Source organism: Folsomia candida, unplaced genomic scaffold (genome assembly GCF_002217175.1).
Source record: "Folsomia candida strain VU population unplaced genomic scaffold, ASM221717v1 Fcan01_Sc018, whole genome shotgun sequence".
Taxonomy (NCBI): domain Eukaryota; kingdom Metazoa; phylum Arthropoda; class Collembola; order Entomobryomorpha; family Isotomidae; genus Folsomia; species Folsomia candida.
Genome location: NW_019091210.1, coordinates 1,793,523 through 1,935,315, shown reverse-complemented (window position 1 = coordinate 1,935,315; position 141,793 = coordinate 1,793,523). Strand labels below are relative to the sequence as shown.

General features: G+C 37.3%; 14 protein-coding genes, 4 long non-coding RNA genes and 1 pseudogene across 37 annotated transcripts; 9 read left to right on the top strand and 10 right to left on the bottom strand.

The window, feature by feature from the left end:
• Window positions 1-1,210: 1,210 nt before the first annotated feature.
• On the top strand, window positions 1,211-7,188 carry LOC110857451 (ABC transporter G family member 23-like). Of its 16 annotated transcripts, none has more exons than XM_035857790.1 (17): window positions 1,211-1,442; window positions 1,635-1,684; window positions 1,770-1,878; window positions 2,315-2,344; window positions 2,436-2,559; window positions 2,793-2,947; window positions 3,013-3,083; window positions 3,152-3,188; window positions 3,258-3,351; window positions 3,436-3,722; window positions 3,795-4,017; window positions 4,108-4,285; window positions 4,352-4,467; window positions 4,534-4,601; window positions 5,529-5,812; window positions 5,894-5,980; window positions 6,501-7,188. In XM_035857790.1, the coding sequence occupies exons 3-17, from the start codon at window positions 1,784-1,786 to the stop codon at window positions 6,716-6,718; spliced, it is 2,067 nt and encodes a 688-aa protein (XP_035713683.1). In that variant the 5' UTR covers window positions 1,211-1,442; window positions 1,635-1,684; window positions 1,770-1,783; the 3' UTR covers window positions 6,719-7,188. The 16 variants fall into 16 exon arrangements, with proteins under 16 accessions (XP_035713683.1, XP_035713684.1, XP_035713686.1 ...); XM_035857791.1 differs by having other exon boundaries at window positions 1,760-1,878; XM_035857793.1 differs by having other exon boundaries at window positions 1,615-1,684; window positions 1,760-1,878.
• A 4,324-nt stretch (window positions 7,189-11,512) lies between these two features.
• Window positions 11,513-13,395, bottom strand: LOC118437987 (secreted RxLR effector protein 161-like). The gene has a single exon (XM_035857608.1). It carries the CDS (start codon window positions 13,362-13,364, stop codon window positions 12,762-12,764), a length of 603 nt encoding a protein of 200 aa, XP_035713501.1. The 5' UTR covers window positions 13,365-13,395; the 3' UTR covers window positions 11,513-12,761.
• Window positions 13,396-22,889: 9,494 nt separating this feature from the next.
• Window positions 22,890-28,160, bottom strand: LOC110857450 (copper methylamine oxidase). Its single transcript, XM_022106046.2, has 8 exons — window positions 27,861-28,160; window positions 27,083-27,533; window positions 26,893-26,990; window positions 26,542-26,815; window positions 26,311-26,452; window positions 25,667-26,183; window positions 24,103-24,547; window positions 22,890-23,595 (listed from the first exon to the last, which is right to left on the bottom strand). Exons 1-8 carry the CDS (start codon window positions 27,982-27,984, stop codon window positions 23,508-23,510), a joined length of 2,139 nt encoding a protein of 712 aa, XP_021961738.2. The 5' UTR covers window positions 27,985-28,160; the 3' UTR covers window positions 22,890-23,507.
• Window positions 28,161-28,605: 445 nt separating this feature from the next.
• Window positions 28,606-34,088, bottom strand: LOC110857449 (endothelial lipase). Its single transcript, XM_022106045.2, has 7 exons — window positions 33,952-34,088; window positions 33,077-33,370; window positions 32,213-32,356; window positions 31,626-31,839; window positions 29,730-29,809; window positions 29,542-29,659; window positions 28,606-29,466 (listed from the first exon to the last, which is right to left on the bottom strand). Exons 1-6 carry the CDS (start codon window positions 33,968-33,970, stop codon window positions 29,655-29,657), a joined length of 756 nt encoding a protein of 251 aa, XP_021961737.2. The 5' UTR covers window positions 33,971-34,088; the 3' UTR covers window positions 28,606-29,466; window positions 29,542-29,654.
• Window positions 34,089-40,135: 6,047 nt separating this feature from the next.
• LOC110857448 (cyclopropane-fatty-acyl-phospholipid synthase) lies at window positions 40,136-42,491 on the top strand. The gene is made up of 3 exons (XM_022106043.2): window positions 40,136-40,514; window positions 40,726-41,157; window positions 41,886-42,491. The coding sequence occupies exons 1-3, from the start codon at window positions 40,136-40,138 to the stop codon at window positions 42,266-42,268; spliced, it is 1,194 nt and encodes a 397-aa protein (XP_021961735.1). The 3' UTR covers window positions 42,269-42,491.
• A 1,590-nt stretch (window positions 42,492-44,081) lies between these two features.
• Window positions 44,082-60,232, top strand: LOC118438031. The gene is made up of 3 exons (XR_004836576.1): window positions 44,082-44,091; window positions 53,728-53,730; window positions 59,864-60,232. It is a non-coding gene; the product is annotated as an uncharacterized LOC118438031 (long non-coding RNA).
• On the top strand, window positions 44,510-45,736 carry LOC110857339. The gene is made up of 5 exons (XM_022105948.2): window positions 44,510-44,714; window positions 44,818-45,009; window positions 45,075-45,158; window positions 45,222-45,343; window positions 45,458-45,736. The coding sequence occupies exons 1-5, from the start codon at window positions 44,659-44,661 to the stop codon at window positions 45,553-45,555; spliced, it is 552 nt and encodes a 183-aa protein (XP_021961640.1). The 5' UTR covers window positions 44,510-44,658; the 3' UTR covers window positions 45,556-45,736.
• On the top strand, window positions 48,559-49,444 carry LOC118438030. The gene is made up of 3 exons (XR_004836575.1): window positions 48,559-48,906; window positions 48,982-49,265; window positions 49,333-49,444. It is a non-coding gene; the product is annotated as an uncharacterized LOC118438030 (long non-coding RNA).
• A 22,328-nt stretch (window positions 60,233-82,560) lies between the features above and the next one.
• Window positions 82,561-83,498, top strand: LOC118438054 (beta-centractin-like). The gene is made up of 3 exons (XM_035857749.1): window positions 82,561-82,627; window positions 82,692-83,084; window positions 83,142-83,498. The coding sequence occupies exons 2-3, from the start codon at window positions 82,911-82,913 to the stop codon at window positions 83,268-83,270; spliced, it is 303 nt and encodes a 100-aa protein (XP_035713642.1). The 5' UTR covers window positions 82,561-82,627; window positions 82,692-82,910; the 3' UTR covers window positions 83,271-83,498.
• Window positions 83,499-93,058: 9,560 nt separating this feature from the next.
• LOC118438009 lies at window positions 93,059-94,308 on the bottom strand. 2 transcript variants are annotated; one of them, XM_035857669.1, is made up of 5 exons: window positions 93,995-94,308; window positions 93,778-93,907; window positions 93,584-93,705; window positions 93,400-93,512; window positions 93,059-93,334 (listed from the first exon to the last, which is right to left on the bottom strand). In XM_035857669.1, exons 1-5 carry the CDS (start codon window positions 94,040-94,042, stop codon window positions 93,163-93,165), a joined length of 585 nt encoding a protein of 194 aa, XP_035713562.1. In that variant the 5' UTR covers window positions 94,043-94,308; the 3' UTR covers window positions 93,059-93,162. The 2 variants fall into 2 exon arrangements, with proteins under 2 accessions (XP_035713562.1, XP_035713563.1); XM_035857670.1 differs by lacking the exon at window positions 93,778-93,907 and having other exon boundaries at window positions 93,584-93,727.
• A 532-nt stretch (window positions 94,309-94,840) lies between these two features.
• LOC118437990 lies at window positions 94,841-96,228 on the top strand. 3 transcript variants are annotated; one of them, XR_004836543.1, is made up of 4 exons: window positions 94,841-94,970; window positions 95,057-95,109; window positions 95,519-95,690; window positions 95,751-96,228. It is a non-coding gene; the product is annotated as an uncharacterized LOC118437990 (long non-coding RNA). The 3 variants fall into 3 exon arrangements; XR_004836545.1 differs by having other exon boundaries at window positions 95,057-95,299; window positions 95,393-95,690; XR_004836544.1 differs by having other exon boundaries at window positions 94,841-95,299; window positions 95,393-95,690.
• A 370-nt stretch (window positions 96,229-96,598) lies between these two features.
• LOC118438122 (oxygen-dependent choline dehydrogenase-like) lies at window positions 96,599-97,662 on the bottom strand. The gene is made up of 5 exons (XM_035857905.1): window positions 97,596-97,662; window positions 97,373-97,497; window positions 97,144-97,314; window positions 96,749-97,060; window positions 96,599-96,682 (listed from the first exon to the last, which is right to left on the bottom strand). The coding sequence occupies exons 1-5, from the start codon at window positions 97,660-97,662 to the stop codon at window positions 96,599-96,601; spliced, it is 759 nt and encodes a 252-aa protein (XP_035713798.1).
• Window positions 97,663-97,922: 260 nt separating this feature from the next.
• Window positions 97,923-99,443, bottom strand: LOC118437989 (annotated as a pseudogene). The gene has a single exon (XR_004836542.1). The product of XR_004836542.1 is annotated as a cytochrome b-like (transcript).
• Window positions 99,444-102,882: 3,439 nt separating this feature from the next.
• LOC110857446 (baeyer-Villiger monooxygenase) lies at window positions 102,883-106,666 on the top strand. Its single transcript, XM_022106041.2, has 3 exons — window positions 102,883-103,036; window positions 103,358-103,516; window positions 103,972-106,666. Exons 2-3 carry the CDS (start codon window positions 103,383-103,385, stop codon window positions 105,443-105,445), a joined length of 1,608 nt encoding a protein of 535 aa, XP_021961733.1. The 5' UTR covers window positions 102,883-103,036; window positions 103,358-103,382; the 3' UTR covers window positions 105,446-106,666.
• LOC110857237 (protein PFC0760c) lies at window positions 106,523-108,379 on the bottom strand. The gene is made up of 5 exons (XM_022105853.2): window positions 108,140-108,379; window positions 107,794-108,016; window positions 107,226-107,456; window positions 106,917-107,152; window positions 106,523-106,850 (listed from the first exon to the last, which is right to left on the bottom strand). The coding sequence occupies exons 2-5, from the start codon at window positions 107,982-107,984 to the stop codon at window positions 106,678-106,680; spliced, it is 831 nt and encodes a 276-aa protein (XP_021961545.1). The 5' UTR covers window positions 107,985-108,016; window positions 108,140-108,379; the 3' UTR covers window positions 106,523-106,677.
• A 701-nt stretch (window positions 108,380-109,080) lies between these two features.
• On the bottom strand, window positions 109,081-109,900 carry LOC118438094. Its single transcript, XM_035857853.1, has one exon. The coding sequence runs from the start codon at window positions 109,882-109,884 to the stop codon at window positions 109,108-109,110; it is 777 nt and encodes a 258-aa protein (XP_035713746.1). The 5' UTR covers window positions 109,885-109,900; the 3' UTR covers window positions 109,081-109,107.
• Window positions 109,901-116,122: 6,222 nt separating this feature from the next.
• LOC110857445 (baeyer-Villiger monooxygenase) lies at window positions 116,123-118,056 on the bottom strand. The gene is made up of 2 exons (XM_022106040.1): window positions 117,899-118,056; window positions 116,123-117,593 (listed from the first exon to the last, which is right to left on the bottom strand). Exons 1-2 carry the CDS (start codon window positions 118,054-118,056, stop codon window positions 116,123-116,125), a joined length of 1,629 nt encoding a protein of 542 aa, XP_021961732.1.
• Window positions 118,057-124,855: 6,799 nt separating this feature from the next.
• Window positions 124,856-125,359, top strand: LOC118438028. The gene is made up of 2 exons (XR_004836572.1): window positions 124,856-125,039; window positions 125,120-125,359. It is a non-coding gene; the product is annotated as an uncharacterized LOC118438028 (long non-coding RNA).
• A 4,857-nt stretch (window positions 125,360-130,216) lies between these two features.
• Window positions 130,217-139,055, bottom strand: LOC118438121 (phenolphthiocerol synthesis polyketide synthase type I Pks15/1-like). The gene is made up of 10 exons (XM_035857904.1): window positions 138,579-139,055; window positions 138,318-138,393; window positions 136,752-138,241; window positions 136,185-136,682; window positions 135,830-136,103; window positions 135,667-135,776; window positions 135,088-135,525; window positions 133,776-135,041; window positions 130,675-133,684; window positions 130,217-130,596 (listed from the first exon to the last, which is right to left on the bottom strand). Exons 1-10 carry the CDS (start codon window positions 139,053-139,055, stop codon window positions 130,217-130,219), a joined length of 8,019 nt encoding a protein of 2,672 aa, XP_035713797.1.
• Window positions 139,056-141,793: the final 2,738 nt, after the last annotated feature.

The window sequence follows — 141,793 nt, the reverse complement described above, 5'->3', positions numbered from 1 at the left end:
AGCAAATCACATAGGTGCTAGTATAACAAAAGCTTTATGTCCACACATAGTCGACCACCTAATTGGTCATAAAACTGATAGTGAAGTATGCATGTATCTATGTGTAATGCTAGAAGGTTAATTTTCTACTATTTTTCTATTTAGGTATCTAGTTGGAAATCCCGGATTTGCATGTCTTCTGATTTCCTGGATTTTCTGGATTTCTAGTACTTAAAAGTATAGAACATATAAGTATTTAATCAAATTTAAAATACAATTTTATTAAATACGTATTTATATCTTCTATCTATATTCACATGACAGGTAGTTTAGTATTTCTTCATTTGCATTATCATAATAAACACTATTTATTGTTGAAACATCCATCTGGATTCACCTGTATCCTGTATTTGCTGAGAATGATTTGCGAAATAATACACGACGTATGTATCTCAACGAGTCTTGTGAAAATAAAATTGCATTATGCAAATTTACAAGATACAATGTTTTCTAGTGATCGGGTACCTGAGCGAAAAATCTTGAATATACAAGTAAATACATTCAGGAGGGGAGCTTGCGAGGTTGATAATAACAGATCTTGATGCCCTTTGGATATGTGATAGGGTCCTATGAGTCTACTAAAACCCTGAAGTGGTTTGACTCCATGGCCACATTTGCGCCCGCCACACCCACTCCAAAATACCAAAAAAACGCTTTCACTCCAGTTTTCACTCACTTAAATCCACGCCAAAAATCCAATTTTACTCGGATTTTGAAATTTCTTTCACCATTACACTCCCAGATAGTTGCTTTCTTCTATCCAATATCAAACTCAATTTTGCTGATGATTATTTCGCAGGCATAATTTGCGTTGTTGATTACTACAACAATCCTCATTCAAAATTTCAAATTTTAAAAATACTAAAAATTTCGAAAAAATTGAGTTTGATGTTGGATTGCAGGAAGCAACTATCTGGGAGTGTAATTGTGAAAGAAATTTCAAAATCCGAGTAAAATTGGATTTTTGGCGTGGATTTGAGTGAGTGAAAACTGGAGTGAAAGCGTTTTTTTGGTATTTTGGAGTGGGTGTGGCGGGCGCAAATGTGGCCATGGAGTCAAACCACTTCAGGGTTTTAGTACACTCATGGGACCCTACCACATATGCAAAGGACATCAAGATCTGTTATTATCAACCTCGCAAGCTCCCCTCCTCAGTTGTCCGCACATAGTTATGCACACATATGCATGTACACAATAAACTTCAGCGATTGAATTGATAATCCATGAGAGCATTTCCGAACACCCCGGTTTATGATAGCCGTCTTTTCAATACAAAAAGCATCATTTCGATCTTATTCGAGCTTGGGATGAGTATTACTATTTGAGTGTCGTGAGTACTTGAATCTACATAAAGACCTCAACACTCTTACAAATTCGGTCACGATTATAACCGGAAAGTAAACGTATGTATATGACTCAACCGCCGTGGTGATAAATTTGTCACCGATTGGTTATAACTATTTGCCACTGGTGATAAGTTGCTCACCAACTGGTGGTAAATTTATAACCAATCGGTAACAACGGCGGTAGAGTCATATACGTTTACTTTCTGATTATAATTTCTGATACTTTCTGATTATAATTGGATTTCTAAGTGTGTAGAAAATATCGAGTTAAACAGTACTTCATAAACTACGCTTTACAGGTAAATTGGAAAAAATGCGCAAGACGGAAGTATTCATAAGTTTCCAAAAAAATCACTTAAATTGAATACTGGCAGTTGTGATAAGTCTCTAGGAAAACAATGGCCTTAACAGTACGCAATATTGTGAAGAGGTACGAATCTTGTGGCGAACTCGTGCTGAATAATCTCAATTTGAATGTTGCCGTAGGAGAAATGTAAGTTACTAAAATATGTCACTTCCGGGTCTGTCGGACGTATGCATAGATATGTGCTAATTAGAAGTCACGTCTCGATTCTGGATTTATGTAGCTTTAAGTTTAAACATATTCTCAAAGATTATATTTCCCTTTTCAAAAGTAAAGATACCCTTAATTTGCATACATGCAAATTAAGTAAACTATCTAAGTATGTATATCAAATCAATCATGAGCAAAATTTACTATCTGTCAATTTCAAATTACTCTGGATTTGATATACATATTTTACTTAATTTAAAATTAAGGGTTAATTTACTTTTAAGCGGGGAATATTATTATTATTTGCGCAAGCAAACATAAAAATAGCATAGGCTAATTGTAATTGTATTCTAAATTACTAGAGTACATATTAATTTATATGTAGTGAATTTATAGTATATTCACCTTTATTTAGTTATGGTCTCCTTGGGGCGAGTGGATGCGGGTACGGATGTATATATTACAAGCCTCCCAGTTCATATTGTGAAAATATTTTGTTCCGTGATTTTTACTAATTTACATATGTAATTGTTTAGAAAGACGACCCTGCTCTCTTGCATAGTTGGTTTGAGAGAAGTGGACGCTGGAGAAATAATCGTATTTGGAAAACTGAAAAAGAAGCAAGGAAGTCTGGCCAATTTGTGTGGGTGGATGCCTCAGGTAGCGTAGGATATGTTTCTAGAGTTTTACGTAATTTTTTGCACTAACAGTGTAGAATATTTATTAGGGAAAAATTAGATACACAATTTTGCAAAAATTATTGCTACAAAAATCCTAGAAATTTGGATGCCACTATTCTGCATTATTCCATGGTGACACAAGCTGTGCCCTCATGACTATCTCTGTACAGTATAATTTAACCAATTTTAATTTGTATTTTTGCAATATTTCAGGAAATTGCACTCTTAGGGATTTTGACGATTCGAGAAGTCTTTGAATATTTTGGCTCTATTTATGCCATGAAACCTACCCACGTACAAGAACGAATTGAATTTTTATCGTCCTTTCTTAATTTACCTAGCATAAATTCCGGGGTGCGGAACTTAAGGTGAGTCTGATTTAAATATGGGTTTTGAATTACAAAGCTAAACCTAAGCGAACTAATTTTTTAAGCGGTGGCCAAATGCGGAGGGTGTCACTCGCCGTGGCAATGATACATGATCCACCAGTCCTTATCCTGGACGGTAATAATTTGAGCTTATATTATTTCGATTAAGACGATGTAACTAACTGATGACCCCATTTTACTTAGAGCCTACCGTAGGCCTGGATCCACTCTTGAGGCAAAAGTAGGTTATCTCACACATTCTTACGTATGTAAAATTTTGGTAAAAAGTAATACCATCATTTCGTCTTAGAATTTGGGAGTATCTAACTCAAATATCCCGTCAACATGCCAAAACCATAATAATATCTACCCATTACATTGAAGAGACGTCACGATGTGACAAGGTATGCATATCACGAAAATAGCATAAAACCCGCCACAAATTTATGATTACCTACTTTTAAATTTATCAATCGATCATGTATCAGCTTGGGTTAATGCGTCGAGGGAAACTTTTGGTGGAGGACATCCCACAAAATATTTTGTCCCAATGTAACTCCACCAGTTTGGAGGAAGCGTGCAGTAAATTGTGCCACATGGATGAATGTGCACTGAACGCGACGAAGTGGGAAGAATTTCGATCAAGCAGAACATTTCAACACGCCACGCTACGAAACAACGATTCCATACCGCCCTTAGAGGTCAAAATTGATAATTATCGTGCAATTTTGGGAGTCATAGTAAAAACTTGGCATAGACGTCGCCGCGATTTCAGGTACATATGTTCTACTCAAATTCGGAAATTTTGAAAAATAGCTACTAAATGATGTCTTCATTGTCTTAATAGATTTTTGTTCGCGCAAGTAATAATACCAATAATTTTGATTGTATCATTTGAAACTATCGTCGGTCCCACGCCGAAAGGAACAAGGATTGGACTCATCTCAAACGGAAATGGCAATACTAGCACTGCATTGTGCACCGTGAACACATCCCTTTCCAACAATTGTCTGGAAAATACTGGAATTTGCGACTTCCTTAAACTGTTCGATGATAACGAGTTTGACTGGGTACACAATGGTTCCATTGTCAACTTATTGTCATGCTCACTTATTTTTATATCAGAGATTAAGCAATTATTCATGAATCATGATACGTAGGTGGCTACGGATTCCCATGAAGATGCGATGCGAAATGTGCAATTAGGAAATACGCTAGGATTTTTGGAATTTTCACATAATTTTGCAGATCACATGAGACTCCGAATATTACACAGGATTTTCTCAGATAACGAAACAATACTTGGTTCAAATATATCTGTCAAGATGGATGCGTCAAGTAGATAAGCAAACATGTACAAACATATTTAAACAAATTCATAGGAGAATATTTCTTAAAATCTAGATTCCATCAGAACTACACAGATATATGAAATGCTCATACAGAAGTACTACGAGTTCATAGAGAATGCAGTAGTTGCATGTGACATTGATAAGAGTAGGGTTCGTCTACCTCTTAAGGTGACAAACTTGATCACGAAATCAGTACTGTTTAAATTTTGTCTTATTTTATATTTGATCTTTTAGTTTGGCGCGATATATGGGAGAATTGACAGCGAGTTCATTTCATTCATTGAGCCGGGTGTAATGATTATGTGAGTTTATATTTAATATAAAATTAATACACTCTAAATAAAATGTAGGCAAATTGCTAGTGGGCGGTGTCTATATATGACCTCACCGGTTCGGTAGCGATTTGCTACAAAATTGTAGTAAATTTGCTACCATCTTGTAGCATTTCCTTATCCCGCTGTTACGGTTAGTCAAAATGTGGGAGCAAATTTACTACAATTCCGTAGCAAATCGCTACCAAACCGGTGAGGTCATATATAGACACCACCCAGTAGCAATTTGCTTACATTTTATTCTCAGTGTAGGGATTCGTTAATAACAATCTGTTGTTTGGATCGCAAAATATTTGGCAATGAAATAAGTATTCGAGCTAGTACCTGATTTTATGTATGTATGCTTAGTTTTAATAAGTTCCGAAGTGTATTAATCTTTTTCATTCATAGTAACTTAATTTTTGATTTTTTAAAAATATTTTATATACAGGGTGGTTTAAATGTCAGGTTACAAAATTTTTTAATGGGAAAAATTCGAAAATCTCCATTAGTTACCGAAATTTTGCCTCTGAAATTCAATATTTTAAGAACCTTGTCATCAATGTTCCATAAGTTTTGATAAAAATTAATACAAATCCCAATCCCAAATCCGTAACTAATAGAAATTTACGAATTTTTCTCATTAAAAAATTTTCTATTGTAACCAGACATTTAAACCACCCTGAACGTATTTTTTAAATTTATTTCATATACTCCTATAAAATATATGCCTTTTTGAAAAGTAAATCAACTCTCAATTCTATCAAACTACCAAATCCAGAATAACGTTAGGTTGATAAAGAGTAAAGTCTACTTTGGATTAGTGTAATTTGCTTAATTTAGAATCGTAAGTGCATTTATTTTTCAAATGGATAATATTATTTTTAAGAGTATACCGGGTAAATCTTTAAATTGCAGCTTCATATTTATCCTGCAAGCACTCACGCACTCACGCACTCACGCAAGCGGCGTTCTATGGACGTTAGATCGAAGTGAAGGTTTAGAAGATAGAGATTACGCGGCTGGGGTCACCCTAATGCACAAAATTGTGGGAAATGCGTTCACTAACTCGATCCAGGGATTGATGCAAATTGGAATTTTTCTTTCACTATTTTGTGGTGTGTATGGCATGGAGATTTCCGGCTCTATGGCTACCGTGATTCTCTTTGCTTATGTGTCTTCAATGTCAGGAACTGCGTATGGTACGAAAAGTTTAATTGCGCTGGTAAGGTAAATACTTAAGCAAAATTTAATTAAAGAAATTTTGTACTTTCGGGATAAAGGTTGGATGATTGCGACGTATTGGGACGGTATTATAGAGACGATTATGATAATCAAGTGTTCAGCGATTATCCAATCATTTTCTTCTGGTAAGATACATATTGCAAAACTTTAGTTAGAGAATATTTGTAAATTATTAGTAACAAGGGTGCACGAACCTTGTTCATCCCAGATTATTTTTTCGGAGCGTTATGCGCGCCGCAAATCCGCGAAAACGCTTGGTTTTCAAGTAGAATCGTTGCCTATGGCGGTAATCGAACGTTTTTGCGTAATGAACTTTGCCCATCTCCGGAAGTGTTGAACTAAAAGTTGTTTTTAACGGGCGAATCTTTCAAACTGCTGTGGTAAAAAAATTAATCTTGGTTGAACATGGTTTGTGTTCCCATTGTGAGTAATTTTGCAGATTTATAATTTTTCAAAGCTTTGTTAATTTGTTAATGTATAAGTATACATTGCACACGTGTTCCTTCAAGTGCGCATAAATTTTTTTAACGCTAAATTTTTTTAGAGTTTTGTATGTTTTTAAGCCTAAACGTGCCTATGGTGCTTTTGTACAATTTATTGAATAGCAAGTCTTACATTTTTTAAAATGAATTTTTACACATTAAGGAATGGCTTGGCCTACGGAAACAATACCTTGGACATATCGTCAACTTTGTAATTATCTGCTCCCAACGACCTTTCAAGTCGATGCGTTCAGATCAATTTGTTTGAAAGGGTGGAGCGTTACGCACCCCAACGTCGTGCGGGGATTTATTACAGCCATGTGCTGGATAGTGTTATCTATAATTATTTGTTTTCGTGCGGATAGGCGGAAACATAAATAAGTAATTTCACAATACTTCAACATTCCCGAGGAAATTTAATTTGGAATATATAATTTTACAAGGTATACATACATATGTAAATGGGGATAATCGATGTACATAAATAATAAATTTTGTCCCTGTTGTGTTGCTTAACAGTTCGTACTTGAATTAGCCTAAAGCTATCAATATGTGTACTTACATAGTAAATTACTATATGCAATTAATTAATCCTAAGTTAAGAAAGTACTATATAAATACATACATACATACATATGTATGTCGACTAAGAATCAAAAATCGTTCGCATGAGTGATGTAACATTATGTTTCCCTTAGTATTAATTGTCTCAATTGAGAATATTTTTAATATTTTGTTGTTGTATGATGATTACAAATATTAATTAACAACACGCAACATAACAGTGGTTAAAGACAGTAACCAGTTACTGCACACATATGTAAATAAATATATCTATATACACATTTAAATGTTGCTAATCAGGTAAAAATATTTTTATGATCTTGCCCTTGTAACAAATGATGTCTGAAAACGTCCAAAAGGTAGATAATTCATATGAATTAATACACACTACGTCATCAGTAGGAGCGATACCGTCAAACTCAGGCAATGATCCAGGACGGTCAATGAGGTCAAATGATCCACGTAATTATTACCGAATCGTATCTTTAACGGGGGAAACGATTTCGCAATCTTCCTTGCTTCACTCCTCCTACCCAGGTATTCCATCTTCTTCCACTTCTCGGACACATGGGCTGAAATTGAGTACACGTGACCAACTGCGGCGAGGTCAACCGCCACGGTGAGGGCAAAATCCATGAGAATCATGATAAAGAATGACAAGCCGGCCAGCGAGATTACTCCATGGAGTCGGATGATGACGTAAAGTGCGAAAACTATACCGTTCGAGGCAACCGAGTAAAGACCGGGAATAAATAAGTTTTTGAACATGAGGTTCATCTGTGTGACCAGAAGGCGACATTCAGTGTATTTTCGGAATGACGTGATTGCTTGAGTTTCTCTTTGTCGCTGTGTGGAAAAGACGTCACTACGATCATCAATAATCACTATAAAAATATTGACGACAACTTTCGAATGTTGAACATCGATTTCGAACTTATGTATGGAAAATACACAAATTATGTGTAACACAATAACGAAGTTTTTAAAAAATTGTCGTAAAACCTTATCCTGGAAATCAGTAAGGTTTTAGTTAGATAATTTTTCCAGGAAGTTTGAGTGTTCTTAAGATTATATAGCGCTCATTTGTCTATTCGAAATAAGATTTTGGCCTAAAAACTTCCGTTGTCTAATTTGTGCCTGATACCTTGCTCAAAATTCGTAAATTTTCTAGTTTTCCGCAAAAAACTAAACATTTTCAGCTTGCTAATATGTGGTTGCCAAATTAGAAAATCAAACATATTTACATACTTATTTGCGTGTATTTTACCCCGATATGACGGACAGATATTCTTGTAACGATGCTCCCATGCCCAGAAGGTAACTGGCAATGATCAGCGCGGCAGGTGGCGCTCCGTGGAAGTACATCCCGGCATCAATTAGTATGAAGATCATGCCGAGAAAGTCGAGCGATCCTTGGCTCCCCGGCATTAAACAGGTGGACCTCATGGATACAAGGTACGGCGGGGTACAAGGTGCAAAATATAACTGGATTCCCACAACGATACCCATCGACGCACAGGATGCGTTTGCCAAGACAAATGTCGCCTTTGCGTACGTAGCACCACTTCGAATTTTGTCACTTAGGTTGTCAAATTCTGCGAGGAAAATTTAATTTTTAAGCATTTTAAGTATTTTCATGATTGGTCCCCACAAAACAAAAGATTTTACTAGAATAATGGTATATAATAGATATATTTGTGAGAGGGAATTCATATCAAGTTGCCACGCTCACCTAACATAATTCTACAAATACTTGATTCAAACCAATTATTTTTTAAAATGGAGAATTATGGGCCATCCATATATTACGTCATCAAAAATTTTCGATTTTAGCAACCACTCACCCAGCGTAAACATTAAGGGAAGGGATACTGAATTTTAACATGGAAAAGACAGGATAGCCTAAACCACTCACCCACTAAAATGATGGCGTAATATATGGACGTTCCCCTAGCTTTAAAACCTTTTTTTCTAACGTCTCAATCCATTCGAACTCGCTGTGAATGAATACCTTCATTGCCTCCATATTCCCCCATTTCGCCGTCGTGAATAAAATACTCCAAGATTGTCAAATGACGGAAATATATTTATAAAAGCTCACTTACTTTTCAGCAAATTCCTTTCAAACTGTAAAAATCCATTGAGCAGGGAGAGCCCCTCGTCCTCCCAGATGAAAAATGTTAATCGACCAACTCCTGACGTCATGTAGGCGAATATAATAACGGCGCCTTTTAGAAAGTTGTGAAGTGCGATTTTGTCTCGATTTAGCAATAAATGTGCGCACATGAGGAACAGATAAACTACTTGAGATAGCACGGTCGTCTTATAAATTGGTCTCGACCTGGAACCAAGTAGTTGAAGGGATTCCGATTTTTCATCGTATTTGTAGGGAATACAAAAACTGAGGTTGCACAATTTCATGGGGTACACCCAGTACCAAAAGTAGGATTGGCCCCTAGACAACATGGCTACATTCTGGCAAGGAATTGCCCAGTGCTCTGATGAAACACGTATCGTTAGCTACACTTCAACTCTCGTACAAATTGCTGTGTGGATATTACATACATACACACATTAACTTGCGTGCACTATACCAATTTAAATAAGCAATAAACTTGGGCACTTTCTTTAATTCATGTAGGATGAGTTTGTATAAAAAATGCAGAGTTTCAGATTAAAATGATAGTCGTTCGTTACAGGTAATGATGATGACCACGATAAGTAAATAAGTGCATACATATGTACATACATAGGAAGGTCAACTAAAGCTTTAATATGTGCAAACAGTCAGAATTTCTTAGGTAATATTGATAAGACATGTAAACTATGGCGTTTAATAAGTGAGACACTCAGTTAATTGCTACTAATTTTGCATTGAGTTCATCGATACGAATCATTTTGAATGTTTTAAACATGACACATATGCACTACTGTCATTATTGCTCGCTTAATAACACAAATTTGTGTCCATGCCGTTGTCACAACCACGATACACTAGGTTGGAAAATTAATGTCTTATTACTTACACGTGACAATTTTATGAAATCTGCTTTACGATTTTACGACACACTTGCTCAATTTGGCTACAGGGTAAAATAGGTCTCATGAAATTGTCTCGTTTCACTTTTTAGACATTGATTACCAAAACTTTTTATAAATGCTGCCGCCACAACCACGATTAGCTATTTTTATATGACCGATACAAATAGGGAATACCGAACTTATTGCTTTGACAAATGTAGCTTTTACTTATACATACACATTACAGATAAACTCTCATTTTTATGCATCCTTGTCATAATATGGTGTGCGAGTTATTCCACCTTATTGTAAAATTAGTCTCATTTTTCCCACGATTCCGACTTAAATACGTATATGATGACATGCGTCATACAAATAATATTTAGGGACACTCTGATTAAGGACAGAAGCATGGACTACACAATGTGCAGTGTCCACCTACAGAATTAAATATACAAATTCAAATGCAGTGTTAATTTAGTAAACATATTTTTAATGATTTTGTCCATTGCACAACTGAAAATTAAATAAGAACAATCAATAAGATATTAAGCTACTTCTTCACTATTTACGTTATAAGTAGAAGCGACACCGTCAAACTCAGACAATGATCCAGCACGGTCAATGAGGTCATATGATCCACGTAATTATTACCGAATCGTATCTTTAACGGGGGAAACGATTTCGCAATTTTCCTCGCTTCACTCTTCATCCTCAGATTTTCCAACTGAAAGTAAAAATGATCTCGCTGGAAGATATTTTTAGACTGATGGTGATTTTTATTAAACAACTTGGTTTTAAGGTTTTGACAGTACATAGGAGACATTCATACATACGTAATAATATGTGGTCAGAAGTGACCATACAAACTACGCAGAGTTATGCTCAAACGAAGTGTCCCTTCTAATGAGGCATAAAAACAAAAGGACCCTTTTAATCCCTTGTCCTGGGAAAAAGGTTGGAAAATGCTCAGCCCTCATAAAAGTTGACAAACTTAAAAATTGATAAATATGGAAAACTTTGTTAACATGCATATTTTAACATCCTCCCTCAATTTTTAAAGTTCAATATCGGCAGTTTCCACTGGATTTGCCCTAACCGAAATTACATTTGGCCGGCTTTTCAGAAAAAGGAAAACACAAAGAGTGGCTTGAGCAACTATTATTAGTATGCAAAGGGTTAAGATCCATTCCATTGTTGACCAGGCTGGTTCATTGCGTGTGTGGTAGTGGATTGACCCTCCTTCGTCAGTGGAACCATTGATCATCAGACTGGTCCAGTTGAAACTAGGCTGCAAGTGCCAGTTGGCTTTCATCGTGAATAGTGGGTCGACTACCTCTTGGTGAACAAGGCTGGATTCAGTTCCTGAAAATTCAATATCATTTATTTTAAAATTAGCATTCATTGGAAGGATGAACACGCTAGCAGGGCATTGTTGCAGCTTCCTCTCAATGGTAATATTGGACCCAGGGCAGTAGATATGATATTGTCCATGGTGTAGTTTGATTTGTACAAAATCCCATGGTTCAGCAAGGTTCTTGTCATAACAATGGTCTATGTCAAAGTGATTGGAGTTCTTTGTTTTCGCTGTTGGCGTGCATCCTCGAGTGGGCGAAACAATTAGGTCGGGGGTTGTAGGCTCCTTAACATTGATGGAGTATACGCAGTCATCTTTCGTAGAAAGGATGGCATTATGGGGTCCCTTGTACTTTAGAACGCAGGTTTCATTCTTCCTTTCAACTTTGAGATCGAAGGAGTCTGCCTCGATGAGTTGCAAATCTTTGTTAATTTCAGTTGCTGTGAAGTCCACATACAGCTTGGTTCTGTCATCTGATATTTCGCACTTTTGAGATTGTGCGAAGCTGACTGGGCAAGCATCACCACAGGGTAACGTGAAATTAAAGAAATCCATTAGTGGTGCGTAAACTTTTCCTCGCCGCCACTGTCTTGTTGCTTCTCTAATTATTTCTCTACCTATCATGAGGCGACTGGTAAGGTAGGCAATTGCGAAATTGGTGTCAATGGATTTTCCCTTGAGTTCGTCGTGATCAAGCTGATGTAGCTGAAGCTGTTCTAGTGTAGCATTTAGGCTAACCTTAAGCTTCTCAATCTCTCTTTCCGATATTTCCACGCGACGTTCCAATTCATCCAGCATCTCTCTTTGTTCCGCTACTGTTCCTTGCAAAGCAGAGATTCTTCCAGTTTGAACAAACGAATTGATTGCTCCACCAACTGATAAGCCGGCTACAAGGACAGTCACACCAATTATTACTCCAACTGCAAGTAATGGGAGGACTCTCTTCACTCTTCGTCCAATCTCTCTGGTATGTCGCGAATTAATATGATCGGAGAATTTTCTTTTAGGGCACATTTTTTCTAGCTCATCCAGGAACATTTCGTCGTATATTTTGTTACATTTCTCGGTTGCATAGGCACTTAGATCCTTATGGAGTAGATCCTGTGTTAAAATTTCGCACGGGTTCATGAATTTGACGAGCAAGTGGACTTGGTTATATCCCGTTGTAACTGGGATTGGACTCTTTTTCCATAGTAAAGGGATCGCATTCTGATGTGTCACCCCACAAGCTTGCGTAATAAACATAAGAAGGATGGTGAGAAGGCTCATCAGTGAGAAGTTGGCTTGGAGGGGACCTCTCTTTACTTTAGTTGGGTTGTCCTTGCTCTCCTTTGTCTCATTTCTTTCCATACTGAGATCGTGTCTCATCTTGAAATGCTGGGTCTTCAGTAGTGGCTTAGTTAATCCATCTGCAATTTGTTCACTGGTATGTACATATTCAATTGCCAACTGTCCTGTACTAACTAGCTCTCTTGTGTAGTGTTACCGGGCATCGATGTGCTTGGATCTTGAGTGCATCTCTGGATTTTTGACCAATTTTATTGCACTCTGGTTGTCAACATGAATTATTGTTGGGGACTCTTGTGGGAATCCTAATTCTTCTAGAAATCGTCGTAACCAAACGGCTTCACGCGCTCCAGAAGCGAGAGATATATATTCACTTTCCATTGATGACATTGAGACAATGGGTTGCTTTTGGGTTGACCATGAAATAACGCTGTCATTTAGCATGAAGACAAAACCTGTTGTAGATTTTCTATCCATCTTGTCGGAAGCATAATCTGCATCTGTATATCCCCTGAGAATCATATCCTCACACGGTTTGTATTTGATTCCGAGTTCCTCGGTGCCTTTTAAATAGCGGAGGACTTGCTTTGCAGCTTTCCAGTGAGTTTCGTCGTATGCGTGCATAAACTGAGACAGGCGGGACACTGCATATGAGATGTCAGGACGTGTGCACTTGGCTAGGTAAATTAATGATCCAACGAGCTGTCGATACGGAAGGGTCTCGTTTATTGTTGCGGCTGGGACGAGTTCTCCTGCATGAGGTTGCATCGGCACATTCGTCGGGTTGCACTCCAGCATATTGTACTTTTCAAGCAGGTTACGGATGTAAAAAGGTTGTGACAAAAGTAAACCATCATTTCCATCTCTGATTTTTTGCATCCCAACATAGGCTGTGGGCTCCATTATCGTTATTTCAAAGTAGGATTTGATTGCATTGATGATCTTCTGCACGGCATTTTTATCTTTTCCAATGACCAGTGAATCATCCACCCATAAGCTGAGATAAGTGATTATTGCATCAACATCTCCAACAAATATACAGGGATCGCAGTAACATGGGTGCAAGTCGAATTTCTCGAGAAATTCGGTGAATGTTTCATTCCAGGTTCTTCCAGCCTGTTTCAATCCATATAAAGCCTTGATCAGGAGGCACACGATGGAGTCATCTCCATTGTGGAAACCCTCAGGTTGTGACATGTATATGGTCTCCTTTAGAATCCCGTAGAGATAGGCTGTCTGGACATCCAGCTGTGCGATATGCATTTTCTTTGCTGCAGCTATACTTAGTAGAAGTCTTATGGACTCGTACCGAGATACGGTGGAGAATGTCTCAAAATAGTCGACGCCTTCTTTCTGTCTATGCCCTCGTATGACAAGCCGGGCTTTAAATCGATCAATTGTTCCATCCATTTTACGTTTAAGCTTGTATACCCATTTACTGTCAAGCAATCTTGCATTGGCTGGCCTCTTCACGTATTTCCAAGTCCCATTTTTCTTATGACTTTCAATCTCATCTTGCATTGCCTTTATCCATTCTTCCTTCTCTTTAGACTCAACGGCTTCTTTATAAGTTGAAGGTTCTTTGTCTGCATAAATGGCATGAGCTTGATATCTATCTGGTTTCTTAATTTTAGCTCTGTCTCTTAAATTGCGAGTGGTTCCTGATTTTTTACTTGTTTCAGGCAAGACAACACGTGTCGTCCCTTGCGATGGAATGCGAGCCGTGTAGTCTCCTTTTTCAGTTTTAACTTGGACTTCTAATTCGTCACCCATTTTCTCGTTGTCAGGTTGTACTGGCTGTGGGTCAACTTGATCAGGCTGTGGGTCCTCGGGATCGTATTTCTCCTCGTCCGTCCATTCTGCATCATCTTGTGCATCATCTTGTGCATCATCTTTTGCATCATCTTTTTCAGATTTGGATTCATCAGGTTCATCTCTTTCTTCTTCGCCATGTATCATTACTGTCGGTTCAAAAGCTTCTTCGTGGAAAGATACATTTCTTGCCTCAACCACTTGTCCGGACTCAGGGTCGTAAAGACGATATTTCTTGCTCTCTGATGCGTACCCACACAGGATAAGTCGCTCTCCCTTTGCTCCCCAGACCGTCCTTTTCTGGGCTGGTATATGTGCAAATGCTACGCTACCAAAGACTCTCAAATGACGGAGTGAAGGTTTCTTGCCAAATATTGCTTCAAATGCGGTTATATTTGGACTTTGCTTGTCCAGTATTCGGTTGTGGACGTAGACGGTGGTGGCAACGGCTTCAGCCCATAAAGATTCGGGTAATTTAGCTGCCAGCAGAATAGTTCGAGCACAGTCTTTTAAAGTTCTTATTTCACGTTCGGACCTCCCATTCATTTCTGGATTGTAGCTGACGGTTGTTTCATGAATTATTCCCCGGTCTCTGAAGTATGATGCCAAAGTAGAATTACAGAATTCTCCACCATTGTCTGAACGGCATATCTTGACCTTTCTTCCTGTTTGATTTTCCATAAATTCAATGTAGCATTTGATACGATCCTTGGCTTCGTCTTTGCTCTTGAGAAAATATACAGTGCGGAAGCCAGTAGCATCGTCTTTCAAGAGTAAGAAATATTGAGCTCCTCCCAGGGATGCAACAGGCATTTTTCCGGCTAAGTCCATATGGACCATTTCTCCTGGTTTTATCGTTGCATTTCTTGTTGCGGCTGGAAATGGCTTTCGAGATTGCTTCCCAATCTCACAGTCTTCACACATAATTTTATGTGACACGGCCTCCAGGTCAATTCCACGAACTGCGTCTTTCTTGATGGAGTCCACCACATAGTTCATATTAATGTGTGTCAAGCGTTGATGCCATAGTTTAGCATTAGTCACGGGATGCATGTATGCAGCAATAATTTGTGAAGTGGGACGAAACTTCATGACATATATATCATTCTGGAACTCGGCAATTGGCCCCTTAAACCGTCCATCCTGATAAAATGTTGCTCCATTCTTGTCACGGACGATGGAGTACCCTTTCTTAGCCATTGATCCCTCAGAAAAAAGGTTGACAGCCCCTTGTATGTACAACACGTTATCTATGGTACATTCCTCCCATATGCCGTTGATGTAAGCGTCAAGTGTCACTGTCCCTTTTCCTAGTGCTTGTGTAGCCCTTTTGTCCGTTAGGAAGACTGACTTGGGAGTGTCAAACTCTTCATATCTTGTAAACCATGCCTTATCTCCACAGACATGCTGGTTAGCTCCAGAATCGCTTAGCCACACTTGTTCAGTCACGGGTGCTTGCATGGGGGTTTGTATTGCATTTAGCATGAACGCTTTCCCAGGGCTTCTATTGGCTTGTGCGGGATTATCTGAAGGTTTATTGCTCTGATTTTGTGGATTACTCCTGCATTCCCTTTTCCAGTGGCCCTTTTTCCCACACCCATGGTAGGTTGTTGCCTTTTTCAACTCTTCAATGCTCTGTTTCTTCTTGCCTTTCTTCTGGTCATGGGTCAAGAATGCCTTTGCTGCATCTTGATTGGTTGCTGCTGGTTTGGATTCCTTCCTCTCCAACTCCTCCTTCTTCAGACGGGCAAGTAGCATTATCATGCTCTGGTCCTTATCCGGAACGCTGTCCCATGCCTTTTTGAAGGCATTATACTCCTCGTCGGGGAGACTTGAGACAATCTTTGTGACAATGGATGCTTCAGGCATGACGACTCCCATTTCATTTAGTCTTCTGCCCAGCTCTTCCACCTCTGCAAATGCTTCAATCAATGACTGACTCTTGCCAATTTTGTAATTGAAGAATCTAGCCATGGTATGTTGCTTGTTAAGCGAGCTTGAATCTGAATTGATGCTTTTCAGCTTGTCAAACATTGCTTTTGATGTAGCACAGCCATAAATATGATTTGTTTGAGTGGCACTGAGAGTGGGGACAATGATGGATTGTGCTTGTATATCCTTCTTATCCCATGCTGGCTGTTGTGCTTCATCTGCAGGTCGTTGGGTAGTGTCGTTGACCACTTCCCACAGGTCATGTGACTTGAGAAGTAAAGTTATCTGAAGTCTCCACCTCGCGTAATTGGTGTCGTCTAGCTTGACAATGTGCGTAACATCTATTCTTTTGATTGTTGATGTCATCTTGTCGTTGTGGAGTAGGGAAAGCAGAAGCGAAAACAGAAATAGACTTGTTACCTTCTCTTTGCCTAATAAAGAGCAGTAGAATCGAAAAAGGTCGAGATTTGGTAGACGGGAACTCAGGATTTGGGTAGAGTGGTCGTCCTCAATAAAACTCGTCCTCGGGCGGAAGGTTCAGCTTCGGGTAGAGTCAAAGGGTTGATGTCTCTTGTCCAAACAATGGTCCAATTCACGGCACACTTTTACAGGCTTACTCCGTCCAGACTGGCACTGGGCAGTGGAGACTTACTGCTATTATTAACTGATGAATTGACCTTTTCACTTCACAACAATAACACTGATCTACTTCAGTTTATCAAGTGTTGAACAGGAAACAGTTCTTCTCGTTGTGAGACTTTAACAGACTCTGAGACTGGGGCACTTTTGAGACACTCAATGAGGCAGGTTGAGACCAACAATATGAATCATACAAACTAACGGCTTTGCTACCATGAAAGTAAAAATGATCTCGCTGGAAGATATTTTTAGACTGATGGTGATTTTTATTAAACAACTTGGTTTTAAGGTTTTGACAGTACATAGGAGACATTCATACATATGTAATAATATGTGGTCAGAAGTGACCATACAAACTACGCAGAGTTATGCTCAAACGAAGTGTCCCTTCTAATGAGGCATAAAAACAAAAGGACCCTTTTAATCCCTTGTCCTGGGAAAAAGGTTGGAAAATGCTCAGCCCTCATAAAAGTCGACAAACTTAAAAATTGATAAATATGGAAAACTTTGTTAACATGCATATTTTAACACCAACTTCTTCCACTTTTCCGTCACCTTAACCGAAATTGAGTACACAAACCCAACAGCGGCAAGATCAATTGCTATCGTTAGGGCAAAATCCATTAGAAGAATGACAAAGAACGACAACCCTGCCAGCGAAATTACTCCGTGGAGTCGGATGATGACGTAAAGGGCGAAAACTATCCCGATCGAGGGCACCGCGTAAAGCCCGGGAATGAGTAAATCCTTAAACATGAGGTTCATCTGGGTGACCAAAATACGACATTGAGTGTACGCACGGAAGGATTTGATTACTTGAGTTTCTCTTTGTCGCTGCTTGTCACAACGAAACATCAATTTTCTAGATGGATGTACATAAGAAACAAATTTTACCATGACAATAATCAAAACTGCAAATAGATCGAAAATATAACAAATTAATAATTTAATCATTAACAAAAGTTTTTCCACATTTGCGGCATGTCGCAGAACTTGAAGTTTAAACCTTGAGGTTTTAATTGAGAAAGTTTCCAGGAAGAGTGACTGTTTCTATAAGTTTTTTTTACAACCAATCGTGCCACATGAAATAAGATTTTGATATCAGTACGGCCATTCGCTACTAGTTTTTTTTTTATTTTATGGTTGAAACCTTGACTCGAAAATTTGGTTACTTTTTCGTGATAGAAACCAGAAGTTTTCAGCGAATTACAGAGCGATAGCCATGTTTAAAACCTATACATATAAGTATTCTTACCCGGACATTACAGAAAGATATTCCTGTAAAGATATTCCAATGCATAAAAGATAACTGGCAATGATTAGCCCAGAGGGTGGCGCTGCGTGAAAATACATCCCTGCATCAATTAGCAGGTAAATCACTCCGAGAAAGTCGATTGGTCCCGGTGATTCCTGATTTAAGCAGGCAGATCGCATCGATCCAATGTAAGGTGGAGTACAAGGTGCGAAATATAATTGGATTCCCACCACGAATCCCATCGAGACGCAGGATGCGTTTGCAAAGACAAATACCACTTTTGCATACGTGACACCATTTCGAATCTTGTCACTCAAGTTGTCGAAACCTAAATATGAGATGGCAAAATTAATTTTTGAACACGATTATAATGCTTTCACCCTGACAAAGATTATAGTTTTTCCAGTTAGAAATACGATTTAGTTCTATACTTAAGTCCAAGGAAACCTACATAACTTTTACGAATAATTTTACAGGTACCCACAAGATTATATTTATGCTGAGGGTTATATTTATTGCTCGCCTTGCATAATTTTTAAAAATACTAGGCATGAGATCCGCTAATTTTAAAAGTATTAAAATTGTTGCAAACTTGATAACTTTTTTTGATATGGGCCTAGAATGAATACGAACATATGTAAATTCCCCATTTTGCTACACTACTGCGGATAAAATATGTTTAGATGTCAGAAAAAAATATGTTTTATCGTATTGCATTATTAAACAACATTAATGTTTTTTAGAAGCTCACTACCTTTTCAGCAAGTTCCTTTCAAACTGTAGAAATCCATTGAGCAGGCAGAGCCCCTCGTCTTCCCAGATGAAAAATGTTAATCGACAAACTCCGGCCGTGAAGTATGCAAATATAATATCAGCGCCTATCAGCACGTTCTGAAGTGTGATTTTACTTCTATTAAGAAGCAAATGTACGCACATAATGAACAGATAACCCAAGTTGGATAGCAAGGTCGTAGTATAAACTCGATTCTGCTTGGGTCCAATTAGTTGAAAGGATTCCGATTTTTCATCGTATTTGTAGGGAATACAAAAACTAAGGTTGCACAATTTTATGGGGTACACCCAATACCAGAAGTAGGATTGTCCCTTCGACAACATTTCGAACAAATGGAAACTTGCCAGTGGACAATGTGCTCAAATTTAGACACCGTTTCTCACAGACTTAAAATTTCTAGAAAAAATGGAAATGAGCCGTGAAATTAGTGCTTTACGTTATATGGTACATATTCATACAGGTTTGAACTTTTACAGAAATTGAGAATTCTGGTCAACTACGCCACTGTCAGTCTAAGGAGAATTTGTATTTATATGTATGTACATACATATGAATATCTACATATACCTAGAGACCTAGACATTTGTACCATGCGAAGATACAATCTTCACCATTTGCATAAGATTCAACACCTGTAATTTAATATTCACTAACAAATTAGTGAGGCAATTCATACTTGCTAACCTTGTAAAACCCGTAAATTCGGTAAACTTATAAACTTTTACAAAATTCTACAAATACTTTGAAGTTATGTAGCTAACAAATTTCTGCAATTTTACTCTTATCAAGGGCGTGAATTTTTAGTAATTCCCTCATGTTGCTAAACTGTTGCGACCATAATATTCTTAGGCGCCAAAAACAAAACCATGTTTTATTTTACTGCATTATTAAACAAAATTAATGCCTTTTTTAAAAGCTCACTAACTTCTCAGCAAGTTCCTTTCGAATTGTAGAAATCCATTGAGCAGAGATAACCCCTCGTCCTCCAAGATGAAAAAGGTTAATCGACAAACTCCCGCCGTGAAATAGGCAAATATAATGTCGGCGCCTATTAGCACGTTCTGAAGTGTGATTTTGCTTCTATTAAGAAGTAAATGTGCGCACATAAGAAACAGATAAACCACATTGGATAGCAGGGTCGCTTTATAAATTCGATTCGCCTTGGGCCCAATTAGTTGAAAGGATTCCGTTTTTTCATCATATTTGTAGGGAATACAGAAACTTAGGTTGCACAATTTCATGGGGTACACCCAATACCAGAAGTAGGATTGTCCTTTCGAAAGCATTGTTAAATTCTGGCATGAAAATCCGAGTGTTCTGATTACCTATATTTATAACAGTCCAACTGTAGCACAAATTATTGTGTAGGAGTTACCTCACTTTTTATCCACCAGTCACCGCGGAGGCGTGGGGCAATGGCCCCCACGGTTATTCGATGTCGAATGTGGATCTTATTCTACAGTGTCGGACAGATGTCTACGTCCACATAGTCGCGTCAATTTCATTTTCAAATTGTCACTGAACTACTGAACCAATTTTCATCATTGATATATCAAATTCTCACAAATTTAACGTAATTTCATAAAACATATGAGTTATTTCTGAAAATTCTGGGAAAACTGAGAATCATAGTGCAGAGCGAGAGAGGATGAAATTTGAGCGGACAAAAGTCTACGTCCACTTCACTTTAATTGTCAACAACAAAAATCTCTCCAATTTATAAAATCAGGTAACTTAATAAATCTATCAATAACATATGCCGCATTAATTTTTAAATAATTTTCTTCCAGAAAAATATGATGGCGTCGACACGCAAGGAAATTCCTATCGCTATTCGAGATCTTGTCATTCAGGACTGGAAGGGTGGACAAAAAGGGGGCTGTCGCAGAGACAAATATGGACCAAGTATAAATTAGCAAGGACAACCATCCAGACAATCATTAAGAACTTTAAAGCTAATGGTTCAGTCCAAAACAAGGTCAGAAGTGGTCGAAAACCGATTTTGGCTCACCGAGAAGTACGCCACGTGCTCAACAAAGTCAACGTTACACCCTCACTTAGTGCTCCAAAGCTATCTACCGAGATCAAGGAGATGTTCGACAAACAAGTTAGTCCTAGGACCATCCAAAGAACACTGAACAAGGGAAATTTGAAATCCCACAGAGCAGTCCGGAAGCCTCTTATTGTACCGAGGAATGCAACCAAACGAGTGAAGTTTGCCAGAGACCACATTTCCAAGCCACAAACATTCTGGGACATATTTTATGGACTGACGAGTCAAAGTTCAATGTCTGTGGGTCAGATGGGCGTCGTAGAGTGTGGAGGTATCCAAAAGAAGCTTTGAATCCAAAAAATCTCAACCCCACAGTTAAGCACGGCGGCGGGTCGGTAATGGTGTGGGGATGCATGGCTTCAAGTGGGGCAGGAAAAATGGAATTTATTGACGGAATTATGGACCAATACAAGTACCAGGGAATACTTGACCGTAATATCCAGGAATCTGTTCGAAAACTTGGACTTGGACGACGATTTGTCTTCCAACAAGACAACGATCCGAAACACTCTGCCAAGTCCACCATGGAATACTTCAAGAAAAAAAAATTCCGAAGCTAGAATGGCCTCCCCAATCTCCAGACTTGAATCCCATTGAGCATCTGTGGGACCACATTGAAAGAGAAATAAGAAAACAATCTTTTTCAGGAATTCCGGGCCTTAAATCCAGAATTCGTGAAGTTTGGGAAACCATTTCTGAAGATGTGACCAAGAATTTGGTAAACTCTATGACTCGACGCCTTGAAGCCGTCCTTAAAGCGAACGGAGGCCCAACCAAATATTAAAAATTAATTGTTATAACATTCCTTATAAATTACAGTTTTTTTTGTATGTTTTCTCTTACTGGACGTTGACTTTTGTCCATCCAATTGTTTTCATTTTGAATTAAAATACATCTCTGGCCTAAAATAAATTTTTTAGCGGAAAACTAATAATGTGCTATGAAATTACGTTAAATTTGTGAGAATTTGATATATCAATGATGAAAATTGGTTCAGTAGTTCAGTGACAATTTGAAAATGAAATTGACGCGACTATGTGGACGTAGACATCTGTCCGACACTGTATGTGACATACATTAACCCCGTCTCTTCCCTATCCCATAATGTTAATGTCCCCACTGTTTCCCCGGCCACTGCACTGTATCCAATTAGACCCAACATAAATGTTGCCCTTGTCTTTAATTTACTTGGGATGATTTTGTACACAAAGTTGAAAATGTCGGATCAAAATAGCGACTAATAGTCGTTCCTTTGACGTAATCTTGAACCCCGGGTGGGTAAATATTTACTTGCATACATACGTGGGTCAATAACAGCTTATAGTTATGTAACTATATTTAATCGGTGGCATTTACTAACTGTCAATAGGAGTTAATTACTGTTTACTGAAGTTCATTCAAGTTTCGCGAATCGTCAGAATACTCATCAATGGCCTCCTAGCCTAGGATAAATATGCTTTCAAATTTCGACCAGACTAGTGTCAACCGATCACCAATTTAATTACTGTAAAATTTGCACAAGACACGACCCGCAAAGGTACGTCATGGTCATTTACGTAAAACGTGTACTTATCCTTAGAAAGTGCGCAGTAAATAAGTACCCAAAATGGTAGCTTATCAATATTTTGCGGTTTTTCGTAAACAATAGGCACATTTAGTTCTGCGATTTTCGTAAATGTATATGTATCCGCCCCCTGATTCTTACAAACTATTTCAGCTCGTATATTGGAGAAATCAGTTGGCATTGTGGGGATACAGGAACACGTCATGGAGACGGAAGAAAGTGTGGCTGGCATTTCCGATGACGATACTTGTTCTGATATTGATGTGTGCGGAATCGAGGATGATGACCGTAATATTTGGTCAATATTTTATTCTAAAAATTTTATCGTCAATTTCACATGAATAATTTATGAAAATCTCAAAATATTTTGTTAACCGGTTATGGTAGATCTATTTTTGTAATAGTTCTCGCGCAATACAATTTGTTTCCGTATGCAAACAGGATTTTTAAATATTGCTCATATTAATTGGTTAATTACTTAAAATAAATTAAAAGTGTTCAAATAAAACTGTGGATTGTGTAAGGTGTAAAAAAATCTCTGGTACATATTACATAAACATTTCTAATGTAGTTTCCAAAATACCTCTTCCAACATTAGTGTTTCGACAATGCTGCATACAAGTCTCTCGTAGATTTTTTACAGGATATCCATTAACGTTTTTTTTTACTTAATTGTAACAATTTCTTAGAACGCTTGCTAAACGAGGTATTGATTACACAGTGCACACTAAAATCGTTGCTAAATGTGTCTCGAAAACATATAGGTAAAGAAATATGTATGTACCAACTGGATTAGGACTTTGCCGAAATAATTAGCAATGTTCGCTTTATTACAAATATAGCAAAATTTGTGATTTGCTGTAATGTAATATATAATTGTATTTAGTACTTTGCTAAGATTGAATATGGAGGAAAGAAGGGACATCCAGGGCTGGGTTTTCTAAGAAAAAGTTGACCGGCTTCAACCAAAATCCTGCAGACCTGTAATAAAATGAGGATCGGTTTTAAACAAGCTTTTCATCCACTGCATGCCATGTAAAATGTTGCGCATTTTGCAGGTTCATGCAATAAAATCTGTCCTTCTTAAAACCGATCTGTATTTAGGGTACTGGTTCCCGTGATAACTTTTGCATATCTTGGAAATTGAGAATGTAATAACCAACAACCAGACAAGTCTTGAGATTTCGCAAAACGTTACGTGGAAAACTATTTATGTGATTTTAGACGGTGAGAATCTTTTTAGCAACAGCGATTTCAAAATAGAAATTACGGAAATAGGTGGAAATTTTTGAAATCCTGTATTGCGAATCCACTTTTCCAAAACCCATTTTTTTGCACTGGCGCTGGGAAAATTTGCTAATTAAATAAATTTTTAAGCTTTATAAATGAAATGTTCTCGTGAGTACGCCCAATTTCATATTAAACTCGCAAGACCAACGTATCAAAAATTACAACCAGGTTCACAAACAATTTAAAAAATTAACTCACTCTGTCGACATGACAGAAAAGTCCTCCACCCGCGGGATGTGGGTAAGTCCGAACACGTGCCATAAAACTAGATCAGTCTCGACGAGGCTTGCATTTGGCGCGGCCGCGACCCAGGCAGGAAGACCGGAATTGTTTAGATACACCCCACCCGCGAACAACTGATCTTCCGCGTACGGCGTAACCCACACCGTGTGGTCGACGAAGCCGCATTTCGGATGGATCGGACTGTCCCTTTGCATCATGAGGTAGATCGGATTTTCTGCGACGAGACGGTATCCCATTGGGGTATGGGAAAAGGGGTGGAGTCGCGACAAGTTCCCGTAAATGTGCCAGGATCGCGCGCGCTCTTGATTTGCGCAGGCGTGAGCTTGAGAAGATGTCTTTAACAAGGTGTTGACGGCACGAAATCCGTTTCCGTACGGATTTTGCGGTGATCCAGTCGGACCTGAGGGAATTATAATGTGTACATTTTACTGTGTTTCGTTCCTTTGCATAACAATAAATATTTGCATGACGTCGAAAATATAACTATTCACATACAATTATAGAAAGATTTCAAATATTTATATGCATTAGAAAATTTAAAACGGGTACAGATAAGATTATGCATATCTTTCAGGGTTTTACCGTGGGGAAAATAGGGTGGGGAAAATGGGTGGGTAAAATGGGTTTTAGCCACCCACCCCAAAGCCCCGCAAGTGGGGAAAATGGACAAAATGGGGAAAACACGTTTTTGGGGCAAAATGATTCACCTTTTCACTCCCAACTTAAAAGATAAAGTAATTCATCGTATCAAATAACACGAGAGCACTGAAAAATTATAAAAAACATAGATAATTACTGGCTGTCTCTGTATTCCTTTCTTCGAAATTGTTTGCATTTACTTCTTCATGGGTAAGGTTATATTAGGTGGTTGATTCATATTGGCTATCAACATCATGATCTAATGACAAAAGATAAATTGTTATCCGTTATGAGAGATTAAAATAAATGTAAATTGTTAGGATATTTCGTTTTTATCCAGAATTTACCCAGAGTGTAATTTTATTTTTACTAAACTGGCAATTTTCAACCTAATTATTGAACGGTAAAATAAAAAATCGAGTGGTTTATTTAATAAACAATAAGAACAGAACAAAACAAGGAAAATAAACTACCCCCAATGGTGGTGGTGGTGGCCAACCACCTCAGTATAACCCTTCATACCCATTTTCCCCATTTTTTCCATTTTACCCACTGGGCTGGGGATTAAGCTCAAAAGGTGGGTAAAGTAAAACCCTGATATCTTTAAACGCAAAAACTGCTTTTCTACATAGTTTCATAAAGCTGCATGCAATTTACAAATTTGTAAACTTTTTAAACAGTCAAAAAAAACATGGTCTCGATTTTAGAATCTAACATTAAAAACAAAATTTCTTTGCCGTGAATTTTAAAGGCCCAAACTTTACCACTTATTTTTTAGTAGGGTTCATTCCATTAAAAAAACTGGTATATCAAGAAGACCAAAAATATGCAAGGATTAAAAAAAACATGAAATCAGATGCAAAAGACGTCATTTCCTCACCATCCGGAACCACGTCCACCATCGCGACACTGTTCTCATTCCCATCGATCTCCGTATCAATCCTAACTGCGAAAAAGTGTTGATGATTCTGCGCCAAAATTCCGGGCGTGTGGGTGAGCAAGGTGCCATGGATGGGCGTTTCTGGCCGATCAGTCCCCAAGTTCGAAACGAAGGTCGGATTATCAATTCCGTGAAGGTTAACTTCCATCCGGATGGACGCGTCGAGATGAAAAATCCACTTCCACTCGTAGTCATAGTTTCCGAGGCCGGACGTGAAGCTGATGACGAGGCGCTGATTACGCACGACGTAAGCGCGCCGATCGCGTGGGTTATATTTCTTCATAAGTGGACCTATGTCGTCCTCGTACATGCAAACGGCGGCGGGAATGGTGACCGGGAGGCCGGCTTTGTTGGACACGGTCATGTCGAAAAAGTGGATCGAGCCTGCCTTACAATCAGCCGTGGGGCGGATTTGATGCGTAGATTGACCAACGCCGTACTGACCGGCGTCGAAAGCCTGGGGATAGTGAGATGCATGAATTTTAGCGATTTTTTTAAATTGGGCGGTTTTGATTTCAATGTGACTTCAATCATGTTATTTAAGCGGGAAAATTGTAATATTCAAATCAGTATGTTATTTCTACCATTTTTCGATGGAATGGTGGTCGCGGGTCGCCATAAGCGACGAAGAGCTCAGATAAGGCGGCGCGATATATCAGCGGTCGCACGTGACCTTTGTCATTATAGTTTATGTTGTGGAGGACGAGACCTTCGCGGGAGTTGAATCTGAGTTCAAATTTATAGAAACTTTATGACTAAGAAGTCTATGAAAAATTGTAATTTATGCAAAATGGAAATTTATGCGAAGGTCATACCCGACTCTGAACTTCCACTTTTGCCATTCGACTTGATACCCGTTGACTTTGTAGGATGGCCCGCCACTCTGGCTGACCGTCGTGGGGCGGAGGTTTTTGCGGAAAGAGTCGGCGGGAAGGAGGGTGGGGTCATAATTGGCCATCATGAAGGGCGCCGACGTGTCGCCGAAAGGTGCCGAGCTAGGTTGGAAGCCAAGAGTTGTAGGAAGGTCTTCAATCGCAAGCATGGTCTTAGCTAGTATATCAACGATGGCGACGAATCCGAGGGGGTGTGCTAAACAAATATAGGTAGCCCGCGAAATTAGAAATCTCCCGCCAGAAATGTTAAAACATATGTGAGTAATCAGTTACCATAGTGGTTATCGTTTCGGACGTTTTGAAAACTGAAGAAGACCTGGACAACCCGTTTCTCAAGATATTCGGGACGATCGCCGAGGTACCCGAAATCCCTAAGAATCGAGTTAAGCGGATATTTCAATTGCTTTAATACATACATTATCACTATGCGGTAACAAAATTCATTATTAAAACATATTGTTACCAGTAGAGCGGAGCGACCATGGACAAGTTGGTCAATCCTATAGCCGCCAATCTCAACTGGACCTGCGGGTCCGCCAAAAGGACCGCGTTAATGTCCGGATCTTCATCGATCGCGTACATTGGCTGCGTTCCAGGGTCAAGTTTGACCACGGAAGTGACCTTTTTTCGCGTTAAGTCGACCACGACCTCGTATCCTGTCTCAGTCACGGGGTCCATCACGTTGGCGAAGGCGTGTCGCGTGATGAAATGGGGAGGAGTAGCATCGTCCAGAAAGGCGTTTAACAGGAGAGATTTCGCGGGTTCTTTTAGCGTCACGGTGGAAAAATAGAGCACGGGGTGGGACGAGACAAAATATGATCGGATTAGTTTGGACGCTAACGCGATTTCCGTAGGGGACAATGGGTCGAGGGGATGATTTTTAGCTGCGGTGGAATATTGGGATGACGAAGTTGCTATAAATTAAAATTCCCATAGGTTTAAGTACATATATGCTCAAATTAACAATTTTCTTTAATAATGAAGGTATTCATAATTATGCTGATATCGTAAATTAGTAGGGAAAAAAGAAAGGGTCAGGCAAGCCTCGTTAAAATCGTAAGATTATTTCGTTACGTGATTTTTGATAACAATTTTTTTAACGACGCATACGAAATCTCGTAACCGTCGTAACTTAGGTACATACATACACAATTTACGATACCAAAAATATTAAGGATATGAAGGAGCAATGAATTAATAATTTAGTTTGTTAATAATAAACGACACTGAGAATTTATTACCTTGATTTGTATCTGTTGTATACGATGGGTTAACCGCGTTGGCTGTCGGTGTTTGTAATATTATCAAGAGAAATAACAAACTTAAAACTGTGCCGAAAAGTAGTAATATTTTAGAGTTTCCCATATTTGCTGAAAATCTGACCTTCCAGCCACAAATTGCTAATATCCGTCCGAACAAATCGAGACAATTTGGCGAAATGAAGCCCAACTTGAGAGATGAGACAACACGAAATGAAATTTTGTCGCGATAAATGGGTTACCTTTTCCTGGAAGTAATATTGAAGGATTAAAACACGATGCTTTAAGAACCCAGCTTCCTGGAAAATGATAGTTTTAGCATGTATATATATATATATATACATATGTATGCATGCAGTGGTCAGCATTTTGCTGCATTAACTTCGTAAATGAAATGCCAAACACCCGAAAAAATGCTTACCTAGCAAGAAAAGGGTTGACTGAGATATCTGTGTTTTAACTTGATCAACGAACACTCATTCCGTGTTTGTTGAATCCTTACACGTACATACATACATATTTATTTACACAAATAACACATTGTGCAAGGTTCGTTGATCTTGGTATGCAAATACATATATATGTAAGTAAGAATATGATGATGTCTCTTTTCTTCATTGGGCGTACTCAGGTCAATGCAGTGTAATAATTAAATAATCTTGTATTATCTTTGGTATAAATATTTCAATAAATTATATATTTTTAAAATCTATGTACATGTGCTAAAAACACGCACTACAAATTTAAGTCAAGATAACTTCAGAATACGTTTTTCTAAATTCATTATACATAGATAAATAAATATATTACAGGTACAAAATGAGCCAAAAGTACAAGCTCTTTTCGCGTCGATTTCACCGAATTTCCCAGAAAAATCCAAAATTTATTTTTGGGTAGAAACATAATATACCCTAGGTATTTTCGAATTATATGCAACCACCCCCCCTTCAAACATTGTTAAAGGAAATTGTGAAAAATGATAAAGTCAATGTACGCTCGGCACTAAAAGAATAAGACCCCAACTTGCATTTGCAATTTGACTTCCCCCTGGAATACGAACATTTTGATGCATCAAGAGTTTCAAAATTCGAAAATTGGCGGTTTTTTTGCATACACATAAATCCTTAAAAAAGTCATGGTCCCAGCCATTTCTCGGCTGACAACCTGATGCCAGAATTTTCTCCTTATGAAGGGCTACATTTTCAGCTTTTGTTGCCCGACGAGAAATGGGTGGGACCGTGAGATTTTTGGGGTCCAAGTTTCTAAGGGAGGGGCTTATACGGCAAGTGCCGTAACAAACGAGGGCTAATGATATACCAACATTTAAGTTTTTTTGTATTTTAATAAGACAACATTTAAGTAGCCCAGTATGGTTAATTAAATAAGACGCATGATTGAGTGAGTGCGACAAAGTTAGACGGATACGGCACTGACGCGCGATGGTTGTGGATACCCACCAGAACCCGAATCTCACTCTGCCTCACGCTAAATATGGAAAAGAGTTTTGTAGTACACTTGGTGTGGTTTTCATCTACATTCATTTTACATATATTGAGGGTACTTGTTATTTCTTCGTGTCCTTAGAATCCTAAAAGCAAACAAGGCATCAGGTTTCGTAAAAATTGGAAGCGTAGTAACGTGATTTTCGATGACAAAATCTTACGACGTTTAAAGTTCGTTAGTTATCTTCAGACGATGTCAATATACATACGTCACAAAGTTATTCGTTCTCGAAGAACAACAAACCGTTCGAAACATTGGACTCCTCTTAACCACTCAACCTACAATTTGAACAACATTAGATGAGTACCCTTATATCTCCACCGTTTTCTCGTATTTACATTTCCTTACCAATTAGCTTATCAAAACCAAAACTACATTCACAAGTCACATTGAATTTTGGCGTTGTAACGTAAAATTTCCCTCTTGCCCTAGAAAGGAAGATTTAAAAATGTTGAGTTACTTATCTACTCTACTATTTACAAGACTTATCCCAGCGAATCCTTTAAGCAGCTAAATATTTTGCCTGCAATTGGTAACCGTTTCTGTAACACAGCTCAACGTCGATATCTATCGGCGGCGAAAAATGTACATACTTTTGACATTTCTAATAACGTCAAAATTCGAAAAAAATTCTCAAAAGTATTTGTCTTCCCAACCAAAAATAAACCCTCCAAAACAAAAATTTTGATATTTTTGACCATTTTAGCTTTTTAATTCCATGAAATCATTTTTTTTACCCGGCGACGCGCCGGATATTTTTCCGCGGGCGGCGCGCCGCCCATTTTTCTCGGTTCCGGCGGCGCCTCAAATAGAGATCCCGTACTATATAGATGGAGAACTTTGACCTAAAAATGGTCAAAAAATGATTCTAGTAATCTCAAATTTTGGTTTAATATCCTAAATATATCCAGCCACAGATATTCGCGAACAAAGAAGACTGATATCCATTGTCCATCTAGTACTTAACCTTTTTCTTCACGCCCGCTATTACTGCTTTTTCGGAAGACTTTGCAACTTAAAGGGTAATTATCTCCTACCTGAATTGAAATTTTCTTAAAGGTTCGGCTGTTTTACAAAGCTGGGAGTATGTCTTCTTATATATAGCCCAAATTTTTTTATTGCGTGAAGATAAGGGTTGAATGTGAGGTTTTCATTTTTCAACGTCAAACTGAATTTTTTTTCAATTTCTTCCTTGATAGTCATTGCATTATGGATTGGTCCAAGGTCGGTCCAAAAGATTACATGTTATATTTTCTGATACTCCTTGATGAAAGGAATCAGACGGTCTATCTCACATTTCCGAAAACAAACCTGTGCCTGCATACAACCCTTTTGAACTGAGGGGTCCGAAACATGCCCAAATTTATCCAACACCTGCCAAACATGAAATTTCTTGAGAAATTTCGAAGAACATTTTAATTTCTTTTCGGTTTTCAGTTGAGAGATATATTTCCCACAAAAAAATGCCTTCCCGGAGTTTCTGTCACGTTTTTGAAGCCGTAAGACTCGTCCCCAATGACCAACTATTTTGGTGAAATTTTGTTGTAAAGCTTGGGAGGGCTTGCGTTCACCATTTGTTCTTGACCTTCCGTATGCTTTGCCGCAGATTTCTTTGAATACGCTTTGACCCATAACTTATGAGCCTCCATATGATGCGCCTAGTCTGGATTAATCTTCAACTTCATGGTCGAATTAGGCACAAACGTGGATCCGTACTTTCCAAAAATAAATTTAATCGTTTTTCATTTTCAAGGGGTCAATATGATGGTTTTTTCTTGTTGCGCGTATTTGAAGTTGATATTTTCGGATTCGCCATACTTTTTTATATATGTCCTAATTTTTGCACGGCCACACCTCTCTTTGTTGAAATTTAGTCAAGCCTTCTTCGAGTCTTTGTCGCTCAGATTTTGGTACTTACAAAAAACTCGTTTCCCGACTTCCTCGCTTTGAAGTTGCGTACGAAATTTGTTTCTCAAGGAAAGCTTATGAACTTTTGAGGACACGTGGTCAGATATATTTGACATATTATACCAAAATTTGAGATTTCAAGAATCATTTTTTAACCATTTTTAGGTCAAAGTTTTCCATCGCCACTATATAGTACGGGATCTCTAAAATCAGTAGCGTTTGGCTCTGTTCTGTAATAGCGAACATTCTCGAACGATTTCGTTCAGGTTTTCTTACGATTTTCTAGGCGCGTCTACTATTTACCGTAATTTTGTGTAATATCAGTTCTGAACTCACTCAGAGGAACAGTAGGGCCCAACGTAGGTCGGATTTTGGCACGGGCTTAAGCAGTTCGATGTAGTGACTGGATTCCAATTGAAGAGTGGTAGTAGGCACGAACACGCGATGAATGGTGTCGTAATAGAAGCAGCGTATAAATCGACGGAATACCCATGACTGCACGTACCCACTGGACCATCTGGACATCCAGGTTGAGTTATACCGCCATTCGCTACATAGATGCAAACAGGCAATGCTATTTAGTTTTCTTTGTGCCAATTATTTCATTATTTAAAATTACAAATTATTTAAATGAGTGTGGAATTATAAACTCCGGTTTGAGTTTTTCTCCTCATCACTCCTTGCATTTACAAAGCATGAGCATGATTTTTTTCAGTAAACCTCAAATTTTACAGCTAATTATAAATGGATTAATCCATTTTGGTTTAAATTTATTCCTAATTTCGTGCTTTACAATTGAAAGGCTCGAAATTTCCATGAACACAAAGAATTATCTTAGATATGAACATAAAGATCCAGTTCGGACTTCCAACAGCACTGCCTTATTTAACCTCATGAATTATTAGTTAAGCTTATTTACGTACCATAAAAATTTGCTAAACCATCCACCAATGTTGTCCCGTAGCCGAAAAGATTGGTGTGAATGACATCAACAAATGCAGCATCCCATTTCTCGAGCGCCCGAAAACTTATTGGCCCCTCAAACAAAGGCCCAGCTGGGTCAAGTCCTGCCAACGTGAAGGTGTGTTTTCAAATATGGAGTAGCGATTAATAGTTGTTATGCATACATTTGATAATGGGCACGATTTATGGCATGTAATGTTACTCAATTAATTATTAAATCCCTTCATGAAATAGGTCTTCCTCAGACGCAGCAAAAAATATGACTTCGAGTTTCATTCAATTTTTGCCTTATTTCTACGGGCCTTGGCAAACTACAAGCTAAGCGAACCTAATTCTAATCCAGAGGTTACATCAACTTGCAACGGGTGTGCCAGGCTTGTTCCGTCCTGATTTTTTTTGTTAATTTTTAAGTTAACACATCCACGAAATACAAGTAGCTTTTAGTTCAAAACTCAGACCAAAACCATCGATTTTTTAACTTTTGAAATAAAAAATCGCCCCATTTTCTACACCGGAATTGCTGGAAGCACAAATCTATGTATTGAATCGGCTATGGCGAGGAAGCTTTTTTATTTAATTTTTCTTAATCCCCTGTTTTTTTGAGTACTGGAGCGAGTTTTGAACAAAAAATATTTATGTTTAGTTGCTTTATTAAATTATAAATTTTCAGAAAATTCTGAATGGAACAAGCCCCAGTACTAATTTAATCCACATTTTAAGCCAATTATGTGTCAGCAAGTGACAAATTGAGCGGAATTCGAAGCCCGATTTCCCTTCCATGCTTGAGGATGACCAGTAAATAAGTATATTTTTCCCCAACTTACCCGTAATTCTGGCAATTGGCTGGCCACCATATAATTTTTTGATATGATTCCCCACTTCCCCAGATACATGACATCCCATCGAAACAGCCACCACGTGGACCAAATTTAACGACAAAACGTTATTTTGTATGAGGAAACTTATAAATTCGGCAATTCTAGCCCCCACCCGAGGTACATTCTTGACTGATTGTACGTACGCCGAAGCAACGGTGATTAATGATGACCCATTAAATTTAGTCAAGTCTCCATAGTCCACCATGATTACGTTGAGAGGAAGATTCGCGTGGAGATATGCTGCATAAAAAAAATTATGCATAAAATTAGACATATGTACATAAATCAGGGTTCGGGAAAACCCGGGGTATTACCGTGAAAACAACTTCCCCGGGGTTTTACTAGGTATTGACGGGTTTTGGGGTTGTGGGTTTTGCTCAATGTTTGGGGTGAGCTACATAATATAACTTACAATGTTACACTAATTTGTTAAATTAATGTATTTTGTGAAGAGTTACCATAAAACTAATGCAGAATATCAGGAACACCCCAAAACCACTAATATGATCAAACTCCAAGTTAAGCTGTAAATTGTGATTTTTAGGTCATAAGGAAAAATCAGAAATAAATATAGAAATTTTCGGAATACTAATCAGAGGGCTTAATTCTAGTTAGATATGTACCTGAAAATAATTGATTCTATTAATTTATCTATATGAATTTTAGATAAAATCTAGTAAAACCCCAGGAAAACCCCTGTAACATAGTAAAACCCGTTAGTTTTATTAATTTACGACCCAATAAAACCCAGCAAAACCCCAACCCATTATATCCCGGGGTCGGAATACCCTGACATGAATATTTCATATTTACATATTTACCATCTTTAACTTTGTACATGTAATAAGACGGGTCTTGAGCGAATCCATGTACAATAAAAACAGTCAAAATGTTGGGACGGAACGAACTGGAGGCAAGACTCGTGCTGTCGTTGAATTTTATCTCCTCACAGTAGGTGACATCCCTAGGGAAATTTTGAGTATTTAATATTTGCCTAAATACATACGGCCTCCGCCTTTTTCCCGATATCAAATAACAACATCAACTTGCACGCCAATATTTTCCAGGCTTGGGCAAGGTATTCATCTTACAAGGGAACATACCGAGGTGTCCAACGTGTTCGGGGCAAACAGCAATACCAAAATGATCACAGGACATGACTTATTCAACAAACTGAAGGAATTTATGTGTAAAATTAACTTTTCGTCAAGTTGTGACGAGCGTATGACCAGTGTTTCGCTTTTGCCGGCTAAAATCGTTTTTTGTTGGCCAGTGGTCAAAAGTGGTCAAAAGTGGTCGAAAATGGCCAAAATGGTAGAAAGTGGTCAAAAGTGGTCAAAAGTATTCTATTGGCTAATTGTTTGCGCGGCGGGGTTAAACAGACTCTCGGCCAGTATTATTTATTCTTTGCACAAAGAATAATCATAGTTCTTACAAAGTAATTGAAATATTCTGTAATAATTACCAATCTAATAAATTCAACGTGGACAAATGTAGTAAGTAATTTATACATTTGCTCGATACTTGAATATTTTAATTGCTCATTTAATTGGTCAATTCATAACTATTCCTGTGTCAATTATTAATGATGCAATGTGTAATTTATTGCTTATTTGTATAGTTAATAACCAATTTTAAAATTTTAGATCCAATCAAACATAGATAAGTAGCCTTCAACTTGCTCTGCTAGATCCTGATGAAATCCTGAATGTCAAATCATTAATTTATCATTATTCGTTGTCGCACAATGCTCCATTTTTGCATTTTGGCCACTTTTGGCCACTTTTGACCACTTTTGACCATTTGCCACCTATTCTGGTAAGTGGTCAAAAGCCACTTTTGGCCGCTTTTGACCGGCGGTCTGGCCAATCTGGTTTTTGCCAAGCGAAACACTGCGTATGACCATCGGGTGGCCAGCCGGAGAGTTCGGTCTCTGAACGATCACGTCGAACACATGTTGTCTTCAGAAATTTCAAATTTTTTCAAATTCCAAATATGGGTGTGGAAATAAATAGTTCGACGTGGATGTAATTGTTATGGGCATAATATATATGTATGGGTGGGGGAAATATTGGCGTGCCAGTGGGTGTGGGCAGGGTTTGAAAGAGCCAGTATTGGTACCGATATGTTTAGTCAGCTAAACTGTGAGTACCGGTACTGATACCGAGGGCTTTGTCTAGTATCGAGTACCAGGTACCGGTGCAATCGTACTGGTACCAGTACCAGTTCCTTACGAGAACCGGATTAAGTAATGGTACCAGTTCCAAAAATAAATACTGTGGGTGGTCGCAACATGTATCGCGCAACGCTGACAATTTTGCTATGGAAGAATCAATAAAGTATGGATACAAAAGGCGTTAGGACATGGTTTTGACGAATTCATACCTTAATTGCGGGATGGTTTTTAGTCGTAGAGATTTCTAACTTTTTTTATGTGAAAGCCCATGTCTCAAACTATAGGTAAGCATATCTGGCTTCCGATTTTGTGTACTCTGCGAAATGAGGCAAGGTCAAATTTGGAGAGGTGTCCTTTTTTAGTTTTCCAAACCAGTGTTCTTAAAAAATGGCGTTGAACGAAAGATTTGTTTATTAGGTCCTGATGCAAAATTCGTCTTTGCGACTATTATCAAGGGACTTAGCATGTTTTTCACTATATAAAACCACTTTTATCTCATGCTTATCTTTTTAGTCCCTTTTGTAGTCTAGCTTCATACTTGTCCTAATGGAATACTCTCGTGAACGCAACTCCTCGACTTTTAAGGCCCCCACATTTTACGACTTTGATGCTAAAAATCCCTAACGTGGTTTTTATCCAAGGTACATATAGTATATTGCACTGTAAGTACTTTTGACACAATTTTGATAAGTGGTTAAACCCCACGGACTGAGTTTTCATCAGACCTTATAAATTTTTTGGAAAAGTTCCCGTCGTTTTCGATGTCGAACTTCAGAAATAATCTAACTAACCAAAACGCAATAATTTTATTATTTTGTCACTTGTACCTTGTAGATAAAATAGTTCTGCAGTAGGGGACACAAAAAGATTAGTAAAATTTATTTTCGAAAAAAATTGATCATTAATTTTCCAAATAAGTTCACGAGTTTTTAGGATTCCGCGACAGCTGATTAGCTAGGGTCGTTCTCCAGAACTGTTTACACAAAATCTTCACTGTTTAATTTAATATTATTTGGGACACTTAGAGCTTTGCCCTCAATCTTCATTTGACCGAGTGGGTCCGCTTTCAAGGTCAGCAGGTCAATTTTCCTGTGCACGGTCCGATTTATCAATTTTCATGAAAAAGTATCAGCGACGATGGAGGCCCAACGTTATGTAATTGATGTAGATTATTTTATTATTACATGCAATGATTATCTAGGGTTGTAATATTAACAATCATTCACCTCTGACCTCATAGGTTATCATGCTATATGAGAAATTCAGTTTGGAAAGTGTTTTTTTGGCTCCTTCCAACTCTGGGGGCACTGGAGGGGGCATTTATAAAGCTATCGGCCTAAAATTTTAAATATATCTTTTTGAGAGTATTATCTTGCAACTGACCAAAAATCAGTTCAAAATTCAACTCCCCGCCAGAGATATTCACCCGCAAATTCGTCAAAACCATGTCCTAACGCCTTTTGTAATTATTTAAATTTGCTTTCATAACTACTGTTCATCCAATATTAATAGTCGCAATTTCTTGGAAAATTTTCTGAGAGGTTATTTGGTTGCTAATTGAAAAATAAATAATCTGCCAGGTAACCTTTCAGAATTTTTTGCGACTAATAATACTGGATGAACAGTAACAATGCGATGGCGTGAAGTGTAACCCTCCGATTTGGTTGGAAATTTCAATCAATATGGTCCATGTCAATACAACCAACGTTTCTTGAGGCAGCTTGTGCGATTAAAATATTTGAGGTCAAAATAGAAAAATGTGCAATTTTTAGCACAGGGAGAGAATTGAAGTTGAGCTTTCTTCCACCGCTTGACACATATAGCCTTCTTTTTCAACTGTGACCACAAATATTTTGGCAAATTCTGACCATCGCACAAACTGCCTCAAGAAACATTGGTTGTATTGATATGGACCATACTGATTTAAATTTCCAACCAAATCGGAGGGTTACACTTCACACATCGCATTGTTAGTTACGAAAGAAATTTAAGTAATTATTCAAACTTTATTAATTCTTCCATTGTAAAATTTTCCGCGTTACGCGACACTTATTTCGACCCACAGTATTTATTTTTGCATCCACAAAGCAAATGAAATGTTGTTACTCCTTACGAGGCAAGTGGGTAGAGTAGAAATTTTATTTTATTCACATCACGACTTATTTCCTGACCGTGGACAATTTCCTTGGTCAAAATGGCACAAATAGTATAAAGTATTATTGTAAAACACATATTAAATATTTAATGTGTAAGAGATCTGAATCAAATAATTGATAATTGTATGTAAACACTTTCTGCGTGTAAAACGGTTTCTAATTGTTGTTTCAAAATATACAATACGTAGGTATAAAATTATTTTGAATCAAATTAAAAAATTTAAGTGTCACATTTCAGTTCCAGAGGTATTTAGGTAATAGAATTGCACATGATTTTAAAAACGAATTGGCTTTAAATTTAGAGTAAAAAGTCGTCAGCTTGTGCAATTTTCAAGCATTTTTTTTACTCTCAGATAAATTTGGGATGAAATCGTATAAATCTCAACGAGATGAAAAACTATCAACTTGCAATTTTTTATTTCGTTCGAATCTATACGATTTCACCCCAAAATTATCTTAGAGTCCAATAATGCTTAAAACTTTAATTTTGCACAAGTTGACGATTTTTGTACTGCATTTAAGACCAACGTAGTTTCAACTCATTTAAAACTCATGTGTAACATGTGTATTTAACAATGAAAGCTAAACATGATCATAATAATGCGTGCATTTGTTGTTGTTTTTGTTTTGCTAAAACAAGTTTTTACTTGTCTTCTCTACATAGATAAATCCTTTCAAGACAAACCCGTTTATTCAATTTGATTGTAAATTTTCAATCAACAACTTTCATTTTTTTGAGACAAAGTTTCAATATAAAGACTTTGGATACACAGTTTAAACAAATTTTTATTTTGACATACAAAATTGGCATGCTGTACGTATGTAAAGTAGTGAACGACATTAATGCTGAACAAGTACGAAATAGGATAGAGTTGTACCGCCTTGGGTATTAAATTGTCTTGATTACCATGATTGGTAATAATTTTTTGTAGTGATTTTATTGCCAACAGGCCTTATTAACGCATACCTGTTTGTCTTGTAGGAAAGAAAACTGTTCATAAGTTTTTACGTGGATCAGGGATCAATTTACAAACTAATGCTAAGAATGGAGGTCTCCCAACGTATGCTCACAGATTTGGACCAAATTAATGTCATCACAAACTAAATTAGTATGAAATTTCCAGATGAAAATATCTGCAACATTTACGGAGACAATTTACATAAAAAGAGGATAAAACGCATTCCCAAGGCTGGGAAAATTTTCAGTTTCCAAATTTACTGCGCATTTTTCCCGCTTTGAATGCAAATATCTCTGTCAAACGTGCGCATTGGCAGATAGTTCCATTTGCAAATTTCATACTAATTATAATTATAATCGATTGACGCTAGTTTGGTCGAAATATGTGTGCTCACGTTGGGAGACCTCCATTGTTAGTTCTTTATTATTATTATTTTGCAACAAGATGTCCTGTTTTTTCTTGGTGTACGTATGTACATACATACGCAATTGGATGAATTATCGAAACTATTTATGGCGTGTTCCACATTTAAATTATGTATGGTCGATTAAATAGCACCCTTATTCTAGTACATACGTAATTGGAAATAATTTTGATTTTTTGAAAAGAATGTGCATTTTTTTACTCCATATGATTAGCCATATAGTATTGTAGTAGTAAATTGTGGAAGATTTATAAATTTTTAAGATAGATATAAATACATATACAATGAAATACCGTTTTTTTCGCACTCTAACGATTTTCGAGTTGAAATTTCCGTATTTCAGTATGATCGGTGCAAAATATTAAACCGGTTTCCAAGCCAGGAAGCTATTCATATGAATTTGTAGACATTCAAGTGAAGTGATCTTTTATGCAAGTGGAAAAATGGGTATGCCAGTTTAAGACAAACTCGTTTACAAACCAGACCTCAGCACTGTGTAAATTCTTAAATTGAGTACTTGTCATAAGTATATTGGGCATGTAAAGATTTGGCGTTGGTATGTGTAAAAAATATGTCTTAAAAATAATTTTTCTAATCGACGACAGGGCATAATAAGTCTTGCTAAAACATGTCACGTTAAAAGTACTCCAAGATTTTTACGAGCTTTTTTACGATTAGGGATTTTTTTGTACGACTCCTTTGTAGTCAGCTTTTCCTACGTGTAATATGCATGATATGATAACGTGTGTGCAATTATAATGTGAAAATAAAAAAAATTATGAAGTACTCCAGCTACAATGTACATAAATACACATGTAATACTAATACTAATACAAACTACACAATAATCACTTCTTCACGCAGCATTAGCATAAAGTAAATAAACCATTAAAAAACTAAAATAATAAATTCCTTTATCAAGTAGATAAGGGAACGTCCATATATTGCGTGATCATTTTAGTGGGTGGGTTGTCCAGGTCTTCTTGTCTTTCCCATGTTAAAATTCCATATCCCTTCTGTATGGGTAGTGTTTAATTTTGTTTCCTTCATCCAAAATTCATTCACTTCGAAAATCAATTTGAATTATTCATTCATTCATTCTTCATTTTGAAGTAATTAAATGAACGTGAACAGGTATGGTGTGTGGGTACTAAAATCGAGGATTTTTGACGCCGTAATATTTGCACGCTCTTTTATGCGTGCGTACCGGTTTGTCTCGTAGGAAACCTGTTTCTACATACATTCAACTGGGTCAGAAGAAATTTACATGCAAACCTCAGTTCATTTATTATGCTTCTTGCAACTGTTTTTTATGGCGCGAGACGATTCCTACACGGAAAAGGCGTCTTATTAAACCCTTCGAGTAAAAGTAGTGAGCCGGATGAAGCTTCATCGATCGCAGTGATTGTGACAAATAATAAATTCTACGCGAGAGTTTGCGCCTATGGAGAGGTGGCCTTGGGCGAAGGTTTCGTCCAAGGTTGGTGGGACTGCAGGGATCTGCCTGGTCTCTTCGGTCGACTTATGGACACGGCGGTAATCACGGAGGGGTCAAAATCCTACCGCAGAAGCTTGCCTTATCTGGAAGCTTATTTGAAATGGGTCCTCCTCAATCCACAACTTAATATGGAACATCTTCCCAAAAACTTTAAACTGCAGTATAATCTTCGTAAGTCAAGTTATTTAAAGTTATTTTAATGGATGGACAACATAACGAGCCGATACGGAAAGTTCATAGTCGACGGTAGGATGATCACGAAATCGCCGATCTCGGCTTTTGTATGCATAATTCACTATGCATAGATTTTTTATACGAAAAAGTCAGTCAATTTTATGCATAAAAATCCTTAAAATTTGAATTTATTCTACTAAAATTCCAGCCACGGGCTATCACCGATTAACCATGACGGACGGAGATGAACACGAAGCCATCCAAATGTCAGCCGCCTACTTTCCTACCGGAGTTGAGTCCATGGGTACCGCTCAAAAGCTTAAACTCTCCCTCATCACGGCCAAACTTCAACCGCTCGTGCCAGGCATGCGTGTTCTGGATATTGGCTGTGGTTTTGGAACCATGGCGAAACATCTGGCCGATAATTACCAAGTTGAGGTCGTCGGGGTAACAAACTCGCCAGGAATGGGACAGACTGCAACGGAATATTGTCGTGGAACCGGGGCCAAAATTGTGGTCGGGGATTGGAGTGAAATTCAGGGAACTTTCGATCGCATAATCATGATCGAGCTGGTTGAACATGTGGGGAAGAGGAATCTTACAAAGTTTTTTGACAAGGTGGCCGCCATGTTAAAAGATGGTGGGTAAACTTTGTACATATGTATACACAAAATTTAAGCTCTTTTTAGCTTTCTGAATTAAGCTCATAGTCTTTTCGGACTTTCATTATTTTTAGTGTTAGAAATTAGTTTTAAATGAGTTGGCCTTAAATGCAGTCCAAAATCATCAACTTGTGCAAAATTAAAGTTTTGAGCATTTATAAGATAATTTTAGATTAAATCGTATTTCTACCGAAATGCAATAATTGCGTAAAAAATAATGTTCCCCAGCTTTTCTACGACTCATTTAAATAAGCTTTCAATGAGGGTATTCATTATTTCTTCGTATCCGTAGTATCGTAAAATAGTTTACGAAGAAAAAACACGGGGTCAGGTTTCGTAAAAATCGTAAGCGTAGTAACGTGATTTTCGATGAGAAAATCTTACGGCGCTTACAAAATCTCGTAAGCGTCGTAAGTTATTTTACGATACGAAGAATACTAAGGATACGAAGAAATAATTAATACCCTCAATGAGTTTTATGTAGACCAGCTGCCGAAAAATTAGAAACTTGCAATTTTTTATTTCGTTGGAGTTTAAAAATTTATCTGAGAGTTAAAAAATGCTTGAAAATTAAATTTACCAAAAGTTGACGGATTTTTGTCCTTAATTTAACCCCAACCGATTTAAAAGTCTTGTGCAACTAAAATTTTACGGTTTCCAGCACAAATTCAAATGAGCTAAAAAACCTTTCACATTATTTTTCCAGATGGCAAATGTTTCATCCAGTGTTACGAAACTTCCGAGGATTTTCCCAGATTTGGAGAATTCGCCTGTAAATACATGTACGGCCCTAGTTACGCCCCCACCTTGAGAGAGCTGCTCAAATACACGGATGCATCTGGATTTGAGTTGGCTGAGTTGCATTCCTTCAAGTCGCACGTGGCCAAGTCGGTTTCGGTCGGTTTCCTGGAAAAAATTCAGGACAATTATTCTCAAATTGAGACCTTAGTGGGGAACGAAGTAGCGCGAATGATGCTGTTCGGATTTGCCTTGCAGGATCGAACCATGACCTGCGGAGTGGGAGGAATGAATCATTTGGTTCTTACAAAAAGGAAAATTCATAAACTGTCCAGGGTTACGGTAGCATAAAGTAAAACTTGCAGCTAATTATGTTAGAAATTATTTTTTATTAGCGTCATTCTAAAATTTACAAAAGTTGAGTGGCTTTATTTCTATTTACTCAAACATTTTAGAGATTTAAGTATACGCGCACAGAAGTTGTGTGACAATTATCACCAAATGCAAGTGAAGATACCATTAAACCTGTACCACATTTTAACTCTGAAATAAAACTCAAACTGGTAGGAGATCATTGTTTATGTGCCATTACTGCCTATATGCGTATTGCATATAAGTAATAATTATCTTGATTTATTTATTTTATTTATCTAGAAAACACAAGTATCGAACTTCCCCAAAAAGCAGTCATTAGATATTTATTTATTTGCATCCTCGATAAATAAATACTTACTTATGGAAGTAAATAAATGACTCGTTTAGGGGAAATTGACCCCTGATTGCAAATTTAGTATAGGATATGAATGAAATATGATTTTTTCTCGTTTATTGACCTACCGTCGTCAAACTTTCAGAGAGCAGTCTCTACATAGTGGGTCACGTAGGTCAAAGCATATTTGCTAATATTTGTCATATTTTTGGGTTTTGGGTAATATTCATATTCTGGATCAGATTTCGGGCCTTTCCCGTTCATTTTATCATTTTTGGACAAATTCTACATAAGATTTGCGTACCAAATCGCAAGAAAATTACAAAAAATTCCGTTTTCCCACAATGATTCATTTTGAGAAACTTGCAGAAATTTACATTGACTTTTGCCTAAGGTGATTTAATTCGACGAGAGTGAATTAAGTCACCCCAGAGCTTGTTGCATTGATAAAAATAGAGTATAACAAAAAAATTAATATAAAAAATTAAGCCAAAAATTGAAAAAATAAAGCCATATTTATGGTCATATTTTGGGGATTTTTATCGATCATCCATATCCGACGTCTATGTAAATAACATACAACATGACATGCAACAGGTCACCAGAGTAAATTGAATCCCACATAATGCATTGTTACATTTGACATCATTATCTGATAAGGTACATAACCGACCAGCACTGGACATATGTAAATTGACCATAGATGCAGATCATATCAGAAGAGTCACCTGAATACGAATCCTGTTAGTTGCATGAATTGAAGAATAATCTAGATCCAATTCACCAAGATCCTATTAATTAAAATCCAGTTGGATTGGATTGGGCTATGGATTATCCAAAAAATGGATATCCAGCTACATATTTATATTTAGCAGCCGACCGCTTGAAATCTTGTTTCTTATGGTTATACGCCCGTCAAACAGGGTATTCCGACCTGGGTTTTAATGGGTTGTAAATGAATAAAACCCACTGGGTTTTACCATGTTAAGTGGGTTTTATTTGTGTTTTAATGGGTTTTATTGGGTTTTAATCGAGTTTTACCTTAAAATTATATTCTAAAAGTTAAATACATCTCCTATACGTTAGAAGACGTTATGTCAATTCATTCTAAAGAAGTTTATTTCATTACTATCATAATATATGAAAATATTCGGAACAAAGCAACAATTGACTCCATTCTTTAGCATCACAGATTTCAAGTGTTGTAAAACAAAAATAATTTCCGAATAGATACAAATTCCGAATAATTTTTGTTAAATTATTACTTAAAACTATTAAAACCCAATAAAACCCATTTAAACCCAATAAAACCCAATAAAACCCAATTAACATGGTAAAACCAATTAAAACCCATGGGTTTTATAATTTTTGATTAAAACCCTGGGTTTTTCCGAACCCTGCCGTCAAAAGTATCGTTATAACTCGACGAAAATTGAATTTTGAATTGAACACGGAAATTCCTTCAGTTTGTTGCATAACTCACATTTTGTGTACATTCTGGTATATTTAGGGGTCGACCCATAACTCGTTGCACACATTTGTAGTAAGAAGGTGTGATTAAAATAATGAAAAATTGGCTCCAATCGTAACTATCAATTTCATTGAAAATTATTGGTGATTACTAATTTGGCATAATATTTATTGGGGTGAAGGCTAGTTAGAATTTTAAAAACTAAAATACAGTATTATTTATAAAATGCATGCAACAAAACCGTCTTTACGTGAAATTTTCATAATTCTTAAATTACTTGAATCGAATAGGCCCGACTCAATTCGAGTCACATCCAGCACCAAGTCTTATCTATATGAAAGTGATGACTCAATATTGTCGCCTCTTCTATGCAATGCGTAGTTACAAATAAAAGTTAACACGGAAAGTTAACTTTATTTCATTACAACTTTATCATTTGATAAAGATACACAACTACATACGTTTCCCTCATGATCATCACAACTGTCATAATTTAATAATAATAATAATTAGTGGGTGGATAATTGGGCGAATTTGTGGTGGAATAATTCATTTGTAAAAATGTCAGAAAGATCCGCTATGTTGCAGCAAAGAAGGATTGACACAGCAGAAATAAGGTAGTGCAAATAATCATCGATTATTTTCCATAATTTTGTGAACTAAATATTTGATTGCTTTTAAAATATGTCTTTATAAGTATTTAATTATCTATTTAAATAGATTCAACTCCTGTACATTTACCTTCACAGACTTGGCGACCAGTTCCGCCCCAAGCGGCAGTGATAGAAACGTCTCAAAAGTAGATAAGAAACCCTCCACCTTTACAAAAATTGTGAACAAAGGCCGTGACCGCCTTGAGGTTTTGACCCGACATATGGATCATATCGCGGAAGGGCGAGTTCCAGAAAAACGGTAATTCTAAATAAGTAAAAATAGATATACATATGTATATATTAATCTATCTCAAACATTTTAAGCCTTCAGTCCTGCATTTTTCCTCCCGAACGAAAACTGGACATCAAAAATTACATTGCTCAACTTCCTTCAAAGCCAAAACTCGTGTGAGTAGTAATATTTTTATTGGGTTCTTTAATTAACGGGTAGATAAATTACATATTTTGTAGTTTCGTATCCTGCAATTTTGTGCATCGCCAGCCCACCCTTTGTGAGATAATTTATGGTTGGATAGTCAAGAACATTTGTGGCGGTGGGAGTTTCGAACTCAACCATTATTGTGATGACACATGTAAGTACCTGCCAATTTGGCCTAGCATAGGCCAAATATTAATACTAACAAATCGGAATGAAAATATGCATTTTAACTTTCAATTAACCAAGTAATTGTTTTATGTATTTTAAGACGTAATTGAAGTCGAGGATAAAACCTACTTACTTCACGACCTCTCCAGCATTGTGGCAAATATCATGGCCAAAATACAAGGATCACTGGACGTCTGAATTAGAATCAATTTGCTCATTTTATATACATAAATATGTTTCCTTTATACATTATAGTTAAATCAAAAGTAGTGTTTTTAAGCCTGTCTTCTGTCACTTTATACAACGAATGTTTGTTTTTTGCTAGCGTTATGTGACATATCAATATACAGATTAGATACATTAGTCATGTGGAAGTCAATATCAGTCGCATAAATGAACATTTTGCATGCATAATTGATTCTCGCATCATATGTAAAATAATATTTACATAATAGACGAAAGTTGGCATGTGCATTATTGTGCAGTGCATGTCAGGGTTTTCATCAGCTATAATAATTATGTAGTTCATTTACAATTAAATACATTTATCGCATTAATTTTCTTGGTATACATATATGCAAAATTAGTTCTTCATTACATGAATTTTCCAACGATTAAGAAAGGGAACCATCCATATCTTCAATTTCGCGATAAAAACTTTTGTGCCTCCCATAAAAACATCGCCCATTTTTTCAGCTGACCGCAAATGTTTGGATACATTTTTTCACCATCGCACAAACTGCCCCAAGAAGCAGGCCGTATTAACTTGAACTGCATAATTTACAAATTTTGCAAAGATTTTGCAAAACTCAAGAAATTGGAAAACTGGGATCGGAATTCGAGGCAGTGGCCAAATTTTTGCCTAAAATTGTTTTTAAAATTATTTCCGGGAATATTTGACCCAGATTAGACGATTTTGAGAGAAAACTATAAATTTGCGAATAAGTCGCACATTTTGGCGTAGATCTCGAAAACCACCAATGCACTCCCCAATATTATTACGGATTCTTCATGTACTGTACATGATGTACATACACTAAATTACGCAAATTTTAAGCTATTAAACTTGAAAATCGTTCGAGTGCGAACAAACGCGATCTCATTGTATATTTATATCTATTTTAATAAATTTCTGCAGATTTGTTTCATATGGTACAGCTTTAGCTACCAACAAATGCATGATGCGTCGCATATTCTCCGCATATCAAGCTGGAACTATATTTGCAACATTTACAACATTAGTAGCTCTTTCCGCACCTGGCAGCATATAAAATTTACACAACAATACAAATCTTAACTTGAAATAAATAAAATTTAAAAAACGAACAAGTAAAACGCAACCAACTAAAAACGCATATTTGTTTAGCTTACCTATTCAGTCATATTTACTGGCTACAAATTGCTACCAAAATAGCTGCACACGCTATTAGTTCGTACAAAATTTCTATTAATAGTTATAATCACTATCTCTCAACAATTTATGCGCAATTCTGCGAAAAGTTCAACCCCTCAATTTGGATTAATTATGAAAGCATGGCATGAACACAAATACAATCTTGCATGCATGCAACTTCCGGCCTTTCAGGGTTACACGTGTATTGTTATTTGTTTTTTTCCAAATTTTTACTCTATTTTTACTCCATATAAAACCGTGAGATCTAAAGCAAAGCTGTACATAATTTTATTAAACCTTCATCAATAATACGAATTCCTTCCCAACCATATTACAAACATGATGGAATTTCCTCTCCGTAAATTTTCCATAATAATCTGCCTCATCCTACCCCTGTGTCTTGCTGCTCCCCAAAAACCCAAGAAAATCGAGCTCAACCGACGCCTTGGTCACAACCAAGACAAGATCCGCACCATTCTTACCTCCATTCTACCAAATGACTTCCTCTACTACACCAACCGTTACAGTAGCAGTAACGATTACAACCCTAATTTCCGCCCCCGCGGGGTAAATGAGACGTCCGAAGATGACGCCCAACCCAACCCAACGATCGCCTGGATAAGCCTAAAATCCATAAGTGTCTCAGATCTAAATGACACCGACCGGGACTGCGTCAATTTAAAAGTTTCCGCCAAACTGGGCGTCGAATTCATGGATTTTCGCCTCGCCTTCGAAGCTCCTGACGGGATTAAATTCGTACAATTTTCGCAAGAAAACAACCACCTCTGGTTCCCCCGACTGATCATTGGCGGAGAACTGGTCGACCTCGGGGATCGATATCATTATCGGTCAAGTTACGATTTCCAACAGAACGCGAGAGCTTGGATAAGTCCGGAGGGCATGGTTTATCACGACCTGGCGATCGAGAGGCGTCTCACCTCGTGCAACAAGACAGCGGCGGACAATTCGTCGATAGAAGTTGAGATGCAGCTTAAAGACGATAAAGATTTGGTGGAGGATGTCCAACTCGAATGGGCCGAAAATAATGCGGTCACCCTGAAGGAGGAGACGGTCAAATCGTTTGATGAGACAAGATACAAGGTCAGCGTGACGAATGATAAGTGTAAACTGTTCGAGAACTTTGGATCCTTTGGGGACCAGGAATTTGGCTGTCTTACGACCAGCTTTGTCCTCACAAAACATACAGACTAGAATGGAAAAACAGGTTTTGTTATAATATGACTGACGGTAAAAAATTTGTTTTACTGACAAAATAAATATATCCACAAATGCGAAAGTATGCTTGAATTATTGAAAATTATATGTGCAAACTGTTTGTCAATGCCTATGGAAATTTTAATATTTAATAATTAAAATTATGTCAAACTATTCTTTCCAGCTAATTGCTTAATTATCAGACTTACTCGTACATATGTACATAAATGTTCAACTTATTTCCAGAAGGCAACATACTTTTTCACCTTGTGATTGAATCCTTCTGCATGAAACTCCTCGCAAAAATTCAAAATTTATGGCATAATGTATGCATGGTCCGCAAGGGAAAGCTGGTTATTTTTGTCCAGGAATTCGTCGAGTTTTGACTCGTTTCCGCTGGTCAAAAAACGCAACCTATTTTACACTACGCAAACCAACCCATGTTACGCATTACGTGTTCATTTCACACTTACTCTTAAGCAACTAGTGCGTGAGTAAGTAATAATATAAATAAACAATCCTGCACAACAGACGGTAAGCAACGAACTACATAATTGTATGTAGCACAAAATTTATTTGTTGTTAGGTCAGATAGCATATACATAAATATTATTATCCATAAAAATGCCCAGTTCGTCGATGCTTTAAACAGTGTCAATTGTGGCAAAAAAATTGAGGAAATATTGCGTAAATATAATCAATTATTTTCTTACAGATATGTATATACCAAATTAAATTAGTTTAAGCGAATCAATCTTTTGGGAATATATGTATGTACATACATACATACATCTACAAACTTGACAATAACCGAAATGAATATGGATCTGGAGCCAGCAAAGAAATGGGATTGCTCAAAGTGCCAAAAAACGTTTAAAACAGACAACGAGTTGACAAAGCACACGGTCATGCACGATCCTGATGCTAAGGTCAAATGTGAGGTGAGGGTACATACAAATTTGCAAAAAGCAAATCTAATTTTACAATCCCGATTTTTCCATTGCTTTTTTGCCAAGGTTTGCGGCAAAATTTCCAAAAACAGACTTTCCTTATCCTGCCACATGTCGACTATGCACAACAATCGGAAGCGGATACGTTGTGACGCTTGTCACAGAGTGTTTACCACTTCTACGACTTTAAGGCGACATATTGACGCCCTTCACAGCACGAGGGAACGACCTCGCTTTCCATGAACGTTTCTTGGCTGTGAGAAAACCTACTTAAACAAGGGACACCTTTCGGAACACGTTAGAATTGAGCATGCCGAGAATCCGGTCCGGGAAATTTGAATAGACACAAGGTAAATAAGTAAGCATGTTGTGGGCAAACTAGCTGACAAATTTCCAATGTAGGTACTGATTTTGCAGATAACGCATTTCCAAAAATCAACCCGCGACAGGTTACACTGTCACGTTTGTACTCAGGAGGAGTACGTACGACCTTTTCAATGCCAGATCTTGATGCCCTTTGGATATGTTGTAGGTCTATACGAGTGTAGAAAAAGTGAAGGAGGGTTAAGGTCCATGGGCCCTAGTTCGCCAGCCACACCCCTTTGAAGGGGCGCCCAATGCCAAACTAGCCGCACTAAAAAATTCGCCAAAAATTCAATTTTGCTCGGATTTTCAAAATATTTACATATTCTTGATCCCAGATAGTTGCTTTATCATATCCAACATCAAACCCAACTTTTTTGAAATTTCACACTTTTTCGATGCATACCCCTAATCAGAAGATTTTCAAAAATTTTGAAAATTTGAAAATGGTCCAATTTGATGTTGGATATGATAAAGCAACTATCTAGGATCAAGAATATGTAAATGTTATGGAAATCCGAGCAAAATTGGATTTTTGGCGAATATTTTAGTGCGGCTAGTTTGGCATTGGGCGCCCCTTCAAAGAGGTGTGGCTGGCGAACTAGAGCCCATGGACCTAAACCCTCCTTCACTTTTTCTACACTCGTATAGACCTACAACATATCCAAAGGGCATCAAGATCTGGCATTGAAAAGGTCGTACGTATTCCTCCTCAGACCTTCTTGCGTTGGGATATGGCCTACAAGGCCACATCCGAGTGGTGCATGAAAATCAGAGGAATTATCCGTGCGAATTTTGTGACAAGAGATTCTACAACTCATCAAACTTGAAGGTTCACGTGGAGGCGAAACATGCCGCGAATAGAGAGCTCACCTATGCCTGCGACAAATGCGAGTACAAGAGCCACTCGAAACCCAATTTGGCGCAGCATGGAAGACGTCCCAATGCAGCGAGGCATAAATGTTACTTCTGTGGGAAGAAATTTCTCATTTTTCACGAATTGGTACGCCATTGTCGAGTTCATACTTCAGAATAGTTAAAAGACATATATTCTTTATTCTTGTCTAATGGACATATCAATAATTTGATGATTAATTTAACTAAATTTGTGACATTCAGTTTAACTTCGTTGTAGAAAGGCTTGGGATGTTAGTTACAAATTTGTCTAACACTGTCTTATTTCGCTAAAATATTCAGCAAACGGTATTGCTATCCGAAATACTGATAATGGGTATGACCACTAAAACTCGTTAACCCTACGCAAAATTTTAAACTACCGAATCGAACAGTGCAGATTAATAATAGAATATTTAAGTAATTAATTAACACAGAGGACTTTAAGAAAATATTAATTTGTGTGGTTTTGCATTTTTGGTAAGTATAAATATGTACTTATGCAATGTGATAATAAATATGTGTATGTACATAATCGTTGGGGGAGCATGGCGTACACTAAATAATTTGGTAAGAAATATATAATTACTAGTCTCTTGTCTATTTACAGACAGATATCTGTATACTTGCCAGAATTGGTAATAACGTGCGACGGTGCGCAACTAACAAAACCTTATGATAACAGTTGCGAATTTTTACTTGTGATGTGAATACCTGATGAAAATATTTTTCCAAGTTGCATTATCATAATCAAAATCAACACCATGCAATTTTAGATTGCGGAAACCAAAAAAGTATTTTTGAATGAAGTACAATTTGAAATTAATTATCACTTAAAACGTTCTTAAGTATTTTCTCAGAGTCTGAGCCTCAGACCACGCAAACTATTTTTAATGCGGGGGGTATGATCTAATACTAAATAAATTAAGTTTTTTTTGAAAATATGCGAAAACAATATAAGAAACAGTAATAAATATATATACACACCAATATGCTTTTCCAATTAGCATTTAATATAATTCACCACTTTTATTTCTTCATAATCAGTTTCGACTGCCTAATTAAAAAACATTTCGAAATTTTTACCTATAACTGGCCACCTTTTTACTTCTACGAGCCGCATAGAAAAAAACCCTCTCTTGCCACAGAATTTAAAGCCTAACCCCCCACAAATTCTTGTACGCCCAGAAAACTACTTTCGTCACGTAATACGACGCTTTGTCTCCAAAACTCATAAAGCTCCACAAATTAACCGCCCGATTCCAGAACAGTGTAGAGTATCGCCTTAGCACTCGCTCCAAAGGGGACATTCAGAAGGGCTATGTTTTCCTCTACGCAACCGTGAAGGTTCCAAACCCTAAATGTTGCATAATTTTGAGGTAAAATTCCCTATCCGGGTTGAGGGCAACGTTGAACTCGTCCTTTAGACCGAGCATGCGCCCCGCCACGGCCCACAGGTGGATGTATCCGGAAATCCCGTCAGTTTCTGAGTCACCGGACAGACCCAACTTTTCCAGAAAGAGGAACAGCGAGTAGACTGAGGCATAGACGACGAAGGCCAGCTCGAACTGGGTGAAGAGCAGGGGAGGGCCACACCCCTTGAGGGATGTTGGACAGAGGGATGTGTCGATCTGTGCGGAAAACCTTGACATAAATAATGCCAAAATATATTTGCACACGTATCAATGCATGTTTGTTAATGATCGTGCTTATTTATTTATCGTAGTTAGTGCAGCACCACACAAATTATTTGGAACTTGTGTGACTCACGGAGTACAAATGTGTGAACATTAGCTAAAAAAATTTTACCTTTGCCAAAAATATGGTGTAAGGATGTTAAAGTCGCATTTAAATCAATCAACATCATAATAGTAAATACACCAAGAACACGCATAATTTGATAACCGAATCCGGTCCAGCCATGATCTTTTGACCTCAAGCATTTATTACCCACCTTATCCAAATCCTTTCTCACGACGCGCGCAAATTCTTCGTACCCTTCGCCCAACTCCAATCCTGGGTGTGGCACTTCCGGTAACGTGGCTGGTCTGGCGTACAATCGATGAAGTTTTCTCACCCTTTCAACTTCTCGAAAGATGTCGGAATCCTCGTCATACTTCTCCGAGAGGAACCAGCTCATCATGCTTTTCACTGTGGAAACATATCTCGGCCCCACACATCCCCTCCCCCCTTTGGTAAAGACTTCAAAGGAAAGAACCGCAATCGGCTTGTTGGCCAGGCCCATGAATGTGTTGACAAAGTTGAGCATGAGCACGACGAAGAAGTTGGATTCGACGAAACGACGCCCTCTTTCGGCCAGGGTGGCGTCAAACCAGGGGATGTCTGACGGAACCGTACAACCCTCGGGATTCCCATCCTGTCCCGTTGATTCCTTAATTGGGGATAGAAGTCTGGCTTCCACATTGTCATGGGTAAGGAGAGAAGCTGGTAAATTTCGAGGAGCCATTTTTGCAGGTTCTGTTTCAATATTTGGGAGGATTAATAAAGTCATAAATTTTAGAAATTTGATTAACAATGCAAACAATACTTATGTAATGCTGGAAAGTATTTAGGATTAGCTTCGAGGTCGGGCAATGTCTGGATCATATTGCAATAGTTGGGTAAGGTTTTTATTCGAGCTTGAGGTAGCATTTGTTTTTACAATCATTTCATTCATTTCATACAAATCGTAATCAAATTATAAAATTCATACTGAACTAACAATGGAGTTTCCCAACCGATTTGGCTCAAACTGGTGTTAATCGATCACAAATTTAATTAGTCTGAAATTTGCAAATGCAAATGCGAGGGTTTGGCAGAGATATTTGCATCCGAAGAGGAAAAAAAACCCGTAGTAAATTTTTAAAGTGTCAACTTTCGGCATGTTTTTGTTGTTGTTTTGTTGTTTTGTTTGTTTGTTTTTGTGCATCTTCTTTGTGCGCAAAACCTCCTCCAAACCTGCGCATTGGCAGATCGTACCATTTGCAAATTTCAATCTATTTAAACTTGTGATCGATTTGGTTTGGTCGAATCTGTGAGCAGAAATCTGTGGTCGGGAAAACCTTTAGAGGTCGCCAAAAGTCTCGTGGAACTTTTTGCTAGGGTTAGACAGCGCCCCTGATCGGTGTCTTTCGAATTTTGGTCCGTATTATATCTGCCGGTTGTCGGCCAAATGTTTAAAGGTCGCCAAAAGTCTTTTCACAGTGTAATACGGCACCTTTAGTTGGTGGCTTTCGAATTTGGGTCCACATTAAAGCTGCTGGAGGTCGGGGACAAATCTAAAGGTCGGCAAAAGTCTCTTCACTGGGTAACACGGCATATGTAGTAGGTGGTTTTCGAATTTGGGTCCTAATTAAATCAGCAGGTGGTCGACAAAACCTTGAAAGGTCGCCGAAAGTCTTGTGGAACTCGTGGAAGTCACGAAGGATGAGTATTTACTGAACACTTCTTCCACGGAAATGAGAGCGAGTTTTACTGGGTTTCTGGCAAAATTTCTTGGAAAAATTCAACTTGGTTGGGGCTCAGCCCACTTTGCTAGATAGATGGCTGTAATAGGGAGTCACCACTTGGTTTTGTAGCTCCGACAAACTGCGCAGTTTTCAAGGATCGTATAAATGGCGCCAAAGATAACTTTTGGTCGTACAATTTGGGAAGAAGGCACAACGAAGCTTTGGCTGGATATCTTGCTAATTTTTTCACAACATCGAACTTGGCATGCTATTGGCAGTCACCACTTGGATTTCTAGTGTTACCAAAATGTGAAGGTGTCCAAACCATACCTGTTCACATTCGTTCACTAAAGTGAGTTTGAATATTGAATATGTACGAATTATTCAAAATCTTTGAATTTGAAGGAATAATTATGCCCCATTCATTTATTGAATGAATATTGAATGAATAAATATGTCCCGGACATTTATTCAATGAATAATGAATGAATGAATAAAATTTTGAACTGAATGAATTGAATAAGGGATGGCTGAATGTAATAAATGAATTGTGAATAAATTTGGCTCTCATTCACTTCACGTTGAAGTGAATGAGCCTGTGATGTCTCATTCATTCTTTATGATTGTGGTCGAAATTCTCATGCTTTATGTGCATCATCATTGCGTGCCGGGAACTTCGGTCGGAGCATGGTGGGAGCCAGTTCAATATTCCAACACATTTTACATTAAAACCCGTGTTCCCAAATTAAAAAAAAATCGTTCGAAAACTTTATACGGAGGGATTTAATTTTACAAGTTAACAATTGCAAACTAGAGTAGTTATGACATCACAAGTTAACCCTGGCGATGGCGAAGCTGTCCACACGGATCAAGAAATCGTCGACCTTGAGCATGACTCTGAGGGAGGTTCCAAGGAACCTAAACTCGTAAAACAACCAGGTTTTGAAAAGTTGTCGAAGTTCCGTTTCTTCTTTGAGAAGCAGTTCAGCTACCTTGGACATTCAATTGAGTCCCAGAAGTTCTTTTCAACTTGTAAAAAGTGCACCGAAACTGGTAAAAAAAGCCGTGTTTACTCATTTGGTGCGAGCAACTTTAACGTAAACGGAAATCGTCATTATAGAGTACGTATAATAACTTTATATTCCTCCGTGCAATTTATTAAGTAGTAATTAAATTCGTTAATTGTATCGACTATTTTTTGCAGAACTCACACAAAGATGTGTCTTTGGAAATTGAAATCCCACGAGAAAATGATAAGGTGAACGAGTTTTTTCACTCAAATCAAAACAAATATAATAAAAACGACCCAATACAATCAAAATTCAACTCGAATCTGCAAGATTTGGTCTCTGTTGATGGACTCCCTTTCAGTTTTGTTAATTGGTTAGGATTCAGGAACTTAGTATCTGACCTTAATCCACGAGTTATAGTTCCTGACCGAGTGACCTTGGCAAGAAAATTAGCAAACACGGTCAACAAGATTCCATGTAATTTTGACTTACTCAAATACACATAAAACTATAATAAAACCTTTATATATGCAATTTTCCCGCTTGTGCGAATTCCAGGTAAAACCTAAAATTCACTCAACCACGTTCAGGATTACAATGTTCACATATCATCAGACATATGGACAAGTAGACAGGGTGACGGAATTATGGGACTTAAATACCATTATACTCAAAAAGATACGCAGAACCGAACATGGAAATTGGTGTCAAACGTCCTCTCAGCCGTGCAATTTAATGATCGCCACACCGGAGAAAATATAAAGCAAAAATTCCAGCAATCTATGGATTCATTAGGAATTAGCACGACCAAGGTGAATAGTAAGAATAAACATTCAATTTTGTTAATGATAAATAAATAATGCAATACTTTTAAACTCAGATCGGTTATCTTGTGACTGATGGTGCTAGCAATATGGTTTGCGGCTTTAGGAATTGTCAATTGCTAAGTATGGAATTCATCTAAACAATAAAACAAAATGGTACTAATTCGCTCAAAAAATTAGATAACAAGTACATACCGTATATATTTGTAATACAAATTTACGTGCAAGTTCTATTTGACAATTATGTTAATTAATAAATATTAGAGTGGATATTACCGATTTTAGACATAAATATTTCAAAAAGCCTCTACCTCTAAGAATCTTGGAAATGTTTTGACTCAAATGCTTTCATCATTACCTTGAAATTTATATTAAATTTAAAGTTGGAGTTCGCCCGCGTAACGCGGCAGATGCATATTACATAATAATTTGAACTCAAATTGTGGATGGACTACCATGCGCAAATTGTGAATACAAAAATAATTGACTAAACCGTCGCAAACATATGTAGCTAAAGGGTGAAATAAGTGTCATACATACGGCAAAATGAATATCATATTGTGTTTGCCAGTCGAAAATCCGTTAAAATGGGGGGTGGTTGCATATAATTCAAAAATACCTATAGTATATTGATCTTTCTACCCAACAATAAATTAAGGATTTTTTATGTGAAATTCGGTGAAATCGACGCGAATAGACCTTTCGCTTTTGGCTCATTTTGTACCTTGAATGTATTTCATGCGTAGCTTCAATTTCTGAAAAAATCTCATTTTACCCCGACCACACCCCATGGCCGAAGGGGGTGGTCATATTGGTCCCACAAGTTGATAGGATCCACCTCGGGTCCTATGCGTAATGTCGAAAACCGATGTCGATTATCTCGATCCGTCCAAACAAGGGATAAAAGTCACGAACGATGAATATTTATAGAACACTTCTTCCACGGATATGAGAGGGAGTTTTACTGGGTTTCTCGCAAAATTGCTTGGAAAAATTCAACTTGGTTGGGGCTCAGCCCACTTTGCTAGACAGATGGCTGTAATAGGAAGTCACCACTTGGTTTTGTAGCTCCGACAAACTGCGCAGTTTTCAAGGATCGTATAAATGGCGCCAAAGATAACTTTTCATCCGTTTAACCGTGAAATTTTTCCAAAACGATCACATTTAGTCCACAAATCAGACCCGAATGCAGTCTATCAAAATTAGTCATCTAAGCAGCCCTGGTTCCTCGTGCCTGTCATTTCCAAAGGGTAATTCACTAACGTCACATGCCGTTCTGTTCAGCTTACCAGCTCAAGATGTCAAAAATCATTAATATATCGAGGGCGTTACAAGAAATATGACGACTTATAAATCCGTCGTTACTTGGACACTCCGGGTTCGTGCAATTTATCACAATACATGCCAATTTATTGGGAACTTCTACATGGATGTGGGACCATCAAAACCCGAAACAGTATCCAGAATGGCTTCCGAGTGTAACAATTAGAATTTATAGTCACTATGAAGTTGAGCACCAAACATGAAAAATTAACCAACGTCACATGCCGTTCTGTTCAGCTTACTTTTCGCGCATAATGATCCCATACCTCGCTTTGATGCCTCGCCCATTTTCGAAACAAAAATCTCACACCAAAGGATGCATACAGTTGCTCCTTGTCCCATTTTTAAAAAACTGTCAGATATAGTGAAAACTGAAGCCCAATTGTAGCTTATCGAAAGAGCTCGTTTAAGCCTTACGGAAAACTTTCCAAGTGTCAAGTTTCTGCCTTTCAAGAAAATGTCATAATTTGAGAGAATGCTCGGTTCAGGCTTGTTCATGATTGTGGCACCAAAATTTGTCTTAAGGCCCCCGATAATCCACTTTTCAAAATACGGTAACTTTAGTCAATACTGATATCCGAATAAAAGTCTATCAACGGTGGTCATCATAGCCCTCAAGGCGCCCTAGGTGCACATCTGGTCCTAAATAGGCATCTTCCGAGAAGTTGGGAACAAATCTCCGACCTTGTGGTTGGGATATGTTATTTCTCAAAATTCGTGCATGAAATTTTTCATTTGGATAGATGAGATTTTTCCAACGTGCGCAGATTTAGTAAAAAAAATTATATCCAAATGTGACCTATCAAAAGTAGTCATCTAAGCATCACTGGCCCCTAGTGCCTGTCATGTTCTAGGTTTACACTTTTCAATTGTAGAAAATACATAAATCGCCGTGATGCCCTGGCCCGCCCCTATTACCTTCCGTCTCAAACGACGTAATTTTTCTGAACTTTGACATAGGATTAAAGTTAGGGGCCTGGGTCTACTCTAAATCTCACAAACCTTTGGAGCTTTCAAAAGTTTTGATTTAATATATTGCAGAAAGCGATCGTGCTTCAAGGTATAGATCTGCATGTATAGTCAGGGCTCCCAATTTTCTCACGGATGGAAATATCTCAATGTCACTTCAGTTTCTTATTTCTATATAGTTTAGGCATTCAATGTATATTGAAGTTTGTAAATTCACCAATTGATCCGGGGGAACAGTTAGAATAGTCCTCTTTTTTCCGCAATATGAGCACGAATAAGTCTTCCGCGCTTCGTGCACAACATTGATGTGGCGTTGTAAGTTCGATTTCAGGGAGGAAGTTACAGGACAAAGGTGACACTGGAAAACCTCTCGGCTCGATTTTTTCAAGTGTGTCATCTGTAAATAAACATGACTTGCATTTTTAAATAACAGACTCCCAGCTGGAAGTTATTCGTGTAAGAGTCTCTTATGTAACAAATCAAACCAGAACTTTTTGAAATATTTAATCTCCAGATAAAATATTTACCTCGTGACCCGTCAGGGCCGATTTTTGGGTGAAACTCCTCCAACAAGTGGCACACTTAAATGGCTTCTCGCTCGATTTTTCAGGGTGTGTAATCTGAAAATATTTAGTGGTCTGATTAGATTTTTTACAGAAGACACTGCCAAGCTATGCGTGTAAAAATTCAAACTTTACTGGGGCATTGTTCCCAGGTAAAATATTTACCTCATGATGAGTCAGGGCCGATTTGTCCGCGAAACTCTTCACACAAGTGGAACACTTAAGCGCTTCTCGTTCGTATGGGTGGAACTGTTGTTCCCTAGATCTGACATCGTTTTGAATTCTTTCTCGCAAAGGGTGCAAGAAAATCGGGCAGGATTCTCGACATGGTCAGTTTTCACGTGCTGCGAAATGTATCTTTTGTTTTTGTAGGTTTTCTCACAACCGGGAAACGTGCATGGGAAACGGGATGGGTCCCCCATGCTGTGGATAGCTTCAACATCGTTGGGTAAATTTGTAGTGGAGGAGCACACCTGGTCGCTAATGTCCGAACTGGTGGCTTGGATTGTTTCCGTGTGAGCGGGTATTATAGGGGTTTCCGAAATATTTCTGTGATTCTAAACCATAGTTTCATAAGATAAGTACATAACAGATAAGTAAAAATAAAATTAGCGTCCATCTTCTAAATTAAGATAATTCCTCACCTCACGATTCACATTCGCGTCGGGGTCATGCGTGACGGGAAGCTGAGCATAATTCGTATCAGATTCGAACATTTCTAACCACTCATGGCATTCCCAATTCATTCCTTGATTAAAATCCATCTGGACTCTGTGAGTATGTATTTAATTGTCCAAACGGTGATAGTTTAATCTGCAAATATATCCCCGAGTTTGTTCACAATGTGTTAAATACATAGGATTCGGTCCAGAAGTAAAGAAACATTTGAAAAAGTATATTTATTTGTATGAAAGAAAAATTGTCACTGAGTTGGAACGCGGTAGTTTTGTAGTCCATGCGATTGACTACCCGAATCTGAAAACCAGAAGTCGATATCTCGAATAGTTCAAAAATGAGAACACAAAATTCAGAACACCTCGCAAAAAGAATTTGCCAATACTACGAAAACGTGTGCGGGCGCGTACGGAAATTGGTTTATAGCCACTTTAAAAGCGAAAAAAATTATAGAGGGACAATTTGCAGAATTTTAGATAGGTATGAGGAGAGGGGGAGTGCTAAAATCAAAAAACCAAATGGCCGTCCTGCTCGTGTAATGACCCCCAAAGTGATACGTAAAGTTCAGAGGGAATACCAAAATAACCCTGGGATATCAGAACGTAATTTGGGCTGCAAATTGAAAATAGCCAAAACAACTTTGCATTACATTAAAGCTAAGAAGTTGGGGATCAAATCCTATAAGGCGACACCTGCACCAAAGTACAACCAAGGTCAGCAAAAAAGAGCAAAGACCAATTGTCGGAAGATTGCTGAAAAACGACTCAAGCATGACGTGCCTGTGATTCTGGTCATGGATGATGAGACCTATTGCTCGGTTGATCCAGATGAAGTCCCTGGGAGGAAGTACTACTCATGTACTAATAAGAAAACGGAAGCAGATTCCTCTTTGTTCCTGTAGCCATTGAAACGATAGGAGTGTGGGGCAAAGAGGGCCTGTCCCTTATCAAGGAAATCGGATCAAGGATCACGATCGTTACGGAGGAGAAGAGGGCAACATCATTTCTCCTCCAGAGGATGAGTATTGCAGTGCAGCGTGGAAATGTGGCTGCTATTTTGGGATCTCTTCCAGCCGGACGAGAGTTGCATGAGATTTTTTACCTTTAGGACAACTACAATTAAGAGTTTTTTTAATATTCAGATAGGGACACTTATGTACGGCGCTGGTCGTTTAGCTTTTTCGAAATACATATATGTAAAATGATTTCATGGATATGTGCAAAAATGCAATAAAGTATGTAGAAAACGGTTAAAGATTCCTTCAAATACAAACCGAAGTCAAAATTTCCCTAGAAGTACATGATATGGCAAGCATTGGACTCAGAGGGAAACGTCTCAAAGCCGTTCGTGACCACAGCCACCATGACCTCGGAGTGGTATTTGAATGATTGTGTAAAGAAGATCTTGATCCCTTTTATCAATAACCGTAACGTATTTTCTGGCCGGACATGGCAACATGTCATTATTCAAAAGTTGTTCTGGAGTACCTGCGGTCGAAAAAAAGGATAATGCACCCAACGTCCCTCAGGCAAGACCAATTGAACGATTTTGGGCATTATGCAAGAGAGAATATAGTCGTCGATCAAAACCAGCCAAGAACTTGAGAGGATTCCGTCAGATTTGGACACGCATCTCAAAAGAGGTAGCGAGGAAGAGTGGCAAAGCATTTATGGGGACCGCGAGGCAAAAGATTCGCCAGATAGGAAGGATGGGGTTTATGGACCGTATGAAGCAAAATATTGAACGCTAAGGACCTTGTTCTTAACCCCTAAAAATGTCATTGGAATTAATTAAGTTTTCCGGATTTTACAGGCATTTTTCAAAGGTTTCTTTCTTTCCTGATCGCACTCTATTATTAGAATTATCAGGGATGATAAGGCAATTGACACTATTGATTCGAACACCACTTCATGGACTCGCTGCAAAAAAATAGAAGACACAAATTTAAATAAACGGTTAGAAATTTATTCGCATGATAAATTTAATTTCCTATTCCTTCAAGATAGGGACGCCGCCGCAAAATCACAAAAAAATTTGCCGCCCCCAAAATTAATCAGCGTCGACCTCTGGTCCGAACATATATTATGCAACATTTTTTTATGTACAACACGTCTAATACTTGCTAAGTCAAAAAAGTTATTTAGGTTTCATTTATGAGATGAAAGGAATCATTCTATTCTCTCATTCCACTTTTCTTCCCTTCATATCAAATAATAGTACTAGCCTAAAAGCCCGTCTTAAAGACGGCCCAGAACTAAAGTTTTAGAACCCACCAAAACCATTATGTGGAGGCATTACATAACTGGTGTGATGCACTAATCCATACCGAAATTATAACACGAAAGAAAAAAATCATCTAAATATGCTTAAACTTCGAAAAGCCTGGCCCATTAAGCTTTCCACGACATTCCTGCGTTATGAATAGTTGCCGGCTTTGTAAGGAATTATTTAACGTTGCCAAAGATTTTATTTAACGTTGGTAAGGAATTTATATTAACGTTGCTAAGGATTTATTTTAACGTTGCTAAGATAATTTTTTAACGTTCCTAAGAAAGTTTTCTAACGTTGCTAAAGCATTTTTTAACGTTGCTAAGAAAATTTTTTAACGTTACGAAGGAAATTTTTTAACGTTACGTCATAACAGAAATCATAACAGAAATCATAACCGAAATCATAACCGTAATCATAACCGAAACGATAACCGAAATCATAACCGTAATTATAACCGAAACGATAAACGAAATCATACCCGAAATCATAACCGAAACGATAACCAAAATCATAACCGAAATGATAACCAAAATGATAACCGAAATCATAACCGAAATCATAACCTAAATCATAACCGGAATCATAACCGAAATCATAACCGAAATCATAACAGAAATCATAACCGAAATCATAACCGTAATCATAACCGAAACGATAACCGAAATCATAACCGAAATCATAACCAAAATCATAACCTAAATCATAACCGAAATCATAACCGAAATCATAACCGAAATCATAACCGAAATCATAACCGAAATCATATCCGAAATCATAACCGAAATCATAACCGAAATCATAACAGAAATCATAACCGAAATCATAACCGTAATCATAACCGAAATCATAACCGTAATCATAACCGAAATGATAACCAAAATGATAACCGAAATCATAACCGAAATCATAACCTAAATCATAACCGGAATCATAACCAAAATCATAACCGAAATCATAACCGAAATCATAACAGAAATCATAACCGAAATCATAACCGAAATCATAACCGAAATCATAACCGTAACCATAACCGAAATCATAACCGAAATCATAACCGAAATCATAACCGAAATCATAACCTAAATCATAACCTAAATCATAACCGAAATCATAACCTAAATCATAACCGTAATCATAACCGAAATCATAACAGAAATCATAACCAAAATCATAACCTAAATCATAACCTAAATCATAACCGTAATCATAACCGAAATCATAACCGTAACCATAACCGAAATCATAACCGAAATCACAACCGTAACCATAACCGAAATCATAAACGAAATCAGAAATCTTATCTGTGCTGTGATTGGTGGAGCCAGGAAGCCGGCAACCAATCAGAATGCAGGAATGTCACGGAAAATTTCACGGGACGGACTTTTCGAAATTATAATATAGATTGCTTCTTCTTTGTCCTGATATTTTCTTCTCAGACTCATCCTCCTCAATTTGGACGTTAGGAAGTGTGCATGACTTCATGAAAGTAAAAATGCAGCATCCAAACATACATAAATAAATAGAGTGAGATACATATAGATAATAGTGGTGCAGTAAAGGTGTCCTCGTGTCCTCGAAGACCAATTCTATTCACGCAGTGTTCTTTCTTACTTAAAAAGAAAGGACGAGTTATCTCACAGCCGAAATATATGTAAATCTCATTCGCAATTGAAACGGGCAAGTCCCATTAATAACACCAATCAATTTGCATACATATGTAAGTCGAATGAACAATCGTTCGTGTTTATGCAATAAATCTTCAGATCAGATCTGTCAAATAAAATCAATATGCCCGACCGACCACACCAAAATATGCAATAACAACACTTCATTCCCATCGAAAACGACAAGGAGATTGATTGTTACATCCAAATGAATGAGTAACTATTTAGTGTAGAACGAGACACCCCAATAAAAATAATACTTAACAAAATAATATCACGTCACGCACCCTTTGTTCCAGAAATGTAACGTGAGTAACAACGACACAAAATAAACAAGGACCTGATCACAATCGTCACAGGCAAGCGTCACTTAATCAGTCATGATTTGCTTGCACCCGTACCGCCGTCTCTTTTCAATCTCGTCATCTTTCTCGCCTAATCGCACTGTGTCACCAACAACAATGACATGACACATTCATCCAAGATGCACTTTCCTTCCAAACTATGCAGCAAGGCGAGAAGAAATACTATGGTGATGATTTAATTAATGATGTGAATAAGATGAGAGACAACTCAAAACCCGTCAGAGATATGAGTGTTACCTGGGATATGATTAATTGGATTCGTGGGTAGGTTAGTAAAATAACACGAGTTCACGTACTAGAAAATTAAAACAATCAATGAAACTGGAAAGTTTATATAACATTCCAGGCAACTATGAAACTTGTCCTTAAAGGGATCTTGACGGGAGAAGATGCCACTCTAGCTGAGGAGAATAAAGTGGACGGCATCATTGTTTCGAAAAATGGGGGTAGACAATTGGACTGCGTCCTCCCACCGGTATGCATTTTTTGAGCACTTATCTATACTGTCTGCACAAAATTAAAATGTTCTATTTTCGCATTGGTACTTCTTTGTTATACCTATGTAGTACTCGCAAAAGAACGCAAGATTTCCCGGGTAAATTAAGCAGACAAAACCATTTTTTTAGAAAGTTGTACTATTTTTTATTGAAATCTCCATGCAATTGACTATCAGAAACCATGCTACGAAAATTTTTGTTACTCAAGGTACCAAATTGATAGACTGGTGAAAACGGCATGCTGCGATTTTTTGGCAACATTTTGGTAAACAATAAAATTCCTCATTTTTCAATTGTTCAATAAAAATCGGATCTGATCGCAAGGTGACCGACCGTACTATAAAACGATCCACTGACACTAGTAGTGTTGATGAGTGAAACAAAAGTGGTAAGGAACGGTCAAAAAGGTCAGAAAAATCATGAGTATGCGGAAAATCTGAATTCGTCCAAATTCATGCCGGACCCTAAGAGAAATTTCCCTGCAAATGAACGGATTAAGTAAAACTACGTCCGGGGCCCTTAAACTAAACATTAGACTTATGTCTTCAACATATGAGGAGAAATACATGGTAAATTCAAGCCGACTAAAAATAGGCACATAAGAACCCAGGCACTGATCATGCGGTACGCGCTTGAAAAATAATAATAAATATTCTGAAAAGATGAGCAAACTCTGAAGCCACATAAAATAAGCAAAGGCACTGTGTCTACACCCCACCAGTCACAATATTCACACAAATTTCAAAAATAATAATTCGACCCACCATCCTGCTTCTGTGATTTTTTTATTGGGATTTGGTCGGAAAAGTGATTTTTCTTCCGCTGAGTGTGAAATTTCGTATCAAAAAATATTTTTTGAAGTTATCGAGCGAATTAGGGTATTAGTGAATCACTCTCGATCCAAAAATAGCCACAAAACATTTAAGAACGGCCCAGGTCCTAGTAATGAAGCCAAAATAGTAAATGGATGGTTGAAATACAAAATTCCTGCCTCCATTTTAGACCAAGAATAAAATTCATCATCACCGAACTTCTGCCTCTGGAATACGATATATGGTCCAAACTGAAGCTAGATATATGTGCTAAACCGCATACAAGTTTCGAGTCCGAAAAAAATCTATTGTCTAGAAATGGCATCAATATCCCGTGAAACGCATGCGTACCGCAATCGCGAAGTGGACACAAAGACTCTGGGCTCGTGTCGCCTTATGAAGTTGAAATTTTGAAAGGTAAATAGTGTTTCTTATACAGAATTTAAGTGGCTTTTCAGTGACTTATTTTTTCAACATTCGACAAACTGTGATTGCTACAATGAGTTTTTCTTGTAACAGTTCTTCTGCGAGTACTACGTACAATAGAAATAATAATAATAGTAACTTGCAGACAGTAATTATTTCACTGTATACCACGGAAGAAATAAAAAATTACTTGTGTGCATATGTACCTAGATTGACGCACTTGCCGAAGTGGTTGCGGCTGTAGGGAAGAGTGATTATGAGGTTTACATGGACGGTGGCGTTTCTTTGGGGCCTGATGTTTTCAGAGCGTTGGCACTAGGGGCTAAAATGGTAAAAGCTTTCGTTACGATTGATCTTATGAGGATAAGGATTTCAATGGTCTTATACCGTATAATTTGCGTAGGTTTTTGTGAGGAGAGGAGTCTTATGGGGATTAGCAGTGAGTGGACAGCAAGGGTAACAAGAGTATTGGATTTATACAGATCCGGATTGTATTTAACTTAAACTTTGCCTGGTACGTCATGAGCTAATATTTACATAATTATTTCAGATTCAAAATGGTAAATAATACAATAATTCCTTTATTGTAAAAAAACCTTTAGGTGTTGCAAAATCCTGCCAAATAAATTCTAGGCATATTCACCACAATGACACTATGTACAAAAATAATTAATATTTGCAGAATAATGAAAGAATAATGCTGAACAACAACCTATAGAAGCCGGTTTTCATTTTTTAATAAAATGAATTTGAATTTAAGTAATAAATACTAAATTGTTGCTTACCTCAATACTTGATATTACTGTTAAACCTAAATATATGTAGTCTACATAATCACTTATTGTGCTAACAATAGTCCTTGACATGCTTGAAGATACACAAATAAGAGCAAAACAGGTTTTGGGGAAAAATGTGAACGTGATTATGGCAAAAATTTCCAGCATAAAAGCATATTGTATCAATTTTAATACGACCAAAGTAAAACTGGTTATCCTTATAAAAATAATTCTTCCAAGAATCTCTGGCATTGAGCGTCTGACATCCAAAAGTATCAAACAGAACTATATTTACACTCACATTATAAATTAAAGATGAATGCAGATATTAACTTAATCGTTATTTTCGTCCTAATGGGAGGATATATTTCGGTAACGTTTACCACTAAAATTTCATCATACCTAAATATATCGAAAATTTCGAATTTTGATCAAACAATTTTTGCTATGGACAGGAATCCGAATGCAAATTTGGACACCCTGGAACTCCAGCTTCAGCCACAATTTTGTTAAATGGACCCTACACCTTGGAGTATTTCCAAGATATTGATAACTCTGCCAGAGATCACCCAATCTCAATAAATACTTCCTTGATTGGAAGCTATTCCAGTCTCGTGATGCTATCAGAGAATCAAAGGACAGTACAAGTCCTCCTGCAGATTTCGACTTTTCCGGAGAATTTGGGATTGACGAAGTCGAAATAAAAGATAACCTGGGTTGGACACGTCCGAGATAAAGAGTGTCTTAAGTAGCATTGTAAAAATGGCGCACTCCATAAAAACGGTCACCTCCAGAGAGAGTTGGGTGGTGATGATTTTGCAACTGTATCTCTACAATCAGAAAAATTACTGATGTATCGACTCGTATTTCGTGGGGCTGGTATCATTCATGAAACAGATTCAGTTTCCACTTCTCATCATCCCGCTGACTACATTGGAATTTCTCTGGAATTAAATCAGCCCTACTTTCTCTCAGGGATTGAGGTTGTCTACACGAAAGACAACGGTAGCAAACCGGACAGCATTATCTCCGAAGTGAATGCTGATTTTGGGGGTGACTACATTTGGCTGGTGCCACAATGGACTAGTCGACTGGACCAGGGGTTGACTTCACTCCGGATAGAATTGCAAAACACGGAGGACAAGGCTTTTAAAGATTTGGCCAAAGGGGCCGGTGGGCTTTATCGTTATTTGAAGACGGTGAAGAATGTCACGGTCAAGAAACGGATTAGCGAAGTCGCTTTGGGAGAACAGATAAGGGTGACGAGATTCCGGGTGGGAATCGGTGGGAGGGATGCACCTCAGATATTAACCAATATCGAAAGAAAGACTATCTGTACATCTGCTGGAAAACTGTATAAATAAATGTGACGATGTCGATTTCCAATATTTTATTTCAAACGATTTACAAAATTATGTTGTTTCTTTTCGAGATTATGTTATCAAAAATTCGAAACTTTATTATGTTAAAAATGTAAAATAAATGGACACAATTTAACCCCATTGCTTTCCGTATACCCAATTCGTGAAGTAGGGCGATCTTTTCATCCGAGTCATTAACAGAGACCACATTGCAGGGAATTGATATTGTTTGTAGCTTGAGATAATTCCGAATTGGTTTCTGAATCATGAGCAAAATCGGTTTGGTCTTTACTTGATGGGTCACGTATGGGTATTGCTTCAATAATTAAGTAATGGATGAGACATAAGAACAACATGAGAATGACTTTGGTTCCCATTTTTGTTGCTGCTCTGCCTGTTAAAAAAACAGATTATTAATTTTAAAGTTCAAAAATAATCTTAAGGGAGGTTTACCTTTATACTATAACTATTTTAAGAGAGTAAAATTTTAAGTTTTTGTTCTTGCAATGTCGTTAGAGTCTTGTTACACAGAAAATGATAAGAATTATGAGTAGCATAAAATATATATTCTCTGTGAACGTGATCACTTGTGAGGTTCTGCATTTTTAACGACAGACTCAACTCAGTTTGCTAATTTAAATTGAAAAAAATAAACAATTAAAAAATAAAGAACCACATAATTAAGCTGGTCAACTAATACGTATGGATATGACGAACACAAAGTCACTCAAAGCCATTAAGGAATTCCTGAGTAGTGGCGAAACGGTCAAGTAAATAAGTAATACACGCATCTCGTCTTTATGACTTACTTAATTGTCTTTTATGCAACCACTAACTGATAAATGGCTCTTAGAGAGTAATGTGAGGGCAATTATGTCAATGCATATATTTACATACATATGGCAGTTACAATATATGCTCATCATAAAAGTTCAATTGAAGTCAAAATCGGTGAAAATAATTCAACATCCTTTATTATTTTTTTTATGCTGTATAAATAATTGGAGATGACAAAGTGCAAGTCAATATGTAAAGATCATACTTTTCACACAATGCAAATATGGAACTCGACTAACAGTCATTAGTTGAATGACAACCAAAGTGAGATGCTAAAATTCTAGTTACACTATTAAATTTAAATTGGAAACTTATAATTTGCTTTTTACATTCATACAAGAAAAGATTTTATATAATTATATAATGTATACTAATTTATACTAACTCTAATACTAAATTTGAAATGTATAATTAAAAGATTACACCGAAACCTTAACTTAAGTTGGACTTAACTTAACAAAATTAACTTTGAAAGCAAAATTGATTCTAACTATAAATCCTGCATTCTCGCAAGAAATCCTTACGTGTTGTCCAATATCGATTTCCTTCCAGATAATTTCAATTAATAGATAATTTAGTGTAACTTAAGCTTTGCTATGGAACATTCGATGCAAAAATTACGGTTTCTAGAAATATTTTGCAAGAACTGGGCCAACAGGTGAAATTTGACAAAGCTTTTGACATTCCAACAGCCTTCGGAATGATGGCATGAAGTTTTTAAATTATATGCTTTCCGTAATTTCATGGTTATCACGAATATGCAGGAAAGTGATGCAAATATTTGCCAATTTCGTTGTAAATTGAAAAAACTTGCGATATTTCCTAAATTTAAAATTTGCACTTTTTTTTAATTTAACAAGGTTTCAATGTTATGTTTAACTTTGTTTAAGCATTGAAAAAAGTTTTCAAAATAAGAACGTTTTCCTTATTGCAACAAAATGAGCGAAAAATTTCAAAATTGAAACTCATAATTTTTCAGGAAAAAAGATAACACTACCAATGCTTGTTTATTTTAGAAATTATTTGGTAAGTATCTCGATTTTATAAACAGTTGTCATTGGTCATATTTCATATTATCTTTTTTCATGAAAAATTATGAGTTTCAATTTTGAAATTTTTCGCTCATTTTGTTGCAATAAGGAAAACGTTCTTATTTTGAAAACGTTTTTTAACACTTAAACAAAGTTAAACATACCATTGAAACCTTGATCAATTAAAAAAAACTGCAAATTCTAAATTTAGGAAATATCGCAAGTTTTTTCAATTTACAAAGAAATTGGCAAATATTTGCATCCCTTTTCTGCATATTCGTGATAACCATGAAATTACGGAAAGCATATAATTTAAAAACTTCATGCCATCATTCCGAAATCTGTTGGAATGTCAAAAGCTTTGAAAAATTTCACCTGTTGGCGCAGTTCTTGCAAAATATTTCTAGAAACCGTAATTTTGCATCGAATGTTCCATAGCAAAGCTTAAGTTACACTAAATTATCAATCAATTGAAATTATCTGGAAGGAAATCGATATTGGACATGACTTAAGCATTTCTCGTGAGCATACATGATTAATGCATAATTTTAATTTTAATTATACGAACTAACAACCAGCACTGCTGATCACTATATATATGTAGCCGAATTATTAATTCGGCTAATTAACTAGTAATTCAGCTAATTAATTTAAGTATTAACTTGTAATCGAATTATTAATACAGGATATATAAATGTAGATGAAATTTGATGGAAATTTGTAGACATTTAAAATATTTAAAGAACTCGGGGAAATGGGGGCCAGGGATTAATATGCCGGGTGGTGTCATCGTGCTCCAAATGGGCATCCAACCACGCTCCAAGGCCATCCAATAGTTGTGGGACCTGTTAAGCATTTTTCAATTATTAATGCAATTATAACTTTTCGGCCAAATTTTAAAAAATCCGATTTTTCTTCGATATTGGTGAAGAAACATGAAAATTTATTTATAATGTTCACAGGGTGGTTTAAATAGATCGCTAAAATGGAAAATAGCGAGGTATCGAACGAAGGATTCGATGACTAATTACTAAAAAATCGTTAAAATCAGCACATGCTTAAAAATTTCTCAGATCTGGCAATTTCTTTCAAAATTATGGACGAGATTTTAGTAAAGGTCATTGCCCGCTTAAAAAAAACGTATACTCCAGATTTTACAAGTTTTTGAGCGATGAGATTTCAAGTTTTAAACTGAAGCTCAACTGAAAAACTGGAGATCAAAGCTCTCAAATCAACGCCATTCCATTAATCAACTTGTTGCCTACAAATGCGTCGTTCAGAATTTTAAAATAAATTTCCAGAAGCGAAAAATGATTGAAATGGTGCTAATTTTGATTTTGTGCAGTGAGTTTAATCTAATTTTGACGAGGTCTAATTTCAGGAAAATTGATATTCACCGAAACTGGATGACTTTAGTTTTAAAAAAATTCTGCAATTATATTAATCAGCTCACTAGTTACAAATTCGTCGTCCATAATTTTTGTATTAATTCGCAGAGATGAGAAATTATCAGAAACATGCGTGTAACAAAATCTTCCAAACTTTGACTCAAAATTTGTTTTCCCCCTAACCCTCCAAAAGTTTTCGAGGAATTTTTGAATATTCCCCAGAATTTGTCGGAAAGTTTCTGTTAAATGTAAAATGATGTATTTATGAAATTGTTTTATGTATTTTTGTAAATTGTTGAGTATGCGTCTAAGATTGCCCCGTGACGTGGTGGTGGTTGCCATGGTGACGTCAGGGTGGGATTTTGAGTGCGCGTCGTCATTTGTTATAAGTCGTAGTAAGTAAGTAGGTAGAATTCTACACAGTCGAGTTTTAGTCGTTGTCAGAGGCAGACATTTTGGATTTTAGTCTTCGTGGTAGGAAATCAAGAGTAAGAATTGTTAATTCTTTGTAATTGATGTCCACGATTAATTTGTCGTTATAGTAGTCACCAATCAACTCGTGTTAGTGCAGAGCTCTGAATTGTGTTGACAAATTAGTAATTTGTTGGAAATAAAATCTAGTTTAAGCAGATAAAATAATCGTATATTCACTCAGTCACTTTCTTTAATTCCAACGAGCAAAGCACAATTAAATATTCGTAAAGACACTATACTCCGGGTAGGTGATAGCTTGGTTTTTACAGTTTCAATTCCTTCCACCAAAATACACTTTTGCCCCGGCTTCCCTCCAACCTATCTCGAAAATTTCGGAATTTTTTGCCAGAATCACCACATTTTAAAAAAATGTGGTGATTTTGGCAATGATTCATAAAGTCCTACGTTAAACTAGCTTGTATATAAAATCTTACCTGGTCACCCTGGGCCTGATATTGGCGAAATCGGTGATTGGCCCCCTCGAACACAATCACGTCGCCAAGGTCAAACCGCCCATTTCGTAAGAGCACTGGAGGGGCAGCCCCAAGCAGGTCCTGCGCCAGGTGGAACGAGGTCTGCGTCATCCTCATGGCGTACATGAAACTTATGGTTGGATCACTAAATCAAACCCAAACAAGGTTAAAAATTACCCCAAACGTGAATTATTTCGATACATTAAATATTAAATAAACTAAAAGTCATGCAAATTAGAAATATAACTGGACGGTGAGCTTCTTCAGCCAGTTTTTATGAGTTCCAATTCTTTGCAAGACTACAAGAACGTGAGATCTCCTCCTTCAAAAACTTTAAAAATCTAGAGCGTGTATTTTAAAAATGAGCAAAAAATCAACAAACAATCAGGAGAGAACAGTATGACTAGAGCAAGTCGTTGGCAATTTGAAAAAAAATGCCATTCCAGATTTTGACAATTATTGAATGAGGACTGAAGTTTAATGTCTTCAGAAAAATTGGAACTCGTGAAAAACTGGCAGGACTCGGTCATTCATCACCAAAATAGTCAATAAAATCAACACACGTTCAACCATTTCTCGGATCTGGAAATTTACGCCATAAGACACGCACAAAAATAATAAGGTTTCGTTATTCTCAAATTTGATCAAATTATGTAAAGCTGAATGACAACACAAAATAAAATACGCCACACAATACGTACAAAAATAGACCGATAATAATTAAATTTCGTAATTATTTTCCATCATAGATCTGACAGTGAAATAGTCTAAATTTGTTGAGATTCGGTTTTTCTGAGCGATTATTCCCTAACGAAAATAAAATCTGTCATGATTATCAATTTGCCTCAGTAGTAAATATTATACAGTGGAATATTTTCGGAAGCGTCGGCGGAGTTGAGTTCGGATATGAATAACCATGCTAAAAATTCTCCAGCGTTATCATTATTTTTCTTAACACGATTATATTACACATTAGAATATGAGAATAAAGACAACGCCAAAAGTTTGAAAATATTTATCATATCAATAATTGCAGATGTGCATTGATTTTGCCAATTTATATACGTATGTACATATGTACATATATGTCAAAATGCATCTCTTTTTCTGAATTTTATTCTAGAAAACCAAAAATTCAAACAACAATCCCACTTATTTGGATTGATTGTGACTCATGAGTGTCAAAATCTGGGGTGTATTAATATTTTTAAAAAATTCCTAACGCCACAACTCCACAAGTTTGTGGTTCATAATTTTAAAATTAATTTGCAATGGCGAGAAATTAATAAGAATGTGCTGATTTTGGCCATTTTAGGGATTAGTCATGGAGTCGTGAATATGTCAAAAATATATACAAAAAGTAAAATGTTTGGGGAACCACATACGTCATTCGGTTTCCTAATATGCCGCGGAATTGCTGAAGCAGAAAGGGAGAATTTGCCTGGTCCACGAAAAGCAAGAGGGCTTTCATCCCGGGACCAGCGTTCCGCACTCTTGTATTGAACGTGACCCCCTGGTGTAGCATTATAATATTTCCAGGGGGGTCTTCTGCAACCGCGGGGGGAGGTTGGTCGGGTTCCGGGGGTGGCTGATCGGGTTCCGGGGGTGGCTGATCTGTTTCCGGGGGTGGCTGATCGGGTTCCGGGGGTGTGTTATCTAAAGTGTGTGAGTGGGAGGAGCGAAAGAAAGTACTCGACGGTCCACCAATGTTATGTATGCATTTAGAGGAGAGATGAGAGAGGAGAGATGTGTAGTTTAGGAAGGCTTTATTAATAATCAAATGTGGTTGCATTATTACATTGCATTTTGCATACTATGTATGTACCTAACACTACGTATATACCTAACAGGTGGCTGATCGGGTTCCAAGGGTGGCTGGTCATCGTCGTCGTCCTCACCTTCCTGCTCTTCGTCCTCATCAACATCCTCCATATTATCGACAGGGGGGGCAATATTTTGGGGATAGAAGTAGTTTCTATACGCGAGTAAAAAAAAATATAAGTTAACAAAAAATTGTTCGATCGACTCGACATTCAAAACTTAAAGGTTAATTTACATTTAAATCTTATTTCTGAATTATTTTTATCGCCATCACCTAGTTTGACACGATGTGACCTGGCTCACTAAGATCTTACGATCGACTTGAAATTCAAAATTTAAGAGTTTTGTGACCTTAAAAACTTGCAGGGTCACATTTTATGCATTTCCACATTAGAAAATCATGTGCCGGTAGGGTTTTTTGTATTTCCGCAACATTTTTCTCGGAACTTAGTTGTTTAGTATGCATAAAACAATAAAACATTTGGTTGACAAAAATTGGTGAAAAAACGCCCAAGAAATTGCCATCCAAAGTCGATCATCGCATAATAAATTTTCCGAAGGAAACTTGGCACAAGCGGAAATTGTGGTGAAGCTGAAATTATCCGAATACATTGTTGCTCATTCGACAGTGTCTAGTGTACTTAACTCCGTTTGAATTGGATGAAAATATAAAAATATAAATTAGCCGGATTCCCATCCTCTATAATGTACCAGCCCCACAAAAAGGTAACGCGTACCGTTTTTGGAAAATCGATGCTCTGACAAATCAGGAAAACACTCACTTGTCAGACTAAACTCAAAGTGGACACGTTGTTAAAATATGCCAGCTGCATGCGAGTTGCGCCATCAACAACAAACTTCAAAAAGAGGTCAAAAAGGCCAGAGTTGACACGAAAAATAACTTTATCTCCAAATCTCTTGGAAAAGGACCCAGCATGCAGCCGACTTGAAACAAAAGTTAGGGATTTCAATCTTTCCTAATTCCCAGACACTGGTGACCATACGTCGGATATGAATGAAATGTATCTTTCTCTGACCTACAGCCAACACACTTTTTTGGGAATACGACGGTCGCTAATACGTCACGGAAGTCAAAGCATAATAGTCATATTTTCGGTTTTTTGGGGATATTCATATTCTCGATCACATTTCGGGATTTTTACACGCATTTTATAATTTCCGGCCAAATTCTAAGATTTACGTATAAAATTGCCAGAAAAGAACAACAAAACTGGATTTTATCACAATGATTCGTGGTGAGAAATTTACAGAAATTTGCATTCACTTTCGTAGTGTTATCAAATCCGGATACTCTGAATTATAAAAATCCGGATTCCGAATTTCATTACAAGAATCCAGACTTTCTTAATTTAAAGAATAATATTCATTTACGGTGCAAAGATACAAATAAACCGTTGAAAAATGGGTAGATTTCTAAAAATCCGTTCATATTATTTATCCTAGCTTGCTGGTATACCACATCTAACATCAAACGCACCTTTCTTAAAATTTCACGTTTTTCAGTACATCAATTGTGAAATATGCCAAGAAACAACATGGTTAGATAATTTTCAAAAATATTCAACATTTCAAAAAAGCTGAGAATACGATTGAATATGATCATGTAATTGTCTGACAGTTGCCTGATGGTTCAAATATCATGGAAATTAAATATAATAACCATAAATAATTCAAATCCGGATTTAAATCCGAATTTGGGTACCGACGAAAGCGGGTAAATCCTGATTTGAAAATTCGGAACGGATTTGATAGGCCTAGTTATGGCCCACAACTTGTGGGCAGAATGGAGGAATTAGACTGTCTATCTCACATTTCTGAAAATAAACCCGTGCGCCCACACAACCCTTGCGAACTTAAGGGTCCCAAACACACCAAAATTGACCCAACCCTTGCGAAACTAAGTTTCAGGCACCGCTCCTGGGCCCCCACTACCGGCGTTTGGTCCCCCTAAATCCCCGTTTTTAAAATGAACGACATAGGGTCGACCCATATATCAAATTGAAGTGTAGATCATTTCTAAATAAAAAATTCAAAACTTTCCCGCTCTAAATTTTGCAGAGAAATCCAAATATGCGCAAAAATCGCATTTATTTCTCACTTTTTGTGCATATTTTGAGTTGGCTGCAAAATTTTGAGTGGGGAATTGGGGAATTTTTAACTTTCCAGGGGTCTCTATGATGTTTTTTTTTCTCACAATGGCTTCATGAAGCTGACATTTTCAGATTCTCCGGACTTTCTTATGCATGTTTTAATTTTTACACTAGACACTTCTTCCTTCCAGCATTCTCCGAGTCTTTATCAAACAAATTCTGGTACTTAGGTTAAACTAATTTCGCGAGTTCGTCGTCTTTGAAATAGTGTAGGAAATTTAATCTTAATTGAAAACTTTTGAAATTTGAAGGATGCATAGTTAGATACATTTAGCATACTCTATAAACATTTCAGATTTCGAAATTTTTCGACCACTCCCCCACTAAAATACCAAAATTTCTAGGGCGAGAACCATAGTTCCTGTTCTCAGCAAACTTGCAAATTCACAAAGAGTCTCAATTGAAATGAAAAGACTAGTTACATACATCCAAAATACCAGCCATCCAGTGATGAGGGGAACGCCCAGGACCAGAAAACCAATGGCGAAGAGGATGGTTGTCACGTTGGGCCAACTATTCTCAACCTCCGCCTCTTTCCTGTCAATAAAAATATTGCAAAATCAACATAATTTTCCATACTAAATTTTCGAAGTAATTTTTAACCAAAATCAAGATTTTTCAAAAGATTTGAATAGATACATGCATTGGATGAGGTGTCATTCGTTCGTATCGTAATAAAGCGTGATTATTTATGGTAATATACAGATTTTGACTGGACCAATTTATATTTTTCCTGCTCAATGGTAAATAGACCCATATTTTCAGATTTTTTTAAAATGTGTACTTGCGTTTTAAGGAATTTCTTCTCAATAAAAAACGTATACAAAATTTAAAAAAAAAATAATGAAATAGAATAATAAGTAAAGGTAAAAAATTCTTAGTAAAAAATTTGACTGAATTAAAGCAACAAACTTTACACGGCTTAAATAAAATTAAATATTTCGGAACAACTTGTTTACCTTCTATAATGGTTTTCCACCGTGGACGTGACGTAGGCAATCGCGCCCGCCTTGCCCGATTCGATTGCTAGGTCGTAAACTAAAAAAATGATGATGCAAAAATAATCTACTAATTATTTTAAAATAGTTATTGTGCGTATAATGTTCACGGGCAATAAGGTGAGATTGTTTGTTACTTTGGATTTTTTGTCATTTTGGGTCAAGGTTGGTAAAAAATTTTGCATGCGATTAATTGTATTGTATTGTTGCGTCAAAAGTTTTTTTTCATACCGACATTCATCTTTCTAAGACCAATTTTTCGAAGTTAGAATCCTATCCGCCTATAAAAGGGATAATATATAATTATTTAGGTGTACACATACATGCTCTATTGCAAAGGACTTAAAATTGCCAAAACCATCACATTTTTAATCGTCCCTCGGCTGTGGGAATTTATTTTAAAATTCTGAAAGACAAATTTCTCGTCACTCGTCAGTGAGGTGATTAATAGAATGGCGACGAGTTTTTTAAATCCAGTTTGGACGAGTACCAACTTTTCTGAAGGCTTCACAAAATTGGATCTCATGTACCCCTTCAAAAACTGATGAAATTCGAGTTTTAAGATGCCTTCAGAAAAATTGGAACTCATCGAAACTGGCTCAAAAAACTCGCCGCCATTCAATTAATCAACTCACTAACTACAAATTTATCGTCTAGAATTTTGAAATAAATTCCTAGAGAAGAGAAATAATTAAACATTTGCAGATTTTAATCATTTTGGCGATGAAATAAATGTTTGCGAAAAATTTTTAAACGTTTTTCAAAAGTTACACGGACCTAACTTTCGTGGCCCAAGAAGAGGCTGGCTTCACGTCTCGAACTGATACAAGCCTTGGGGAGGGACGCTATAAAGCCCAGGTAGTAGTCGGACGTTGTGGGTGGTTTTGTCGTGCGGCTGATGGCGTTGCGATGGACTCGGAATCACTTGTCTGAAAGAAAATTGAGACAAAGTCAAGGAAAATTCTAGCCATATTTTTCAGCGTTTTGTTTTTTGCGGGTTTACTGCATTTCTTGCACAGCAAAAGAGAAAAATGCAAAAGTGAGGTGCAAGAAAGTGCGAGAAATCCGAGGTGCATCAAATTTCAAGAAACTCGAGGTGCAAAAACCGCAAGAAATGCGAGGTGCAAGAAACTGGTAGAAAGTGCAGGAAATATATCTAGCCCCACGCCGTACGAAAATTTTTTTGTGATGGGGCGTCGTTTCTTTGCGCCGTGCATTTCTTACAGGTCGAACTGGTTGCAGAACTGAGAGAAACCACTTTCTCCCCTTATTTCTTGCAATTGGTTAAATTCACCCGAAAGACTGATGACAGGGAAGAGATTTTGCATACCTTCTTGGCACAAATCGACCCTGCTTTTTTGGGGGATTTCTCCTTCCTACATACAATGAGGAGATAGTTGATGTCCTCTTGAGGAGCTGGGATTGTCGAGTGAAATTGGGTTAATGTTGTTGTAATTCTAGGGATTATTATTATTCGAATGTGATAATGTGTTGGTGGAACCAGACGAGCTTTTGCCTTTTTTCTTGGTTCTATAAATTACTGCATACAATTGATTTAAATCTACACGAAGGTGGTGAATGGACCGGGAGAAGCAGGAGGATTCCTAGAAATTGAAATGGGGGAGCAGTTAATTCAAGACTTTTAACTTATGAATGGAAGGATTGTCAAAATCTGCACATTTTTAATCACTACTTTGCTCTGGGAAGCGAGCTTAAAATTCTGAGCGACAAATTCGTAGTCAGTATGTTGATTAAAAGAATGGCGGCGATGTTTTTGAGTCAGTTTCGACGAGTTACAATTTTTCTAAACTTGAACTCTCTTTAAAAAACTGTCAAAATCTGGAGTGTGTATTTTTTTATTTGACAAAGACTTACAGTACAAGTTTGTCGTCCAAAATTGTAAAACAAAATCCCAGATCCAAGAAATAATTAAAACTGTGCTTATTTTGGCGATAGGTCATCAAGTCATACATACATACCTCTTGAAAACTGTTCACTAAAGTTAACGGTACGTCAACATCCTGTCACTGCAATGTTTGGAGGATGGATGGCAAATTTTGTCCTCGACTTGGAGCAGGAGTGACTAAAGGAGAAAATGAGACACAATTTTAAGTTTACTTTTAAAAGGAGCATACCTATACATATGTACATACATATGTATGTACATATTTAATTATTAACGTAGGACTGGATGAATTATGACCACAATCTTCAAAATCATCGCATTTTTAATCATTTCTCCTCTCTGGGAATTTGTTTTAAGTCTAAATTTGAGAACCAGGTTGTGGTAAATTTCGTAAAAAAATAACGCTCGCAAATTTGTCGTCCAGAATTCTAAGATAAACTCCCAGAGGAGAGAACTGACTAAAATTGCGTTTGAGTTTTTGATTAAATAAGTTAGTTACGAGTCATACGTAGATTAATTAATTTTGAAATAGTGTCGAACATAATTGTAATTTTTGAAATATGTACTTTTTAGAATTAAAAAGAACAAATTTTACCTGTTAGTTTAGAATGATGAAATTAGAACTTTACTTTACTTTAGTTTAGAATGATGAAATTAGAACGGTATGTTTCAATTGTATGCCCCTTCCAATTCACTAGATATATTTTTATGTAACTTTAACAAAATTCTCAGAAATATTGGAATAAAATATTTTTCGGTTTGGAATATTTGGCGAGAATGATGAGGAAATGGGGAGGCAAGGCGTGGTCGTGCGCAAAAAAGCATGAAAAAACGGACATAAAAAATGTGGTGCATTCGCAGTCAACATCATTTTGCCATCCATAACTCCGCAATCTAAAAAAAATTTTGAGACAATTTAACAGGGTTGGCCAAGATAATTTAACAAGATACGAGATATCAGATATCAGATACAAGTTATATCTTGTATCTTGTATCTTGTGTAACGGAGTTTATCTTATCTTTTATCTTGTATCTGAACGTTTTTCAAACAGTATTTTGTATCTTGTATCTTGTATCTGGAGAATTTATTTCAATCATATTTTATTTGAAATACTAGTCAAGATACAAGATACTTTTTTAGTGAAAAATCTGGAAACTTGCATATTTGGTAGTATTAAAACTTGGAATTATGAAGATTTAAAAAACTCAGTGTGCAGCTTTACCGAGCCGGACGCAAGGTTCTGTTGTATAACGTCGTAATATTTATTTATCCACAGTAAATAAACCCTCGCACGTTGGCAAATTTTGTAATTTGCATTATATTCCTAATTTGTACCACCATTAGAGCAATTATTTCAAATTTCAACTGAATATACTAGTAATAATAATTTCAGTTCCATAGAATAATTTTAAAAAATCAGTATGGGTCACCACAGATGAAATCCTCATATTTGTTTATAAATTGTAAACAGGGACTTGCATTATAAATTACAATGCCAGTTATGAGTGGTATACTATCATTATTAACAAGTTACTCGGCTACAATACAAAAAATCAAGTGGTGCTTCGTTATTTCATGTTTTTTTTGCTAGCTCCGAATAATTTATCTTGTATCTTGAAAAAATTATTTCAAATAAATATCTTGTATCTTGTATCTGGGATCACAGCAGATAAAATTTATCTTGTATCTTGTGTAACTCTAATTATTTGTATTTAGTATCTTGTATCTTGGGTTTCGTTCAAAATATTTTGTATCTTGTATCTTGTATCTTTGAAACAAAATATCTTGGCCAACCCTGCAATTTAACCCTTTTTTAAATATTTATGCAAATTTTTATTCTATGTATGCCTAAAATAAGCCAAATTTTGACAAATTTTACTTCTCTCATGACAAAATATGACCATGGGAATTTGTATTTCTATCCAGCACAAGAGAAAATTAATAAAATTGAATGATCAGTATCAGTACACAAAAATAATGCCAGCTATAATTTTATTCAAGGTACATACATAAATATACAATGGAAATTAATTGCATGCAATTTACAACTAGTGTTGCAATGCATGCATGCACCTGGATTGGATGCCGGAGAACTGCCCAGTGGGCAGTGGCGCAAGAATTGGACTTGGCTATCTTGCCTGTATGTGCACCACTCAGAATAATGGAGTACGGTCATGTCATGAATTAAGTGTGGCAGGCCGAAGAGATTTAAATTTATTCATTAAGTAAACTTGGCAACTTTGCGAATTTTGATTTTCATGCAAAATTTAAATCCCAAATTAATTTGAATTTGTTTCATCACAGATGCAAAATTGAACAACCTTTAACTCGGCACGAGTTCAATAAAATTGATTCCACTTGAGACAAAAATTGGTCAGGTTTTACAAATTTAATTCCATTATTTATTGATGATAAGATTTGAGTTATTATTGCTCATTTATAAAAACATTGAATTAGATGGAAGTCTGCGTAATTTTTATAATTAAGTAACAAAAATTGTGTTACAAAATGATATCCAATTTGGATAATCCAAATTTTAACATAATTGACGATTTCGCTTTGAAGCATAATTTAAATTTAACTGATTTACATTCCTAATCCATTAATGGTTAACGATGTTAAATGTACATATTCTGGTTTGCAATTTGCAAGTATTTATTCCTATTTTAATTATTTTTAAAACTTGACCTAATTATTTCCAGCGCAGTGGGAACATTATCAGAACAATGGCAGCAAAGCTAATTCATCCTCCGGACGCTGTTTTTCAAGCCAAATTTAACACGGGCTCGGATATCTTGCCTTACGTTGATCGTCAAAGGTTAACTGCATTAACTGCAAATTGCTCAGTAGTTAATTGCAAATTTTAATTGCAGTACACTATTGGCGACACGTACACCTCGTGGGAGACGCTGGAAATCGTGTGTGAGGATGACTCCTACTGGATCAAACCGGTCAAGGTTGGCAGTGTTTAATTTAGTTAATAATCAACTTATCCATTATTAAATTACTTATTCATCAATAAAAATACATAATTTAGCGGGGCGGAATTCTAAAAAACGGCTTAAAGCTGGACGACAAAGTCAGAACGAAGCTAAATTTGGCAACACATTGACCGTCACGAAGCTTCGCAACCGTATTTCTGGTGGACTTGCCAACTTCACGTTTGAGGTAAAAATACACTTCAAAACAAATCACCAAATCGGAGTAATACCTAATTTTGTGATAATTTTAGGAACGACAGTACCCTGAAAATTTGGATACGGATGGGATGAGTATTGACGGCGTTATCGACTAAGAACGCCACCTTCCCGAGATTCAGTCCTTCCTCGTGACACCAGAGATCCCGGAACGTCACAGTGATGCGGATTTTTGGGACACGTACTGCGATCTTATTGACAGTCTGCTTCCCAAGGAAGAAGGACAACGCTGCGAAACTGCAAGATATGGATGTTTTGAGGGATGATGTTCAACCTGAAATGCGTTATCGTCAAGATGTCTGACTGCCGGGAATATTTCCAAATGTTCGGAATGAATGGATGGTCAAACTGGAGGGGAAGATGAATAACTATGCAACTAATTTTGTTCATTGAAATGAATTTATCTGTATTCAATTAGTTAGTTAATGAGATGTTGCCCAATGAACAATGGAGTGTGAGATGAGATTTATGTAATTTAACTCCATTACATTTCATTATTTAATTTATACAGCAGTACTAATTATACAATTGTAATGATAGTATCTAGATTACTAATTGCAATTAAAAAGGGATATTTATCCATAGCTAAGAAATTAAGGTCTGTCAAGAATTTAATGGTTAAATACATAAGTATATACTCATCCATGCAGTTACATGAAAAATCTCACTTTTCCCACGTTAAAATCCATTTTTTTCTCAATTTCTTACCCAATATCGCCCTCATATTCCCAATTTTTGTATTTTATTACGCAAAAGTATAATACCTTTCAGATTTTATCGGGTTTTCCCAATAATTATCACTAATTCCAATAAAATCGGGGAAAAACAGTGAAATTCAGGGGGAGGGAGTTATTTAGAAAAGCTACGTTTTTTCCCACGATATAAAACTCGGTTTCTCACCCGTTGCTACAATTTCTTTCAAAATTTTTGTGCTACTTGATCCAAACTGATTTTAGGTATCATAATTACACAAAATTTTTCCATTATGTGCTCTATTTTTTATAAAAAATGGTAAAATTTAAAGGGATTGTATTTGCAGATTTACGGTCGCAAAAATACCCCATTGAGCAGGAAGCTCAAATTACTTAATCATCAAGAAAAATAATCTCGAGTCGTGGACGGAAGCAAAGTTTTTTTGACATTGCAGTTAATCAGCTTGTCGTGATTGTCAATGTGAGAAGGCAATTATTATGTATAAGGTTTAATTGGTCGTTAATGCGAGATTTGTCTAGTTCAGGGTTCCGGTATTATCAAGGCCGGATTTGTAGTGACTTACTGTAAAGCATTACAGTTCGTTGCTCGCATCAACTACCGGATTTGCTGGAGATTCCATTCCTAAATGTCGGTTTCCTAATTAGTGAGTGGTTGAAAATACGAGATAACTAAGTTGATAAGCAGTTTGTGAAGGTTTGAGCATTTTTTGAGCCGTGTGGGCCGCCCAAAGCACGTTCGAGTGATGGCCAGAGCTATGGAGGGTGACCTTTTCATCGGTCCAAAGGCGGAAGAGCACAGGGGCCTGTTGGTCATCCAGTATCCGGTGGAACATGGCATCGTCACGGATTGGAACGATATGGAGAGGATTTGGCAATGGGTGTACAGCAAAGATCAGCTGCAAACATTTGCCGAAGAGGTAAAGACAACAAAAAAAAACATAAATCGGTCATAATTTTGAAATATTTGTTCCCAGCACTCCGTCCTCCTCATGGAAGCGCCGTTCAATCCGCGCAGGAACAGGGAGAAGTCAGCCGAGATATTTTTCGAAACGCTAAACGCTCCAGCCTTGTTTTTGTCGATGCAGGCAGTTCTAAGCTTGTAAGAATAAGTGTTAACTTAATTCTATAAGAATTGATAATGGAGGTCTCGAAACACTTGGTCATAGATTTTGAGGAATAATCAATCATAAGTTTAATTAACGTGAACTTTGAAAAAGTCAATGGGTACGTTTGGCAGCGATATTTGCATCCAAAGAGGAGAAACTGCGCCCTAAAGTTGATAAGTCCTATACTTTCCAACTTTACTGCTCGTTTCCTCCTCTTTGGAGGCAAATATCTCTGCTAGACGTGTCTATTGGAAGATGGTGTAGTTTGCAAATTTCGAATTAATCAAATTTACGATTGATTCACACTATTATGCTCAAAATCAGAGAGCATACGATGGGCGACCTTCAGTTTGAGTGATAATCATTTGATTAATGACTAATCCTTTAATTTAACAAAAAAAAAATTGTTTTATTTTGCAAACTTTAGTTTGAATATAAAATCCACTTATTTCTGTACAGAGTAACAATGTCTGTAAAATACATGGTAGTTTTAGATATAATAAACTTCATTAAACTTTTTTCCTGGTGGAAGTGTCCCCAGGAATGAAGCTACATTTCCACGTTGAACTGTAATGCCGAGTCGCTGGAGGAGAAAAGTTGTGGAGCGTGGTTCTCCAGTCGCGGTAGCGATCCGTTGTCCAATCTCTTTAATGAAGGATAACCCCTCCTGACCCCATGTACCTGTCGTCTCAATTGCAACGGGCATAAAGATGAATCGGTCCAGGAGAAAGGCGTACAAGTTTTTCTTTCTATCTTCTGCCTTTGTTGCTGCTGCTCCTTGGTGGCGGACTGTCTCCGGGAGATAACTAGGTGCGAAGGTGTCAGCGCAGGTAAAATCCCACACAAGGGATCTTCCTCTTGCCCACGGAACGAGAGTCATCCCGTCTGGATGCTTTCCGTCTTGGTGTGAACATCCGGGTGGTTCAAGGATGCAGGGAACATCAGCTGATCGAAGCGCCCTCGCGATTACGTCGTTAGCGGCTGCGTGGCGAGACCACCGACCAGCACTTCGTCGGCAGGATAAACCATGATATCCTCGTGAACTGACTTGCGCTCCACACGGGCAAGTGTGGGGTTGACAAACATCGCAACCTAAACGGAGGGAAATTGCGATGCGAAATGCCTCGTTCGAGAGAAGGGTGCCGATTTGAGGAGATGGTAGAGCGTTGAGCCATATTCCTGCATATCTGTCGCGAAGAGCACATAGGCGAGCCGTATCTTCAGACGTGGCTGCGGCGACGACTAAGTGGGACACTGTGATGTCGATGATGGGGCGCTCCCATGCTGTCTGTAATCCTCTCATTGTGTTGGGAGGAAGATTAGTTGGGCCAAGAGAAGTCCATCGTTCCTCTCCTTCCGCAATGGCGGCATCGGAACCATGTAGGTAAACCGGAAGAATTTGTTCCATTAGGGGTTGGGTGCTGTAGACTGACGAAAGAAAGCACGGTATCGCTACATCTTCAGCATGTCTGACCCCAAGGCCACCTTCTTTCACGGGTAGAGAGGACTGCATCCATGCAGCCTCCGAGAGTGAGCAGTTAAGGATCCCCTCCAGGGCGTCCTTGAGTGTAGCGTCATAGAGAGCGAGGGCCTCCCTTTTTCTCCACGACGGTGAGCATCGGAGAAAGTATATTAAACGAGGTATGGAGATAGAAGCTCGGAGGAGGAAGAAAGCTGAGTGGGCAGATATTTTCTTGAGACGTTTGGAGAAAGTTGCCAATTGCTCCGTTTTGGCAGCCAAAACCGCCTCCATGGCTTCGTTGGTAAGAGGAGAACCTAATAATGTTGCATTTTCTCTAGTTATCAGTTGGATTCCTGGGGCAAAATTTTGAAATTCTTGAAAAATCTGGGTGATGGTGTCGTCGTCCGCCCCCAATACTCCAACCTCATACTTGTTGTGGTTGAGATAAAGCCCCACTTCTTCACCCATTCTGGAAACTTTCTCAAGGGCTGCTAGTACCGTTTCCGGGGTGTCTGCGATAGTCCCGTCGTCGAGATACCATGCGTTTAGCTCTGTGTCCAAAGTCTTGATTATGGGGTGGATGACCAAAGAAAACAGAGAAGGGCCCAAAGGGTCGCCCTGATGACAACCCAGAAGCGAAGGGAGAGATGTTGTCCCGAAGAAAAGTGATGACGGGTTAGCGTAGCATTGGGACACGAACGGGAAGATTGATGGAAAATTATCACGAACAGTGTGCAGTAGAGTGTCTCTTCTCACTTCATTAAATGCGTTCCTAAAATCAATTTTAAGGAATGCTTTGGGGGTGTGGTGAGGGTAGTTGTAGTATACACGGGCGGCATGGGCACCGGTCTCAGCGCCACCTTTTATTCCAACGCCTAACTGATGAGGTGAAAAGTGGTCGATAAGTTGGGGGGTAATCTTAGCGAGGATGACCTTGGCGGCGAGTCGGCGCCACGTATTTCCCACCGCGATGGGTCTGATACCCCCAGTCTTCTTCCTCAGCGCCGTGAGAGATGCTCCGTATAATATTGGGCACAGCTTTGCAGGGACTTTTCCAGCAATCACATGGTTGAGGAAATCTGTGATTGCTTACGCGAGGTGTTCTCCTGTCTCCCCCTGATTGCAGCTGAGTAGGTCCTTTAGAATTTGGGGTCTCAAACCATCGAGTCCTCCTGCCGAACCTGGGGGGAAAGTGGATACGGCAATTTAATTTAACTATTTAGGTTTTTAATTTTGGTAAACTAATTATGTATCCGTTCCCCCTGAGGTAATGATAAATAAATATTTGCATATGTTGTCAAAAAGTTGTACAATCACCTAATTTTTTTAATTGGAAGACCACAAAGTTTGAGGGTTGTTTTTTCTCGGTGTGTACATTAATGTGCATATACATAATATAATGCATATAATGCATATAACGTTCAAATAATTGGCCACTTATCATGGATGTTACTTCTGTGAGAAGAAATTCCTACGAATTAGTTAGTTACTCACTCTCGAGTTCACACTTTAGAATGGTTAAAATAAAAATCTATATAACCGGGATATCAAAAAATTTCTGAATTTTTTCTAAATTTACGACCTTTGGGAATACCTTTTGTGGTTTAAAACCATGGAATTCTACTTACTGGACAAGTTTCTATTTCGCCGGAATATGTATATGTTTCGCAAACAGTTTATCCAACGTTGTTCAAGATATGTATTCCAATCTGTGAGTAAATTTTGCACAATTGTTGTCATCCTCGTTTTTGATAAACTTTTGGCAAATTTTACAATTTTTTTTAAAATTTGGAGTGTATGTACATATGTAATGACAGACATATCTGTTTGTTAGCATTATTATGAATTTGATTGTGAAGTAATATGGTAAATTAATACAAATATTTAATTATATATTTACATACATGGATAACTTAGTGAGCATAAATATCAAAATACTTAATATAATTACGAATTAGTGAATAATATCATAAAACACGATATTTGTGTATATATGTAAACAGATGTTAGAATGCATAATAAAATAAAATTAAATTAAAGACATAAATTTAGAAACTGCTCAACTCTTCTAATTCTGAAGTCTGGCTGGATTTGGGACTCGTTTGGTCAGACGTGGCTATCAGAATAAATAGCAAGTTGTTAAACAGATAAAGCAAAATTTCATCCGATATTAAGAAATCAATGATTTTTTAAGGTAGTGCTTTTTACCAGAATCATTCAGAAACCACAAGTCGTACGGATAGCTTAACCAGGAGTCCTGTGATGTACAAGGACGTACCTCGAACATGCCACGTGGAAAGCAGTAAACGTTTCCGACCTAACAATCAACCCAAAAATATTACAAATTTTTAATCGTCATTCAAAATTTTTCGAAAATTCGCATCACAATCATTTAGTCCATTTATATTTAATCTATTACATACCTGGTAATGACTTTTTACCACGTGGTAAACTTTCCCGATCGCTATTGCCACCATTATTGTCGCCCCATCATCCTGCGTCAGCATGAGGCGAAGGAATGGTGTCCGTCGAGCAGGTTCCAAAACTCCCTCCTCCACGCAGCAAACCTCGGCGAGGAAGGTGGATCTGAATTTAAAATTGTACATAAATAAATGCAATAATTAGTACATGTTGAACGAAAACTTAATTTCCCCAAGATTAGATATTATAAGCAACAAATTTTCTATATTTTTAATGAAAACAATTAAAATATCACTCACTCTAGGCGTCCAACGTAGTTTACTTGACGAAAGGTGAAACTTGACTCCATTTCAGAAGAGGTATTCATGTTAATTTATTCGCTAACGTGTAATTTCACAAGTTAATGTGGAGTAAGTATATTTAAGTTGTAAATATTTTAGTTTGGTTTAATTTTTTAATTGTTGCTTGAATTACGCAAATTTACTTGTTAAATTACTTTAAGTCACGTTAAAAATGTGAAGCTGTTTAAAGTGCAGAATGCAAAGTGGTAATGAGAACTGAAGGAGAGAAACGATCACATTTTGAAAGGATTGACCAATGGTGAAGGGTTGAAATTCGACGCTGGAAATAAAATTCCTGGAAATGTTCACCTCGCTTTTTTGTTTTGGTGAGTATTTTTGTAATGTGATCGTGCAACGAATGAGTTCGCCTGGATTAAAAATAAATGTAGTATTTTCCCACTAATTCTAAACGCAGTGCTGGTTAACGCTTGTAATACGTAAGTACTTATTATACGGAAAATAATTATGACTTATGAGATTTCTATTAACGATATTCTTATTTAAAGTTAGCATACACATTTGTGTGTATGTAAATAAGAAATCGTGGAAGTTTGCATACTTACCATTTCCATTTGCAAATATTTAATTGTTCGCGTCTGTGGGCTTAAATCATGCAAATATTGCACGACGCTATGAAAGTATAATTAGACACGATTAATTGGACCATGTCTTTGGGTATATACACGTGGAGAAAAACGCTAGATTTTCCAAAATTTCGGTAAAGAAATGAAATTTTGCTACTGCAGTAGAGGTGAACAAGCGCTTCGAATTGTTTAGGTATTGCATAATTTAACACGGTTTCGTTTGGGTTTACATACATAAATATTTTTCCGTAGAGAACAGAATACGTTGCACTAGGCAAAAAATCAATACGATAACAAAATATGGTGGTAGTGCCGCTGAGGTATTTAAACATACTTTAAATTCATCCAATTTGATTTCTAATGCTTCCTCCCATTCGTAACCCAGCAGTGATAAATAAGTAGTAACTGCCAGTTCCATATTTCAATCCATACCTGTTATTCGTAACACGAAAAACTTGTGAATAAGTAATTTCTTTGGTCGTTATTTTAATATTAGCGACCAAGGATTTACATTTCTCAATCAAATTTGACTACCGCATTCATAAAAATTTATTTGCAGGTTAATTTACGATGGTTCCCGTGCACGGCGATATTGATTTCCTGCTAAATGGTGGAACAACGAGTAAGTTGCAGGCACATTTCCATTCACGTTTTATAACAACAAAATCAAACACTTGGACGACTATATAATTTGTGTAGATCGAAAATTTCAGCATCTAAATACTAGATTTCTTTAGTCCTGAAAATGTTTTCTGAAGCATTCTTACCCTACATAAAATATCAAATTAAAGTCCTCCGACTTTTTAAATGCGTCCCGTTTAATGTGAATTCAAACAACGAAATCATAGTAACTGAGACGAAGAACTTTCAAAAACTTCTTCGTCAATTTATCCAACTTTTGCAATGGAGTTATTTCATCTTCATGTGCAGGAAGGTTTACACTTTGCAAAAAGAAGGCTGCCATTTAAAGGCAATTTCCAGCGCGATGATAGTCGCGTCGCGACTGACCGTACTGCTCTTCAGCTACAACTGGAATCCGAACGTTAAAGCTGCCACGCTGTTTAATGCGCTAGTAAAATTCGATAAAGATTATGGTATGATACATACATAATTTCACGTTTTATATCCATAAACGTCAACTGATTTTCGCAACGAAATAATTTTTTGTTCACAAATTAGTTATAAATATGTTTTTGAAAAAATGATAAAATGATCTGCATTAAATTTATTCTTCACAAAATCTACAACAGGGCACCAGATCCTGGTTAAACAAATATCTGCAAATTCGTTTTACGTTTATTTCATCCAATTTAAAATAAAACCTGAGTAAAACGCCAATAACATAGTAAAACCCTGGGTGTAACTCATTTAAAACCTAGCAAAGCAAACCCTTTAGAGCGTGAAGTCAAAAAAATAGCGTCCTATTTAGATACCAACTTATATATATAAATAACCGTAATTCGTGTCATCATTCTAAATGAATACCAGAATATGTTTAATAAACAACTTATAAGAACACGTGACTAAACAAATTTGCATACTTTCAGTTATCAATCCATCATTCCAGGATCTAATTCGGAAACGTGCACGTTCCCTCAAGATGGCACTCTTCCTGTTAACCACCGTCCCAGAAACGGTCTATTTCAGCTCGTTTCGCCGTTTCGTTCAGGACCCTTGCTCACCACCCTTTTTAGGTTCGGTCATCCTCAACTGTGCCCGTTGTGGGGGGACTGATAAAAGTAGGATACCTTGGTACATGTGGGTTGGTCTGGTCCTCCTAGACGGATATAATACACTTGCATGTCTCCACAATGGGTTCTTCTACTTCTTTTACATCCTGCTCGTCACGATCTTTTCATTTCTTCAGTACATTCGTGACCTTGGAAAAAGGTGAGGTTTTTTGAACCCTGAAAAAGCACATTTTCAGGGTTCGAAATATTCGCTAGAAACGAATTTTCATTAAAAACAAATGCACACGCAATTTGTGGCGTCATTAGTGATGTGCGTAGTTTTTTGCATGAGTGTTGGAAATTCCAGAAATAAACATCGTCTGGTGGACATGCCCGAGAAGGTTTGCTTTTTGAAAATCTTGTTTTGCAGTTCCGTAAAAAAAGGTTAAAAAATGCAAGAAATATAGCACTTTTTTTGTAACGGGTAAAAATACTTAACCAGTTCTAATTTTTTGCCTGAATGCATGTCAGTTATTTTTTCTCGGTTGAAAGGAACATTTCAAATCCCCCGCCTTAAAATTTTGTTGTATAGCATAATACATCACTAAAATTTTACTGATTCTTTAGGACGATGCCGGAAGGATTCAAAATCTACAGAAGGCTCCAAATCTTAGAAGTTTTGATAAGTGATTATAGCCGAACGCGATTACTGCCTTGTACTCTGGGCGTGGCACCAATCGTCGAAGTTCTGGGGTTGTTCACAATCATTAAATTTCACGACAGGATTCCGTTCCCGGGCATTTTAATATTTCCAATCGGATGTATGACCGCATTGACGGGGCTCGCTTCATTGGAAACAATGTCAGGCTCGGTAGTCATCAGGTCGGAAGAGGCCATATCAACCTGGAAAAAAGAGGCTGGTTCAAATCCGTTACGTCGGAGAAAGTTGCGTTCCCTTCAATCGATGAAGATCAGATTTGGGAATAACTACCTCGACCGCTTAACCGCATTGATCACGCAAGATTTTTGTCTCAATCAAACCGTATCCTTGCTAATTATGTTTAAATAAGATTGTAAAACTTTAGTGGGGCTGTTGCTAGAAAATTTTGTAAAAGGCAATTCGGACAATACCGTAGTTTGCATTGCTATAAATAAATACATTCAGTTAAATTGTGCTTCATAATAATTAAAATGGGATACTGGGCACAATTCTTTGTAAACGTGCAAATATGGAAGGAATCTTAAAATAAATGAATAAATAAATAAAATTATGCCCATCTTTCATACGCTGGTATTTTAAAGTTTCTATCCCTAATTAATTTAAATTAGGTACATACGTAGCTTCATTCGTGAGTTACGTGAACAGATTGATTGATGATTGATAGTCATTTATTCACATGTTATTCCTTGATCAGTACAATTTAATGACTGGTTTACATCAAGTAACACTAAAAAAATAGACGCGTAGCAATTGATTTTGTCGAAATTTTTAATTGAATAAGCAATTGTTTCTTTGGTGTGGGGAAATATTGATTTACTTCATAACTATGAGCATATAGCCTAACGATGTAGAATATGTACATATGTATATGTATGAAAGAATTCTCATGACTATACTACATATTAGCAATGTCAAAATATTGCACAAGCATTGACTACGTATATAAATACAAGGACAAAATGAATTTATACATCAATAAATATAGCTCCTTTAACCGGTATGGAGTTGCAGATTTAATTAGCGAAACCTTCTCTATGTCCTTGCTTGATTATCAATTTAAGTCATAAATAGATATATGTAGAATTTTGCCCGTTGAAGTGTATAGTACATATTACATTGACATAATATTGATTTAAAAATGTCTGCAAACATTTCAGGGGGAACTTTGCTTAGGGGCCGTTTATGGATTACGTTACGCGAGAAGGGGACGGGGTCTAAGGCTCTAATGATATCGTGCCTTCGTTACGCATGGTAAAGGGAGAGAGGTGATCTACGATTTTTGCGTTATGTAATTTATGGCCGGCCCCTTACTAAATAGTTTACCATCGTTTTCAGCTACGGATCGCCTTAATCCGCCTTACAGTATGTTTTTATAAATTTACATACGAGGGTATCCTGACGACAGGTTTTCTTGTGTTGGGGTGTTTTATATAAATAAATAAATATATGAATATCGTATTTAGATTAGATTTTATTTACTTGTGATATGTCCAAGGCTCTCGGCATTATATTACATTGTTGAAGAAATTGTATTTAAGAAATAGCATTTTACTAAATCAAGCTTAGGCAATTAACGGAATACTTACTTTTGACGGTATGACCATACTTTCATTAGATTTAGATGCACACATACAGTGAGTACGGTGATCAATAATACATTTTTGTGTTATGTAGTTTCGTACTTAAAGCCAGTTAAACTTACGTACGTCATTTATGTTTGGCATATTTATGTACATAGTGGGGTCATAAGTTCTCATGAATGCATTTCCGGTAATAAATCCCAAAGTATTAGAGCTATCTGTTCGAAATTTTTATGGATTAACAAGGTATTAATATTGTTTAGAAATCATAACTTCTTTGTCAAGATTTCGTCCACGGGCAATTAGACAAGACATAACTCGTGACGGCCACAGGTTGATCGTGGTACGCGCCAATTTTCGTGCAAAAAGTATTTCAGACTTTTCACCGTTGGCAAAAAATTTAATAGAAAAAAAGGCCAGATATTTGTTGTACAGAAGTCTGACATCCGTTTAAGTATGCGGAAGTCAATACTAAGTCATTACCGTGGTGTGCATGGGAGCAAGTTGGCTGGAGAAATGAAATCTCTGTTTTTTACCGCAAAGGGTACAAGTTGAAGCCAAGAATTATTTTCAGAGTGTCCTAAAGCCAAACGTTAATAACCTGAACCCTGGACCCTCCGAAAATCGACATTGGACCTTTCAACAAGACCCTGTTCCTGCGCAAGGTGCAAAATTGTCCAAAACTGGCTTCAGACGAATTTTCATGACTTTTTTTCATCCGTAGAACGGTGCTCAGTATCTGCAGACCTTAATCCCCTAAATTATGACTGGTGGTGAAAATTATAGGTACAAGTATGCTCTAAATTTCACCCAAGTGTGGAAGGGCTGAGGTCGCACTTACTGAAGATCTGGCGCTTTTCCCTGGAAATCCGTGCGTGCCGCGATCGAGCAGTTTTCGCCACGACTTATGTCTTGTGTACAAGCCCGTGGAGGAAATAGTGAAAACGAAGTTATGATTTCTAAACAAGATTAATACCTTGTTCATCCGCAAAAATTTCTATCAGATAGCTCTAATACTTTGGGCTTTATCACCGGAAATGCATTCACGGGAACTTATGGTCGGACTATGTAAGTAGGTAGCTCAAATGTATTTAAATAATTATGTGAATTCTAAAATGCTGGGCATTTATAGTTTGGGATTGATTGGGCCTGTATAGGTACTCCAAATGGAGTACAGGCAACAAAACATGTGATATGGCTCCCTTGTTGGCTAGGTTTGTATTCCATGATGATTTGTCCAGAGTGAGAGACGAACCCATTTGGTGAATTAAGTCCACAAAATCTGACAGGTTCCAGATTCATATCAAAATATGTGTGAGGATAATTAACCACTAATTAATTCCATACCTTTCAAAGCGAGAAAAACGACCGGTCCGTATTTGCAGATATGACTCCAGACAGTTCCATGATACAGGAATATTGAAGCATGGACAGGTAACGCTTAGGACGCAATTGTTACCCTGAGTGTAAATTTGAAGTAAGAATAATTGCTTTTTAGGGAATTTATCGTGTTTTATATTGTACGTATTACATAAAATTCCCAGTTTTTTATTCCACCCGCATTGTTGTTACTCCGTTCAAATTTGTTGCTGACGGTGGCTCGGGTATCACCGGGGTTTAGAACAATTTGGTTTCCAGGCGGCAAAAGTGGTGCTGTTTGTAGGTATAAAATACTCTGAAAAATACCACCTCAAATTTTTTGGAGTGCAAAAATGACAAAGTTACGTAGGTGCATCGTCGTCGGTGGATCTGTGACGATGATATCGGTGGTAGAATCTGTAGGTGCTAATGTGCTTTTATCGGTAACTATTTGTTTGCGGAGTCGCCATTTATGTACACCCCTAGTGGAATCAATCTTAAATACGATTCCAATATATACGAAGTTAAGAAAGCATTCTTCCCTGTCATGAAATGTGTAATATTTTTATAAACAATTATTTACCTGATGTCCCACGAAAGCAATTATTAAACCAAATAATACGCTCCTCATTTTAATTGATTTGTCGATTTTCTGCTGTGATATGAATTTTGCGCTTAATTACTCCGTACATTAATTAAAAATTTGCTGCGCCCGTTAATCTTAAAAGATTGACGTATCAAATAAGGTAGTTAATGTTTGATTAATTCCACCACGTTATTTCCGGGCGAGAAAAACTGATAAGTTAAGCTGATATTGTCATTACGGTTCGGAAACGTTAGACTTCAGACGGATTTGCTATGAGTAAAAAAATCCAAATGCAAGCTTCCCAGTGTATGAAAGCATAGAGATTTTATAAAATTAAGACTAAAGATTAATTAACCTCGCTCATGTACATTAATATTCATACAGGCAGTTAATATGTTCAGTCATTTTGGAACTTTGGCATACTTAAGCTAATTAGATAATGTCACTAATATACAGCTACATATCGGTTAATACGTGCATAAACCTTTCCTATTCGGTTTCACACAGAATAAGGAAGTTTGGTCGGTCTTTTAATTTCAAATGTGAATTCAATGCCACGGTTTCAGTGTGCCTTCTATTGTCGATTTCTGAGAATTATAAGCTGATTATAATATTTCTTGGAATTATACAAGATCTAAAAATATTTTATGGTTAGTCTGCAGATCGATAAGATTTATTTATAAATATGTATATTCAAATTATTAATTTATCTCGTAGTTTATAAATATTAAGCGAGTGCCGAGATTCATTGTCGCATTCCTTGAGAAACACTGAGTTACCCTTTTATCAAGGTGATTATAATAAAATGCAGTTTTATCATGGTCATGGCTTCTGGGTTGGTTAGTACATGCTGTCCTAATATTATAATGTTACATACATGTGTTTGTAGACACTAATTAAGTGCATGGCAAAAAAACCGGCGCAAATTGTCTCCGGGCGTGCATATGTGCGCGCGGTGATAAAATTGACACCAGTAGGTGAATTTTAATTTCTTTAATCTTCATTGAGTAAAATTCCATCAAAATTTTCTAGTCTTTTAATATGCTGGATAACATTTAGATAACTCCGACTCGGGTCTTGCGCAATGCTTGCAAATTGATCACAGTCATACGGTGAGCCATGATTGTACTTAACAGTTGCTGTTATGCGATCCCGATCCGCCCATCATTTACCCCAGAAGGATGTTTAATATCTGATAAATCGAGAAAAAATTACGAAGTTCAGGAAAGTAGAAAAACTTTCTGAAATTTTGATTACCCCGTCAGTTTTTAGTGAAAAGTGTGGATGTCTGGATGGGAAATGGTAATTGATTTGAGGATCGTTGCCAAATTTTATATATTCTATACTTTGTGACCACTGATCATAAAGTAAATTTACAATTAATTTATAAAATAGTGCGTGGTAGACATGTCCAAGGTCAATCGAAGAGTCATTATCATTATCACCTTTGAAAAACTACCCATTACTGAACCCCCGAAAAGTGTACCTTTGGTGGCTAATTAAACGGCGTAAAATATACAGGATTGTCTAACGGACACAAATTGGGATCACTATTTGGGTCCAGATAATCCCGAAGTATGAGACACGCCGTTTTCTCTGCGGCAAGTTGCGTGGGAGCGTTTGGATTTCCGTTCGTCGATGTTGGAAGAACGCTGGCATCAATAACGCGTAATCGTGAGACTCCACGCACCCTGTAAAAAATCCATTAGTTGTGATTCTGAACATATATATTTACAAATTATCCTCATCGCAGGTCTATTTTTGAGCTGACTTTAAGTCCGAGGCGACCACGGCGAGTGGATCATCTCTTCTTCCCATTACACAAGTTCCAGACAAATGCCACGATGTTCTCGATGTTTGCACGATGTAGCACTTCCAGTAGTCGTCCGAGTCAAAAGGATAGAATTTACAGGCCTCTGGAACTTCGGGTCTATACCTCAAACCCAACGGTTGAAATGCAGCAGTCTTGCTAATACTGAAAACCATGCGAATACATAACAAAGTTTATCGCAATATTAGCAATATCTACATGGGTATTTCATCCTTGGCACCTTTTCGTGTAATAAATTTGATTTTATAATGTAATGCCCACCCTCGAGCAGGACATCCATATCGGTTGGATCCGTAAATATCCCCAAGTCAAGGCTGACCAATTTCTCATCGTCCACTTCCCCCGCAGCATACATTTCCGTATTCAGAAAGACACACCCTCTTGATTTTGGTCTCCCAAATTCTACGCGCATCACAATCTGCAATAAATCGTATCCAATTCGGCCAATTCTTACAGTATTCACGAGGAATTGCCATAACTAAGGAACGTATGTAGACAAGGAAAAGTAACGTTTATGAAATAATTTGGCAACTTTCCCACGTCCAAAACTGCTTTTAATGAAACTTTTTTTTCAAGCTACACCAGGATTGTTTATTTAGCAAGTTATATAAAAAAAATCAAGTCCAAAATGAGGTACATATTATCTTTCCGTTGAGAGACCCGTATGAAGAAAAATGTTAGGAGGCAAAGCTTACAGTCCACACTTTTTTCTCCCCGTGGATGAAAAATGGAGAAACAATTTCCTTAAAAGGTGAGCTTTGCCGGCGCTATTATTCTTTGAAGAGCCAATTAACGGAAAGATAAGCGTCATGTGATTCCAAATTTTTGGATTGTTTTTTTTTAAATATATCTCGCTAGACAATTGTCATGTATGTATGAAAGTAAGTAATGTGATTATACCCTATAGGTTGATAACTTACCTGGGTTGCATTTATCGCAAGTCCGGCTAGATCATTCATTTGAAAAAATAAATGATAATCCGGCCAATTCCCTTCATTATCTCGTTTCGCACGAGACGAGACGATAAACGCTTGATGCACATTTTCCGTGCTAAACGCTCCCGTTTTTATAGGAGCCTGGAACTTGATAAGTTCATCTTGCAAGCCCGAATCGGACAAAGTTGGATAAAGGGTTTGGGCGGCTGATGGGTTTAGAATCTGAAATTTGAAATGTATGTCGGCATGATCCAGGAGATTCTGCCCGACCCCGGGGAGGTCTTGGACGATTGGGATCTAAATACGTAGGGGTTTCGTACACATATCTAAGCATTATATTCAAGTTGCAGACAGTTTCACAGCTTAAAATACATGTTTACTTTGGCGGCGTGGAGAGTTTGTGAAGGGCCGATGCCGGATTTCATGAGCATTATTGGCGAAAGTATGGCTCCCGCAGAGATGATAACTTCTTTCGAAGCGTGAGCAATTTGTGGAATTCCGTGTCGCAAATATGTCACGCCGTATGCGATTTTGTTTTCATCAATTAGAACCTAATCGTAATTAAAAATGAAATACTCCGTTAAAATTATGCATATTAGAATCTGGTACCTTTTGAACTTGAGAATATCGCAAAACTCTCAAGTTAGGCCTGGTCTTTTCCACCCCTTGAATCAAGGCGGTGTAGGAACTGGATCTTAAAGAATTTTTAGTCGATAACGCTATTGGGGAGAAGGCTGGAGTTTTAATTAAGAGTGTAACATTTTATTTAAAAAGTGCGCAACAATTTGAAAATCATGGAAACCAACTTGGCTTGGCCAAGTAAACACTATACCTTGGGTCTGGAATGCATTTGGATCTGCCGCCTGAAATCCTAATTCCCTTCCGGCCGCCAGCCACATTCCGAGTGTTGGTCCATTCGACGTAGTAACAGAGAAGGGTCCACTCGTACCGTAGAAACCTGTGCAATTTTTTCATTCGAAGTTTGCATAACATGCGAACTGAAATCTATATCATAAGCTGGAAATGTTTGTCTGCAACGGAAGTGAAAATAATTTTCCGTGACGGAAGTAAATAAAAATGACGAAAGTTTAACTTCCCTCGCCAACCGGCATTTTCAGCTAATTATATAGATACAATAAAAATAATAGTTCGGTGGAATTATGAACAATCTGACTTAATTTTCACGAAAATCAAATAACTTCTCGCCTAATGTTATTCCGGCGATAATGAATGGTAGAACAAAGTGGAATGTAAAAAATCGCGTGAGTGTAGCGTTATCTACCGCGAACCCCCCCCAAATTCACTGTACTAATATTAAACCTATATAAGGGATTGCTGACAATAAATTTGTAATTACTGTGGCGGCTCAAAATGACATTTGTCCTCAAATTAATACATATCCTATGAAAGCAGTTGCTATTACTAAAAATAAGATTAAGACTCCTATCGTTCAAGTCATTGTATAAGTATACGATGAATAGTAGATCCCTCGTCCTACATGGAGGTACAGGGCAATGAAGAATATAGAGGCTCCATTGGCGTGTATGACTCGTAGAAGCCATCCGTAGTTTACGTCTCGGGTAATATGAGCTACTGTATTGAATGAGATGGCTACATCTGCTGTGTAATGTATTGCTAAGAATAAGCCTGTGATAATTTGGGTTACTAGGCATAATCCTAGAAGAGACCCAAAATTTCATCAGGCTGAAATATTAATTGGGGCAGGAAGATCTACTAAAGCATTATTGGCAATTTTAAAAAGAGGGTGTATTTTCCGTTCTGCTATCATTATTGTAAAAAGTGTGAGAGGGTTTTGAGAGGGGCCTCAAATTTATTAGAAATTTTTACTACAATCACTAGGGTTAAAAATAAATAAAGTATAGAAGTGGTTAAAAGAATGCAGTTGTTTCATCTATAAAGGAAATTAAATGTTTTTGTTATAAGAAATCTTGTTCTTGATTCTTTAAATTCTTGGAAGTCTACATTTATAATTATAAAGAATACCAAAATTATGGGGATAAAAATACTATTTGGGAGGGTGATTATTTTTAATCTAATTAATTCATTTGACGCTAGGCTAGTGATATAAATAAACAAAACTATTAACCCCCCCAAAAAAATTAAAAATAAAATATAGGAAAATCATCTAGTTTTTATAAAAAATCATACAGTGATGCATAAAATTATAGTCTGAGAAATAATTAAAACTATTATTATTACTGGATGTCTTCTTAGATAAAATATAGCTCTAATTCTTGCGGAAGTTAACAAAAATATTTTTATACAAAATTTAATTTATGAAAAATATTAGCTTTGGAAGTTGGAAAAAAGTGGATAACTTAATTTTGAAGTTTTTATGCTTTAAGCACACTTAAGTTTACAAAACTAATATTATAAAATTAACTATAAAAACTTATATTTTTATCTTTTATTAGAGGTTTAATTATTCTTTCTGGGATTTGGATTGTGTGCTCTAAGCGGGACCATCTTTTGTCTGTTCTTTTAAGACTTGAATACATTAGATTAGGGGTTTTTCTTTTATTATTAGCATTATTGAGAAAAGGAGACTTTTTCTATTCTTTAGTTTATATTACTTTTACAGCATGTGAGGGTGCTTTAGGTCTTTCTATTTTAGTGACGATAAGACGGACTCATGGAGGTGATTATTTTAAGTCTTTTAATTTTTTTTTAAATTTATGATAGTAAATTTATTTTTTATCTTTTTATTTATAGGGTTTTTAAAGAAGTTTAAATTAAATTTAATTTATGTGTTAACATTTATTTCTGTTTATCTAGTAATTTATACATTAGTGGGTCAGCCAGAAACGTTTTACTTAGACTCTTTATTTTATTATGACGGGATTAGATTTATTTTAGTGTCTCTAAGAGCTTGGGTTAGAATTTTAATAATTTTTTCTAGATATAAAATTTTTCGTTTCAAGGAGTATACTTTTTATTTTTATAGTTTTGTTTTTTTGTTACTTTTTATTTTACTATTGACTTTTTTTTCGGGTAACTTATTATTTTTTTATTTTTTTTTTGAGGTTTCTCTAATCCCGACACTTTTAATTATTATGGGTTGAGGCTACCAACCTGAGCGTGTTCAAGCAGGAATGTATTTTTTATTTTATACGCTCACAGCGTCGTTACCTTTACTTTTATTAATTATGTACTTATATATAATTGGAGGTGGTGTTTCTTTATTTTATAGGGAGTTACTTTTTTATTCATTTTCAGGTTTTAATTTCTTTGTTATTACTGCTTTTATGGGTTCGATAGCCTTTTTAGTTAAACTCCCTATGTATTTTACACATTTGTGACTCCCTAAAGCTCATGTTGAGGCCCCCGTTGCAGGCTCGATAATTTTAGCTGGGGTTTTATTAAAGTTAGGGGGCTACGGTCTTATACGAGTTCTTAGCATCACAGGGGTTTCAGTTATAAAGTTTAGCCCTTACTTTATAGGGCTAAGATTAGCTAGAATAATGTTTACAGGGATCTTGTGTTGTCGTTTAAATGATTTTAAAGCTTTAGTAGCGTACTCTTCAGTAGCCCACATAGCTATGGTGATTGGGGGGCTAGTAACTCTCTATTCATGGGGATTTATGGGGGCCTTAGTGATGATAGTAGCTCATGGAGTTTCCTCTTCAGGTTTATTTTGTATGGTTAACTTATACTATGAACGAACTGGGAGCCGAAGTTTTTTTATTAATAAGGGGCTTATTTTAAGTTTTCCTATTTTTTCTTTACTAATATTTTTTCTCTGCGCGTCGAATATTGCTGCCCCCCCGACTATTAATTTATTATCAGAGATTTTTTTGATAGCTAGAATTATGAGTTACGATTATATTATACTTTTATTCTTCCCCCTAGGCTCCTTTTTAGGGGCGGTTTTTACATTATTTATATTTTCGTTTTCACAACACGGGTCTTCTTATAATTCGGTGGGAGACGGGCTTATACGCTAGTATTTTAATAATACAGAGGTTGTCCCACACGTTTTTTTTAAATAGGGGTTTCGTTTTAGCTTCAACATATTCGGACGTTCTGCTCTCGGAGTATTCTACAAGCCACAGTGAGCAACTAGCTTGAGCAAATTGGCATATGATTCAGAACGATAACGTAGTGAAGCTAAATCACAACCAAACTTAAAAAAAGCACGTGACAAAATCTCTCAAATAACCTCTTTGATCTTCATTGAGTAAAATTCCATTAAAGTTTTCAAGTCTTTTAAAATGCTGGATAACATTTAGATAACTCCAACTCGGGTCCTGCGTAATGCTTGCAAATTGATCGTAGTCGTGCGGTGAGCCACGATTGTAGTAATTGTTGTTATGCGATCCCGATCCGCCCATCATTTTCCCCAGAGAGATGTTTAACATCTAATAAATAAATCGAAAAAAATTACCGAGTTCAGAAAAGGGGTAAAGCGTTCTGAATTTCTGATCACCCCATCAGTTTGTAATGAAAAGTGTGGATGTTGGGATGAGAAATGGTAATTGATTTGAGGATCGTTGCTAAATTGATTTGTCCAGAGAAAAGTGTTCACAGCGGGAGGTGGATTTCCGCCCGTTTCTAGCAGTAAAACTTGGAAATATTGGGAGAGTCTGCCCGCCAGTAGACATCCCGCTGCACCAGCGCCTACTGTAAAAAATTAGAATTCAATGTATATTTACATACATTTGAAAATCAAGGAAAATTAGGTGTATCCCTAACATGGGACCAAGTTAAGGTTAACATGAGCAGTTATCTTCTACCGAGAAAATTGATGTACTTAATAGAAATTAGAATAATTATGGGGTAATTTTAAACTGTAAGTGGAAAGTATATAAGATGACTAGATACGGGAGGAGATGAGGGGGAGGGATTGATAGGGAGGAGATGATGGGAAGATGAAGATGAATGGGAGGAGTTAGCATATAATCTTAAATCTAGGAATTATAAATCTGTCGTCTTGTCGGTTTTTACGCAAATTTCGAAAGCTACACGTAAATATGAATTTAAAATGCGTATTCGGTGCCAAGTGTTGGGTTTATTGTCGTACAGATTCTAAATCTCTTCATCACTCAATTGAAACAATTCGCTGTACGTTAAATTTGTTGCCCAAATTTCTTTTTTGGGTTTAACCAAAAGGTACTTAATATTCCTGTGTACACTCAAAACAAAACGGTGTCAATATATGACTTAACCGCCTTGGTTACAATTATGATTCCGACTAGTAATGATTTTTTTCCGTCCGGTCATAATATTATAACACATTTTAACAGTGTGCTGTGTACATAGGTAATATTTTAAGCCTGGGTATGTACATAGATATTAATTTAAGTTGAAATGGACAATATTATCTTCTATGTACCTTAATTGTTACATACCTAAATAATAAACGCTGGACATTGCTGGAGAGTGGAGATGAACTTGAGAGAAGAAAAAACTGGAAGCTTTACAGGCACAGGCCGCGGAAAAGGGTGAAGTCATTTGGGGTCATAAAAATTATCGAGGGGGTTTTATACAATATGTACAAACCGATCGCATGAATTTATTCAATAGAGAATAAATAAATTATTTTTAAATGAGTGAATATTTAATTGGCGAATATTTTGTCAAAATTTTTGCAAAATATTGTAAAATATGTCAAAATATGTCAAAATATTGAATAAATATTTATTCATTTCATATTCATGAAAAGAGTGAATGAATAATTGTACGCATTATTAATTTTTTACTCTATGCTGAATACATTGAGAAATACATCTAATAAGGTAAATTTGAGATAAAATTATCAAAAAAGTAGCAAAGAATAAATACTTAAATATTTTTAAATTAGTAATAAATGAATAATTAATGAATAATTTTTTCCAATTTTTAAATTGAGTATTTTTTGAACAGTTTTGAACAGGGTTCTGTACATTTGCAAGGGACATTATTCTAATGGTCCGCGGCCGTTAACTTTATAAAGAAATGATGCGCAATTTTTTTTACCCGTTTGTCCATGCATGGGATGGTTGCGTTGTTTTATTGATATGTAAATATGTATGTATGGATATAGTCGATAGATAAAAACATGCAAAACTAACAAATCGTAAGCATATAGACATTTAGATAAATTTATTTATTTCGATGGTCACGAGTCCAGTCCTGAATTGACGACCCACCGCAAATCCTGCCGAGAATTGCGGAGAGACATTTATCTTCCCAGTTTGAATTTTATTGTGCACGTTAAAAATTAAAATTGAGATTGACCGGTTTTCATTTTGTTTGATTTTGTTTAGCTGACAGGTGTGTAATTTATGCATATAATATAATTCTATAGAAGTTGATTGCTAGAAATCTGGGTTAGATATTGGTTTATCGGTATTAAAGTTGCTACCGTTTGGTATTAAAACTATATAGGTCCGTAAAAACTCATATTTACCAATGTAGAAAAACTTTAATACTGAGCTAATACGCGTCAATACCACTTAATTATATGTTTAATTATATGTGCATGAATACCGCGTAGTATCATTTTAATATCGAATTTCTAAGAGTGCACATTTTGTCTCAGGTTAGCAAGTTTAGATTTTCATATAAAATTGAACTTGGAAATTTTTTTTATAGAATTTGGAAGCATCTTTCTGAGAAAATGGTGCAGCCTCCAGTCCTCGACAGCGTCATCGTGGGTGCCGGTTTTGCCGGGTTGTACACCCTCTGGAAACTCCGCGAGTTAGGATTTTCCACCAAAATCTTGGAAATGGGATCTGATATCGGTGGGACTTGGTATTGAGAAAATTGGGTTTATGTATCCTTATTTTAAGGCTGAATAGCTTCGTCATCTCATTCATCCTATTCAATCTTTTTATATGAAGTGGCTTCCAAAATGGCATCAATTTCATGGGTTTTGAGATAAATTCGATAGCATTTGTAATTTTTATACAAAAATTGCAAATTGCAAAACTATCGATTTGAGAAAAAAATCGATACATAAATATTTAGTTTACTATTTTTTCACAATAAATGTTCCCAAAATTAATTCGCTAATTGGCTTCAAATTGAGTTTTGTAATACCAGAAATGAAATATCAAAAGTTGTATTAATCTCAAAACTCATGAAATTCATCCCGTCTACATTTAAAAACATTGAATAGGGGTAGATTGAGACTAAAGAATCTATGACGAAGAATATGTCACCTTTACATGCCAAAATTATTAATGCTCCTCTTCAATATTTATCAGGTATCACAATCGCTACCCCGGAGCTCGAGTGGACAGCGAAATTCCAATCTATCAACTTTCCATGCAGAAAGCCTGGTCAAGTTTCGAATGGAGCGAGAAGTTCCCCGCGAGAGAAGAAATCCTCCGATATTTCGAACACCTCGATAAAACCCTCGACCTCCGAAAAGACATCGAATTCAACACTCTCGTCGTATCTGCCACCTTTGACGAATCCCGACATCTCTGGGAAGTCAAAACTTCGTCTGGATCAACCATCTTGGCCACCCATTTGAACTTATGTATCGGGTTTTCCGCTCGAAAATATAGTCCCACTTTCCCTGGCCAGGAAACATTTAAAGGAAAGATCTTCCACTCTGCCAACTGGCCAAAAAACCAGGACGCCGACTTGACCGCGAAACGTGTCGCCGTGATCGGCACGGGAGCTTCCGGTATTCAAATCATCCAAGAAATCGCACCCATCGTCGACCATCTCACGGTGTACCAACGAACCCCGAATTTTGCTTTGCCCATGCGCCAAACTAAATCTCGCGACGCCCCCTTCGCCAATGTATCCGGTTACGGCGACATCTTCAAAATAATGCCGACCACCTTCGGCGGCATGAGTATGGACTTCACCCCGAAAAAGTGGGATGAAACGATTCCCCAAGAAAGGCGGGATCTGTACGAGAAATGCTATCAACTTGGCGGCTTCAACCTCTGGTTGTCCACTTATGTCGAAGTATTTTTCAATCAAACCGCCAACGATGAAGTTTACGCTTTCTGGCGGGACAAAGTGAGACAGCGAGTAAAAAATGAGGCAACCCGAGATTTACTTGCCCCTATGGTACAACCACACCCCTTCGGGACGAAACGACCCTCACTGGAACAATCCTATTACGAAGTCTTTAACCAGGATAACGTCGACCTTATCAATGTTAAGGAGTCGCCAATCCTGGAGATTACACCGACCGGGATTAAAACGGCGGATGGGCGTCACGTTGAGGTCGACGTGATCGTTTTAGCGACCGGGTTCGACACCAGTACTGGAGGAATGCTGGATATTTCGATCAAAAATGGGGAGGGGTTAACCCTCCCGGAAAAATGGGGGGACGGAACGTCCACATTTTTGGGGGTGACGATGCATGGATTTCCGAACATGTACTTCATCTATGGACCGCAAGCTTCGACGGCGTTTTCGAACGGACCGACCTGCATCGAAATTCAGGCGGATTGGATGATCGACCTGATGGTGGATATGCGCGCAAAGAAGAGGACGCGCGTGGAGGCGGAGAAGGGCGCGGAAGACGACTGGGTCGCGATGGTGCGGCACATTTGGGAAATTAGCTTGTTCTGGAAGGCAGAGTCGTGGTATCAAGGGGCAAATATTCCGGGGAAGAGGAAGGAAGCGTTGAATTTTGCGGGGGGAATTCCCGCCTATAGGAAGGCGTTAGGTGAGTGTAAGGACGAGGGGTATAAGGGGCTACAATTTAAGTGATAGTTTGTAAAAGCAAGTTCATGACACTCTTAAAAATAATGTGAGCCTTTTGAAAATTAAACACTCAATTAAATATTAAGTAAACCATGCATCTTAAATCTAGGCATAGTAAATTTTGCTGTTTATCATAAGTTTTTAAAGTTAAACGAGGAGAGGAAAATCTGTCGAGAAAAGATTATCACAAATTTCTTATTACTTCTTACAAGGTGTCAAAAGTTAGTGTCAAAAAGCCTATGAAAATCATTGAGGGTATTCATAACTCCTTAATTTTCTTCGTACCGTACAATAAGTTACGACGGTTATGAATGAAATTTTGTAAGATTTTGTGCTCGAAAATCACGTCACTATGCGATTTTTACGAAGTTTGAACCCTTGTTTTTCTTCGTAAACTATTTTATCATACTAAAAATACGAATAAAAAATGAATACCCTGACTGTTTTTTATGTGGAAGCATGTATCTTAATAATTAAATGAGAGATTATAGGAAAACATTTTTCATAAACTTAAAGCAGGTAAATACATAAGAAACTTGAGGTTGTAAATTTTACGAAGTCCTGAAAGTTTAGGCAGGTACCTGATGAATGAGAGAGGTTCTACTTACTTAATTTCATAAAATTGAACGCGTATTGTCTAGAAATAAAATTATTGTACGCACATTTTCTCAAATCTATTCATGTTTGTAAATATAAAAAGTACATACGTGTATGTAAAAATATTAGTATTATTTAACTATTGGCATTGCCTTTGAAGACAAAATGTTACTATGTATATGTACATACATACATACAATTATGAAATGAAACAAAAAAAATAAACTCTTGGGTTTACAAAATATTTTCATTATGTTTGACGTATTTATCACATATCTAGATAATTATAAGCATCTTGAGTCAAGATGCTTATAATTATCTATTTTTAAGGCTAAAAAATGCTTGTCAAGATTCTTGACAAGCATTTTTATCATAGCACAAGAAAATTGACTCGCAATTCTTAATCTGGACCAAAAAATTACAAAACGATGTTAGACCATGTCGATAACTAGAAATCAATAAGAGAATAAATATTTGACCAGAAAATGCGCAAAAATTAATATATTTTATTTGACCTCATCTAAAATGACCCAGATATAATATTTTTAGCTACAATTTAGACATCCATGTTCAACATACATGTAATATTTCATAAGTATTATAAAATTTACAAAGTTGACAACTTGTAAACTTCCTCTGCCTCATTCATCCCCCCAATCATTCTCCCAGTGAGTATATCCAGCGACCCAATTATCAGCATCATCCCACACTTGATCATCTTCGTCACCCCCAACGGACCGGGACCAGTCTTCGCCACCCCAGGCTTCTTGGTCATCATCTGACCCTTCCCCTTCGAAATCAGCAGGCGCGTCTCCTTGAAAATCATTGCAATTCAAGTAATCATAATTATTATCGTCGTCGTTAACGTCGTTAAGTTCACCTTCGTTCTCTGCATCATGAAAATACTCATCATCTTCATCCTGGTAATTGGTCGACGCAACACTGGCGGCGTCGGCGTCGCCGAAGACGTCGTCTTCTTCGATGTTGTCGTCGCCATCATCGCCCCAGTCGTCGTCGTCACCAGCCCCATACCAGTCGTCATCCCTGCCATCGTCGCCCCAATAGTCTGGACCCCCAACAAGGGTTGCACGTTCCCACGCGTCTTCATCATCGTGCCTGAAGGAAGGTGAAAAATTTCTAGCTCTAAAATGACCTTTAATTACAGTTGAATATGCTATGTATTTGCTACCAGATCGCAGTGTTGTTATCATTCTGCTGGTGGTTGGTAGTGGGGGTGGATGTGGGCCCACGACGAAGACGCAGCATTTGAGCAGCATTGTGCTTTTTAATGGTTTCTAAAATCGAGTCAGGATCCCTCGTTGGCAAATCCGGGTTCAGTTTTCGTTTCTTGCTGTTTTCCTCGATAAGCTTTTCTGCGAGGCGATTCCTCCCCATGCCAAGGGAGTAGGAGGGTCGGCACCTATTTACAAATAAATACACAGTTACATACTCATTTTTATGTACTATTTTTTTACTACACTGTTAAGTATTAAATCATTACTGGACGGATTGCATATGGATATGACTCTACCGGTACGGTAATAACTGGCATCACGGTCAGTAATGTCGTGGCAATGAAAAATTTACCACTCGGAAAGAAACTATCTATTACCAATCTGGAAGGAAGTTACTACTACCAAATCAATACCAGCATGGCGTATATGTCTGACTATACCTAATTTGTTTTGTAACAGTGTATGTGTAGTTTTAAATGAGTGTAATAACTTAGATAATTATTTAAATAAGTAGTTACATACGTAGGACAACAGTCCATTGTGTCGAAATGATCGGCGACATGGACGGCGCAAACGTTGTGACCGTTCGTACATTGAATAATTGGTATCGAACACGTCTCCAGGCAGATGCAGCACTCCAAAATGTTTAGAACGTCGGCCGATGTCGACACGGGGGATGAAGAATGGCGACGGCGCCGAGTTTCTGGAGGCATGATGGTGTAGAATTGATTGTTTAATTGCTTGTCTAGCAAAGAGTAATAAAATTAGGTGAAAATGTAAATTAGGAAAATGTACAAAAACTTTGATTTATGGTGTACTAATTAATAATTATTTTAATGTACTTCATATTTCATATTTATTTACTTACCGAAATATTTACCTCGTCCTTGCTTTTAGGGAGGATTTACGCGTAATTTTTCAACTTCATGTTGCCCTACATTATATAATTTATCTTGACTACGATAAATTATGAGGATTTAATGTGCAATTTCAATTATCTTGATTGTGGAGAAAAAAGAGGCGGTCAGAATTAAATGGCACACGTCCAAACCATTTTGTTTTGAACTTTTTTTCACAAACCAGATGATCGGAAAGAAATTGGAGGCATGAGGGCCGTTCAAAGTTGACGTGTGAAAATTGTTGACGATCAGAAATATTTAATTACCATCAATATAATATTTGATACGAGGTTTACGAAATTTTCTGAGTAACAAATAAGTTGTGATTATATTTGAACGGCTTATGAATCCTGCCGTTGCAACGCGTTGGAGGCTTTGTTCTCTTGTTTTGCATACAAATGTTAGAGCGTCATGAATTTATAAATGTTTTCGTATTTATTTTTACACATACATGTTTAATTTATTTGTAAAAATAAGTACATTATATGTATGTATATGTATATATACATATGTATATATGCATTAAGATGTACATATTTTAAATGTAGATATGTTGTATACACATGTACATATGTGCATATCAAAAAATGTGAGACAAGTAATTACACGTTTTTATTGCAATTTGCAATAATTATTTATTATCAGTGTAATATTTTCTAACGTGTTTCTTGTATTATTTCAAATTCAATTAGACAAGGATTGGCTAATTCTTGTACAGGAAAATACTACACGATACTAATAAAACTATGAATCTGTGTGCATAGCAATACGCAGATAATTTTATTAACTATGCATGAATGTAGTTTAAGCTTACCATTAAGTTCTAAAATTATAAATATTTTTGAAAATAATACGAACAAGGTATACAGGTGAGGTGCAACCTACACTAATTTTAATCTCCACAAAATCTTATTACTCGCCTTATTAGTCACGTTTGTTACTTAATACCAAACTGAAGCATGATGATCAAATATGTCGAAATGGCTGAAAAGAAGGTCAAAATCGTAGCAGTATTAATAATGAAAAAATTTCCACACCGAAATCCGAACGGAATGCACGCGTCCAATCTCATCTTCAGCAATTCCAAATAATTCTTCTGTTCCACAACCAGATTCAAACTCCCCCTCGAGTACGCCACCCCTCTCAGCCACGACATCTGGAAACTTTTCGAAACCTCGTAAACCTCACCCATGCCGGGAATTACGCGACAAAAAATGTACACTACTGTGAAAAAGAGGAAAACATATCCCAGCAAACTTAACGGGCTTGACGAAGTCCAGTAATGTATTGGCAAATATGCGACAATACAACCCATCAAGGAGTACCCACCAAATGAAATGGCTAAAACCCAAGCGAACAATTTATTACATTGTGTCACTAATTCGTCCAAGCGTTTATAATATGCCAAGGATTGCTCCATTTCCGCCAACAATTCAAACTTCCCGGATTTTTCTTCCCGGAAGGATATCAGGCCGATGCAGGTTTCCAATATTCGGCAAAAGTTGAGACACGTGGCGGCAAGTTGGACCATGAATCCTAAATCGTAAATTATGTAAAGACCTTGAAAGGTGACGGAGATCGTGAGGAAGACGGAGTTGTAACAGGGGGAAGATGAGATTTTGGAGAGAACGTTGTACATGAAGACGGGTGACATGGGGTCCTTCAAGTGCTTGATTATCGTCACTGTGGCTCCGGTTATGGAGAAGATGAACATTCGAAAGAGGAGGGAACGAAATTCGGGTTCATGGTTGTGAATCTTCTTACCGGGAGGGAGGGAGGACTTGTATTTTTCTGGAAAAATGGTGCATTAATTTGAGATAATTTTCAAAATAATAGGTTAAATTTTGAACATTAAAAAAATTCTATCAAGCTTACTGACTTCAGAATCACAATATTTATGGCATACATTTAATGCCTCTCCAAAAAAATGGGAAGTACCCTCCCAATATTTCAGAAGTACCCTCCATTGAACCCTACCTCCTAATGTTATTTTTGAATTAGGATTTTGGTGGCAAACTACCTCTTAAATAATAGACGTATCTGCAACATATAATTTTGGAATTTTATGTAAAAAGCGTATCATTAATTTACAATTAGAGTTAACGCTTCCATAAAAACAACCATTTTTAAAAACTACATGGCAATCAAGGCTTTTGTGGACTTAAAAGGTCCTCCACCCACGTTTCTCTCGATACAAAGTGGTACAGTTTTGGCTTCAGGACAACATAAAAAAATGTTTTGAACTTTCCGAAGTACATCTTTACAAATATACAGTACCAGTTCTTAAAAAAACTGGCACACGTGCATGTCAACCATTCCAAACAGTGCAGTAAAATCGAACTAAAGGGTTACGATTTTCAGAAATTGCCTTAAAAACGTGAAATTCGGTACGTGATAATGCCGAATTTTTAGGCCTTTTAAGATGGCCTTAAAGATTTGTCAAGATGTCTGTCTGTCCGTCTGTAGGCACGATAACTCTCTTTAAACAAAAGCTATCTACTTCAAATTTTGCATACTTCATCTTCGGGCAAACTGTAAGGTTGACTTCGGAGATGGGCATGATCGGTCAAGTGGTTGGTCGGTGGGGATCGTTTAGGTGGATCGGGTGTACCGTAATAAAATTTAAATGTCATAGAAAAGTTCCAAATTTGCTGCTGGAGGCTGAAATTTGATACGAAGTTAATAATATATCACATATTTGATATTAGGCAACATGGTTAGAAATGTAAAGTTGTCAAGCAATATTGGATATTAGGAGTCCGACTTTCAGTGAATAATGTCATCTTAAAAGGTTCCGCAAAGTTGCTTGGAGTAGGTTTTAATCTTAAATTCTTTATCGCTTCTCAGAAATGAGTATGAAGTGAAAAGTGAGCAATATGAGACTCTACCAACGTGGTATTGATAAATAATACCGTGTAGTAATAACCCGGTATTAAAGTTTTACAATATCGGTATCAAATTTTTACGGACCGGTATAATTTTAATACCAAGCGGTAGCAACTTTAATACCGAGAAATCAAGACCTGCATGACTATACCGGATTTCTAACAGTGCAGTGACCCTTGAGGGTGACCTATACCCTTTTTAAAAAGTTGCTATTTTCATCTTAAAAAATTTAGTATGGTGGGTAAAAGCTACTTCTGGGTAACACATACATCCTTGGAAGTTTAAGATTTTAAAGAAACCCCATTGGTCAAGGGGAAAGACTTCTTAATACTTCAAAAATTTGTTGGCAAATAATAGAAAATATCTAACAAACATTTAATCATCCCCACAACGGAGGTTGGTAATAATTCGTCGGTCAATTCTGACAACAATTTAGAAGCGGACTCTGTACCTCATTCAGGCTAAATGATGTCTGTATACTGTAGGTAGGAGTGGCAATCCGTCGGATCGGATCGGATTGTGACGGCTTCGGATTGATCCGGTTCGGATTAAGCAGGTGTTCGGATCAATCCGATTCGGATTAAACACTCAATCCGATCCGACTCGGATTGATCCGTCGGATTTCGGATCGGATCGGATTGTAATCCGATAATTTGATAAAATATATGTATTTTTCGGGTAACTTGATACCCTGCTTCGTCATTTAACTCACAATGCGATGGTGTGAATTGTAACCCTCCAATTTGGTTGAAATTTCGAAATTAAGTGGTCCATGCCAATACAACCAACGTTTCTTCAGGCAGTTTGTGCGATGGTCAAAATTTTGAAAAATATTTGTGGTTAAAGTTTAAAAATGTGCAATTTTGGGCACTGGAAGAGAATGGAAGTTCAGTTTGCGTCCTCCGCCTGGTGAAAATCGCCAGTTTTTGAACTTTGACCTAAGATATTTTGCCAAATTTTGACCATCTCACAAGCTGGCTGAAGAAACGTTGGTTGTATTGACATGGACCATATAATTTCGAATTTCAACCAAATCGGAGGGTTACACTTCACACCATCGCATTGTCAGTACCGGGTACCCGCCTAGGTAATTCATATTTTTAAGCAATTCATGAATCATATTGGAACATTGAATTGGAACTGAAATTTATCAACTTTCCTCAACCAGCTCGGCACGAAATTTGTTATTGAAGTTACTGTCTATAATATAAAGTAACAAAGAAATAATACCAACCATGATTTGCTACAAATGAACGATTTATGAGCCTAATTTGATTATTTAGTGATATTCAAAAATAACATTAAACAATTAATTCATTTAAAAAAAAGACCCCATCAAAAGCTTTTAAAGTTAATCCATTTAGGATTTTGTGCGTCTTTCAATATTCAGAAATACCCTGAAAATTTCTGTCCTTTATCTTAATAAGCAATAAATTGTAGATGAGACCTTATAAAAATGATTTCAATGACTTAAGCAATTTTAAGCAAACATGTTTAATTTCTGCAACCTGGTTAAAATTCAAAAAATTAGCGTTTTAAAAATTCCGACTTCGGCTGAATCTTTCAGCCGAAATAAGAATTTTCCAGGCTGAATGATTATTTAAAAATTATTTAAAAATGATTTAAAAATTCCGCGACGGGTAAAACATGCGCATGCAAGATATTGTTCAAACTATTGTGGATTCTATAACTAAACCGGATAGATTTGATTTTTAATTTCAACCCACCACCATTGTTAATCATGGGTACTTGATTTTGGAGTGTAGAAAATCCATCCCGTTTACATCGAGAAATCACTATATCGAATTATGAACCAGTGAAGTGAGACCCAGTTTATACGCAGTGCTAGTGTGTACATTTTGGGGGAATGTGAAATAAATTCGCCAATCCGAAATCCGATCCGAGATCCGATGACCAGTTTCGGATTGATCCGATCGGATTAAGCAGTCAATCCGATCCGACCGGATTAGGATCGGATCAGGGAAAATATAATATAAATACAATCCGATCCGATCCCAATCCGCGGATTTCGGATCGGATTTTCTCGGATCGGATTGCCACTCCTAACTGTAGGTTTTCTATTTTGTGTTACTGGGCCTGTCATCAGACCCAGAGTATGAATCGTTATCAAAATTTAATTTTCTAGTAATGTTAGCGATTTTTTAATTGAAACGAAGCAGAAGATGAGAATAGACTATCAAACTTAGAGTCAGGACTGAAGCTTCCAAAGTTATTGAGTCAAAAATATAATAAGACCCATCACCGTTAAAAAAATTACATAGAATTACGATATGCAAAATGAGAGGCTCCTTCCATTTAACAGGAGGGAAAATTTTGAGCATTAAGAGGTTGCTTTCCACTTAGGTAACTTCTTAAATATTTGGAGGGTGATTCCCATTGTTTTGGGGAGACATTAAATTACTTCCAATATTTATTTATGTACATTATGGGCATTCTTTACAGGCTTGCATGTTATTTAGCGTGGCAACATAACTTGAAAGCAAATTTCGAACTGAGTGAGTACTAGTCTTGGAAATGGGCAAGTTGGCAAATGAATTCTGAAACCATTTTTTTCGAACTTCCGAACTCTGTTTTTTTCAGGCTATCCAGACATTTTTTGCCTAACATTTCAGTATCCATTAAAATTTTCAATGTCGAATGCAAGAATTTTGAAATATGCATCTTACTTCTTAACACCTTTTATATAATGTTTTTTTTCAAAGCCACTGCTGGCCGGTGGAGAAAATACGGCATTTTGCAAATTTTACATCATTTAATATGTAGTACATATTAATACCGGGTTATCACCTTAAAATATGTATCTGGAACTCACCATATATTTCCGCCTCTACCGCATCAACTTCCGTAATCAATTCACAAATGGACTCCCCATCTCGATAATACTTGACCACGATAACCAACCCCAAACTGCAAGTGCCCGTCAACGCGACTAAATTCAGCACCGTGCCAGCATCTGAATTTGAGGAAAAAATTTGCCGCACCAATTGACCCACGAGGTAGGCCCATTGCAAAATATGGATCAGCATCACGATTCTGTTAAACACCACAAACTTCCCGGACGTTTCTGTCCCTAGTTTGCGAAGGAGGCGCACCCCTTTGAAATTCTCTGGGACCGGGTAAAACTCGAACGAATAAGGGTAAATTCCCCCATTTCGGAACAATTGATAGAAGGGAACGTACACACTGGCGCAAGTGGGAACGTATTTAGTGTCCTTTTGAATTTTGAGCTCGTTGGTTGGATGCATTGCGGAAAAATGGTGACTATTTTTGTCCAAAAGGTTTGCAGGACTGACAAATTGATGGCGGATAATGCGTGCTACATAATTCTAATATCAACTATTCTTAATAAATTGGGTGTTTAATCATGATGCGTGACGTATGCATGGCTTATCTATGTGCACATCTAGCCATGAAGTATGTGTTTGTATATATGTGCATATGTATGTATTTATATGCCTGTACATACATACATAGCGACAAGGTTCTGACCACGCCAAAGATATAGAAATGGGCAGATAATTCCTGATAATTTATTTCATTAGCTACATAAATAAATAGATAATTTGGGCGTATTACATCGTCTAGCAAGGAAACTAATATACCTAATCTTTCGCTCGTTTGATGAGTAATTCGGTCAGAATATTTCGTCAGTCGTTTTATCATACATGAACATAAATAAATGTGACAGGCGACATGTTCTGAGTGGTTAAGGTTAGGGCGAAGAAAAGTATTATGAAGGATGCTATTCTCCTTTCTCGAGGAGAAAGTATGGTGTAAATAAGTGGGGGAGTTGAGACACGAGAGACGTAGGAAGATGCATATTTAGAGAAAGAGACCACGGACTGAACCCCAAAAATGACTCATGTCATGGACTCCTGGACTCTGGAATGACATTCGTTTCAAACTGGCGAGATCGGAACTTTATTACATCTCTTACATATGTACTAGTCAGTAGCACGCATACACATACATACGCATTGCACTACAAGTCAGTGTGACACACATATATACATATGTATGTATATATGTATCTAGTAATAATTCGAGAAGGCGACGCATGGGCTTATGTATGTGCATGCATTAATATAAGTATACATACGTGACGGAAGGAACTGGGAAGTTGAAACAAAAATTCAATTTCAAAACTCCTATACAGTGGAATGTTTAATGAGGTTATTGCACAATAGGCAAAGAATAACTATTATTTTATTATTCCAGACAAAAAATTAATCATATTTAGCAGAAAATATTTAGCACAATTTTAGGCTGCGTGAAATTCTCTCAACTTGGAGAGCAAATGATTCTATGTAGATTAGATTTATAGATTACATACGTATTTATTTCTTTGTATAGAGTAGATTAGAAAATATAGTTGCAAATTTTTTTATATGTAATATGTGTTCAATTACTTGGAATAAAGGACATGAGCAGAAAATTTATCAATAATAATGGTGTCAACCTGCCAGACTTTGGGCAAAATTTGCAATTTCGATTATGAAGTTGCTTATGTAGGTATTCACTTGGATTATTAAAAAAAATATGTTCTCCTGGAATGCAAGTAGCATACAGTTATTGAAATATACAACTAAATTATACCGGTAACTAAAAATTCCCAGCCGATATGGTAAAGCTTTAATACCGAGCTACTTCTGCACAATGTTGCTTATAAATACCACTTGTGTAGAGTCATATATCTACATATGTATGAATACTATACATATACGCTTTTTCGAAATAAATATATGTAAAATGATTTCATGGAAACAACAATAATAAATACTATACATATACTTGGTATTATTTTAACACTTGGTTTCTACACCACTCAAAACAAAACGGTGTCAATATATGACTTAACCGCCTTGGTTACAATTGTGATTCCGAGTAGTAATGATTTTTTTTCCGTCGGGTCACAACATTATAACTACCTGTATCAAAATCATCATAACTCGGATTCAACATTGTAACCAAGGCGGTTAGGTTATATATTGACACCGGCGGTGTTGATTCGACAAATTTTTATTTCGAGTGTATGTAATAGTGTATCACTTAAAATGAAGTCCCCTATACCCCTCGTCCCTACACTCATTCAAAGTTTTCCTATAAGCGGGAATTCCCCCCGCAAAATTTAGAGGTTCTCTCCTCTTCCCTGGAATATTTGCCCCCTGATACCACGACTCCGCCTTTCGAAACAAGCTTATTTCCCAAACATGTCGCACCATCGCGACCCAGACGTCTTCCGCTTGTTTATCCGCCTCCACCCGCGCCCGCTTCTTCGAGCGCATATCCACCATCAAGTCGATCATCCAATCCGCCTGAATTTCGATACACGTCGGCCCGTTCGAGAAAGCAGTGGGAGCCTGCGGTCCATAAAGTAGAAACATGTTTGGAAACCCGGAAACCGTAATGCCCAAAAAAGTAGATGTCCTCTGCCCCCACTTTTCCGCAATGGAGGTCCCCCCTCCATTTTTGATGGAAATGTTTAAAATTCCCCCAGTATTGGTGTCGAATCCCGTGGCGAGAATGATCACGTCGACCTCAACGTGACGCCCATCCGCCGTTTTAATCCCGGTCGGTATAATTTCCAGGATGGGCGACTCCTTAACGTTAATAAGGTCGACGTTATTCTGGTTAAAGACTTCGTAATAGGATTGTTCCAGGGAGGGCCGTTTCGTCCCGAAGGGGTGAGGTTGGACGAGAGGGGCGAGTAAATCTCGGGTTGCCTCATTCTTCACCCGCTGTCTCACCTTGTCCCGCCAGAAAGCGTAAACTGCATTGTTGGCGGATTGATCGAAATATATTTCGGCGTAGTTGGCTAAAGCAAAGTTGAATCCGCCTATGGCCCAGGTCGACTCGTACAAAGATTTTCTCTGCTGTGGCGTCGAATCAGAAAACGTTTTAGGAGCGAAGTCGAAATCCATGCCGCCAAATGTTGTCCGTGTCTTGGCAAAGGCTTCTTTATATTGGGAGCGTTGTGCGAAAGGGACATCGCGAGATTTAGTTTGACGCAGTGGCAAGGCTAGATTAGGGGTTCGTTGATACACAGTGAGATGGTCGACGATGGGTCCAATTTCTTGAATGATCTGCACCCCAGAAGCACCCGTCCCCACCACGGCGACATGTTTTCCCCTCAGGGGGACATTTTCTTCTGGCCAATCAGCAGAATGGTAGAGTTGACCGCGAAATTTGTTTAATCCTGAAAATTCTGGGATGTATTTTTTAGAACAGGATCCAACACAAAGGATTAAGTGTCTCGTCAGCATTGATCTGCCGGACAGCGTTTTGACTTCCCAGAGATGTAGTGATTCGTCAAAAGTGGCAGATACGACACGAGTATTGAATTCGATGTCCTTCCGGAGGTCGAGGGTTTTATCGAGGTGTTCGAAATATCGGAGGATTTCTTCTCTCCCTGGGAACTTCTCGCTCCATTCGAAATTTGACCAGGCTTTCTCTATGGAAAGTTGATAAATCGGAATGCCGCTGTCTACCCGAGCCCCGGGGTAGCGATTGTGATACCTAAAGATCATTAAGTGTGATTTGTAATTGCTGCACTGTTAGAAATTTTGGATACTCACGCAGATATGTATGTATGTATTGGTTTTTCGGTTTAAAAATTTTACCACTTGCGGTATTAGAATTATACCGCTCCGTAACAATTTCCTATCGATATGATAAAACTTTCATAGCGATCTGGTACTACACGGTATTGCTTATCAACACCATGAGTCATACATGAACACCAGTTGGTATTGTTTAAATACTGGATTTCTAAGAGCGATTTCCTTTAAAATATGGAATGTACAGGTTAGTTTTCTAATTACCACGTGCCTCCAATTGCAGATCCCAGTTCCAAGATTTTGACGGAGAATCCAACCTCTCGGAGTTTCCAGAGTGTGTACAAACCAGAAAAACCGGCACCGATAATGACCCCATCCAACATAGGAGGGTTCGATATTATTTCCGAAAATGAGGCCGACATTATTTGGTTGCTTTTGGAGTATGTACATAAACAAAATTATATTGTATGCACATATCTTTTGTCAGTTCCAGACTGTGTGAGTATGTGGTATAGCCGGTGTCTTATACATACTTATAAAGCACAGTTGTGTTCCATTATGACGTCAGTAATGGTTGTATGAGATGTTCATAGTCATCAATAAAATTTTAAGGCTTGCATACACTCTAAATAAAAATAGAATAAAATGTAGCCAAGGTTGAGTAAAAAAAAAGAGGATGACACAAGAGTCGAGTAGAGTTATCCAACCGTTGTGTAGAATATGTCCAATTGGTATGAAATTTGTATCAACCATGGTATAAATTTTACCACATTACTGGATCATCATCGTTTTTACTCAACCTTTTGCACAGCTTTTATTTAGAGTGTGAATAGGATTTACCTTCCAATCATGTCTATGTTTGAGCATACTCACGACAATGCCTTATTTCGTATGAAAAATTATTTTGCAACCTTACAAAGTGAGAAAAACTTGTGTCGTAACGGGATTCACAAAATATGACTTGACCAATCTCTCAAAGCTTTTACTTATGTATAAAGCACCAATTTTTAAGTTGTGTCCATGCATCTCTAAAATTTCGCTGGCTGGTGATGTGAGAAATACAACTTGCTCATTTGCTATGCTGGGTTAACATATGAAAAAAATAATCCCGTGGTTTTCCGGCAATAGTTTTGCACAATCTCGCAAAGCCATGCAAGTTACATATTTTTCAATAAATACTCAATATGCGAAAGTTGACGTGAGTACGCTCTAAATATGTTAAGAAATATACATTGTCCTCCGATGCTGATGTAATCGATCTAATAAACAGTGCCCGTGCGACCCCAAATATTTACCCAGGCAAAATATATTTTAGCGCCCCTAAGTTTTCTCATATTTTTCTCATACTTTCCTCAAATTTTTCTCATATAGTTCTTATATTTTATGCAAATAATTTTTACGAGGCGTGAAAAGCTGTAATCATATTTTAAAATCGTACAAGAACTAATAATTCGATTTTTAACGAGCACAGCGAGAGAAATCAAAATGTACGTATTTTATATATTAAAATCCAGAAGCACACGGGACCAATTTTATTTTTTTCACAAGAAAAGTAAGCATTCCCAATGTTTTTTGCCTGTCTGAATTCGCTAATTTAAGCCCAATACTTTCATTGTAAATTGTTTTCTAGCCAAAACATGTGGTTTTTTTTAATTTTGGAACTTTTTCAATTTGAAAATTTCGATAAATTGTGATTGGTTACTTGACTTTGGTATTAGAAACTCGTCCGCAATATTTTTTAAAAATTTAAAACTTCACCGGAGTTTGCTTTTAGAGATTTCATAAACTTACAAAAATATCTTTAGTTTAAGATTTCACTAAAGTTGGTTTTTCATTAATCAAAGAATTCAATTCCTTCCACAGAAACATGTTTTTGAAGTTTTTAACACGCAGTAATATTCGAAAAGTTCTAGGTTGTAGTTCAAGGTTGTTCAAGGTTTATTGCCAATAAATTTATATTTATTGGCAATAAATATACATTAACTCAACCTTCCGCATGATCCATCCTTAATGAACCAATAACGATGGATCACGTATTTAGAAGGGCATATGTAAAGGCCAGGCAGACTAACCTGGACATAATTGTTGTACAATTGACGATGTCCATCATTTTCAATCGTCTAGGTTAAGGTTAGTTTATATTTTATCCTCCTTACTTGAGTATGTATATACGTAGTTAATATGGGATTATTCCCATTGCCTTATTGTTAGAAATAAGGTTCACGTGGAAAGGCAGGTATAATTTAACGAGTAAACTAATTGAACACGTAAATATGACCTTGGTCAGACAGGTTACAAATCCAATTGAATGCTTACATGCATTTTGTGTCTAAATTACTGAAATAAGTTTTCCTTATGTATGTTTGGTCGTTTTTTTAGTTGCATAAGTAATATATGCATGATACACTAAATATGGATCTACTTTTTTGGTATGTATGTACGTATCAAGGAAGTTATATATACCTAGTACTGCCATAAGTTTTGACCACTACACAAATTAATGTAGCCCACTCAGTTTATTGAATTTTTAAAAAATAACGATATAACGAGAAAGCCCATTAAATTCCCTACAAAACATACCAAGCAGATTTTAAAATTTCCTCCTTTCGAAGCTACAAGAGCCCAAAGTCTAGGTATCCACATCTCACTCGTGGTACGCACTCATTCCAAGGAATATTAGTCTCATTTCTAAGCGACAGATTTTTTTCTCGGATTTAAAACTTGTATGTGGTTTAGCACATGTATATAGCTTCAGTTTGGACCACATGTCATATTCCAGAAGATTGAGGTTCGGCCACAATGAATTTTATCCTTGATCCGAAATGGAGTCAGAAATTTTGGAATTTTACCCCATTTTTAATATTTTGGCCTTATGAGGAGGATCTGAGCCCTGCTCGAACATCTAGTGGCTATTTTTTAATAGGGTGTAGTCCAGTGGTTCTCCCATTCGCTCAACAACTTCAAAAAATATTATTTGACAAGAAATTTCACCCCTAGAGGAAGAAAATTCACTTTTTTGACCAAATCCAATCTACGCCGAATAAAAAAATCACAGAATCTGGATGGTGGGTCTGATTACTATTTTTAAATTTTTTATGAATAATATGGACTGGTGGGGTGTGGACAAAGTGCTTTTGCTGATTTTATATACCCTCAATTGTGAAAGTTTACTAATTTTTCAAAAATACTTATTTCCATTTTTCAAGCGCGTACCGCATGATCAGTGCCCGGCTTTTGAGGGTCCTATTTTTACTTGGCGTGAAGTTAGCAAGTGTTTCTTTTCACATCTTAAAAACATAAGTCCAAGGCCGAGTTTAGGGGCCTGGGACGTAGTTTTACTTGGCCCGTTCTTTTGTAGGGGAATTTTTCTTTGGGTCCGGCATGAATTCGGCCGAATTCAGGTTTTGCGCGCCTTCATGATTTTTTTGTGACCTTTTTGACCATTCCCGTCAACTCGGTTTTCGGCTATAAACACCACCAATATTAGTGGATCATTTTATGGTACGGTCGACCACTTTGCGTTTAGTTCCGATTTTTAATGAGCCATTGAAAAATGCCGGATTTTTATGTTTACCAAAATGTTTCTGAAAAATTGCAACCCCTCGATTTGTCCGATCTGTCATTTTAGCACCTTGTATCACAAAGAATTTCGGAGCATGGTTTCTGATGGACAATTGCATGGGGAATTCAATAAAAAATAGTACAACTGGGTAACGTAACTTCTACCGATGTTTTTGGAGCGCGGAATGCGTGAGACATAATATATGGCAGTAGTAGGTATAATAGATGCATGTTTACATAGAAATACACAAATAGCCTAATGCATATTACTACGTAAGTCAGAAAATAAATCATCACCAGAGGACGGATATGCATTTATCAAAAATTGCAGAAATATGTACATATTTAATCATTACAAAAAGAACGCCAAATATTTACGAATAAAAACCATAAAAATACTTAAGAGTATTTGCAAAATTTAAATTTTTTAATTTAATGTTCTGATTTTTTTGTGATTCACCTTCTTTATTTAGCAAAAAATCGTCTCACATCGTTGAAATAGATATTTACAAAGTACATATGAATGTATGTACGAGGGGACCACGGAAAGTATCCGTTCTGACCATGATGCCGGAATATATTTGAAATATTTATCTTATCACTTTTCGATATAAACGTTTGCGAGGTCATCACACTTGGTCCGCTCGAATTTTAAATACTCTTCTCGTCCACATAATTTTTTTAGTCTTGGTAGTCAAAAAGCGACAAAATTGCTGTGTTCACCTCATAAATCATTTAAAATCTCGTCCCCCTGAGGTTTTGTTTTAAATGTCGAAATGGGTAATAGTCACTAAGGCTAAGACCTCGAATGAACGGGGGATGAAATAACTCTGCCACCATTAGGATTAAAATGGCATCCTACGAAACTTTGGATGTTTGAACTGGATTTTTCATGTGGAAAAGTAGCAAGCGACGCGATTTTATTATTCAAGTTTTCTGTGTAGCCGCTATGCATTAAATTTCGAAATTTCTGCATTATAAGCCCCAGTTATCGTCGTTCTCAGAGCCAAAAAGTCCAGGGTTAGAATTCCTTCTGAGCCCTAAAAAGCGGTTGCGTTCACCTTGACGGCTGATTTTTTCCTTAAAACGGTATTTGTGGGTCGAGAGTCAGTATTCTTCCATGGCATGTTCTCCTGCTTACTATCAAGGTCATAACAATGTACCCAGACATCATCCCCGTTGACCAGTGCAAAAATAAAGTTTTATTTCTGTTTTGAAAGTCTAAAAATGTTTTGCGAAACTGGGCTCGAGTTATTTTTTGCTGAATGCTCAAATTCATTTTCCCTCGTATTACATTGACCTGTTTGAGGGGAGGATGTTCATGTGGGATTGTGAGGACACTTGTTTTAGGAAAGCACAAGTTCAAGGCTATCTCCCATTTTTTATTCAACCGTCGGCCATGACCAGGTCATTCAATTTTTGGGCGTTGATCTCGAAAACCTCAAAAATTGGTCGTTTTCGTCCCCCTTCGGATGCAACTTGTTTCTGTCAAGACGAAATGGCTTGGTCCATTCTCTCACTGTGGATAATGAAGGGGAAGGGTCAGGGATTAAATGGAGGGGTCGTTCATAAATAATAAATATCCCACACGGGGATCCCTTCCAAATTGGAAGTTCCTATGATAAATACTTTATCAGAAAACTCAGCTCAATTTTAGCGGTTTGGGTTGTTTCGCTGTTTTTGGTCACATCTGGCGACCTGCTCGACTCGGCCGTGACCGTGAATTTTTAAGCTATGAAATCTGAGATACATATGAGTTTATCTTTCATACCAACGAAAAAAGTGGGGCAAAATAACCAGTGGCGGGTATAGCCAGTTAGGGGCCCCTAGGTGACTTTTTCGTGATGATTTATTTAATATACTAACCAATGTGCAGACTGGGTTTCTTCGACTTTAATTTTAAATTGCTCAGCAACAAAGAAGCCTACAGTTTTGCTTATTGATGCGCTTGTTTTCGCATGTGGCGGAATTTTTAATTAAATTTCAGTCAAACGAAGGATTTTTCAAAACCCTATTACTTTTCTTATTTCAAGCCGATATGACAAGTTTAAAAAGTGGATTTCTAAAAATTACCTACCTCAAATTAGGAAAATACATTTCTAAATTCGTCTGATATTTAAAATTTGCATTCATGTATTTGACAATTTTAGCAAATGCAAAAGAAACTCAAATTACTGAAAATTTGATGTTTTTGAGAAGGAAATTTTGTAAAGTTATATAATGTAATTCTGAATAAACGTGTACTTCAATGATTGAAATTTGTTTAAAATTTGAAATGCTGCAGTTTTTTTAAAAAGTCATGAGCAACTCATGATGAGACGCTGAAAATAATCAAAAATTCCTTCACGGGTGGCAAAACTCGTATTCAACTAAATGCAAAATACGGGTTCTCTCATTTATTTATGAGAGTGAATAACTTATATTAAGATATTCTTTAAGTTAGTTCGGTGAAAATGTCATGAGCATGCCTGAGTTAAGTTAGCAGCCACACGTAATTTTGTCGATTTAATTAAATTATTAGTTCTAGCTTGACGGTGATAATTACATTATTTGCAAAGAGTTAATCTGACTTTCGTTCGGCAAGACGGGAAGCCAAGAATTCGCAACCCGAGTAACCGATTAAAGAATAGATTGAGAGAAATGTTATAATTTAAACAGAGCAAATTATTTTTTATTTGACCAAATAAGTATGCACAAAAACATGACTCGCAGGAATACGTTAAAAATCGTGTAATTTGGCTAGCCTGTCAAGGGGCCCCCAATTTTATTAAAAATTATTTATCTGGCAACAAATTTTGCGGAATCACGTGCAAAAATTATTGGAGCCCTTAAATAGTACGTTTTTCGTTTATGTCTACTTTATCTACGTATATATGTAGCTGCTTAACCACTTGCTCGGGGTTTCGCAAATTACTTGGAGCATGAGTACATACCACCAATTAATTCTTATATTTGCATTGCCGTAGTATCAGTGAATTTATTTTAGAAATTCGCTGGCAATTCTTGTAAAAATTTACGTATAGTCCCACCCTAGACTATGCATGCGGGGCCCCGCTGCGTGAGGGCCTCTACGTCACAAATACCTCACCTTCCCCGTTTACCTGGCACTGCACCGAGATGACGGCCGGCCTGGGGGTCCCCGCGCAGCGGGGGACCCTAGGTGTCACCTATGTCACATACCCGGTTTACCCGCCACTGAAAATAACCCTCCTTCAAGATACTTTCCGTGGTCCCCTCGTATGTACATATGTATTTCTGCTAAAATATCTAAAGGATTTACGTATTTTCAAATAACAATAAATATTTATAAACAAGTTTAAAAACCTAGAAATATGTAACAATATATAAAAGTATTTCGAAATTCTTGTAATTTATAAGAGTTAGGGAAAACACCCACTAAGTTTGAGCGTCGGTCGCCATCAAGTGGAAAAGTTTAAAATAAAAACATATCCGCCCTCTGATTATCACACCTGTAATTATGCATGTAGTTTCGTTGGAATGGGTCATCAAAATAGGAAATAATTTTACATAATGACCACTAAGTCGTAAAACTCGAGTACACAACGCCAACAAAAATCCCCTGCCAACAAAATCCACATAAATAAATTCATGAAATGTATTACAAAAGTATTTAAGAGCTTTGTCAAACTGAGAGAAAATCATAACAGATTTGCAGTGCAGAAAAAGTTTCATTATTTCACAGTAAAGTCAAGCGTCCAAATTGTTTAAGAAAGTTTAGCTTGTTTCTTAAAATTTGATAAGTTTCTCAAAGTTTTTGGAACAATGTCACGATATTTAGCCGCATTTCTCCTCCTAATCGTAGCCATTTTTGCTCTTGCGGAAGGTAAATAATTTTTTGTTGTCATTCAAGTAATTCATAAAATCGAAAAAATAAGTAATTATGTGCAATACGTTAATTTTTAGAAGTTCCTGAATGCAACGGAGTCTGTGGCAGACCTGACGACCAGGAGAACGCATGTTGTGTAGCGCACGGTTACTTTGCAGGGATTGGATGCCAAAATGGTCGAATGTTCTGTGGGCCTCATCACTGATCAGATGCATACAAGTTTGCTCGTAGATTAAAACTTTTATGGAAGTTTGGGGGACGTTGCTAAAGTGAATTGTTGAGTATTTGACTAATAAATTTTGGAATTGGGGTGAATATTTTGAATAGATTTCATAATTTTATTTTTGCGTTGCATAACCGCATTTGCATATCACATAGGCATAATATCATTGGACCCCACCCACTTATTACGACAATTTAGTTAGAATATTTGTACTTATATAATTTGTAATTATATAAATTCTCTCACCCAATTAAAACAAGTGCGCCGCCGTTTGAATCACTCTTCTTGGAACGGCCAGTAACAAATTAATCGTGTGTGTCACCAAAATAACGAGACATGTCACTTTCGTGTTTCGTTTATAGATGAAGAACTTGTATCCTGCCTCCATAGGCGAAATGGTGATTTTCTTGAGTGACCTGAGTTCTTTGAGAGACTTCTTTCTGAATTCTTTTGGCTGACATGTTGTGAGCAGGGGCAAAATTCCCAGCAAATTGTGCGAATTATCGAACACATCGTGCAAACAAGGCATCAGGACGTGAGTTATGATTAAAATCATAATTGCAATGCATGGAAATATCGTGTAAAATCAGATTGGCAGGATCGCGTAGAATTTAAAAGTTACAAAGTTGCACAGGATACCATTTGCTACCCCTAAACTTTGCCCAAATATTGCGGTGCATCGAAGTCAACCGGATGGATTTGATTTGAATTTCGGCCCGCCTCCAATGCTAATCAAGTGGGCACGTGATTTTGGCGCGTAGAAATTCTGTCCGGCTGACTTCGATCCACCGTAATAGGCAAATGCAACCAAGGTAGGCTTCCATAAATACCGCAATGATTTGAACTTGGCGGTACTGCGATTCCGCGAGAATACCGCGCATTCTCGTAAGAATGACGAGGAATCGGGTGGAATTTCGGAGAATTAAAATATTTCCTACAGAAAACGCAGGTAGACATGCACATAAATATACTAATATGTGAATATAATTTTTTCTTTAAGGTTAAGGTTAGGGATTTTTAATGTTCGACTCCTTTGTAGTCAGCTTTTTCTACGTGTAATTATGTGAAATATTGAGCTTTCATTGTACCATGCATTAGTCAATTCTGAAAAATAAATTTTAATGGACTAATATAGGAATATACAGAAGGCGGGTATGAATTATGTATTATGTATGTACATATTACGAAATATGTACATCCATATGTATGTAAATAATATGACTGTATTATGTGTTATATTTACGAAAAATCATGAAATAGTTTCGAAACACGTGCGAAATCAACAAAAGAATGTTCGCCAAAGTATAATGCTTTGAATTTAAGTTGCCCAGGTTCTGTCGGCACAGAAATTTCGTCACGTTTCATTAAAATATTCACAAACTATGTACACACATGTATGCCTTTTGGAAAAGATACCTAAAATATTTTCTTATTTTACTGGTTTATTAAGAAAAGTACGAATTTAAGTTTTGTCCCAATTGATACCTAAATTTGTTGCAAAAATTTGTTTTACATTGTAGTCTTTTGTTTCCAAATAAACACAAAATCAAATTTTTTGCTACAACTAGACTAGCTTATTAAAAGGAGCCGTCGAAGTATCAATGATTAATATTTTTGTTCACCCGGTGTATTATTTTGTCTCACCTTTTCTTTCCAAATTATTTTTCGCACAAAGTAAAGTATTCCAACCCATGACACAATCTCTCCCGTACAAAATCATTCCCAGGTTGATCGCAAATGTGGCCGCTGCTGAGCACAACTGCATTACAAGGAGGAACAAGTAAGCGGCAGGGAGTGGGAGATAACATTTGAATATTTGAATATTAAAATGACCACGAGTCCGCCAACTGAGCACAATCCGACTCCAATAAATGTATGAAAGTACCAGAGATAATTTTTAAGCCCTTGAGTACGGAACAGTAATTTTGTCGTTTTAGGACACCACCGTAATATATCCAATTGTGTAAAATTGGTGTAAAATTTGTATAACCGATTGTTGTGGCATCCTCACTTTTACTCAACCTTGGGCAAATTTAGGACAACTTTTATTTAGAGTGTGGGCAGGATTTACCTTCCAAATGTTTGAGCATACTCACGAGGATGTCTTATTTCGTATGAAAAATCATTTAGCAAACTTAGAAAGTGAGAAAAACTAGTGTCTTAACGGAATTCGCAAAATATGACTTGACCAATCTCGCAAAGCTTTTACATACTTCGGTATGTATAGAACACCAATTTTTAAGTTCAAGTTACATATTTTTCAATAAATACTCAATATGCGAAAGTTGACGTGATGACGCTCTAAATATGTTAAGAAATATACATTGTCCTCCGATGCTGATGTAATCGATCCAATGAATATACTTACATTAACCTAACTTTCCATCCTTAATGAATCAGTAACGATGGATCACGTATTTAGAAGGGCATATGAAAAGTCCAGCCAGATTAACCTGGATATATGTAATTACCATTTATTTCCAAACTTATAGGTTAGTTTATATCCTCCGTAGTTGAGTGTGTAGGTAATTGGTAGGATTATTCCTATTGCCTTATTGTTAAATTTAGTTTAGAAATACGGTTCATGTGGCAAGGGAAGCATAACTTAACGAGTAAACTAATTGAACACGTTAATACGAGTTTGGTCAGACAGGTTACAAATCCACTTGGACGGTGTCCATATCAAACCTTGAAGCCTTGGCAGCTGGATTTTTTAATTTTTAATTTCCATCAAAAATAGGTCACAGACCATGAAATTAGTGTAACAAAAGAAAATTTTTTTTAAAAAGTTGCCCCCAACCATCCGCTATGGCCATTATTTTGAGTTTGGGTAGGGTTCGTATTTAGTACGGCGATTTTTTTGACAGTTTTTAAGCTTGGAAGTTGAAATTTCAGATTGCACATCATCTTGAGTGTCCCGAGGCCAGACTTTTTCGTTTTAAGGTCTATTGTCGAAACTGACCTCAAAACCGGTCACTTTTCGACATGCCCATTTCCCCATGGTTTTATACATATGATGTCAAGTCTCATATAGCCCCATAAATAGGGTATCCTGAGAAAGGTCTCGACCATATGAAGCAATCCTCCTCGTCGTCCTGAAGAAGACCCTTGGAGGTCGAAACGTTGACAAAAAAGGCCTAATCCGGGCCCCTCCAAGTGAGCCCTTATCCTTTCAGTTTTCCTATTATATCCTCACTGCACAATTTACATATTATAACATCTCACAACACTGGATACATTTTATCAAATAAGTTCAAATCTTCATTAATTGTAAGATCTATGTATAATTTCACGGAAACTGTGCTAAATTTTACTCGAATTTTAAGTGATCATTTACCTAGTCGTATACACTCAAGTGTCAATAGCTGATTGCTATAAAACTACGCCGCAGAATTAAAATCTGATAAGTGCATTAGATTCGCCATGCGATTTACATTATGATTCACTATTGACTTTGTAATTTTTGAACATCTGGATAAATATATAGGAAATTGAAGAGAAGCGGGCGGCTATGGGTTTTCACAAAATAGAATCCAAGAAAAATAGTGAATTTGACATGTGTTGAAAAAGTCAAGGGTGTACTTTAATTTAGCCCAACGGATTATAAAAACGTTCATGGGGACCCAATCGACTAAGAACAGTCGAAGAAGAATTTTTTGAAAACCTCCAAGGACCACACCCATCGTGAAGCCTCTCAAGCCTGGAATCCGAAGAAATTCACGAAATTCCAACGGAAACCGGGCTCACTGCTGACAGTGTCGATGCAAATTATCAAATGAGTGCTCAAATTGAAGCTTAGGCTTAAGGCTTTGAAATGTGGTACTTGCCACAGCCTGATCGTACCCCAAAGGAAAGCCAGATTAAAGAAATGCAGCAGTCACCTCAAGCGGTACGCTCCAAAAAGGTGAGCAGGATTATTTTTACAAATGAGGAGATTTTCACATCCGAAAAATCTTTTAACAAACGAGTTGTCCTAATCTACGCATAATCGGTCAGAGACATCCCCCGATATAGACAAAAGGTCAGAAGGTCACATCATCCAGGTTTTTTGATGTTTTTGGCAGGTTGGAGCTGATTGGGTCAATTTTGCTACATTTTGCTGAAAATTGGGGGGAGGTGGGGGAATCAAATTTCTTAAAATATGTTTTTGAGTCCGTGGTACATCCCCTAAGTGAGATCCAATTCAATGGAATCGATGGGACCTCTCAGCAGGACTCAGCACGAATTTATAGTGCAAAAAATGACCCAAGCGTAGCTAAAAAAACAAATTCCGGTCTTTATCTCCAATCAGAAATGGTCATCATCCTTGCTGGATTTGAATCATCGGAATATGAAAAATGGTCAAAGTTAAGGGCAAAGGTGTGTTCTAGGCCCCGTAGAAGTGCGGAGGCTTGGAAAAAATTTCTGACCCCGGAATACCACAAAATGTCCCTGGAATCTGTGCGTAATTCCATCGAGGAGTGGTCGTCCCGTCTTCAGCGTGGCATTGACGCAGGAGGAGGAAATTTTTAAGACTAAAAATTGTTTTTGAATTGAAATTTATCTGGCTTTTCGGTAAAATAAATCAAAGATTGCTAAGTTGAAAGTTACAAAAGTAATAAAGCTATATGTCATTGATACTTGAGTGTATACGACTAGGTATAAAATCATTCTAAATTATTTTCATACATACGTACGAGGGTGTTCCTATAAAGAGCTTGAAAACGCGGATCCCTAAATCAAGCAATAAAAAAATTAATCTCATGCTTCAACAAAGATTTATTTCATTGCTTAATGTAAGTTAGCTTTATTGTTTTCCTTAATAAAGATACACGCAGAAAATTGAGTTACATATTTTCCCATGCCATGAATTGTAATACTGCATATAACATCTGCAACATGAAGTCTAGTGAAGCACGTAATTTTTGAAGCTCATCTAACAAGAGATAGTTATGACACCGGGCATGACGTTTCAATTTTCCTTACTGTGTTTGATTTTGTAGCGATCGAACAAACCCAATTCTTTAGCGTGCTGTAAATCTTTTCGTAAAACATTCCATGAATTCGGAATGGATTCTGGATAATCTGACGGAATTAATCGCTCTAACTTTTCACTTAAGTAAATGCTCTTATTCCCACGAATCCATGACATGTACATTGGGAGCTCAGCGTCTATTAAGCTGTAAAATTGAGCTTTATAAGTTAGTGCAAACTGAACTAGTTGCAGCATATCAGCCTCAAGTTTTTCATTTTGCTTCATATCTTCCACCGTTTTTATGAAGTCGTCCGGGTCCAATGTCTCAATTTCGATCCCAAATTCACACGCAAGGTCCTCAAAGTCCACCTCATCACCTTAAATAGGGTAATAGGTATAGTTCTAAATACATTCATTTATACCTTTATGGAAAATATTTGTTAAATATATTTTACCCAAATGAGGATTGAAGACGTTGAACATCTCTAATCCCGCATTGGGGTCGAAAAATAGTTGAACAGATAACGTTGAGCAGAGGTCCACAGGTAATAGAGAAAACGGAACGTTTTGCGCTGGCATTATCCCAAGATACATATATGAAAAGAATTGCATCATCATAAAGCTGTCGATCAGAGAATTTGCTCCAGTCGTAGAGTGTCCACCTATCTGCGGAAACCGAAAACTTTTGCAAGGAATGCCATTTTCTACAGCTTTCGCTATTAACCGGTCACAGATTAACTTCGAAATTGGGTAGGCTGAGTTGGGTAGCAATTCCAAAATTTCCTCATCCCCCCAGTCCTCCAGCAATCGGTGATTTTCACTTACACGAATTTCAGTGACAATGCTAGATGCATGGTAAACGTACTCTAGTCGTCTGCTCACTACAAACTCTAAAATGTTTTTCACACCGAAAACATTCGTTACACGACTACTCATCGGGTCATTCGTCTCACTGTAAAACTCATCGAAGGCAATCTTGACAGCAAGGTTAAAGACGGCGTGCACTTCCTCCGAAAGTTTGGTATATACAGCCTCATCCATTCCGAGTTTCGCATGCCTAACATCTCCCGTCACAAATTCAAGTTTCTCCATGTCAATCTCGCTCAACAAGTTTTTAGTCGACATGAGCTTTACGAATCGGTCTCTTGCAGACTGCATTGCGTTATATTTCATAAGACAAACTACCTTTTTTACTGATTGTTGCTTCAGCAGGTCAACCAGAACATATGACCCTAGGGTCCCCGTCGCACCCAACAGGAGAATACATTCCACTTGGGACAGTGGAACAAGAGTTGATGTAAGTCTATTATCAATTTTGTTCTGGTGCACTAAGTTTATATCCTGAGATATTAGTTCTCTTAGTTGTTCTCTTGTTGGAGGTTGGTGCTCTTTCCCAGATATTAGTTCAACCAGCTTTCCCGATAATTCGGTCACTGTTTTGCAATCCTTGACAGCAGTTATTGAAATTTTTACCCGCTTACCAAATGAGGATTGAAGTCCATTTTTTACCTCAACCATAAGTAAGCTATCCATTCCTAGATCTTGGAAGTAGAAATGGTCTTGGATCTCTTCGGTTTTGTCCATTTTTAGAGTAATTCGCAGGAGTTTCTTCAAAAACTGTTTCATTACATTTATTTTTTGCCCATGATCCTGACCAGCATCATATTCTTTCCAAAATCCATCTGAATCGATTTCGCTTAAGCTAGTGCTTTGATTTTGTTCAACTTCGGATAAAAGCCCACGAGTGGAGTTTAGAACTTGTCGCAAAGAGGCGAGATCGGCGTCGTATGCAGAAACTTGAATCTTATGAGATAGTAAAGCATGTTCTAATGCGGCAATTCCTTGATGTATCGTGAAAGGTTTGAAGGGAGGAAGGCTCATGTTTGCTGCTAGTCCAACTTCACACCACTGCCCCCAATTTATGCAGGTTACAGGCAGTCCGTGCGAATACCTGTAGTGTGCTAAAGAATCAAGATATTGATTTGCTGCAACATAGTTACTTTGGCCGAGTGATCCTAAGGTGGCTGCCATAGACGAGAAAAGAACAAAATGTTCAAGCGAGTACTGCAATTTGAGACTTGTTTGATGTAAATTCCAAGCTCCGTTAACCTTGGCTTGGAAAACGTTTTGATATTTTTCCCAAGTATGGTTCTCCCAAGTTCCATCATCCAAAATTCCTGCTGCATGCATAATTCCTCTAATTGGAAGCATTGTTGCTGCTACATGTGTAAAGAGTTTCTCGACGTCATCTGGGTTTCCAATGTCGCATAATTCGATTGTAAGGTTAACTCCCAAACGTTTAATTTCATCAATTTTAACTAAGGCTTCTGGTTTTGGTGATCTACGGCCGACCAGAAGGATGTTCCTCGCCCCGGATGATGTCATCCATTTAGCCACCTCAAGTCCTATTCCTCCCAAACCACCAGTAATAAGGTAAGTGGAACTGTCATTAAACAAGGGGAAGGAATACGAGCCGATAATCTTCGGATCAGGCTCAGGCATTGTTAAAACAATTTTGCCGATGTGTTTCACCTTCTCCATATATTCCAGTGCCTCCCGAATTTCGGACAACAAGAAACGAGTATATGGCAGTGGTCTCAGTTTAAAGTCAGTTTCACCAAATATGTGTGATTGTAACAATTTTAGCTGGTCTACTAGTTTACTTTCTGGAATAGTAGAAACATCAACAATTTGGTAATGTATATCTGGACGCAATTTCTGCACCTGATCTTCGCTCCAAATATTTATTTTGCTCATTTCTATGAATCGGGCCCCCTCATCGCAGAGCTCCAAGGTGGCTTCCTTGTATCCGGGTCCCGTTAATGAGTTAAGCACAATATTTACGCCCCGACCAAGTTTATCCCGTATATCTCGGCCATAATCTGTATATCTGGAATTGAAAATATTTTCCAATCCTAGGCTTCGCAGATAGTTTCTTTTTCGATGATTTCCCGCCGTTACGACAATTGTACATCCTATGTGCTGCGCCATCTGAATGGCCATTAACCCAACTCCACCAGAAGTAGTGTGAATCAGAACCACGTCGTCCGGTGTCGGTTTCGCAGCATCTAGTAAACAGTTTGTTGAAGTTAGTACCGCCATTGGAAGAGTCGCTGCTTCAACGAATGTCATTTCATCCGGAATACTTATTACTGCTTCTTCCGGGGTAACTCTGTGGCTGGGCATTGCTATTCCGGTTCTGCGGGCCATTAGGATACGTTCCCCAACTTTCCTTGTGCAAGAGGTCCCAACTTTTTTCACAACCCCAGCGATATCCATGCCCATGTAATTGAATTTGTCAAATACCGGATCTGGTTTTGTTACCATAAAAACATCCAGGAAGTTTAATGCGTAAGCTTTCACTTCAATTTCAACCTCATTTGGGGCCAATTGTTTCAGATTCAGCCGGGGAAAAATAAAGATCAGATATGATATGGGATTGCGGCAGGATAAGTTGAAATCGATCTGATGTTGGTATATTCAAGTAATTTGTTTTAACCTTGTATGGTCGTAACCTTTGAGTACACCGCTTTTGATTTCTGTAAGCAACCACTACGTCAGTGTCGTCCATAAATATTTCGGTTACTAATTCTATAGCAGAATTACGGGAGGTATCAATGTCCACAGACTTGCATTGAATATCGGGATTTTCATTAGCCAGAACATTTGTCATTCCTATCAACGGTGATGAGATGGGATTACGGGAACAAAAGTCAAACGATCCAGTCGATAAATTGCCCTGAGTCACAGTCAGGAGCTTAAGAGAGCGTTGCAATTTGGCCAAGGATTGACATACGGTTAGATACGGTTTACAAATGTCTTCTGTAGTGGCGTCATCACGAAGTCCCCATAAATAGATTACACCAACCCAATTGTCCTCGCAAGTTGATGCAGATGTTAGTATTGTTTCAGTTTCGTCTCTTCTATCCCACGAGATGCTCTGAACCACAAAATTAAGTCCATGAAGTTCACCAATCACTTCAGTAGACAGGAAGGATTCATCGGAGAATATAATCCAGACCCCGGGGTGATTACATTTTGTCCCTCTTGGTATTACTGGATCTGACTTGAGTTTTGCCATTACTAAAGCATTAGCGCCGTAAATTTGCAATGTAAGAATATCCTCAAAACCGCAATTTTCTAGCTGGCTGGTCCAATTGCTAATCGACTGCAATTGTTCGTAATTCCATGGTCGCGTATAAGTATCTTCAAGTTTCCAGAATCCACTGAGCCCCCCAAAAGTTAAGTTAAACTCTCTATTTGAGGCAACCTGTGCCGTTAACAAAATAATACCTCCTGACCTTAATAGCTTTCTCATGTGCATCAATGCTTCTTGAATATCACGAGCTGCATGAACGACGAAGGAAGTCACAAGTATGTCGTAATGCGCAGGAATTAGTCCCTGTGAGAAAGGATCCTTATCCAGGTTAAAGAGACCGGCCTTTGCAGAAATTTCAGTCTCTCTGATAAGTTTGTCGCCCTTCTCTAAAAACTCAGGGGATATATCCGTGTATGTATATTCAAAATGGGATGCCCCAATCTTTGCTATGTTGTCCAGCATTAATGATGTTCCAGACCCCAACCCAGCCCCACATTCCAGTACCCTCACCACAGCCTTGTTCGCGGAATTTGCAAATAGAGTTAGGATTTCGCACACCACATCATTCAGGACGGCCCTACTTTGCATCATAAAAGATTGTTTGTAGAATAATTCGACTACTCCAGATTTTTCATTTCCAGATAACAACATTTGTAGGGCCTCAAGCTTCCCAGTTAGTATTTTTGATAAAGTTTCCCAAACGTTGTCCACCCAGGGTAGCGGCTGCGTAGTCAGTGTTTCGAAGGGCTTCAATTTGCTTCAAAATTACATCCAGATATGGCAGTTGCTTCAGTAGTTGATATCGGTTGTCATCAATTTGATTTATCCATCCATCCTTCCCAAGTTCAAGAAAAATGTAGCGAAGAAAGTTGCTTAATGATGGAATTATCGCAAATTTTTCACAAATTTCTGATAGTTCCCACATATTGTCGTCCAATTTTAATTCCACCATTGCCTTTAGCATGTAGAGGCCTGCAAGTTTTCTTATATCTGAACAAAATTTAGCTTCAGTTTCCGTCAAACTATGACATCTGTCGAGCATGCTTGAAGAATCTTTCAGGCAAATATCTTGATTGTTACTTCTCCTTTCGTCTGGACCGAGCCATTGTTTCCAATCAATGTCGGCCATAGTTGGATAGGGTCTTCGATGAGAATCAATAAGGGCAAGAATATTTGGAAGCGTAGTATCCACGTATTCCGTTCCAATCTAGGAAACCATAAGGTCGCCATGTTCATTATATAGATGAGAGTCAAATAGCTCGGAATTCCTACACTTACTGAGATAGACATATCCAGAACCTTCATAGACGTTGTCTGGTCCCCACCATGTAAAACTCTCAATTTGTACCGGGACGGCGAGCCGTTTCAGATGCTCCGGATGTAGATGGCCAAACGCTACAAGTGGGGTTTGTAACATGGGGTCCACGGCCCATGGGTGAATAATAAATCTGTCCAAATCTTCAGGTGATTCAAAGTCGTGAATTTGAAGATAAACTCGTCGTTCGAATCACTTTTCCAACCACCCTGTACAACGCGTAGTGAGGGCCCAAAATTAAATCCGTAGTCAAGAAGTTCATCGTAATCGTACATTCTATTTGCAGCCACTTCATTTGAGCATCTAGCTTTAATTTTTGCAAAGTCATATAACATCGGATCAGAAGGGGAAGGCGTTATGGTTGCAAAATTTGCTGAAGCATTTCGAATCCATTTGTATTGTTTGTCCTCCATCTTCATCCTTGTGAAAATTGTCACAAAAGTCTTCCCATCAGAGTTATCTAGAGTAATCTACATACGATAAATTAAAAACTATGTATCAGTAACATATTCCATACACATACTGACATTGACTCTTGCGTAAGAACTGACCTGAAATTCTGTCGGGCTCGCTTCGCTCATGCAAACCGGAGTGTGAATTTCAAAATTTTGGATACACAAAGCTTTTAGTGGTTTAACAAATACACCATCGGGGCAATTAGCTGCCGCGTACCCAGCAGTCATACACATATCCAGATAACCAGCACAAGGAAACAGCATTTTATCTCCCACTCTGTGATCTTTCAAAAACGGCACGCGGTTGACATTGATATTGTTTTTGAAAACGGTTACAGCGCCAGGGTTGGGAACAAATCCGCCAAGTAAAGGATGAAATGGAAGGGAACCATCGTCATTGAATGTAATCCAGTGGCTGTGTTGTTCAAAATGATAACCAGGAATTTCAATTTTGGTTCCATCCGAATATCTGTGAATGTTTTCCCAATTTATAGGAACACCAAATGAGTATAGTCTGCCCAACGAATATAACATAGTCTCCCATTCATTTGTTTTCCGGCGTAAAGACGGAACTGCAGATATTTCATTGGATATCTAATAATAAAAATTGAGTAAACCCAAGGCTTTTAGCTTAGTGATTTATGTAGTTGACAAAATAATTACCTCATCCAAGTTTGTCAAAATCAAGGCAGATAGAACTGGATGTGGTCCAATTTCTAGGAACATGGTCAACCCCTCTATTTCAGCCGTGTTGCTGGCATCGAGGAAGCTAACTTTTTCCCGGGTATGTCGCCACCAGTAGTTTTTGTCAACCTCTGATACAACTCGCCCCTCGACGCCTGATATATACTTGCATTTATTTGGCTTTCTGAATTTAATCGTCGATAAAAGTTGATCATAATCCTCAAATATGGGGTCCATCAATTTAGAGTGAAAACCGTGGGACGCGTCAAGGATGTGAGTCTTAATTCCATTATTGTCACAATATGCTTTGAAATCATTAATCGCGTGGCTTGATCCAGACACAACAGTTTGGGTCGACGAGTTGACAGCGGCAGTGTCAAGCCAGTTATTAGTGTTGGAAAATGCTCTGTTCATTTCTTTTTGAACAGTATCAACATTGCAAGCAACGACAAGCATACCCGACGATGGGAGAGCGTCAATGAGTTTGGACCTGGTGACCACCAACCTGATAGCATCCGCCGGTTCCAAAATTCCAGCTGCTACCGCTGCCGTAAACTCTCCGAGACTATGGCCCAGTACAGCTTCTGGTATAACACCCCAAGACTCCCACAATCGAAGTAGGCAATATTCTATGCAAAATATTGAAGTTTGACTGTACAATGTCGAACTTAGCAGACCACTTTGGTCGTCTTCCCAAAGAGCTTTCTTAAGTTGCAATCCATACCGCAAGGTCAAGATCGAGTCACACCAATCGAAACTGGATCTGAATAGGGCGCTTTGATCATAAAGAGATCTTGCCATGCCTGTATACTGCGAACCTTGACCTGTAAACAAGAAGCAGAGCCGAGGTGGTGTGGGGAGCACACCTAGTGGTTTCTGGATAGATTCAATGGATGATAGAAGTCCCTCTTTTGTGGATCCGATGACAACTTTTCGAAGTGGGAAATGGGGCCGTGATGTGTGCATTGTGTACTCCAAGTTTACTAGTGAAATAGTGTTTGATGATTCAAGCAAATCTTTATAAGCTGCCACTTGCGCGTTCAATGCTGCCTCCGTTTTTGCCGAGAATGTCAGAATTTTATGTTGTCGCGTATCTCTGGTGGTAAATATCCTTCGTGGCTCCTGTAGCGGTGGTTCTTCTAGAATCAGATGAGCTTGAGCTCCTGTTAATCCAAACGAATTGATCCCAGCAATTCTAGGTCGCCCATTGTCCTTTCTTCCCCATGGAATAGCTTGGAGCGGTAGTTGAGCTGGGATAGCAGCCAAGTCTATTTCTGGGTTTAGTTGAGTAAAGTTCAAATGTTTCGGGATGAGATTATGATGCATTGCAAGCACAGTTTTATGGATCCCAGCAATCCCGCAAACAGATTCGGTATGCCCGATGTTTGTCTTCACGGATCCAATTACTAACGGTTCCCGGCTAACAGATGAGTAGACCTTGGCTATAGCAGCAACCTCGATCGGATCTCCTATGGGTGGCATGATCAATGGATGAATGAGCGACTGTAAAAGCCGACGCCATAACAATCTTGAGTAAATACCCACCTATTCGAGTGCCTGTTCCATGCGTCTCCACGTAGTCCACATCATCGGGAAAGATGCCGGCTCGGTTGATGGCCAACTAGTTTAAAATCAAAGGATAAATTTAGATTATAAGTTGTTAGCTAAATAGCTTTGCCAGTATAAGGGGTGGTTCATTTGATTAGTGCAGTTTCGTATCTATAAAATCTATATAATCCCATAAAAGCTATTAAATCCATACTGGAACGATTATTTATTAATTCACAAATAATTTTAGTTTCCAACCTGCATGGCTTTAGCTTCCACATTTACAGTTGGAGTACCCATACTCCTGCTTGTTCCTTCTTGAACGACGGCCGAGCTCCGAATTACTCCCCAGATCCTGTCCCCATCTAAAACTGCGTTGGACAGTCTTTTTAGGATTAAAACACCCACTCCCTCGGCTCTTCCAAATCCATCAGCCGCTGCATCAAACGTCTTGCATCTTCCGTTGGGTGCCACAAATCCTTCCAATAGTCCTGGTGTAAATGGATGGAGTAATAAGTTAGCTCCAATTGATATTGCAACATCGCAGGCTTCATTTCGTAGACTGTCGAAAGCCATGTCCACCCCTGCAATCGAGGTGGAGCAGCCACTTTCCGTGGAAAAACTTGGTCCAATAAGTTCAAAAAAGTGCGATATTCTTGCTGTGAGGGGTCCCAGTGAATTTCCCATGTAACAACGAATGTAGTCAATATCGATGATTCCAACTTCCTGTATCATATCCTCGTACTCATTACGCCACCTATTTTGCAACTTTTGATGTGTAATTGTATTTCTTTAAATATCGGTCTTTAACATACCAGCCACCAAACACCCCAGTCAAGGAGTTTTTTAAAGAGTTGGGTCAATTCCAGCATCCTCCAAGGCCTCCCACACCACTTGCAGAGAAAGTCTTTGTTGTGGGTCAATTAGCTCCATCTCAGCCAAATTTATCTAAAAAACTTGGCGTCGAAGGTATCAATGGGACAGGAAAGGAATCCGGCCTGCGTATTTCTCACGTTTTCAACGCGAATAATGGAATTTTTTTGTGTCCATCGACCCTCCGGAGCCTTCCTTATTCCATCCAAACCCTGTTCCAGTAAGTCCCAAAATTCTTTAATAGAGTTCGCTCCAGGATAACGACACGCCATTCCAACAATCGCTATCGGGCAGATGGGATCTCGTCGGGTGGATGTTGATATTTGTAGGTGACACATATCTCGCTGCAAATTCAATAATTTCATCAGGTTTTTACTATGGTTCCTCGGTAAGTGCCTCACTAATCTATGCATCTGTCAAGCCTCTTTCGTACCACTGATTTTTAAATAAAATTTCCCAAAATTTAAATAAACAATGTGGATTGAATAATTACACTTGCTATCAATCAACTAAAATTTTCAACCAGTTACCAATTTTGGAATTTTTTGACGGAAAACACGAAAAATCCACTTTTTAACATTGGTCGGTATAGGGAAAATTCCAGAATTTCAGAAGGAAAAAAAATTATCTGAAAAACTCCACTTTCGAATTTTGCACAAAATACGCTTTTTAAAGAAATTTTGGTGTAAGGGTAATTTATGCAATAAAAAAATTTGTGTATTTCGTCGCGAAATACAATAATACACAAATGTGTGCACCTCGTCGTTAAACGGTTAACCTGTGAACGACGAAGGCTAAGTAGACACATTAATAGTGTAGGATTACTTACCTTCTTTTCTTCAGGAGAAATAAGCGAATTCCAAAACATTTTAAGATCTCGTCTTAGGACACATTGATTTGTTATCCCTTGTTGGTCAACTTCCTCGTTCGGATGGCCATTCAAGAAACAGATCATTTTAATCTCGTTTCCTGATAGCTGGGTAGGATTTGAGCTATGATAATATGACACAATTAGTATGCTTAAGTACAATCAATACTTGCATTTATATTTTTGACGTATGTATTTATGCAATTTTCTTGTAACAACGAAATACTACCTTTTCATATCTATCTCAAAGCAGTAGTCAATCTCCTCCAGCGGGGTCGACATCAACTTAAAAGAATCATCGCCTAGGGGGAGTAAATATTTTTTAATTAAGTCAATCCCCCCAAAATAATTAATCATGCATATAATTAACCATATATAAATTCATACGTATCTAAATTTGTGTGTTGTTCTTTTTACCCAATATTTTGTCATCTCCAGCCATGAACTTTTCTAGCTCAAAGTCTCGCATCAACGTCGGATTCACGACAATAGCCGCAAATTCTCCGCCATTTCCATCCAAGCCGCTCCACTGCACACCATTTAGGCGGAACAACTCGTCACAATTTTTCACCGGTAGGCAATTACAATCCAGAAACACGAACTGTTGCCCAGCCAGCAAATTATGGAGCTGAATTTTCGCGAGGGTCCGGAATTGCAAATTCTTTACGGATTTCAAATCGCAAACTTTATCCACCTCTCTTTGCAAATAGTAGCTGGAAAAATACATATGTACATTTGTAGAGTAAAACATGTCAGTGCATTCAGCATTGTCCATAAAAACAAATAAGTAATCGACCGTTTCACCTCATCTCTCGACCAACATGATCACTAATAATGACCATGAATGGTCTCGTGGTCAGCGTCCTTTTCAACGCCCTCGCCAAGCCGATACATTTCCAGACTTCTTGGTCGTCGGAAGCGTAGCTCACCCACCACTCGATAAAATTGCAGCCTCCCATAATTTTTAACAATTCTGAAAATTAAGACTCAAAATTGGAAAAATTTTCAAGATGCGGGATCACTGAAATGAGATCACGTGTATTGACGTTTATCGACTGTTGCTACTGCTTGGAAATCCGGGGGTTTATATTATATCGCAGAGTATGAACACGTCGTTTTTAGAATTAGGTTAAAAAGTCTGGATTGTATAAGGAAAAAATCTAACTAAAATTTAATTTAAGACGGAGAAGACTAATAATTAATAATAAAATGTAATATGCATATAAATATATGAGGCCGAGTTACACAAATATGTGGATTCAAGCATGACATAAGTAAATATGTTTAGCACAATAATGGACATGGCATGTACGTTTTGCGCTCCACTGATAAATACGCGTTCATGCATGGAAATGAAGACTGGTGTGAGAATCTTTTCCTTGTCCAGAAGTAATTTCGAAAGATTTTGCATGCAGGATGAACTATTTAAAACGAGGTAAAATAGGTCAACCGTTAATGTTTGGTTTATCGAGGAGGAAAATGCTTGATGGCAACATGTAAGACATTTTTAAACTTTGGTGTTAGAATTAGTGCATACACGGATTTAATTACCTCGTTGTTGCTGATATTTAACTTTTTGGGATTTCTGTTTGGTCTATTTTCTCACTATCAATAAGCTCATGAGTTCCAGTTCTGGTCGACACGGGGTACCCTGGATCCGACCAACTGCGATAAGACTTTTAAGCTTTATGTTTTATAACAATTCTGAAAATTTTCACTCTCAAAATTGGAA

What these genes read in the sequence shown, in the direction of transcription:
- LOC110857451 (XM_035857790.1), top strand. Translation starts at nt 1,784, where the DNA reads ATGGCCTTAACAGTACGCAATATTGTGAAGAGGTACGAATCTTGTGGC. An exon ending in GAGCCGGGTGTAATGATTAT is followed by an intron (nt 4,602 to 5,528) that starts GTGAGTTTATAT and finishes TTTAAATTGCAG; the next exon opens with CTTCATATTTATCCTGCAAG. An exon ending in AATGTCAGGAACTGCGTATG is followed by an intron (nt 5,813 to 5,893) that starts GTACGAAAAGTT and finishes TTCGGGATAAAG; the next exon opens with GTTGGATGATTGCGACGTAT.
- LOC118437987 (XM_035857608.1), bottom strand. Translation starts at nt 13,364, where the DNA reads ATGCTGGAGTGCAACCCGACGAATGTGCCGATGCAACCTCATGCAGGA.
- LOC110857450 (XM_022106046.2), bottom strand. Translation starts at nt 27,984, where the DNA reads ATGGGAAACTCTAAAATATTACTACTTTTCGGCACAGTTTTAAGTTTG. An exon ending in ATGGTCGCTCCGCTCTACTG is followed by an intron (nt 26,991 to 27,082) that starts GTAACAATATGT and finishes CTCGATTCTTAG; the next exon opens with GGATTTCGGGTACCTCGGCG. An exon ending in TTTTCTGTCATGTCGACAGA is followed by an intron (nt 23,596 to 24,102) that starts GTGAGTTAATTT and finishes ATTTTATTACAG; the next exon opens with GTCTGCAGGATTTTGGTTGA.
- LOC110857449 (XM_022106045.2), bottom strand. An exon ending in TGGTTTAGCAAATTTTTATG is followed by an intron (nt 31,840 to 32,212) that starts GTACGTAAATAA and finishes GCATCTATGTAG; the next exon opens with CGAATGGCGGTATAACTCAA. An exon ending in GGGCCCTACTGTTCCTCTGA is followed by an intron (nt 29,810 to 31,625) that starts GTGAGTTCAGAA and finishes CTTCCTTTCTAG; the next exon opens with GGCAAGAGGGAAATTTTACG.
- LOC110857448 (XM_022106043.2), top strand. Translation starts at nt 40,136, where the DNA reads ATGCTTCTTGCAACTGTTTTTTATGGCGCGAGACGATTCCTACACGGA. An exon ending in TAAACTGCAGTATAATCTTC is followed by an intron (nt 40,515 to 40,725) that starts GTAAGTCAAGTT and finishes CTAAAATTCCAG; the next exon opens with CCACGGGCTATCACCGATTA. An exon ending in GGCCGCCATGTTAAAAGATG is followed by an intron (nt 41,158 to 41,885) that starts GTGGGTAAACTT and finishes TTATTTTTCCAG; the next exon opens with ATGGCAAATGTTTCATCCAG.
- LOC110857339 (XM_022105948.2), top strand. Translation starts at nt 44,659, where the DNA reads ATGTCAGAAAGATCCGCTATGTTGCAGCAAAGAAGGATTGACACAGCA. An exon ending in ATTGACACAGCAGAAATAAG is followed by an intron (nt 44,715 to 44,817) that starts GTAGTGCAAATA and finishes CTATTTAAATAG; the next exon opens with ATTCAACTCCTGTACATTTA. An exon ending in GGGCGAGTTCCAGAAAAACG is followed by an intron (nt 45,010 to 45,074) that starts GTAATTCTAAAT and finishes AAACATTTTAAG; the next exon opens with CCTTCAGTCCTGCATTTTTC.
- LOC118438054 (XM_035857749.1), top strand. Translation starts at nt 82,911, where the DNA reads ATGGCCAGAGCTATGGAGGGTGACCTTTTCATCGGTCCAAAGGCGGAA. An exon ending in TGCAAACATTTGCCGAAGAG is followed by an intron (nt 83,085 to 83,141) that starts GTAAAGACAACA and finishes ATTTGTTCCCAG; the next exon opens with CACTCCGTCCTCCTCATGGA.
- LOC118438009 (XM_035857669.1), bottom strand. Translation starts at nt 94,042, where the DNA reads ATGAGGAGCGTATTATTTGGTTTAATAATTGCTTTCGTGGGACATCAG. An exon ending in TTGCTTTCGTGGGACATCAG is followed by an intron (nt 93,908 to 93,994) that starts GTAAATAATTGT and finishes ATCGTATTTAAG; the next exon opens with ATTGATTCCACTAGGGGTGT. An exon ending in CGTTTTTCTCGCTTTGAAAG is followed by an intron (nt 93,335 to 93,399) that starts GTATGGAATTAA and finishes GGAACCTGTCAG; the next exon opens with ATTTTGTGGACTTAATTCAC.
- LOC118438122 (XM_035857905.1), bottom strand. Translation starts at nt 97,662, where the DNA reads ATGTGGCTGGCGGCCGGAAGGGAATTAGGATTTCAGGCGGCAGATCCA. An exon ending in AAATGCATTCCAGACCCAAG is followed by an intron (nt 97,498 to 97,595) that starts GTATAGTGTTTA and finishes TTAAAACTCCAG; the next exon opens with CCTTCTCCCCAATAGCGTTA. An exon ending in TTGCGATAAATGCAACCCAG is followed by an intron (nt 96,683 to 96,748) that starts GTAAGTTATCAA and finishes ACAATTGTCTAG; the next exon opens with CGAGATATATTTAAAAAAAA.
- LOC110857446 (XM_022106041.2), top strand. Translation starts at nt 103,383, where the DNA reads ATGGTGCAGCCTCCAGTCCTCGACAGCGTCATCGTGGGTGCCGGTTTT. An exon ending in TCTGATATCGGTGGGACTTG is followed by an intron (nt 103,517 to 103,971) that starts GTATTGAGAAAA and finishes AATATTTATCAG; the next exon opens with GTATCACAATCGCTACCCCG.
- LOC110857237 (XM_022105853.2), bottom strand. Translation starts at nt 107,984, where the DNA reads ATGCCTCCAGAAACTCGGCGCCGTCGCCATTCTTCATCCCCCGTGTCG. An exon ending in ACAATGGACTGTTGTCCTAC is followed by an intron (nt 107,457 to 107,793) that starts GTATGTAACTAC and finishes ATTTGTAAATAG; the next exon opens with GTGCCGACCCTCCTACTCCC. An exon ending in TCATGATGCAGAGAACGAAG is followed by an intron (nt 106,851 to 106,916) that starts GTGAACTTAACG and finishes ATGATTTTCAAG; the next exon opens with GAGACGCGCCTGCTGATTTC.
- LOC118438094 (XM_035857853.1), bottom strand. Translation starts at nt 109,884, where the DNA reads ATGTTCATCTTCTCCATAACCGGAGCCACAGTGACGATAATCAAGCAC.
- LOC110857445 (XM_022106040.1), bottom strand. Translation starts at nt 118,056, where the DNA reads ATGTCGGCCTCATTTTCGGAAATAATATCGAACCCTCCTATGTTGGAT. An exon ending in TCTGCAATTGGAGGCACGTG is followed by an intron (nt 117,594 to 117,898) that starts GTAATTAGAAAA and finishes AATGATCTTTAG; the next exon opens with GTATCACAATCGCTACCCCG.
- LOC118438121 (XM_035857904.1), bottom strand. Translation starts at nt 139,055, where the DNA reads ATGATACAGGAAGTTGGAATCATCGATATTGACTACATTCGTTGTTAC. An exon ending in TGAAACGGCTCGCCGTCCCG is followed by an intron (nt 135,526 to 135,666) that starts GTACAAATTGAG and finishes ATGGTTTCCTAG; the next exon opens with ATTGGAACGGAATACGTGGA. An exon ending in CGTCTTCAATCCTCATTTGG is followed by an intron (nt 130,597 to 130,674) that starts GTAAAATATATT and finishes ACCCTATTTAAG; the next exon opens with GTGATGAGGTGGACTTTGAG.